Source organism: Saimiri boliviensis, chromosome 1, assembly GCF_048565385.1.
Source record: "Saimiri boliviensis isolate mSaiBol1 chromosome 1, mSaiBol1.pri, whole genome shotgun sequence".
In the NCBI taxonomy this organism is placed as follows: Eukaryota; Metazoa; Chordata; class Mammalia; order Primates; family Cebidae; genus Saimiri; species Saimiri boliviensis.
Window position 1 is genome coordinate 88,376,029 of NC_133449.1, and position 144,179 is coordinate 88,520,207.

Sequence of the window (144,179 nt, forward strand, 5' to 3'; positions counted from 1 at the left end):
CAGAAATAGATGGATGAATAGATAGGAATAGAGATATTATCAAGAGTGGACAAAAACTATAAAATGGGATAGAAACCTAAACAAATGAAACTAGCTGTATTATTAATGACTTTATTACAATCAAATAAGGAAAAAAAGAAATAACCCAAGTAATTTTAACACTGCGTTTTATCTACTTGCCATATACAGATAATGAACTAAGTTGGTAGGTATTTCCTATGTGATATGGGTGAAAATTGTTGAAACTACTCTCTGTGTACTCTATGACTAAGTAAATTCATGAACTACATATATTAAAAATACTAGGAGCCAGGTTTTTCATTATTAGAGGAATTAAAAATATACAAATTGAGGATACTAGTATGGACTTGGTGATGCTCAGATCGAGTTGAATGGAGGAGTATAAATTCAAGGTTAGATAAATCAATTAATCAATTCTAAATTAATTGATTTAGAGATAAATATGGATGTGTGTATGTGTGTACGCACACAATGCATTGATAATGAGCATACCTAGAGCCCATATCTTGGTTTCTAAATGCCATTCTTTACTAAAAAGAACTAGAGCTACTTGGGGAATTGGTTGATTCTAGAGAAGAGGAAACAAAAGTAACCTTGGAATATCATATTGTGCCGTAAACTTATAAAGCACTCAAAGAATGACAGGTTATATCAGAACGACAAAGAAGCACTCATATAAAGTGGCATAGCCACTCTCAAGAACAGGTTGGTAGTTTTTTATGACTTAAATACACAATTGCCACGTGACCCAGCCATGACTGGGTTATTATCATTTGACTCCTTAGTATTTAGTTAAGAAAAATTAAAATGCATGTTCACACACTCAACAGTTGGACATGAATGTTCATAGTGGAACATTTGTATAAGCCTCAAACCAGAAACATAACGTAAATGCCCTCCAATGGACAAATGGGAAAACAAAATGTGATATGTCCATGCAGTAGAATACTGCTCAACAAGGAAAGGAATAAAAGGAGATCTGAGGATTGTATTTCTATGATTACACAGAATATAACCTATCAAATTAATAAAAGAGTCCATGGATCTATGATATAATGACTATATATAGACAAATGGAGAAGAAAAAGTATTTTTGCAGTAAATTCCAGTTAATAAGTGTAGAAATAAATTTACCACTTGGCTACAATCATTAAAAATGGTTTTTAGTGGTTGCTTAAAATCATCAATGGTTGCTTAAAATGAGTAATATTTCGATGAGTAAACAGCATCAATTGAAACAGCTCGATGAGGTACATGCAACCACTTGATGGATCTCTTATTAGGTGAATGAAGTAAAATTTAATTTCGACAAGTTATATATACTATGTGATTCCATTTGTAAAACATTCTCAAGATGGTAATATCATGATGTCGGAGAAAATATTAGTGGTTCCAGGGATTAGATTTGGAGGGAGACTACAGCTTCCAAAAGGAATCTCCAGTAAACTTCCTTGGGTTCGTTGACTGAACAGTTCCGTGTCCTTATTGTGGCAGTGATCACATAAATATATATTTTATAGAACTATACACACATACACATACACACACAAATGAGAGCAAACAGGTGAAATCTGAAAAAATGTTTGCAGTTTATTTAATCTGTTTCTAATTTCCATATTCTGGTTTTGATAACTGTGTGACGGTTATGTAAATGTTGTTGAGAGAAGCAGGGTGAAGGTTACACAGCAGTAACCTCCATATTACTTTTTTCAACTTCTGATTGAATCTACAATTATTTCAAAATTAAAACATGAAGAAAAAAAGAACACAGAAGCCAGCTTTAAGGAACTCTTATTGGTCAGTCTGCAATAATTTTAGCATCAGAATAAATAATGATAGTAGCAGAATGTGTCAGTTTCTGTTCTCAAAAAGACAGACCCAAGGTGGAATTAGAAGTACAGTGATTTAATGTGGGTAGTGCCTGTGCAGGATAAAGAATAGATGTACACAGAGAGAGCCACCAATTCAATTAGAGACTGACTCCTGTTACGGGAGAGGAGGAAAAAAGGAAGATTGCATGGGAAGAGCTGCAGTTTGCAATGGAGCTCTGAGAAAGAGTTGTGCAAATTGATAGCAGTCCTAGTGAATATTGTCCCTTTACAGCAGTCTTGTATTGGGTGCAAATGGCCCAATGCCTCTGCCACACCCTGGCTCTAACCAGGAGCAGCTCTGGGAGACCATAATCTTGATATGAACATTGCAGTGTATCTAAAGACACAGCAATTGGAGTCTGTCACAAAATCCCATGCTCAGACCAGCCCCTCTTGAAAGATTTGAGGATTGTATCTCCATGTTTACACAGACTATATATCCTCAAATTGAGACGAGTTTATGGACATATGATATAATTATATAAACAGACAAATGGAGAAGAACAAGGTCTTTTTTTGTAGTAAAATGCAGGTTAAAAAGCATAGAGAAAAAAAATCACCCTTGGCCAGCATCATAGGAAACTTGAGTTAGGTAAGAATCATCAATGGATGCTAAATCTACTAAGCAAATTTTTGATGTGGAAACAGCATATTTACATATATTTAAAATGTCTTCCCACAAAACATTTATTAATTATAAAGAAAATATATAGGAATTTTTCACTGAGACGACTGGCAAATACAACCTTAACCCAGGGATTTAGGTTAATATGATTAGTCACAGAACAAACTCACATCTTGCATCTTCTCAAAAGGGAAATCCATGACATCAATCACTTCTGTGTTATCCCTGCCCATAAAATTCATAACATGAAATTAATCTTGTAGAAACTTCAGATGAATCCAAATACCTGCAAAATAATTAGCTTGTACTCTTCAAAAGAAAAAAAAAAGGTGATAAAGAAGAAACAAATAACTGAAGAAATGTACCAGATTAGAGGGACAACTGAGATCAAACAACTAAATGCAATGAGTGATCCTGGACTGAATCTTAGACTGAAACTTAGGGGAAGGGAATGACTATACAATACATTATTGAGGGAAATATTTCAAAATGTAAGGCCTGCAGTGTATCTAATAGCCTTGTATTGATGTCAATTGATGTTGATAGTTCTGTAGTTGTGTAAGAGACTCCTTGTTCTTGGAGTTACTAAATTATTTACAGATCACAAATAGTTAAAAAAATATGTAGTATATATGTTTATATATGCACATATGTTCACCATAGGCTACTTCTTATTATCTTGTTAGTGATGTTGCTGTTTTGCCAGTCATAATTAAATTATTTAGTTGAAATGGACAATATTAACAATGGTAAGGAATGAGGTAATACAATACAAGGAAACAGATAAAGGGAAAACCTTAGATTTAATTTTTACCAAGTACTACTCAAAGTACTTTGATGAAACTAAAAGTTTAAAAACAATTTGCTAGAATTTCTGGACTAAATTCCTTGCTACCACCCCCTGCTCACCCCTCCCCAACCCAGTACACAATTTCAACAGGGCTGTGTTCCAGGTCAAAAATCCTGGCCCAGTGTGCTTAGGCTTGAAGAAGCACTTTCATGGGCATTTATTCCTAACAGAAGAGAAGCACACTTTAAAGGCAAGCTGAGGACAGAATTCTGCTGACTGCCACTGCCTGTTCAGTGACACATAAATACAAGCCAGGCTAAGAATAATCTATGTGGCCTATGCTAACTTTATACAAAATCAGAATTTTTACCCCTGCCAGATACTCCCAGTAACAAACCAGTCAAGAACACTTAAGTATATGTTTTAAGCAGGTGGGAACGGGGCCAAGACCTTTACCAAATACCATCTGTAGATCGATATGAAAAGTAACATCAGCCCTCCAACATTTGGTGGCTTCTAGCCCATAGAATCATTTCAACAACTGACTAAATTCCCTACGTTTATGGGATATCTTAGCAGTATGTAGACATTCCTCTTATTTCATGCTTTCATTTTCTCCCAATGCCTGTTAAAGTAACGATAGACATTTGGAATGTTTTCACCTACAACCACAGTGGCTTTTGCCTTGAGAGCTACCATTCAAAGATTTGAAAAACCACAGCTTAGCAACTGACAAATTTAACAAAATTTAAGAGACCTATATAAAAATGTGCAGATGGTTTCTTAGTGTTGCAGTTCATAAAATGTGCTTAACTGGTATTTAAAATATAAATTTAAAAAACAAAACCTCAGGATTGAAAATTACCATAATTTTGAAGCTTGGTAAGCAGTACTTAGCCAAATAGCACATACAGTTTAAGATCCTTGTCACTTCTTAATTTTATTTATAGTATCAAAAACAGTTTCTCTCCTTGAAATCATGTTAATACGTGAGAGTATTTTATGTTAACATTTGAAAAATTAACTTTCAATAGACCTTTAAGATTCCTCTAGATCATTTTTTCATAGGAAATAGTTTCCTATATAACATATACTAATACATTGATCAATTTATCTGTCAAAATAAATTGTTTTTCATGTTTCTGCCTCACTATCATAGCAATTTTTTGTGAATAAAATATTCCAAATGTTACTCCCACCTTCACAACATGTGCAGAGTGATTTAGAAGCATTGACATATGAACAATACTCTTTGTAACAGCACATTATGGTTAGATAACAATCGATTAAAATTAAACTTGGTGTATTGAAAGTATGTTTCCATTTAAATTGGTCGTGATGAGTGAACTACAGGTAATCTACCACTCAAAAGTATACATACATATCTGGAGACAACAGATGCTGGAGAGGAGGTGGAGAAACAGGAACACTTTTACACTGTTGGTGGGAGTGTAAATTAGTTCAACCATTGTGGAAGACAGTGTGGCGATTCCTCAAGGACCTAGAAATAGGAATTCCATTTGATCCAGCAATCCCATTACTGGGTATATATATCCAAAGGATTATAAATCATTCTATCATAAAGACACATGCACACGTATGTTCATTGTGGCAGTTTACAATAGCAAAGATCTAAAACCAACCCAAATGCCCTTCAATGATAGACTGGACAGAAAAAATGTGGCGTATACATACCATGGAATACTATGCAGCCATAAAAAATGACGAGTTTATGTCCTTTGTAGGGACTGCTTTTAGTATTCTTTTGTCCTTGACTTTTTACAGTTTTACTGTGATGTGCCTCGGAGAAAACTGTTTGGGATTCAATCTGTTTGGGGATTTTGAGATCTCTATTTCAATGTCTCTATCTTTTGTAAGATTTGGATAGTATTCATATATTATTATGTTAAATAGATTTCCTATGCCTTTGCCCATCTCTTCTCCTTCTGGACCAACAAAAATTAGAAAATTTTGTTGCTTTATGGTGTTCTATATGTCATGTAGCCTTTCCTCATTCTTTTTTCTCTTTTTTTCTTTTTTTCTTTTAGTCTAACAGTTATTTCAAAAAATCTGTTTTCAAAATCAAAAATTATTTCTTCTGCCTGATGTAGTCTATTGTGGAAGCTCTCAGTTGTATTTTTCTTTTATTCATTGGATTCTTCAATTCCAGGATTTCTGTTTGGTTCTTTTTTATGATATCTATCTCTTTGTTGAATTTCTCATTCAAATCATGGATTTTTTTTGTCTTGATTTTTTGGGTATTGTTTACCTGTATTCTCTTGTATCTCACTGACTTTTTATGTATCATTATTTTAAATTCGTTTTCAGGCATTTCAAAGATTTTGTTTGGATCTGTTACTGACAGATTTTAGTGCTTTTGGTGTAACAGTCACTTGTTCCAATTTTATGGATTGGTTTTTGTGGGGAAGGCTTTCCTGTATTATGTACCTATAGTGTTGGTTGGGTTAGGTGCTTTGTCTTTTATTCTGGTGGGGTATAACAGTGTAGTCATTGTATAAACTTTTTGTTGTAATCAGAATCAGTGGTGTCTGTGAGCCCCTTGATGGCCTGGTCTGTAGTTGGTAGTAGAGGCTGTGTGAGGCTTTGCTTGAGATATATATGCCAGCCAAGCTGGTAATTAAGAACCAGTGGTAGTAGCAGTGGAATGGACAGGTCCTTGGGCTTCTGAATGGCACACTTGTGTGGGTAATAGTGGTGGTAAGGGCACTAATGGTAGCAGTTTCTAGTGGGCCAGTCCTTGGAGCTTTAAGCAACTTATTCAGGTACTAGCAGTTGCAGCAGTGGGCTGGATGGGAAAGTGGGTTCTCTGGCTCCTGAAAGTGTGTGTGACATTCATAGTTTAGTTGTAGCTGCTGACTAACTCTCAGGCCTCCATGTGTCATGTTCAGCATTAGCAGCAACAGGCTTGGTGGGCAAGTCCCTAGTGACTGGGTGTTAGAGGTGTTGGTAGCATCAGGCTTGGGAAGCCTGCCCTCACATGCTTTATATGAGTGCTAGAGGTGGCGTGTGCGGTAATCCCTAGACACTTAAATGGTACACTTAGGTACCAGTGACAGTGGCCATGGGTGGAGCAGGCCTGTTCTCAGGCCCTTACATGGTGTGAGGAGGGGCTATCAGGGGTAGCAGAAGGCTGAGAGCAGGCCTGGGCTGGCCTGTCCTTTGGCCCCAGGACAGTGACTAGAGAGACCTGTCTCTAGACCCACTGAAGGTGCATGCAGGTGTACTGTAGCCCCACCACTGGAGGGAGCATGCTTACTATCAGGGCAGTGGCCTTGGGGAGATAGCTCTCAGACTCTGAAGCAATGTCCCTTTAATTCCCATTGTCCCAGGAGACAGCATCCTTCGTGTGCTGCACTACTTGTTCCCTGGGGTATAGGACACCATATGGGCTAGAGGACTGGGAACCTGGCCACACCACTGGATCCATCTAGCATCACAACCTTGCAGCCCTCTGGGTGGATGTGGTGGCGGGGGCGGAGCAATGTCAGCAGAGGTTCAAAGATGTGGAGATGCAGATACTGTTGAATCTCAGGGCAGGATATAGTCTTTTGGATTCTGGGCTCTCAAAATGGTACTGTGCTGTGCTACAGCTGCTTGGATCTCACAGAGTGTACTGGGCTCAGTGTGAGCTCCCTATGTGGAGCAATGCTGTTTCTTGGACTCCAAGCAACTTCCTATACTTGTCTGAGCATCCACAAGGACTGAGGGGCTCTCCTGTGGCTAAGATTGCAGGAGACTGAGGTGGGAATGTGGATTGCTGGAAATCTCTCACTCATCTTTTTTTGCCAGTAAGGGTATTTTCTCCTGGCTCTGAGCTGATCCCAGCCAGTTTGGCTGGTTTGCTTTTCTCTCCTATGCCTCAGAGTTCCCCTGTCACTTCTCTGTTGAATTCCTGGTTTCTCTTAGATGCTCTATTTGATGTGTGATGATATACTTGTTTTGGTCCCTGTTTGTGGAGGAGACGAGTGCTGGGAACCTTTTGTCAGTCATCCTGACATCCTTGGAGATCTTTTAAAAGTTTTTTTAAACATTTTTTACTTCAATATATTTCTTGCGTCATGGCTTTGATATTTATCAGGATATTTATCAGTGACGTTTATTACAAGTCAACCTTTCACGGTCTCCTTCCAATGGATCTCAAGCTCTTTGGAGAAAATGGGCTCTACCTTTTAACTCATATGTACATTAAGATTCCAATTCCCTAAATTCTCCTGCTGAAGAATTGAAAAACTGGCTTTCCAACACTTTATTGCTAAGTGTATTCTCACAACACGTGGTGATCAGGAAGTCACCTCCTAGCCAAAATTTTCCACGTTACATGTAGAGCTCAGCCAAGATTTGTTGGTTGCTTAATTGGAAAATTATAGACTTTTGGATTTGGATTTGGTGAGAGACTAGAGCTGAAGCTACCAACAGTGACTGGCATATTCACTAGGCACAGAGGCAAGTAGACAGCACAGAATCATGTACCCAATTCTCCTCAGCGTTTATTGAGTATTCACAACATTCACATGGATAAACTAAACCCTGGAGGAAAAGCAAAAATGTTTGTATGCTCTTAAGATATTGTTATCTAAATGAGGAATCCGGTTATACACATACGAAAAAGGCAGATTAACACAAATAATATGCATGTAAAAAAGAGGATGCAGGGAAACAGTGGATCTTAAGTAAGTTCCAAAGGGTTTGATGGATAGCGTTTCATGGTCAGTGTAGGTTTTACTGAGTGTTGACAGTTGATCAACTATAATTATTTTATTTTGTAAGTATTTATTAAGTTGAATTTCTACTGTATGCCAGGTGTTGATACACTTCATTTGTACTTTGGAGTTAAACTACCAGGATTAAAGCTTATTTTGATAATTTCCAAGCAATATATGGATCCACCAGTTGCTTGCCCTTTTTAAGCCTTAATTTTCCATCTGCAAAATATACTCCCAGTAATAAGCTTGCAATAAACTAATCTAGGCAATGGTTTCAATAATGTTTGTGGTATTTATAAGTGCTTAATAAAATAACTATTGTTTTTTATATTACTGCTGTTAATATTGTTTTGATTATTATTGACTTGGAGTTTCTGTAAATATATATATACACACAAATATCAAGTATCACTAGGACCATATTATCAAAATTAAATGTTAAAAGAGCCAATTATTAGCCATTTGCAGTGATAACTGTAGTCTTAGTCTCTGTTAGATATACTGTACACAGATTCTATTAAATTAAGTATGATGGATATTGTTATGATTGTGTAAAAATAAAGACCAACCAAAATGAGAATAGCAAAAGCTATTTATTTGAAACTTGCTATGGCAACTGAGTTAGCCACCATCATTTGTGTTTTGGCAGAGAGACTCAAAGACAAAAATGGAGTGGGAAAGCTTTATAGTGGAAAAGCTTTATAGTGGAAAAAAGAGAAAGCTTCAGGTATGACCTAATAGGAGGTTGTTGGCCTAGGGAAGCTGTAGGCTGGCTAATTAGAAACAGGGGATTCTATGTGATTGGTTAGGGCTGCTTATTTCACTTTATCTGAGTGGTCCTGAATTCAAAGCAGAGAAAAAAATTAGGGAAGCTTTCAGTTATTAATCAACTCGTGGTTATTTTCAGCTGATTGTTATTTTCTGGCGTCTTGGATTGTTACTTGAGATAACGGTCTGACTTTCTGCAGTTCTGATTTATAGCAGGTTGGCCTCCTGGGCTGGTTATTATAGGTAAGGGATTAGCTTTCTAGCTATATTACTGCAGGTTGTAGGGCAGTGTTATACTTTCATATATGGTCTGGTCATTGTCCATTTGCATATTCAGTCTATCAATAGTTTAGGATCTGGGGCTAGAGTATGTATGTATGTGTGTGTATGTGTATATAGAGAGATAGATAGATAGATAGATAGATAGATAGATGTCATATAACTTATGATGTGTAGCTTTGGGAAAATTGGTAAATCTCTTTGTGCCTCATTTTATTAACCTATCAAAAGGGATCAAAATGGTAATTAACTGATAGAATTATTGTGATAATTAAATGAGTTAATGGGATTAAAGCACATAAAACAGTGTCTGGCAAGAGTAACTATTAGATTTTATTCTTATTATATGATTGATGACATAGAACACCCATAGGATGTAATTCATGGGATTCACCAGATTCAATGTGAGAATTAGTTGGAGAAATACTTATCAAATCACAATAAGCCAACATTTTTTACCAATATAAATTATACTTTCATTTAAACCACAATGCTATTTGCAGTAAATTCCCACAGAAGAAGAAATATATTTTTTTGAAGCGTATACAGATTCTCAATTCTTTACTCTTTTTCTGCCTTCTAACTTTGCACTGCTTTGTGGTGGATCAAGTATATATTCCTACCCCTTTCATATTGAGTGGAATCATTCAAGTTGCTTTCACTAAAGAAAGACTTGCGTACAGGATATAAGCAGAGGCCTTAAATGTATTTGCACAATTTGGCTCAGTCTCTTATGTTTCTCTGGTTATCATGAGAAATGCATGCTCCAGAAAGCCACTGTCCCTTTAGTCTAAGTCCCTCAAAAACTTATGTCACCAGAGCCCAGAACGAAGGTCAACTGACCCTGAAGCAGAACACCTCAGCTAATTTTAAATCTGTGTGGAAGAAATAGAAATGCTTACTGTTATAAACCAATGAGGTCAGGGAGTACTTTGTTATGCAACATGATAGTAACAGTAATAGGCTAATGGAGAAGAATAATCAGCTAAACATTTCACCTACAGTTTTGCCATTACTTGATAAAATGAGGTGTTTGTCCTTTGATATGAGGGAAGTCTTGAGAAGCTGAGGCAAAGACTAGCAATCTTTAGGTAAGGCAGAGTGATTGGAAAAGTTGAGGTTCATGAGGTACTGCCAGAGTGAGATATTACTAGTTGGGAATAGGGGAGGATTGAGCAATTAAGGACATTAGGTACATAGACAGAGGAGTCATATTGAAAGAGATTGCGGGGAGGCATGCAAAGGAAAAAAGGGAATGTATATTTCACTTCATTGTTTTCAATGGGATAAGTGAAAGAGTTAATTTGTCTCCCCAAAACAATGACTTTCTGTCAGCATGGAGAAATCTGTACATAGAAATAAAAATTATTTATTACAAATAGTAGCCAGAAAAACACAGACCTTTGAAAAAAATCTCAATTTCACAGCAAAAAATTCAACGAATTAAATCATGCTGGTTGTTAGGATTTCATATTTATGACTACATAAGCATGGTCTTTAGAAATACTGTACAAATTTAAATTACTTTTTCAGTTCTGGCATCAGATTGAAATTTAATTTCATGCAACTCCTGATGATTTTGTTTAGAATATCAGCCTTTGCAGTGAATTCTGTCAGCATGGTGCAGCAAAATCCTTCTTAGGTTTCTGCGAGTCACATGTAGGGAAAGCTTCTGAGTGAAACAGAAGAATCCATGCAGACGGGAACATTCTTTTCCTGGCATTGCAGAGCTCCTGCCATATGCTCTGAAATAGGCAAGGTATGCAGTATTATTCATAATTATCTTTATTCATCAGAAATCTCTAGGTTTCAGGTGGTGGTTACATTTACCCAGTGGTAGGCCTGGCTATACTCCCACCAATACTAATTCAGTATGTTTCTCTTAACCATCATTTTTACTCTCAAAAGCAATGGACTTAGAGGATTCACTGTCAGCACAGTATAGAGCTAAAAATAAAATAACTTTTGCCTTGTTCTAATTACTCTCCTACTTGCTAAGACAAAGAAACATTAATGAAAATGAGAACATGATAAAAGTAAACACCAGAAGGACTAGTCATAATTACAATAAAGCACACACATTTGCCAGAAAGAAATAAAATGCATTGTGTAATAATGCAAAAAGCAGGGATACTATAACCAAAAACAGACCAAGAATCTTTTCTGTCAATATTAATACCACCCCTCTTTAGCTTTACCATTTCTTTTCATCTAATGTTCTGTGCTTTTTGAAAAGGAATTTATAAACAAATTTACACTACGATTTCGATGGCTGATAACAGCTTAATGCATTGTTCCCCCTCATGGCTATTTGAGTTTAACAAAAATTACTGTTCTAAATTGTAGGGAAAGATGTTAAACTGGTTGTGTTCCAGCTAACTGTGAAGAACTGCTGGGTTGGACATTTGCAGGTGACATATTGGGGCAGAACAGACTTTCCTAGCATATTTTCAATCAGTTCAAAGGGCTGGTCGCCACATGTTCTATCACACCTAAGTATCACCCATAAATGCAGTGCTCCTTTTGGCAACTTTCTCATATAACATAGGTAAAAGCAAAACTGTGCCTTAAATTTAGGGATTTTGTGCCAAGTCATCTAATAATATCAAACACACTCTCTCTCTCCACCCCATATTCCTTCTTTGTATATGTGTCATAGGGGTACCAGGTATGTGTAATATTAAGGACAGAGAGGTTATCACTTCTTACCTACAGGAATGAGTTGTGATTGATGCTGATTATTCTTCTATATGTCATGTATTTTTAAAAGATATGGTCCCAGAAGTGGAATTCTATGCTGGTTTTATTTTCTTTTTTTGTAGTTTTTATTGTCTCTGTTGCCTGGTTTATTTTCACAAATCAGAATATGTTTTTAAACAGACAAAACAATAAACCATGTTCATATGTATAACACTTAATAAGTTTTGAAAAATAGATAAAGGAAGACAGAGTAATGGTCCATATATCCCACATACAAATAAGCACACTGATATTTTTAAAATCAAAGTAATGCTTTGAAAATTGAAACACAAGAAATATACAGATAAGCAGTAAAAATCTTCTTTCATCACCTATCTCCAAAGATAACCATTGTTGCCAATACGTGTTGTATGGATATCCAGAAAATAATTCTACACCTATGCCACCATATATATGTGTGTTTGTATATGCATTGTTTTTTTAATATAATATATATTATAAATCATTACATATATGTACGTAAAAATGTAATAGGTATTTTTAAATAAATGCGTAATTTACCATTGTATCCCTAGTGATGGTCATTTAGGTTGTTCCTAGGTTATACGCTATCGTGGACATTTAGGTTGTCCTGGATTTTTGTTTCTACAGACTGTGCTAAAGTGAATATACTTGCTCATTTATTGTGAGATAATTTGTCAACCACATTGTATACTTATCTTACTAGTTATGGAACTCTGAATAAAAATGTATATGTATAAAAATATTTTATCGATATTGCCAAAATAGTTTCTAAAATAGTGATAGCAATTTATACTCCCATTAACAGTATAAGCTTCCATGTATTCTTACTAGAACTGGGCTTGCAATATTTTTAAATTTTTGATGACTTTAAAGGGAGAAAACGATCTTGTTTTATTTTGGATTTTAGATATCTTTAATGGGAATTTTGGTTAAGCATATTTTTATTTATTTATTTATTTGTTTTGTTTTGGGACAGAGTTTTGCACTGTCGCCCAGGCTGTAGTGCAGTGGGTTGATCTTGGCTCACTGTAATCTCCGCCTCCTGGGCAATTCTCCTACCTCTCAGCCTCCTGAGTAGCTGGGACTACAGGCATGCTTGGCCATACCAGCTAATTTTTTTGTATTTTTAGTAGAGATGGGGTTTCACCATGTTGTCCTGGATGGTCTTGATCTGCTGACCTCATGATCTTCCCTCCTGGCCTTCCAAAGTGCTGGGATTGCAAGAGTGAACCACCATGCCCAGCTGGTTAAGCATATTGTTACAATTTTATTGGCCTTCTGAATTTATTTTAGGTAAACTCTATGGCCTTATTTGTTTTCATGTATAAATAGCCTCTTTTTCTTACTGACTTTTAGAAGGTATTTTCATTTTGGAGAAAATTAGAAAGAAAAGAAGAAAGGATAGAAGGAGGTAAAGATGAAGAGAGAAAGGAAAAGGTATTCCACCAGAATGTGTTTTTAAACACAACATCTTACCATAGGCTGATATATCAAATTAGTCCAATTTAAGACACATGTTTTGAATGAATACATGCTATGTGGAAAAAACTGTGCTAAGCACTGCAGGGTATATAGAGGTAAGAGGAAAGTCACAGAGCTAGAGATCTCTCATTGAGAAAAGTAAGAAGGTGTTCTTTTCCTTAAAAGATCTGAATTTTAAGATCTGCTCTGCCTGAGAATAGTAGTCTATTTTATTTAACAAAGAATGACTTTCTATTTGTTACTGATTGTGTTATAGTTCAAATACTTGTTACCTCTCCCTGGGGGTAATGAATACTTCTCATTGGTGGCATGCTTGACCCTGTGACTTGCTCAGCCACACTCAGAAATCTTTAAGACAGTTATGGCAACCTGAGTTCCAGTGTGACTCCATGGTGTAGTACAGCCACTGCTGACTCATGATGGATATGTGACATGAATGAGAATTAAAACTTTGGGTAGCTAAGGCACTGAGATTTGGGAAGCATTTGTTACATCAGTGTCTTAGACTGCTTATTGCTGCTGTAACAGAATACCACTGCCTGGGTAATGTATAAGGAAATCCAAGAGCATAGTGCCAGCATCTGTTCGGGATGTACAGTAGAAGGGCAGAAGGCAGAAGCAAGCACATTAGACAGATAGAGGAAATCAGGCCAAACTTAATCATTTTTTAAATTCAACATATATTTATTTGTTTTGTTTTGTTTTGTTTTGTTTTCTGAAAAGGAGTTTTGTTCTTCTTACCCAGGCTGGAGTGCAATGGCACTATCTCGGCTCACCGCAACCTCTGCCTCCTGGGTGCAAGCGATTCTCCTGCCTCAGCCTCCCAAGCAGCTGGGACTACAGGCGCGCACCACCATGCCCAGCTAATTTTTGTATTTTTAGTAGAGACGGGGTTTCACCATGTTGACCAGGATGGTCTCAATCTCTTGACCTCGTGATCCACCCACCTCAGCCTCCCAAAGTGCTGGGATTATAGGCGTGAGCCATCGAGCCAGGCCAGACATATATTTATTAATGGCTTATTATCTTCTAGGCACTATTTCAGTCACCAAGAATATATCTGTGAAGAACGCAAGTGAAGTTACCATCCTCTTGGAGATTAAATTCTTTCATCTTTCATGATTAACAGAATTTCATTATAGTCACTTAAAATACTTTGCGTGATTTCCACTTATTTAAATTTGTTTAATATTTTTTTTGTGTGCTTCATGTATGTTAAAACCTTGTTGTTAGGTAGGTGAGTACCCATGTAGGATTGTTATATCTTCTCCAAGCTCCTTTTGATTATTGTTTGCAGGGTATCTTTTTGATGCATTTATTTTTAATCTATAGAAGTCTTTATAATTAAACTGGCTTTCTTGAGGCCAGCATGTTGATCTTTTAAAAAAGTTAATATAACTACTTTGATCTCTTAAGTAGAATGATATACAATTTACACTGCATGTAATTGTTGGTGTAGTTAGACTTAAATTTACCATTTTATTTTACTTTCTATTTTTATAGATTTGTGGGTACATGTGTAGATATCTTACGTGCATATATTATGTAGTAGTGAAGTCTGGGCTTTTGGTGTACACACACCCTAATAGTGATCATTGTACCCAATTGGTAATTTTTTTTTTTTTTTTTTTTTTTTTGAGATGGAGTCTTGCTGTGTCACCAGGCTGGAAGGCAGTGGTGCGATCTCAGCTCACTGCAATCTCCGCCTCCCAGGTTCAAATGATTCTCCTACCTCAGCCTCCCGAGTAGCTGGGATTACAGGAGTGTGCCACCATGCCCAGCTAATTTTTGTATTTTTAGTAGAGATGGGGTTCCACCATGTTGACCAAAATTATCTCAACCTCTTGACCTGATGTGCCCCACTTGGCCTCCCAAAATGCTGGGACTGCAGGTGTAAGCCACTGCACCTGGCCTCAATAGGTAACCTTCACTCCCCTGACTCTCTCATATTTGTAGTCTCCTATGTCAACTATTCCACACTATATGTCTGTTTGTCCCCATTATTCAGTACCCACTTCTATGTGAAAACAACTGGTAGACTAGTCTGTTCTCACATTGCTATAAATAACTATCTGAAACTGGATAGTTTATAAAGAAAAGAGGTTTAATTGACTCACAGTTCCACAGGCTTTATGGTAAGCATGACTGGGGAGGCTTCAGAAAACTTACAATCATGGCAGAAGGCAAAGAGGAAGCATGCATGTCTTACATGGCTGGAGAAGGAGGAAGAGAGTGAAGGGGGAGGTGCTACACACTTTTCAACAACCAGATCTTGTGAGAACTCACTCTCATGAGAACAGGAAGGGGGAAATCCACTCCCATGATCTAATCACTTCTTACCATGCCCCTCCTCCATCACTGGAAATTACAATTCAACATAAGGTTTGGACCAAACACAAATCCAAACCATATAACCTGGTATGTGATTTTCTGTTCCTGAGTTATTTCACTTAGTATAATGGTTTCCACAAAGTTATCCTTTATCAGGAGGCCACTTCTGTGATAACGAACTCACTCCCTCAGTAACAGCTTTACTCACTCATAAGGGTAAAGCCCTCATGACCTAATCACTTCTTAAATGCTCCATTTCCCAACAGTGTTACATTGGCAATTAAATTTCAGTATTAGTTTTGGCAGAGATATTCAACCCACAGCAAACAATGTATTTTAATCTATGCTAATAGATACAATAGTAATATTGTAAAAATATAGGCTTATCATTAACACCCCAATCCATGGAGGGAAAAAATACTACCAGAAAGCAAGAAATCATTAAAATTTCCACTATCCAGTAATAGCTACTCTTAACTTTAAGTGATATTTCTGGGATGATGGATGAATGGATCAATAAATAGAAATAATTGAGAATAAAGTAATTATTCTTTATATAATATTTTAACTTATAAGATATTACATTTGTTTGCCTTAAAAAAGCAAAAAAACACATATTAAAGGAACTTCTCAATTTCAGATACAAGTTTATTCATTACAAGAACCATATATTTTAAACATATTGAAACTATTTTAAAAATGTAAAAGTTTATATTTATTACTCTTCTAAAATATGTGTATTAATTTCAGTCAGTGTTTTGATCCTGAGCTATGAAAGATAAATAAATTAATATAATTACACTTTGTCTCTTACTCCTTTCTCATATTCTTCTCTCTCTCAGTTTGTTACTATTCCCATTATTAACACTGATGGTGGCTATAACATTAAAATTCTGCTCTGATACTATAAATCTACTCTTAATCTTAGTTTTCTTTCAGTTTTATATTTAAATAAAATCAGTGCTCACCATAATTTCTCCATTGTTAAGTCATTAATGTGATTTTTTGCTTAAAAGACTGGATTTTGCTGCTTAATAGTAGAAAGCCTGGTGGCTTAATAGTTATAGTGGTTTTGTTTTAGAAATGTCTCATGGGGATGATTCAAGTATGCATGTTTGTCTTTTATACTTAAAGAACACTTGCCTCAGGGTAAATATACTAAGATTAATTCACCTCGTTGAACTGCGTTGACATTGTTTCATCACCATCTTCTGGTATAAATATGTTACTTTGGTTAGAGTCTAAGGCCAAAATGATTTTTTTCCTTCTCTGTGACATGCTTTTTCTATGTGAATATTTATTTGATTCTCTTTATATTTAAAGTTCAGTAGCTTTACTTAATTATGCCTCAGTGTTGTAATTATTCAATATGTTTTATCAGAAACACATTTTCTTTCGATTTGCATACCCAAGTCTTTATTTCAAAATTGCTCTCCTTTTTTTTTTCTTTTGGGAGTGCTTATGATGTTGAATATTTTTTGTTTTCTACATCCATTATCTCAATTAACAATATTTACAATTTTCTTTCCACTTCATACTGTACATTTTCCTCAAGCTATCCATCATGTATTTTACTTAGATTTAATAATAGTTAGTCTGTACTGTACTGCATGTGTGTTTTAGCTATGGTGTGTTTTCATTTTTTTCGTCTATGTTTTCCATGCTCTGTTAGCCCCCCTTCATCCCTTTCAGCTTATCGCATCTGAACCCTGAATCTCTGTAATTTTTACAGAGTCACCATATTGTCATTATGACTATGGAAAATTATTTGTTTAAAATCTTAATGTTAATTTGCATAAATATTGCCTTTTCCTCATGAACTCTTTACCCAGGTACTCCATTTTCCCAATTTTTGGTTTTGTTTTATTCTTGTTACGGTTGTTGTTTATAGTTTCTGTGGGGAAGTCTTTTATGACTTTTTGTCTGATTATTCTTTATTTTTGTATGGATTCAATACTTGCTGAATAATGGTGTGGGTGTAACCAAACACAGGTCTGGCCCCTTGCTGCTTGCAGAGTCCAATGACAAGTGCAAGGTATGCTAAAAAGAAAGTTACTTTATTAACCAAAGCTAATAATGGGGAAATGCCCAGATTTTCATCCAAAGTAACCACTTTGAATTTCTGGGGAGAAGGCGAGCATTTCAAAAGGGGAGCTTGATATGGGGAGACATGCAGGAATTGTGCTGAGTACAAGGTCTGCATGTCTTATTTATGTGGCTATTTTGAGTCTCATTCCACCTGGAACATGGGCTGGAGTCATCTCAACAATGGCCAGGTTGTTGACTAGCCTCTTTGAGGTAATCTCTGGACTTGTGCAGGTGAGTCTCCAGCCTTACTTTGTCCATCACAAGATTAGCCCTTGGAACTTCTAAATAAGCACATAATTAAATACTAGGATACAGTTAGATAAATGTGAAGGGAGTATGCAGTAGAGAAGGAGTTACAGTATATTATAAGATCATGGGAAAAGGCTTCTGCAGTTTGCTTTCAGGTTGCATGCCAAGACAAGAGAGAAAAGAAAAAAGTTTTAAAATGCGTTTTGAAGTTAAGCTTCTTGGTTACATGGGAAAATGAAGAAAAGGTTCTGGGGGCATGATTTGGGGGTCCAACACTGTCCTAGAGGAATATATTTTTCTATATTCATGATTGACATGGCCCACAGCAGTGTCCTAGGCACAATCTCTGTGTTGCAATCTGAAATCTACAACCTTTTCTCCCTTCTTTTCCATACTTTACTTCAAGAAATGGTCTTTCATTACAAGGTTTAGGAAAGCAATATTCCAGTGAACTTTGAAGAGGAAAGTGTTACCTCTCAATACATTCCCTTACAATTTCATAGTACTATGTTACTTGGTATGCTTTATATTTTTGCTTTGAATATATATTATATATTATTAATTATATATAATATTCTTTAAATATATATATATATATATATATTTAGGAGTGTGGCATTTTCTTTGTTTTATTGATACTAGAGAAGTTTTATCCTTTTACTTTTTATATTTCAGTTGCTGTCAGTGGATTCCTCAAAAAAGTAGGGTAAAACTGCCTTTATTCCTTGGTTTGTGAAAAATATATTTTTTAATTTTCAATAAGCACCACCATGTAACTTATTCCACCTCTCGATAATTTAAAAACACATGAAGTTTCTTACCAAAGAAACATGTAAGTATTGATCCAGCACCTATACATACATTCTATTCTTCTAGGATTATGGTAGATAGGCAAAAAATAGTGTAAAGTTTTCCCTTGGCATCCAAAAGGGATTGATCCCAGGACCCCCACAGACACCAAAATCAGTGCATACTCAGGTCCCACAGTAGGCCCATCAGAACTTGCACATGTGAAAAGTCAGCCCTTTGTATCCATGGGTTTTGCATCTCCTAAATATTTGTTGTTTGAGATGAGGTATCGCCCTGTCACCCAAGCTTGAGAGCCATGGTGGTCATAGCTTATTGTAGTCTTGAACTTGGGGGCTCAAGTGATACTCCTGTCTCAGCTTCTGAAGTAGTTGACTGACTATATTTTTGATACAGATTCAGCTATGGTTGTGGAACCTGTAGTTATAGAAGGGTGACTGTATTTATTTATTTTTTAATCTGCATATGTGGGCCCAACATTTCAAACACATGTTATGCAAGGGTCAAATGTATCTGCATTCAAGAAGCTAAGAGTCTAGTTATTGTTTTCTAATGATACAATAATAATAACTTAAAAAGATACCTGCTTGTCCTTTGAGAATATGAAGTTTGCTTAACTCCGTGTTAAGCAATTATTTTTTGCCTAATTGGATTAATAATGAATTTTAAGGAACTAGAAAAGTAAAAGCAAACCAAACCAAAAATTAGCAGAAGAAAATAAATAACAAATATCAGACCAGAAAGAAATGAAAGGAAAGGAGAAAAGAAAGAAAAAGAAAAAAGGAAGAGACAGGCAAGAAAGCAGGCAGGAAGGAGGGAGGGAGGGAGGGAGGAATGACACAAAACAACCAGAAACAAAGTAACAAAATGACAGAGTTAAGTTCTTATCTATCAATGATAATATTAAATGTAAATGAATGAAACTCTCCAATCAAAAGACACAGTGTGGCTGAATGGATTGTAAAACAAGACCCAGTTATCTATTTCCTACAAGAAACACACTCCCTACATAAAGTCAAACATAGACTGAAAATAAAGGCATGAAAAAAGACATTTCATGCCAGTAGAAACCATAAAAGATCATGAGTAGCTACAGGTATTCCTACACAAATACAACCTATCAAGATAGAAGAAAAAATATATTTCAAGACAAAAACTATAAAAAGGGACAAAGAAGGTCATTATATAATTATAAAGAGGTCAATTCAAGAAGAAGATATAACAATGGTATATATATATATGTACCCAGCACCAGAGCACGTAGATAGGTAAAGCAAATATTATTAGTGCTAAAGACAGAGATAGACCCCAATATGATAATAGCTGGAGGCTTCAGTACCCAACTTTCCACATTGGACAGATCATCCAGACAGAAAATCAACAAAGGAACATAAAACTTAATCTGCACTATAGACCAAATGGGCTTAATAGATATTTACAAACATTTCATCCAATGACTGCAGAATACACATTCCTCTCCACAGTACATGGAATATTCTCAAGGATAGACTATATCTTAGCCCATAAGACAGTCTTAAAACATTCAGAATAATTGAAATGATATCAAATATTTTCTCTGACCACAATGGAATATAACTAGAAATCAATTCCAAATTTTGAAAACTATAAGAACACATGAAAATTAAAAACATACTCCTGAATGACCAGTGGGCCAATGAAGAAATTAAGAAGGGAATTGAAAAATTTCTTGAAACAGATGATAATGAAAACACAAAATACCAAAACCTATGGGATACAGTGAAAGCAGTACTAAGAGGGAAATATAGAGCTGTAAGTGCCTACATGAAAAAAGAAAAACTTCAAATAAACAACCTAATAATGAATTTTAAGGAACTAGAAAAATAAGAACAAATCAAACCAATAATTAGTAGAAGAAAATAAATAATAAATATCAGAGCAGAAAAAAATGAAATTGAAAATAAGAAAAGGTCAATGAAACAAAAAGTTGGTTCTTGGGAAAGATAAATAAAATTGACAGACCTTTAGCCAGACTAAGAAAAAAAGAGAGAAGACTCAAATAAATATAAATGGAAATTAAGTATGACAACCAATATCTCAGAAACTAAAAGGATTGTTAGAGGCTATGATGAGCAACTGTATACTAGTAAATTGGAAAGTCTAGAAGAAGTCTTAATAAAAACTCCCCCAGTCAAGAAAAGCCTGATGATTTCACTGCTGAATTTTACTAAACATATAAAGAACTAATTTAAAAAATCTACTTAAACTATTTCAAAAAATTGAGAAGGGGAGAATTCTTTCAAACTCATTCTGTGAAGCCAGTATTACCCTGACACCAAAACCAAAGATGTTATCAGAAATAAACAAATAAGCACATGCAAAAAAACTACATGCCAATATCCCTGATGAACTTTGATGCAAAAATCTTCAACAAAATGCTAGAAAACCAAGTTCAACAACATATTAAAAAGATCATTCATCATGACTAAGTGGGATTTACCCCAGGGATGCAAGGATGGCTCAACATACACAAATCAATCAATGTGATACACTGTATCAACCGAATAAAGGAAAAAACTATCCAATAATTTCAATTGATGTGGAAAAAGCATTTGATAAAATTAAAAATTCCTTTATGATAAAAAAAAAACCTCAGAAAATGAGGTATAGAAGGAACATACCCCAACATAATAAAATCCATATATGACAGACCCACAACTAGTATCATACTGAATGGGGAAAAACTGAAAGTCCTTCCGCTGAGATCTGGAGCACAACAAGGACGCGCACACTCCTACTGTTATACGACATAGTAATGAAAGACTAGTGAGAGCAATCAGACAAGAGAAAGTAATAAAGGGTATCCAAATGGAAAAGAAAGAGAAGTCAACTTATTCTTGTTTACAGATCATATAATCTTATACTTGCAAAATCCTAAATGTTCTACCAAAATAATATTAGAATGATAAACAAATTTAATAGAGTTTCAGAATACAAAATCAACATACAAAAAGTAATAGCATTTCTATATGACAACAGTGAACAGTCTAAACAAGCAATTAAAAAGTAATTTATCTTACAGTACCTACAAATAAAGGTACTGTCGTTGGATACTTAGGTATTTAACCTAAGTATTTAACCTAAATACCTAGTAATTAACCAAAGTGAAAGTTTATTACAATGAAATCTCTAAAACATTGATGAAAAAATTGAAAAGGATACACACACAAAAGGAAAGATATTCTATGTTCATCAAATGGAAAAATCAATATTGTAAACCTGTCTATAGTCCCCAAAGCAATCTACAGATTCAGTGATTGCACTACCAAAATACCAATGGCATTCTTCATAGAAATAGTAAAAACAATCCCAAAATGTGTATGGAAACCCAAAAGACCCAGAATAGCCAAATCTATCCTGAGCAAAAAGAACAAAACAGGAGAAATTACATTACCTGATTTCAAATTTTACTACAGAGTTGCAGTAACCAAAATGGCATGGTGCTGCTATAAAGACAAGCATATATTTCAATGGAACAGAACAGAGAACCCAGAAACAAATTCATACATCTAAAGTGAACTTATTTTCAAACACAATACCAAGAACATACATTAGGGAAGGACAATCTGTTCAATTAATGGTGCTGAGAAAACCATCTCCATTATGTAAAAGAATGAAACTGAACACTTATCTCTCACTACATAAAAAAAATCAAATCAAAATGGATTAAAGACTTAAGTCTAAGACCTTGACGAACTATGAATGTACTGAAAGAAAACATCAGGGATTCTCCAGGACATTGAACTGGACAAGGATTTACTGAGCACAGGCAACTGAAGGGAAAATGAACAAATGAGATCGTATCAAGTTAAAAAGTTTCTGCACAGCAAAGAAAACAATCAACAAAGTAAAGAGACAACCCCAGAACAGGAAAAAATATTTGCAAACTATCCATCTAACAAGAAATTATAATAATAACCTGAATATATAAGAAGCTCAAACAACTCTATACCAAAATATTGAAGAATTCCACTATTGAGTATATATCTAAAGGAAGTTGAATCAATCAATGTATCAGAGAGATATCTGCATGCCCAGATTTATTCCAGCACTATTCACAATAGTCAAGATATGGAATCAACCTAAGTATCCAATGACAGATGAATAGATAAAGGAAATATGGTGTGTGTGTGTATGTGTGTGTGTGTGTGTGTGTGTGTGTGTATATATATATATGTATATATACATATATGTACATGTGTGTGTATATGTATATATGTATATGTACATATATGTATATATACATATATATATACATATATATACACACACACACACACACATACACACACACACCATGTCACAAAATATAGCCTTAAAAATAATGAAATCCTGTCATTTGCACAACATGAGTGAACCTAAAGGACATTATGTTAATTGGACCAAACCAAGCAGAGAATGACAAATACACCCATGATTTCACTAATGTGGAGTCTCAAAAATTTGACCTCATAGAATTAGAAAGTACAATGGTGGTTACCAGAGGAGAGAGTGGAGGGGAAAGCAGAGGGGATGGGGCTAGGAGAGGATGGTCAGTGGATGCAAAGTTAGAATTAGATAGGAGAATAATTTCTGGTGTTCTATCGCACAATGGAGTGCCTATAGTCAACAATAATGTGTACTTCAAAATACCTAGAACAGAGAATTTTGAATATTCTCATCACAAATAAATGACAAGTGTTTGATGAATTTGCTAATTACCCTGACTTGTTCATTACACAATGTACTTATGTATGGAAGCCTCACACTGTACCCCATAAATCTGTATGATTACCATATGTCTATTAAAAATAAAACATAAACATATAAGTTTGAATAGATGAATTCATTTTTGACCTCACTTCTGTTAAATATCAATTGTTTTAGTCCTTTTATTGAAGTTCTTACGGTCAGAAAACTAGATTATGTCAGAAAAAATCTGAAAGGAAAAGTTTATTAAATTGGTGAACTCAAACTAAACAAGAGAATAGAGTACTGAAGCTTTACATTTTTTTTTATTGCATTTTAGGTTTTGGGGTACATGTGATGAACATGCAAGATTGTTGCATAGGTACACACTTGGCAGTGTGGTTTGCTGCCTTCCGTCCCCTCACCTGTATCTGTCATTTCTCCCCATGCTATCTCTTCCCACCTCCCCACCCCCCACCCCTCCCCCATTTCCCCCCAACGGACCCCAGCGTGTAGTGCTCCCCTCCCTGTGTCCATGTGTTCTCATTGTTCAACACCCACCTATGAGTGAGAATATACGGTGTTTGATTTTCTGCTCTTGTGTCAGTTTGCTGAGAATGATGGTTTCCAGGTTCATCCATGTCCCTACAAAGGACGTGAACTCATTAAGAGAAGGAAAAAAACATATGGCAACTTAGGACATTGAGATCAGGACCTTGTACTCCTTAGTTATTTATGTTGAGACTTGGATCAAGTCTTCACCAAGTACAGTTTTGGTAGTTGTAGTGTACATTGGAACAATGAGTATTGTTACTTCTCTTTTGGCAAATATTGAAAGATAATATTCAATGTGCCTGGTGGTATCAGATTATAGCTTACATAATTTGGAATTTATCCTTAGAGTCATGGAAAACCTCAGGGTTCCTAAACACAGTGTATCTTCCTTTCAATGTCTGTGTGTAGAGGTGATTTTGAGTGAAAAGTGTGAGCAGTGGAAAGAATACTTATTACAATACTACAAATGAAACTTGAGAAAGCTGGTTGAGAGTATTGACAATATAAATAGATAAAAAAAAACACAAAGGAAGCAAAATCAGGTAGGAAACAAAAACAACAAGAGAGCACTAGTCATTCTAATTTAGTTTTATGTATTGGATAGAAGTTTTAGCTTAATAAGAATTCTGAAAATTTCACAAATTGGATCTTTCAGAACTAGTGTCTACCATCTGGGATATTTCTTTGGAAACATCTGGGTAGTGATTAAATATTGTGGTTCCCATATAAATGTCTAGAATAGTGTATACGCAACATTGGAATCAAATTACAATCAATTTCAAAGGGGAATTAACTAACAATCCCTAGGAATGTTTAGGGTTCGGAAATTAAATAACTATAACTCTTGTAATTTTTCACTTTAATCCAGATGTGGTAGCAATATATGTTTATGTAATGATATCCAATCATCATATGCTTTGAAAAAGTTTTTTCTTGAATTGTTAGTTAATTTTTTTTTTCTCAAAACTGTCGATTTTATGTTTGTTGTTGTTGTCATTGTCATTGTTAGGTGTTTCAGTTTTCTTTTTTGCATGTTGTTAGAAATTTGATTCAATGCTTTGGATTGGCAATTATTTAGGGTTTAGATTTTGTGTCCTGCTTGAATCCCTAACTGTCCTCATCCTTGCATTATTATCCCAAATACTGTCACTTCAGTTCACTTCCTTTCAAGGATATGGGATATTCAATATTCTAGGATCTAAGCAGTCATAGGATGCATTATATTATTTGAGTGAAATAAAAATCTTCGTCATAGAGTTTACATGAGGATCTAATGAGACATGCATTAAAGCCTCTAGAATAGTGCCCGAGTGACTTAGCACACATTGTGTGTCAGTTACTCTTACTGCTACAAAACCACGAGAATAAACTTTGATTGAGTTTTTCCTCATCAAACATTCTTACACTTGTACAGGAAGAAAAAAAATCCATGAATTCTTGGCTCAGTGGGTTTCACTTCCCCTAACAGAGAGCAGGAAGAAATTTCACCTTCAAAGTTCTCTTACTTCTGTGATATCAAGACTTCATAACTGTAAGAATCATCTAAGTAAATCTGGTTTCTTAAATATAGGAGAAATGGAGTGAGAAAAGAGGAATTATGAAAGCAATAAGAAACCATGAAGAGAAAGCCTTGGATAATGCCTCTATTTAGGAAGCAAATAAAAAATAAGGAGTCTGCAAAGGGAGAGCAACAATAAAAAAAAAAAAAATAGACAGTACGAGTTACACGGCATTGTAGAAAGATTGCCTGGCAGAATCTGTGTTTTTCTTTTTGTGTTTCTTCCTTCTCCCTTCTTCCCTCCTTTCTTCCTCTATTCTTTTTCCTCCCCTCTTTCCTCCTTTTTATTAATTCCCGCCTCCCTCCCTCCCTGTCACAAATGTTAGTTGATAATCCACCATGTGAAATCACTACACTAGGCATTAGGGATACAGCAATGAACAAAACAAAATCCCTGTCCTTTTGAAGCTTCCACTATTTGCAAGGAGGAAAAATACACATGTAGATATTTAATATATTGGAGATAGTACACCCTAAAAATAAAAATAATGATAAAGAATAGAAACGTGTTATTTTAGAGGTGATATTGAGGAAATTTCTTTCTGTGTGTCATTCGAGCACACACTTGAATGAGATGAGCAAGCAAGGGAAGCCCAGGGGGCTCTGGGCCGAACTGTAACATCTGACTTACGTCTAAAAATGTTAGATCTGTGGCACTGGAACCAGAGGCCTGTGTATGAATTTATAGCCCTGGAACATTTAAGTCACTTGTTTCCTCTGGGTCTCAGTTTCTTCATGTGTAGCAAGGGGTTAATTACAATAAATCTACAGATATTGTGAAGATTTAACAAACGATAATTCAGGTAAAGCTCTTAACACAGTCTCAGAAACATAGTCGGAGTTCAATAAATGTTAGTTACTGTTTTTGTCAGTATTGTTTCATCATCATCATTTTTAAGTGAGCCTATTAAAAGCCTCAAGAAGAAAGGAGACAACTGTGTCAGAGACTGCTGTAATTTAAATTAAGGGGAAGATTAAGACACTATTGGATTATAAAATAGGAGTCCTGTTTTTAAGTGTTGAAATAATTTTAAAAATGGATGAGGGCAATCAGTAACTTAAAACTTTACTTTTTTAAAAAACTACATTAAGAGATATTTTTCATCCGATTTTACTTTTATTACTTTTGCTTATCTTTTTTGTAAATTATAACAGTGCAAAAACCAAGTAGAGTAATATGTGATCTTTGACATACTTCCATAACACATTTGGTAGTCTTGTCTTATTTGCTGCAAGAGTGTTAAAAACAAGAACATGTGTGAAGCAATTAACCAAAAATATGCGATTACTTGCCCTCACATAGTCTTTAAGTTAGAGTACTGAATGCTATTTTCGTTAGATCTGTTTCTCTCACTTTGTTAAACTTTTAATCAAAACAGATTTGATGATACCAGTGAAGTATGAAATGGAAGGTTTTTTTTTACAGCCATTGTCAATAAAGACAGTTCTATTTATTGCATTTTTAGTTCAGATTCTAACATTTATTTTATGTCGAAAACTGTATCAGCTAAGAGTAATAAATTTAGAGAATGCATAGTACCACTGAATAATTTAGTAGGCTGAAAGCCTTATCTCATTTTCATATGAAGGCCAATTAGAAAAAATTGGAATGTCTTTTTAGCGATGTTGTATATTATTATGATACTGTCTGGAGCCAAGTTGGGCTGTTAGGTTGTCTATATAAGTTTTACACAAAATTAAAATGTAAGTAGTTTCAAGTAGGGTTATAATGCTTTTAAATATTTGGGTTTGGTGACTTAGGCTCAGAGCCAAAGTTGGGCAGTGTAATAGAGGATGGGGGCGCAGCTCAGAGGAACAGACTGATATGAAAGCCCATTAGGTCAAATTACCTTGTAATAGGCTGAAAGAGGTTTTCATACTTGAAGTCATCTGGCCAGCCCATTAGGCAGCCATTTTAGATAACTGTTTGAGAAAGTCAGAGGAGCATGCTCTCAGACAGAGAACACTGTTACTGACTTACAGAGGCATTAGCTCCGTAAGGAAACCACACGGGGAAATGAATACTGCACATTTAGCCAGAGCATTTCAGCATGTTAATCAATAAAGACGCCTTTCATTATAGTATGACTTTTTAGTCTTTATATTATTAAACATACCAAAAGAGAGACATGATTCTTTTTTCTTCATGTAATTATTTTTCAGATTTACACATTAGGGAAACAAAGTATAAAGCTAACAATGGATATACATACCTAGGTGCCGTCTATACATGAATATACATGCTCTTGCCAGGTCTGTTTTTTCTAACTTAAGGTAGGTGAATGAGCTCATAGTAGGATTCAAATCTTACTCCTTCCAAAATATGAAAGATATATTTTGTGGAAATTAGTCTTGAAACTGTTAAGAGAGCATATCAAAGGCCTTGAATGAAAAACCAATATTTGCTAAACTGATAGTATATATGTGTATGCATGTGTGTGTATATTTATACATATAGTATGTGTATTTATACATATTTATTAATATACGAGGGAAAAAGAAGATGGAGAATTTAAATTTAAAAATTTTATTTGTGTAACAAGGTATGTACACCAGTGTTGACCTCTTTAAAGAATCTTGTTGCAGAATAATGATGATACTTACAAGAAGCACGGGAGGCCTGGTATGGTGGCTCATACCTGTAATCCCAGCACTTTGGGAGGCCAAAGCAGATGGATCACAAAGTCAGGGGTTTGAGACCAGCCTAGCCAACATGCTGAAACCCTGTCTCTACTAAAACTACAAAAATTAGCAGTGCATGGTGGCATGCGTCTGTAGTCCCAGCTACCCGGGAGGCTGAGGCAGGACAATCGCTTGAACCAGGGAGGCGGAGGTTGTGGTGAGCGGAGATCAGGCCACGGCACTCCAGCCTGGGTGACAAAGTGAGACTCCGTCTCAAAAAAAAGAAAAGATGGATGGGAAGTAAACAAAAGAAATAAGCACTGAAGCCTGAAGTGGAGAAGAGGTAGGAAGGGAGATGTTTTCATTTTTAAACAAATCTGCTTTCCTCCTGAGTAAGCTCATGAGTTGAATTCCCCCAAGATCAGAGAACTGTACATGTTTTCAGTGTAGCTGCTATGGTCACCCTTGTAAGCTTTATTCACCATTTTAAAAGTTGAATTAATTATAGAAGGCTATGGATGCACACTAGAAATATATTTTCTAATATTTAAGTGAGTGTAAGAATTATTCATCTGTCTATCTGGAGGCAGTGATGCTGCAAAAACTTACATGGAAGAGAACTGTGAATTTTTACAATCCCGTAGGTGCTGTGTGAGACACAGGAAGCTGTATAAGGTCAAGGAGGCTTAGTACAATGAGTATGGATTATCATAGCTAGACATCCTTGAACATTCTTTGAGAATCCTTCTTGAGCTACAATAAAATAAATCTCTGTGTTACTTTCGTTGGGTAAACTTTGCTGGTTTTCTACTTGAGGTTTTACCATTGAATTGCAAGATTTATTTAGAGAGATTGATGTCCAACACAAAATGCGTTAAACCTATAATTGCCTCTGCATGCAGCAAGCCATATTATCTCTTACATGAGATGAGGTTCATTTGGAAATTAACCCACTATTTCATCATTAATATATGGCTTATCTTAGGCCATGAACTTTCCATATTAAAGCACTAAAACCTTTACTAAAAATTCTTTTTATAAAACTTGAAAGACAAAGCTACATACCCATAGCAAAGATAAAATAAAAACTGTACAATTTATTTGACCTTCAACAGCTAACTTTATTACATGTTAGTTTGCTTCTTCATTTTCTCTCCCAAACAAATTTCTGTAATACATCAACCTCATCTTTTACTTTTTATTGATAACCTCAGTTGTTTATACCAACCCAATGCGTTTTTTAAATTTATGGTTATGCTTCTCTCTATAGTGATGCTGCTAAATGGACCTGCTAAATTCTTTAATTCAAAGGAATGGATGCTCAACTGCCACACTTTCTTCATGGATTGAATGCTGATCAGACTTGAGTAGAGTAGAAAACATTAGTTATAAGTCTGATTTTATAGTTAACTTATTGAAACTTAAGCCAGAAACTCCATTTCTTAGAATGCCTTCTCTGAATAGGCATAGAATTTGAGAAATGTATATTCAATGCAAATGTGTTACTTTTAAAATTTAGAATACACAATTGGAAAGTAATACAGAATTGAAAATATAATAAAAAATTTGTTTTTAGATTCTTACCTTAAAATTTTTTTCATAACATAGAAAATGCTAAATTTCTTACTTCATAACTTTCTAACTCTTTCTTCAATATGTCACCTTGTTAAAATCCCAGACACACAGGTATCTTGAAGAAATTGATGGTGCTATCATATCAATTAGTAACTTGGGATATCAGTTTTAACTTGCTAGCAAACTAACTTCTGGAATTTTGCCTTCGAAGATTTAACAGTTATTTTCAATGCTGTGTCAACTCTTCTTTTACATCTTGACTTTTAGATCTGACTATGAAAGTCTATGGTTCTCTCTTGACCATGATTACAGAATTGAGCAAATATTCAACTAATTTTTAGTGGCGTTGGGACCAACTTTAAGAAAACCTACTATATGAAAAAATAAACTTGCATAAAATGTGTAAGAAAGGATAGGTATTTATCATATGATAGGACTTTTAACTTTGTATAATGATTCACCCTAAAGTTTCATTAAAATATAATGGTTTCTTATAAGTGCTTGAATGATGATTCAACATGCAAAAGTTGTCAGCAAGTATTAAATTTATGTTGAAACACTTTTCCTTCTATCTTGTGATTGTTTAAACAGAGGCATCCTTTTCTATTTATCTAACTTTTCATATCTTGTTTATACCTTTTAAATACACAAACAAGTACACATATGCAATGTTTGAAAGTTAATAGAATAGTAAGTCACTTGACTTTAACAATAATTTTATTTTTCTTCATAGTGTATTGTTGTGAACTTCACATGTGTGTATTTTGACTTTTTGCTCTTCTCAGTCAATAAATTTTGGTTCTTCAGTGTAGTTATCTATGATAATTTGATTTCATATTATTTCTTTCACAAATGAAGAATTCTCTCCTATTCATCTGGTTTGGGCTTCTTTTTCAAAGTAAGATCCATTCAACAATTGGTGTGTTACCTTGGAGCCTGAACAACACAGAGCTACTCATAATACCCTATAGACTTCTATGTCAATTCCCTGCTTCATGCTTTTCTTCTTTGAAAGCATTTTTCCTCTTGGGAATGACCTTATAAACATTGTTTTATCTGTCTTCTCATTATTTTACTACTTTTATCTGTCTCCTCATTATTTCAAATTTAGCCTGAGAATCTTAAATATTCAGATTTCTGTGTTCACCATTAAACTTCTAGCTTTTCCACATCATATTTGTGTATTTCTAGGGCATATAGCAGTGCCTGACACAGAGTATATACCAGGTTAAGTGTGTGTGTGTGTGTGTTTTTTAAGTTGTGATTTCAAGTTCATGATCCCTTCTTGAAAGTAATATTGGGTCAACATTCAGCTTTTCTATATTAGTAAAGCAGATTAATTACAATCGGAGGTTTTTCAAAAATCAAAATTTTTGAAAACAAATTCCCCTATAATGCAATTTTTAGGTAGTCCATCTTTTGTTATATATTTACTTTTCCATACTAGTATTTAATATACAATATGAACTACTTTAGATGACATTCTTAGAGCTTCTGTCTCATTAGAAATTCAGAGTGCAGGCCAGGCTTGATGCCTCACACCTGTGATTCCAGCACTTTGGGAGGAGGTTGAGGCGGACAGATCACAGGGTCAGGAGTTCAAGACCAGCCTGGCCAATATGGTGAAACCCCATCTCTACTAAAAATGCAAAAATTAGCTGGGTGTGGTGGTGGGAGGCTGTAGTGCTGAACCGGGGAGGCAGAGGTTGCAGTGAACCGAGATTGTACCATTGTACTCCAGGTTGGGCAACAGAGCGAGACTCTGTCTCAAAAAAGAAAGAAAAAAATTCAGAGTGCATCTTCCCATTTATATCTGCACTATTGGAGACCTACGTTTTTGATTCAACTTTGCCTGGAACCAAGAATGGTGCAGTAACTAGAGAGTATGAGGTTGACTATTTTCCAGATCTTTTCTTAATTTTGTCTATCCATATTCAATGAATAAAAATTTTTTAAAGAAATAATTACAATAATTTTAATTGATTTTGCAGCTTAAAAATTACTGCAATATTTTTATTTTTTTTAATTTTTCTTTTATTGCATTTTAGGTTTGGGGGTACATGTGAAGAACATGCAAGATTGTTGCATAGGTACACACATGGCAGTGTGGTTTGCTGCCTTCCTTCCCCTCATCTGTATCTGTCATTTCTCCCCATGTTATCTCTTCCCACCTCCCCACCTCCCTGTCCCTCCCCCATTTCCCCCCAACGGACCCCAGCATGTAGTGCTCCCCTCCCTGTGTCCATGTGTTCTCATTGTTCAACACCCGCCTATGAGTGAGAACATGTGGTGTTTGATTTTCTGCTCTTGTGTCAGTTTGCTGAGAATGATGGTTTCCAGGTTCATCCATGTCCCTACAAAGGACGCAAACTCATCACTTTTGATGGCTGCGTAATATTCCATGGTGTATATGTACCACATTTTCCCTATCCAGTCTATCGTCGATGGGCATTTGGGTTGGTTGCAAGTCTTTGCTATTGTAAACAGTGCTGCAATGAACATTTGTGTGCATGTGTCCTTATAGTAGAATGATTTATAATCCTTTGGATATATACCCAGTAATGGGATTGCTGGGTCAAATGGGATTTCTATTTTTAGGTCATCAAGGAATCGCCACACTGCCTTCCACAATGGTTGAATTAATTTACACTCCCACCAACAGTGTAAAAGTGTTCCTATTTGTCCACATCGTCTCCAGCATCTGTTGTCTCCAGATTTTTTAATGATCGCCATTCTAACTGGTGTGAGATGGTATCTCAATGTGGTTTTGATTTGCATTTCTCTAATGACCACTGATGATGAGTTTTTTCATATGTTTGTTGGCCTCCTGTATGTCTTCTTTGGTAAAGTGTCTGTTCATATCCTTCACCCATTTTTGAATGGGCTTGTTTGTTTTTTTTCTTGTAGATCTGTTTTAGTTCTTTGTAAATTCTGGATATCATCCCCTTGTCAGATGGGTAGACTGCAAAAATTTTTTCCCATTCTGTTGGTTGCCGATTCATTCTACTGACTGTTTCTTTTGCCATGCAGAAGCTGTCGAGTTTGATTAGGTCCCATTTGTCTATTTTGGCTTTTGTTGCCATTGCTTTTGGCGTTTTGGTCATGAAGTCCTTGCCTACGCCTATGTCCTGAATGGTTTTGCCTAGATTTTCTTCTAGGGTTTTTATGGTGTTAGGTCTGATGTTTAAGTCTTTAATCCATCTGGAGTTAATTTTGGTGTAAGGTGTCAGGAAGGGGTCCTGTTTCTGCTTTCTGCACATGGCTAGCCAGTTTTCCCAACACCATTTATTAAACAGAGAATCCTTTCCCCATTGCTTGCTTTTTTCAGGTTTGTCGAAGATTGGATGGTTGTAGATATGTTGTATTTCCTCTGAGGCCTCTGTTCTGTTCCATTGGTCTATATCTCATTTTGGTACCAGTACCATGCTGTTTTGATTACTGTAGCCTTGTAGTATAGTTTGAAGTCCAGTAGTGTGATGCCTCCTGCTTTGTTCTTTTTGCTTAGAATTGACTTGGTTATGCGGGCTCTCTTTTGGTTCCATATGAAGTTTAACGTGGTTTTTTCCAGTTCTGTGAAGAAAGTCATTGGTAGCTTGATGGGAATAGCATTGAATTTGTAAATTACTTTGGGCAGTATGGCCATTTTCACGATGTTGATCCTTCCTAACCATGAACATGGAATGTTTCTCCATCTGTTTGTGTCCTCTCTTATTTCGTCGAACAGTGGCTTGTAGTTCTCCTTGAAGAGGTCGTTTACGTTCCTTGTTAGTTATATTCCTAGGTATTTTATTCTCTTTGTGGCAATTGTGAATGGCAGTTCATTCTTGATTTGGCTCTCTTTAAGTCTGTTACTGGTGTATAGGAATGCTTGTGATTTTTGCACATTAATTTTGTATCCTGAGACTTTGCTGAAGTTGTTTATCAGTTTCAGGAGATTTTGGGCTGAGACGATGGGGTCTTCTAGATATACAATCATGTCATCTGCAAATAGAGACAATTTGATTTCCTCCTTTCCAATTTGGATACCCTTTATTTCTTTTTCTTGCCTGATTGCTCTGGCTAGAACTTCCAGTACTACATTGAATAGGAGTGGTGAGAGAGGGCATCCTTGTCTAGTGCCAGATTTCAAAGGGAATGCTTCCAGTTTTTGCCCGTTCAGTATGATATTGGCTGTTGGTTTGTTATAAATAGCTTTTATTATTTTGAGATACGTTCCGTCAATACCTAGTTTGTTGAGGGTTTTTAGCATAAAGGGTTGTTGAATTTGTCAAAGGCCTTCTCTGTATCAATTGAGATAATTATGTGGTTTTTGTCTTTGGTTCTGTTTATGTGGTGAATTACGTTTATAGACTTGCATATGTTGAACCAGCCTTGCATCCCTGGGATGAATCCTACTTGATCATGGTGGATAAGCTTTTTGATATGCTGTTGCAATTGGCTTGCCAGTATTTTATTGAAGATTTTTGCATCTATGTTCATCATGGATATTGGCCTGAAATTTTCTTTTCTTGTTTAGTCTCTGCCGGGTTTTGGTATCAGGATGATGTTTGTCTCATAAAATGATTTGCGAAGGATTCCCTCTTTTTAGATTGTCTGGAATAGTTTCAGAAGGAATGGTAGCAGCTCCTCTTTGTATGTCTGGTAGAATTCAGCTGTGAACCCATCTGGATGATAGGGTGTCAATTTTAGATCTCTCCTTTCTTCTCATGTGGGCACTCATTGCTATATGTTTTCTTCTAGAGAGTGCTTTAAATGTGTCCCAGAGATTCTGGTATGTTGTGTCTTCGTTCTCGTTGGTTTCAAAGAACATCTTTATTTCTGCCTTCATTTCATTGTTTATCCAGTCAACATTCAAGAGCAAGTTGTTCAGTTTCCATGAAGCTGTGCGGTTCTGAGTTAGTTTCTGCATTCTGAGTTCTAACTCAATTGCACTGTGGTCTGAGAGACTGTTATGATTTCCGTTCTTTTGCATTTGCTGAGGAGTGATTTATTGCCAATTACAATATTTTTAAAATACACCAAATAGAATAGTATTTAAGTTTCTGTCACCCAGATATAACATTATTAACATTTTGTCATATTGATTTCACTCATCCATTTGCTTTTGTTCTTTACCAAAATATTATAAAATAAATGCTAGACTTCATGACAGTTCACCCATTGAGTATTCAGCAGGCATCTAGGTAGGCATTATCTTGCATATCCACAATGTCATTGTCAAATATTTCAAAAAGCAGTTTCTTGATCACAATATGTAATTCATGCTCATATTGTAATAATATTTTTCAGGCAATATTTGTTCACAGTTTACTTTTGACTGTCATGTCATCTTAAGATTTTAAGCAGGAGCTGATGCCCTTCCTTGTTTTTATGCCATTGACTTTTCACAGATGCAGAATCAGCTCTCCTGTTGAATGTCTTCTATTTACATCTGTCTCTCAACTTCCTCTTAGTGTTGTACTGCTCCTTACATTTCATAAAAATAGAAGGTAATGATACAAACTTAAATAGATTCCAGTTTACTCTTTTTTTTTTTTAGTCAAAAATGCTTCAAAAATGGTACTCTGCACTTCATGTTGTCTCACATAAAGAGAAAAGTAGTATTTTATTGACTTGCTTTCAGTGCTACTAAGATTGATCAGAGGATTCAGGTGATAGTTGATTTATCCAGTCATTACAAAGTTCACTGTCAATCTGTCAATTTTCCACAATTTTGTTATCCACTGATGATAATTGCCTGGATCAATTATTTTATCAGAGGTTGAAAAGGACATTCTCTAGGTTTTTTTTTTTAATTATTATTCTTTCCACAAAACACAAAAAAACAAATAAACATAAATCCTTCATTAGCTTGGGCCATTTGGTTATGTAGAAGTAGAACTTGTGGAGGAAAGAGATGATAAATATTTAACCTCTCCTTTTGTTAATTTTCTGATGAGTGAATGCCCTCATTGCCTCCTACTGCATTTTGGCTGGTTTTATGTCTTGTTTTCCTCAACCCTTTACATTTTTGAGTAACCTTATGAACACATGAATTTGTATATTTTCAATATACTACAATCAGTTGTACTAGTGATTTTTCATGTGCCAATTTTCTAACACTCGGTCAGATTTCCATGATGTTTGTCCCTATGTCCCTTTGATAGAATTCATTTATCTTTGATCACTCTCTGGATATCTATTACAACTAGATATTTTAAATTCGTCGTATATATTTTCCACCCAAATACAGAATGATTCATTACCTCAAGTTGCTCAGCTTTCTTATGGTATTTAAATGGTGCAGTCCAGGCATTAGATGTGCTTATTGCTGTTGAGTCATCATTGCTTCATGGAATGACCAAGAAATAAGTATTTTTTCAAAAGAAAAAAATATTCACAGTTCACACATATAATTCCAATTCAAATTTATGTTGTTTTAGCCAAATTTGGATTTTACAATTGTATCATTTTTATCTTAAGCTAAATTTTGTTTCTTAACAAAATTACTTATTTGCATTAATCTACTATATATACTTTCAAAATGATAGTATTAATACTACCACTCTCAACTAGACTACTGATTAAAGTTTGATTTATTTTTATTTGTTATTATTTTCTACGTCAAAACAGCTAAAATAAGGTGTTTTAAAGTTGCTTAAAAATTCTTATCTCTGTGTGATTTATATCACTTACTGAATATTCAGTTTAATTCTTTTCTTTATTTTTGCTTTGGTTTTAACTTTACATGTTGCTTTCTATTTTTATTAGATTTCATTTCAGGTGTTTTAAAAACACTTAAGAATGAAAAGCTTTATACCAAGTTACATTTTTTAAAACTTTCCTCTTTATTTGCCTCCTCTATCTTATTTCTTCTTCCTCATAGGTAAGGAGAGGAAGAAGAAATAAGCTTTACAAAAAGAAACAAGACACTTTGGTTCATCTTTCTAGTGTCTTGTTTCTTTTTGTAAAATTAAGCCTATATGTCTTAGATATATTATTACATAACTTCTTTCTTTTAGCAAAGGTAATATGTTTTATATATTCTTCTATGCCTTGATTTTTTTCAATTATATATAATGGAGAACCCTCTATATCTGTGATAGAGATCTTTATTTTTGTACACTGTTGCATAGTATTTTAATGTGCTGGTATACCATAAGTTGTTCAGTCATTGTGTATTTCATGCATTAGGTTCTTTTCAATCTTCCACTATTATAATAGCAGAATAAAATACTTGAGCATGAGTCTTTTCATATATTTTCCAGTGTAAATTAGTATAGATACTGAGACATAATATTGCTAAGTCCAAAAGCAAATTTGGCATATTCTTCCAAATATTGCCAAATTCTCCTTAACCCAACTTGAACTGTTTTGTATTCCCAAGAACAACGATTTAACTGTAATGCACACTGCATGATAAAAAATGAATTGAATGCCATGAAAAATTTACTCAAGCTTCCTTTTATGAAACTTTCATTAGTTTTAATGTAGTATTAACACAGTTATACCATTTTCACATGATCTGGGTCTTCTGGTAACTTGTTTCCCTTTTAGTTGAATAGGCCGATTTTAAATCTGAAGCAGAGCTGGGCGCAGTGGCTCATGCCTGTAATCCCAGCACTGTGGGAGGCCGAGACGGGTGGATCACGAGATCGAGATCGAGACCATCCTGGCCAACATGGTGAAACCCCATCTCTGCTAAAAATACAAAAATTAGCTGGGCGTGGTGGCACGCGCCTGTAGTCCCATCTACTCGGGAGGCTGAGGCAGGAGAATTGCTTGAACCTGGGAGGCAGAGGTTGCAGTGAGCAGAGATTGCACCACTGAACTCCAGCCTGGTGCCTGGTGATGGAACAAGACTCTGTCTCAAAAACAAACAAACAAAAAAAAAACAAACAAATCTGAAGCAGAGACTTGGTTTGAATAGCAGTTGGTTCTTTCAAGAGTTGGTATCCAAGAGTTTCTCTTATTTACTTAGTGACCAATTCAAGTCATTCTTTATTTTCCAGCTCCCATTCAGATAGCTGGCTGAGCAAAAGCTCTTCCTGTTACCTCACAAGGTTTTATTGTGGGTTGTATGTGATGAATGGTTTTTCCCTCCCTGTTGTTTCTAAGGCATTAAACAAAGGTTGATGTTGAATTCCTATTCCTTGAAATAAAACTCTATTTATTTTTTATCACTCTGCTAAGGAAATGTTATGAATGACCCTATAGTGAAAATACTAATTTCCCTCCGATATTCCTTTTATTTTTATCTTTTAATTTCCCAGCATTGCTCACTGCAATAAAAAAAAAAAGCATTTTGAATTTTATATGTTATAATAAAAGATAGAATATTTTGAGGCTGCATTTCTTGATAAGCTTCAGACAGGAAAATACTTTTAGAGAAAACAGGAGGAAGACACTCTAGTTAATTGAACCTGATCTGAGTTTGTATCAGAGGACTTTATTTTTGCTTTGTTTTCTGATACCTCCTTCTGTTGTACCTGTTACCAAAAAAAGGAGAGGCGGGGAGCAATTAATGATTTTCATTCTCTCTATATAAAATACTTATCTTGTGGTAAACATGTTTGTTGAGAAGAAAGAAGAAAATCACTACTTATTTTTCAGAGCTAAAGACAAAGTCTTAAGTCTGTTTTGTCCTTACAGCTTCATTAGTGACAGGCAGGAAACCTACTCAGAGAGCACAGAGGAGGATGCTGATAAACAGAACTGCCATGAGTACAGGAGGAGTTCTGACCCAACCTCGATTCAAAGACAAAATAACAGTTTACCATGTATTTCAAATTAATTTTGACATAAGTGTGATATCCAGGATTAATCTTAGGAAGAATAGTTGATAATCAAAACATGAAAAATAATACAGATCTTCACCAACTGAAGAAACATGGTATTTGAGAAGACTAAAGCTCATTTATTTCTTATTTGCAAGTGGTTTTGTTTTGCAAAATATTTTTTTCAAAAGAATTGCCCACATACCCTTTTGAAGAACAATTGAAAGACTCATTGATTTATACCTGTGTGAAGCAATTGAACAGAGTTTATGTTTCATCAATTGAAGTATAAATAATAATAAGTATAAATAATAAGAGAAAGCTAACCATCAATGATTTATATCAAACAGGAAATTAGCAACACAAATCATATGTTAAAATGTAATTTTACAGCATGAAAACCACCTATGTATTAGAAAGGAGTTACCTTTTGAAGAGATTTATTGAGAACTTATAGGAATGTGCTCTTTTGAGCCCATTCTTATTTGTCTTGTTATCTGATGTATTCCTTAGTTGATATAAAATTTTATTAATAATGAATGTATTTTATTTCACTGTTTGAATTGTTAAGAATACTGTGTATGCTTAAACAAACACTAAAAACTAGAAGCACTGGTGATTAAACAGTTGCACAGATATTAAATCTGACTTCCCCAAAGGTAGCTTTCTAAGGATTCAGGCCGGGCGCGGTGGCTCACGCTTATAATCCCAGCACTTTGGGAGGCCGAGACGGGTGGATCACGAGTTCAAGAGATCGAGACCATACTGGTCAACATGGTGAAACCCCGTCTCTACTAAAAATAAAAAAAAAATAGCTGGGCATGGTGGCGCGTGCCTGTAATCCCAGCTACTCAGGAGGCTGAGGCAGGAGAATTGCCTGAACCCAGGAGGCGGAGGTTGCGGTGAGCCGAGATCGTGCCATTGCACTCCAGCCTGGGTAACAAGAGCAAAACTCCGTCCAAAAAAAAAAAAAAAAAAAAAAGGATTCAGGTGTTTCTCCTTGCCAGCTGTATTAGTCACTTGACTGTGGCTATAAGGCTGGTCACTTTCATTTTATATACAGATTTTTAGCATCCGAAATAAATTCACACCTTGAATTGGCATAAGTGTAGTTGACAGGTAACAAAACTCGCAGTTGTTAAGTTAAAGCCTCCTGCAACACAAAGAGACCTGACACTAAATTAAACTACGTTAAGTTTTTACTACATCTGGAAAAATTAGTTCTCCTACTGGTAAAAATTTAGTCTCTGGGATGAGGTTTGATACAAACCTAAACCTAAGTACCACATGTCCTTTATTCAGTCACAAAAAGAAGTCCTTTTGCATCTCAAATCCTGTTAATACTTGCCAGTCTGTCTCCAATACAGTCATCTCTAACCTGATTTTTACAAGGCAAGATTATCAGGGTGTGTCTTCAGTAAGTGAAGCTTGTCAAACGTCTGGATCACTTTCATCCTATTTAACTTAGATATTTGCATTTACAATACAAAAGTAGACACACCTGAGATGAGATAATATTTATAAGAAGCATTTTGTGAACTGGGAAGCAGTATATAATGTTAGTTAATATAAAACTAATAGCATTTTATGCTATTTAATTTAAAAAAAATTTTTAGCTTCTACCATATTGAGCTTTAAGGTTTGCTTCTAATTTCTGATGAGTAGAACCAGAGCAGCCATTAATCTAGGGCGAATTTGTCCCCTCCACTAATATCAGTATCCACCTGATACCCTGAATAGTAGCTGTTGTTGTTGTTGTTGTTGTTTTCTTTTTCACTCTGGTTGTAAATATCAACCAGTCCCAGCCCTGTGTGAACTTTGTTTGGCGTTGCTTTACCCCTCTTTTGAGCAGTTCTTTTTCCAGCTTAGCATATGTTCGGATCAGGACACAGCTGCACGTATCTCCAGAGCTCCTTTGATATGCACCTTTCTCTTTCCTAGTCCTCTGCCCTGTGAATCCGAGCTGCCTTGTCCTCCCTGAATACTCAACTGGTCTCCTCAACCCTGGGAAACCACCAGGCTGTTTGGATTCCCTCTCTGATCTTAGTAGCCTGAAAACTCTCCTCAGGCAATGGAAACTGAGCATTTTAGGGTTCTCCTCAATTTTTTCTCTCTGTTCAGAAATCACTCATCTGTGCAACCTGTTTCCAATGTCTAAAAAGTAGTGTTTCAAATATTTTGTCTGTTTTTGTTAAATCTGTTGAAGACTTCTAGTCCCTGTTAAATCCATTATGACTAAAAGTATAAGCCACCAGTTTCCTTTCAATATTATGACTATGAACATGCAAATATAGTCAAATTTATTAATACTGTATATATTTTATGACTTTTACCTTTGATGTCATAGATAGAACTCTTTCCTTCTATAGAATTATATAAATATTAAATTCTCTTTATTTGAGAGCTTCCATAATTCCGTTAAAAATACATGGTCCTTAAGCCACTAGGAATTTGCTGTAAATATGGGCTAGGAAGAGGTTTTTATATGTTTTTTCTCTGTGGTAACCGAGTTATTCTCAAACCATTTTCGAATTCATTTTTCCTCACTGTTAATAATGTCATTGTAATCATTTACTTCCTACAAGTACGCTTAAGTCGGTTTCAACAGCCACAATTTTGATTCATTAATAAGTTTGTATTTTGTCACATTATTTATAGGCAGTCTTCATTATAGAATTTTAATATACTTTTATCTTGGAATTTTAGTCTATATTCTACTTTTCTGTAAAATTTTCCAAGTAATTCTCAGATTTATTCTGTTTTGTAAATTGTAAATAGCCACTTGCCTTTATTGATTAACCATTGTTGTATATTTTCCATGAGAGAAATATTAGCTTTGCAAAATTAAGTTCTAGAGTTTTTATTCTTTCCCTATTACTTTACTATTAAATTGATTAACATGTGGAAGTTTTTTGTAAGTTTGAATGAACTCATGTGCAAAATCATCTGGACCACCGTATTTAGGAAGTAAAAAAGATGCTAAGGTAGGCTTCTTTTGATCATCCTCTCAACTACCTTAGCCCTTAGTTTCTGGTAAGATCTCTCTCCTCTGTTTCTGTGGGAGTGACTTTCCTAGATTTCACATATAAGAGAGGTCATACACTTTGTCTTTCTGCTGTGCCTGGCTTATGTCACTTAATATAATGTCCTTCAGATTCATTGTGTGGTCATAAATGATAGAATCCCTTCTTTTTGAACATTTAACAGTATTCCATTGTGTATATATATCATTGTGTGTGTTTACATATATATATATATATATATATATATATATACACACACATATATATATATACACACACACACACGCACACACATATATACTTTTATGTATATACATTATGTATGTATATGTTTCTTTATCCATTCATTCACTGATGGAAACTAGGTTGATTCCATATCTTGGCTACTGTAAATAATGTTGCAATGAACATAGAAACGCAGTTATCTCTTCAAGTTACTGATTCATATCCTTTGTCTATAACAATATATTCTAGGCTTGAGAATCACTAAGAAAGCAGACTTTAAGTGTTCTTACCACAAAAAAAATGTATGCACAATAATGCATATGTTAATTAACTTGAATTCGCCATTCCATAATGAATACACATATCAAAACATGTTTTACATCATAATATATGTAATTTTTGTCAACCAAAACAATTAGATCAGCTGGGCACGGTGGCTCATGCCTATAATCCCAGCCCTTGGTGAGGCCAAGGCGGATGTTTCACCTGAGGTGAGGAGTTCAAGACCAGCCTGGCCAACATGGTGAAACCCCATCTCTTCTAAATATAAAACATGAGCCCAGTGGAGTGGTGGGCATTTGTAATCCCAGCTACTAAGGAGGCTGACGCAGGAGAATAGCTTGAACCAGGAGGCGGAGGTTACAGTGAGCTGAGATTGTGCCATTGCGCTCCAGCCTGGGCAAAAAAGAGCAAAACTCAGTCTCACAAAAAATGTATATATATATATATATAATCAAATTAAATTTGAAAAATAGGCCTTCCTAGGTTTTTAGTTTTATTTTTTAGAATGTATACAATCTTGTCCAAGATTATTACTTTTATTTTGGAAATTTATAATTTTTTTAGAAATTAATTTTATCCATATTTTAAATGCATAATTCTAAAAATTATAAAAAATTTGTGCTTGTATGTATTTAGAAGATTTTTTACATATTAGTTATTATATTACCTCTTTCTTTTTAAATTAAACATTTTTTTCTGTTTCTTTATAAACTAGTGGATTATCTATTTTGTTGATGTTTGCAAAATTTGTGTGACTATTTAAATCAACTTAATTCTTTTTTTATGTTTTTCAAGAGCATTTATCATTCCATTTCTAGTATCTGAATGTGAAATTTTATCCTTTACTCTTTACTGAATTTGAGTATTCTTTCTCTCTCTTTTTCTTCTCCTTTTTGGATTTTTTTTTGGCCTTGCTCCTTTTTACTCTTTTTATTTCTTCCTCTCTTTATTTTTGCTTTTAAATATATTTTTTCCTGCTGTGAATAAGTAAATGGTACCAGATCTGTCTTCCCTTAATAAACAACTATAAAACTGGACAAAGGAAAAGAAACAACTGTTTTACAACACTGGACAAAAGGAGTAAATGCTAAGAGCAAAAGTACAGAAGTGGGGTGAGCCTCGTGCTAGTTTGAGTTGACTGCGTGGGGGAACTACCCAGCTCATAACACAGAGGTAGCCCCATCAGAGCTTGATCGGCTTGCAGAAATGACGAGGGAATGATTAAAGCCTGGGGCAAGCTGACACGGAAAAAATTTGAGGGGCAGAAAGGAGGGAACTGCCCGAAAAATAACTGATGGGAATTTCTTAATAGACTATATTTATTAATTTGATTATTTCCGCATAAAATGACTATTGGATTTATCACTACAAGTAACTTCTAATTTTTGTATGGATCAATTTCTAATTTTATCTTTATCAGTTATTTTCACTACATTCTTTGCATTTGTTGTATTATCCTCTCTCTAAAATCTTGGAGACAATATTCATTTATTTTTCTTTTTATTTTCTGAGCTAAAACTAATAATCGGATTGCCGAATCAGACTTCCCAAAGTCACAGATCTTACTCGGGATCAAACCTTACCAACAGTATCAAGGATACAGGGACTCCAAAGTGTTCAAACAAAGCCAAAAACAGTCTGAGACATTGAGAGTGATTCTCACATGCTGTCTTTCCACATCAAACATGCACTCTAGTACAGAATAATAGATGAGGTCTCTAAAGAGTGTTCCAAGTGACGTTACACAGCAAGAGGAGCATTGAAGTTAGGTTTAAAAATAAATAAATAATAATTTTAAAATCTCTATTTTATACCCAGAGGGTTACATAGCTTATTTGCCATTTTGCAGTGAGCCATACCTCATCTTTCCAAATATAGATATTTTTTACTTTAAGTAGCATCACACACTGGGGTCTGTTGGGGGGAAATAGGGGAGGGACAGCGGGGGGTGGGGAGTAGGTGAAAGATAGCATGGGGAGAAATGCCAGGTATAGGTGATGGGGAGGAAGGCAGCAAATCACACTGCCATGTGTGTGCCTATGCAACAATCTTGCATGTTCTTCACATGTACCCCAAAACCTAAAATGCAATAAAAAATGTAACCCATTATCTAGTAATGTTCCCCTAAGGGAATCCTGTAGATAAATTCTCTTCCTCTCAACAAATACTTTGTTCTGTTTATCCAGAAATCTAGTTGACAAGGAGATTAACCAGATCACCCTTTTTCTCCTCTGGATGTATACCTCCACTAAAGGAAATAAATGAATCGCAAGCTAGCTGCTTTAATGCTTTCCTTTCCACTCTCTGTCTGATTTTGGAATAAAATAATTATTTTATTATTAGGTTGTTGTGTTAATTTTTCTCTGAGGAAAATTATAGTCATGCATTTTACATATTATCATAATAATTACAACAGTAATTAAAATCCTTATAAATCATCCTTATTCTATTTTCTAAATATTGTGTTAGTTTGATTTTTGCTTTGGATTTAGTTGTGAAAGTGTGCTTTATATTTTGTTTTCAATGTGTTTATTGTGAGCAGAGAATCTAGACATTGCCATTTTAACATTATAGATTTGACTGAAGACTCTTTGTGACTTTGAATGTGAGTAATTTTTGTAAATAATCTGTAGCTATTCTTTTAAAGAAGTATATACTCTGTGTGATAAAGAGTTGAAAATATTGTGTGCTATTAAATTCATGAAAATTAGTTTCAACTTATTTACCTCGACCTCATTAGCTCTCAATTCTGTCTGCACATTGCAATCTCCTGGGAGGCTTTCATAAACCAGCAATGCCTGGGACTCACCCTAAACCAATTGACACCAAATCTGTGAAGACGAAGCCAACCATCTGCACATTTAGAGCTCCCCAGGTGATGCCCACACACTCTGAGGATTTCCAATCACTACTCCATATCCTTTTTTGTGTTGGTGGGTTTTTTTTCCCCCCAAGACAAAAACAGAGAAAAGCTTGTTAAAAATCTTACTTCTAACTTTAGGTTACAGTGGCTGGGTGTGGTGGCTCAAGCCAGTAATCCCAGCACTTTGGGAAGCAGAGGAGGGAAGATCACTTGAGATCAGGAGTGCAAACATGTCCCTGTCTCTACTAAAAATACAAAAATTAGCAGGCCTTGGTGGTGGGTACCTGTAATCCCAGCTGCTCAGGAGGCTGAGGCAGGAGAATTGCTTGAACCCAGGAGGCAGAGGTTGCGCTGAGCGAAGATTGTGCCACTACACTCCAGCCTAACAGAGCAAGATTCCATCTCAAAAAAACAAAACAAAACAAAAAAAATTAGGTTACAATTAAATTAATTCTTTTTTTTTTCAGCCTGCAAATATTTTTTCTTTAAGTATTTCAGCACAGTTATATCATGTAATAGTTAACGTTTTGTCTTGATCACTCTCAAATCAGCTTGGGCTGCTATAACAAATTAACAATGACCAGGTGGCTTATACAACAAATGTTTATTTCTCACAGTTCTGCAGGCTGAAAGTTCCAGATCAGAGTACCAGCATGGTAGGGTTCTGGTGAGGGCTTTTTTCTAGGGTGCAGACTACCAACTTTTCTTTGTATCCTAACCTGGTAGAAAAAGAGCAAGAGAGTTCTCTGGGTTTTCTTTGTTAAAGGCGCTAATGCCATTAATGAGAAATCCACTTGCATAAACTAATCACCCCAAAGGCCTCGCCCCTTAATACCGTCACGGTGGGGATTAGACTTTCTTTTATTTTTTTGTGGGGTTGTGTAAAATATTTTTCTTTTCTTCCTTGTCTCGTAATGTTATGACATAGTCAGGCTGGAAAGTCACAACATGTAGGGTTAAATAAAACCCATCTGATGAGACTTTATGATTTGTAGGGCATGACTCCCCAGCCCTCTTAGATAGGAATTTGGGAAAGATGAAAATAATCAGAGTTTAGTCCTCACGTTTTAACAGCACTTCAACCCTACATACCTCAGCCTGTATCTTCTAAGAACCATAAACACAGTGTCACTTTCATACACAAGACATTTAACATCAAAGTAGTAATGTTAAAAACTGTCAAAATTTGTATTTCCCAGATTGTCTCATAATACCTTCGATAAATTGTTTACTGTGATTTAAAAATATTTATTTATTATACTTTAATTCTAGGGTACATGTGCAAACCATGCAGGTTTGCTACATAGGTATGCATGTGCCATGGTAGTGGTTTGCTGCATCCATTGCCCCGTCATCTGCGTTGGGTATTTCTTCTAATGCTATCTCTCCCCAATCCCCCAGCCCTTGCTATTCCTCCCCTAGTCCCCCATCCCCCATGCCCCGGTGTGTCATGTTCCCCTCCCTGTGCCCATGTGTTCTCATTGTTCAACACCCACTTAAGAGTGTGAACATTTGATGTGTGGTTTTCTGTTCTTGAGTCAGTTTGCTGAGAATGATGGTTTTCAGTTTCATCCATGTCCCTGCAAAGGACATGCAAGTCATCCTTCATGTCCTTTTAGTATTCCATGGTGTTAGTATTCCATGGTGTATATGTGCCACATTTTCTTTATCCAGTCTATCATTGATGGGCATTTGGGTTGATTTCAAGGAGACACAAACATTTAGTCCACAACAATTTCATTGCAGAGAAATCATAAGTGAAAAATGCAAATATTTAATTGTTTTAATGTTTTATTTTTAATCATATTTTTTATTTTGAGAAAAAATATTTTAAGTCATCCTTTGGGTTGCAGTGTATGCTTTATTCATTTTTTTCTTATGAACTTTCTGAATTACTCTCCTGTATATACATCCTGAAAATAATATTTAGTTGGATTTAATGTTTAATCCTATCTGCTCTTTTTTCTTTTTATAAATTTTTCAATTTATATTGATTAGTCCATTATATATGCCTTTTTCCTACCTAAGGTATTTTATGTTTTATTCTTTTGTATGTCTTTTGGTTTCTGTGGTTTTATATCTTTTGGTGTCTGTAAGCTATATTTATTTCACCTTCTATTTATTTGGAAAGGAGAAACTTTAATAGCAAAGAGGGTAATTTTTAAGTTTTAAGTGTACCTAAGCCATTTTGGGTAGTTGCAGACTATGTAATTTTGGCCAAAAATGCCTGCAGAAAACACCCAGAAAAGAAAGGCCAAATTTAATAAATAAATAAATAAATAAATAAACAATTTGAACAGCTACTCAGACAGTGAAGATACGTAGCATTTGGGACTACTGTTCTCCTTAGGGCACCTACTGATCCTAGAAGACGTGGCTGAGGGCCTGAAAATAAGAGTTTTCTGCAGAATTAAGAATACAGAGAGACAAAACTTAGAGTTCATTCTCATCGTGAATGGGAGGTCCTTAATGGCCACATATGAGAATAAATATAAAGAAGAAATTGACTGTCTCAGGAACTAAGGGTCCACTTTATTCCAATAATAGTGATGGCTTGTGGAATTTTAGTTCTCTCAACATGTAACAAAACTATTATTAATGATTTAATTTTATAAATTTGACATCCTTTTAAAATGATTCAAATTTACCCTTATTCTTTTTTATTAATTCTTACACCTCAAAGTTTCTATCAGAGGTCATTTTTCTTCTTCCTAAAGTGTATTTTCTTTGTGGCAAATTTGCTGGTAATTAATTCTAATGATTTTAGAGTCTCTGAAGATGTCATCCTCGTTTTTATAGGGTATGTTTGCTGGGCGTAGACTTCTAGATTGACAGCTGTTTCTATCAGCTACTTTGAGAATATCGTCTTATTATTTGGTTGCTAATTCTTTTTAGAAAGTCAGCCAATATGCTTATCACTTCTTTTTAGGTATTATGTCTTTTTTCTGGCCTTTTTAAGATTTTCTCTTGTACTTTGGCTTTTTGGTAGTTTTACTGTGTTCTGCTCAAGCTTTCCGTTCATTTATTTCATTTAGCGTTCCTAGTTCTGTGGCTTGATATTTTTTGGAAGTTTTGGTAAATAAACAGCTGTTATTTCTTCAAATACCATTTTTTTCTGCCCTCATTCTGACATTTTTGTTACATATATGTTAGACCTTTTTACTGTGGCCTGTATGTCTCTTATGTTTCTCTCTCTCTCTCTTTCTCACTCTCTCACTCTTTCTCTCTCTCTCTCTTTCTCTCTCTCTCTCTCAATGTGTGTGTGTGTGTCTTCATGCTAAATTCCAGCTACCTCTAATCATGTGTTTAATATTCTGTATTAAAGTTCCTTAAAATAAGTGGTGCCTTAATATGATGTTATTGTTTTACAGAGAGAAATTGTGTTTACTTCTGGTAGAAAGCTAGAAGCTTTAGACGTACAAAATCAGCCACATGGAACCAGGAATTAAGATGGATCAAAATGTTAATAGGAGCTATGTTTTCAAACCCTTGCTTTCAATGTCAGTGCCATACCTGTCCTACCTTCCCTTAGTGTGCTTGTTTCAGAATGTTATATTCATTGGAAAAATACTTTCTTAATCCTTGAATATTTCTTTGTGACTTCTTCGTATGAAAACAATTTGTTTCCATCTCAAATTCTTGTTATCACTATTTTTGCTCACCCAGCTCTACATAGGTGCTCATATATTAGTTAAATGTTAGGAAAGGGAAGTCTTCCAATATCCCAGTGTCTTTGTCTCTATAAGGCAACTTAAAAAAAAAAAAAAAAGCCTAACAGGATGTTGTCATCTCCCTCTCAATTTTAAATTTCATAACTTTATTTAGATCTGTAGTTCTAAGTATTACTTTTTGTAAAACTTATTTCTTGTAGAATAAGCCATTTTTGTCTTTTGATTGAGAGTTATATCAGGTATGATAATTTTTCTTCAAGCTTTGAATACAGCTTCTATTTTATTGATATCATGTATTCTTATTCATTTAGGCACATCAATTACTCACAGATAGTATTTTGATTTTCTGGCCTTCATATGGACCATCCGTTCTTTGACTACTTTCAATAATTTATCCTTTAATTGGCATCCTGGGAGATTATCACCAGCCTGATACTGTGAGATACATTTTCTGAAGTGGTCATTCTGCTATTTAATACTTGTATTGTAAATATTAATAGTACACATTTTAATCAGTGTATTCCATGCACATGATTAATCTATTACTACAAGATGGCTTGCTGATATGGTTTGGCTGTGTCTCCACCCAAAATCTTACCTTGAATTGTAATCCTCATAATCCCCACCTGCCAAGGGTGGGACCAGGTGGAGGTAATTGAATCATTGTGGTGGTTTTCCTGATGCTTTTCTCCTGACAGGGAGCGAGTTCTCAGATCTGATGGTGTTATAAGGAGGCCTTCTCCCTTCTCTCCGGATTTCTCCTTCCCGGCATCTTGTGAAGAAAGCGCCTTCCTTCTCCTTCACCTTCCACCGTCATTGTAAGTTTCCTTAGGCTTCCCTAGCCATGCTGAACTGTGAGTCAATTAAATCTCCTTTATCAATTACCCACTCCTGGGCAGTTCTTTATAGTACGTAGTATGAAAATGAACTAATACACTTGAAAAAAAAGTAAGTTACTTTTCCCATCGGTACACAGTCTTCTGCTCCCACAAAGACCACAGATTTTAATAGTTTCTGCTTCAGTTCTTTATTATTATAAACATCCTTTTTATATTTGAATAGGACACTATTCAAATCTTCAATCTTCAATTGTTTATTTCATGAAGCGTACCTCTTGACTTTATTTGCAGGATGAGGATATATTTAATGTACCTGTTTTTGCTTTCCCCCTTTGTCTCCTAAATTCTTTTATATAGACTGTGTTGCTAATATGTGTGCTCTTCTCCATGAGCACAATTAAATCTTCTGTGCTTTGTAAACATATTGATGCAAGAAGTTAGAAATCGTTAAGTGAGATCAAGTTATTAGCTTGGGAAGTTTCACTGCAGACCCAGTGAGTGTTCTCTGAACTTGCTTCCTTTCTTACAGAGCTTTGAGTTTTCTGAATTGTTCTCTATTTCTTCTATATAATATCTTTTTTATATCTTTATTTAACTGTCTCAAGCATTCTGTTAAAATTGTTCATGGAATATATAGTTTTGTTTCAGCTATCTTCCTAAGCCTTGGTGACCCTTTGCAGTCTAGGCTGGCTGATCTCTAGGATCCCAGCTGTATGCCATTTGGGGAAGTCTCTTTCTTATGCTCTTAAAGTTAATACAATATTTTCAGATTCCCAAATCTTTCTTGGTTTATTTTATTTTAATTTTTCTTACTGGAGGAAATCTTAAAGAAATTTCTTAACTTAAAAGACATGGTAGGTAAATTTCCTGAGTTATTTTACTTCAGAAAATGCCTTTATCCTTCCTTCATACTTGATTGAGAGTTTCTGTGCTAGTTGTAATATAAACACACAGAGATGAGTTATTTCAAGTGACTTTAGATGACAGGATTTGAACTATACAGTCTTACAGGATATGTGTTATTCTATTTTTACATAATTTTATGTGCTAAATTTAATTATGTAGCTTAATTATTAGTAGTTATAGTAATACTATCATTTTAACCTATTATAGAAAATGCAAGTTGAAAATCATACTACTGTTTTTAGGAGCCAGAAGTTTTAGTAGAAAACAAAATAGATACAAGGATAAAATCAGATAAATTATGTAAAAATACTGTAATATTGCATATGAATTAGAAATACCAGTATAGACTCTAAAGTATTTTGTCTTATTTTCAAGACTATGTATTTGCTAGCTTTGTCCACTTAGAAAGCTTAAAATCAGTGACAACACATTAGTAATAAGCAACTTAGCACCCAGGGCTTCTTGGAGAAAAGGCTGATTTCAAGTCTAGGCTGGAATGCATAGGATTAAAGGCTAAAATTTCTTGTGCCAGAGAACAAGGATGTCTTCAAGAATAATGGGCTGTCTCAAGAAAACGGGAGACACGTTGAAATGCTCCTTTGGTCAAAGGAAGAGCAATTTGAGCACTAAAAATCTGATGAGTGCAACTGATGTAAATATATAAAAATGAGTTCTAAATGACTTTCAGTTTTAAAAAGGGAAAGAAAAAACATGCCTCTGTAAGTGTCATAGGATGTAACTAAGGCAACAACTCTGAACACTGACTATTAAAAAGAAAGTCATTATCCTACCTTTCCTGCATGCACTATATTTCAAGATAATCAAATATCTCTTGGGGCTGAGGAGAAAGTTCCTCTTGGCTTAAAAATTCCAGCACAAATGTGGAGGAAATGATGAAGTGGGAAATCTGTTTTGCAACTCCTAGTGGGGAAAAAAAAAATACTGAATTCAGGCAATGATTGTAAATTAACAAAAGCTTCAGATGAAAGGTTAAGAGATACTTCATCTGATAAGATTAGGTTGCCACCACCTGTCTTCACTCATGAGTCTTAGCATCACTAAAGGTAAACTAAACAGTCAACTAAGGTCCTAAGATGTGATGAACTATGACACACATCATCTGTAAAACACTCTTGGAAAATAAGCAAATGAAATAAAAACCCTGAAATTAAATCTAATTTAGATTCACAGCTAACTTACAGTAGATTAATGGAAGTTAGTTAAATGACAACAAAAAGAAGCAAATAAACAAATCTAGAAAGTAAAATATCATTAATCCAGTTTTTGCAAAAACTCAATAGCATGAGGGAGTTAAATAACAGAATTAGATGAACAACAGAAGGAATAAAAGTATCTGAATCACAAGACACATAAAGAACAAATGCAATGAATGAATTTATTTGAATTTGGATCCAAATAAACCCACCTTAAGGCATTTTTGAAATTATGGAAATCTCATTATTGACTGACACCAAAAATTGCTTACCCTATCAGTTATGGTGACAGTAGAGCTTTATACAAAAATGTCCATTTTAAAAAAAATTCTGATACATGTAAATGTGAAATACACTGTCATCATTGATTTGCTTTTAAATTCTTCAGCAAAGGAAAAAATATAAAAAGAGAAGAAACAAATATTACAAGATACTGATAATTTTTTTAGCTGATTAATGGGTATATGGAGGTTTAGTGTCCTTTTAAAAAGTTTTTTAAAGACTTTTATAGTATTTTATAAATGCATTCTTTTTTGTTTTTGTGCTTTCTGTATTATGAGGTTTAAGATAAATTTTATTTTCTTGTACTATGTGTAAACTTTAATGCTTAACATTTAATCATAATACGTATTTTGTTTTGTTTTTGGTGTTTTTTGTGTGGAGAGGAGTAAACGATGTTAGGGGAAATCTAAATTCATCATTCTGATTCAATTCACCCAACACTTACCAAGGACCTAATTTTGCTGGATATTGGGATATGAAGATGCATGTGAAGATACAGTAGAAATAATAACAGTTAGAGCCCTGTAAATAGAAGTAAATGATTAACTTCTGTCAGGTAGCAATGAGAAACAGCTTCATACAGAATATTTAATTTGAGCTGAGACTTTAAGAATGACAAAGAGCTTGTCAGAAAGTGAGTGGAAAACTCCTTACAGAGGAATACAAGGGCAAAGGCACAGATTTGTGAGACTAAAACCATAAGCTTTGAGCAACTGTTTTTGACTGTGCTGGCAAATTAATGCAGAGGAACAAAGGTGAGATAAAATAGTAATGTAAGCAATGGCCCTGATTTTCATAGGCAGATGCTGGGCCATATTTTTAAGAAATGAATTAATTGGAAGGACTTGAAGAGGAAACTGATCATTCTGTTTAAATTGTGAAAACAGGGATAAAAAAGCAGTAGGTGGTTTAAAATAACCTAGGCAAGAACTGAAAGCCTGAACTATTAGTTATGATAATGAAGAAAACAGCATAATTTTATAAGAGAGTGATTGATTAGAGGAAAGAAGTGAGAAAATGACTTTATTGGCTAGGCACAGTGGCTCAAGCCTGTAATCCTAACACTTTGGCAGGCTGAGGCAAGTGAATCACTTGAGGTCAGGAGTTTGAGACCAGCCTGGTCAACATGGCGAAACCCTGTCTTTTCTGAAAATAGAAAAGTTAGCCAGGTTTGATGCCACTCACCTGTAATCTCAGTTCCTTGGGAGGCAGAAGCAGGAGAATTGCTTGAACCTGGGAGGCAGAGGTTGCAGTGAGCTAAGATTCACCACTGCACTCTAGCCTGGGTGACAGAGTGACACTCCATCCCCCTAAAATAAAATAAATAATAAAGAGACTGTATTAACACTCTTCGGGCATTATCTTTAGACCACTTGAGACCACTTTCCCTGGGAATGCTCTGGATTTGCTCTTTTGGCTAAAAGTCAATCTGTTACCATCATTTGCCATCTGGAGAGGCTGGTAGTTTTCTAGACCAGCAAGGATATACAAGTTGACCACTGGAACAGAATAGAGAAACTAAAAAGAGACATACACAAATGTGGTCATATGATTTATGAAAAATATTTCACTACAGTTCATTGGTGAGATTATAATTTTATGAGTAATTGATGTTTGCTCAACTGGATAACCATAGTGTTTTAAACAGAACACATGTCCAACACACAACCTAAAATGCGTACCCCAACACACACCCCAAAATGTGAAACATTAAAAAATTTGATAAATTGGACATGGATAAAATTATATTATTTGTTAATTAAAAGATAGTTAAGAGACTGAAAAGGTAAATAGAAAATATTTCCAACATAGATACCTGGAGAGCAGAGAAGAAACTCATCTAGAATATAAAAATAACTATAAATCAGTAACAGGCAACCAAGTAGCAAAATGGTCAAATGACTTGAATAGGTGTTTTATCAAAAAAGTAAAGGATATATAAATGTTCAAAGAATACACTAAAAGGTTTTTTAATTTATTAATCCTCTAAGTAATCCAGGGTAATATGACAGTGAGAAGCTGCTATATAAAAATCAGAATGGCGAGTATTAAACAATCTCACACAAAAATAAACTGAAAATATTAAGCATTGGCAAGAATTTGGAGAACCAGAATCCTCATACACAGGAAAAAGAGGTGTAAATTGGAGTCATTACTTTCGTGAGCCAGTTGGGGATATCTACTAACAACTTACTACAGGTGTATCTTATTACTAGAAATTTCACTCCTAAATGTTTGTCAAATAGATGTGCATGCGTACACTACCAAGAATGTTCACAGAAACCATATTGCTAAAATTTGCAAACAATAAAATGGATAAATTGTAATACATTCATGCAGTGGAGTACTACATAGCAATGAAGGGGAAAAACACTTTCCTGTAACTTGTGTGAATCTCAGGCATACAATGCTGAGTGAAGGAAGCTAGAACAAAATAATACATTCTGTATGATCCCAGTTATATAACATTCTAAAGAAGGCAAGACTATGATAATTGATGTTCCTATTGAAGACAGTGATAAAACAAAGAAAAGCAGGGGTTTCTAGAATGTTGGAGATGTCATATTTCTTAATCTGGGTGGTGATTATATGGTGTGGTCACTTTGTGAAAATTCATTAACATGTGCCCACTTGTAACTTGTACGCTATTCTTTATGTATATATACTTGATCAAAACTTTATAAAATAATTGGAATTATGTTATTATAGGGCATTATTACAAAAGTAAAAGGACTATTTGAGAAAAATTGAATCCACCCACAAAATTATCTATATACAGTTTATTAAGCAATGAACTCACTATCCAAGTGTATCCTTTGTATGAAAATAAATTCATAATTGCTAATAGAAACATGCCTTTCCGCATATGCATATCTACATGAACATACTGATATATGGGCAACATGTGATAAATATTATCCATCTTTCAAAGTCCATTTTAAATCAGTACTCATAATATGAAGCCTCTCATCTATTCCAGTTACTTAAATCTGTCTCTTTTCTAGTTTTCACCAGCAATTATCAGCTGCAAGATTTATATATACTGTCTTAGTGTTCCTTAGATATTCCATGTAGGCTAACCTTGTCTTTTAGACTACACATTTCTGAATGGGCAAAAAACCTTCTGTTTGCAACACAATTAGGTATTTGGTGTTTATTCAATAAATACTTACCAAATCAGTATATAAGATATTTTAAACGAACATAGTGGCAGTATCATGTTACACATAGCAAAATAAATGTAATCTAAGCACATACACAGAGACACACACACAGCATGCACGTGCATATCTGCAAGTCCATGGTTCGTTCTTCTTGTTTTTGAGGGATAAATCTGTTATGTGTATGATGGTTGCCTCCCACTATAGAAATTGAAATCAAATAGTTGTTTTCCCTCAGTCCCCTGATAGCCAAGGCTAGGATCCAAAATACAGGTTTGTCTAATGAGATGTGACACAATGGAGCCAGACCACAGGAGAATTCATTCCAGCAATCACAGTGAGAGCATCTCCAGAGGCAGTAATGGCAGTGAAAAAGGCTTCTAAACAGGATTTGGGTTATGGTTTATATCACTTAGCCTGCCTTGATTCCTTTTATTGTGCCACCCTTCTAGGGAATCTGCGATCCATACAATATCGTTTCAAACATTCCCCTTCTATTTATGTCACAATCATTTCCTTTTAGTGGTAACTAAAAACTTTAGAGATACATACATATGTGTGTATGTATTTGTGTGGACCGTTGCACATATACACGGAAACTCATACATTTCAAAACCATATCTCTTCTAAAGGAAATAATATCTGTGTGTGCATGTATGTGTCGCATGTTGATACAATACAGCTAGATTTTTAGTAACTGAAAAGTAGTGGTTAGAACTTTTTTTTACTTTTTCAATCATACATAAAAAGCAGATTTTGTTCTATTGTTTTTTAAATAAATAGACTTCATTACTTTTTGTTTGCTTGCTTGTTTTAATAAAATGTGTATTAGCTCTTTGGAGAAATCGAGTCATTCTCTGAATGCCTTTTTGCATACCAGAAATGTATAAATATTTGTCTGTATTTTTTCTTAGCAATTTTGTGTATTCATTTTAAAAAATTTTATTTCTCCACATGATATATGGTATGAGAAAATAAAATCTAACTCTATTTTTCTAATGGATCAGCCAGTTGCCTAACAGTAGTCATTGAATAATCTTTCTGATCTGAATTGCTATCTCTATAAACTATATATATATATATATATATATATATATATATATATGTATATGTATATGTATATGTATATATATACACACACACACACATACATATATACACGTATATATACACATATGTATACACACACACACATATATAGGGTTCCTATTGTATATTTTTTCAATTTAATTAATCTATAAATTTAGTCCTGTGCTGATATGTCTCCCATTTAATTTTTGCAACTTTATAATTTGACTTATTTTTTTTGTGGAACAAATGGTATCTTTTATTGAAATAAGTTCTTTCATATCTGTTTTTTATGTACTTTCTCAGTTCTAATATTATTTTTCCAATTTTTATAATAGTTTTACCTACAATATTGTTCTTCTCAAATAATTAGTTGTTGAATGTGTTTATCAGTTTATAGTTTTTCTATCCACATTGTACAGTTAGTTTGAATATATTATTATTGAAATACCTAATGTCATTATCTAACCAATTCTATCTACCCTCAGCTCTTTGGGAGTGGTTCTAATTGGGTAATTCTTAAATATGTTCTTTCCTAATTTGTTTCTTTGGCTTATGTTAATTCCATTCTATAAATTGTCTTTCCCCAAATTAGCTAAAATCCACCTTTTTTTCATGGCCCATTTTGCATGTCACAATGAGGCCATCCTTCTCCTCTTGGGCTGAATACATTTAGTACCATCATCTGTACTTACTCATGTTATTGTTTCTTAATCTGAAATTTTTGCATGTCTCTAGCACCCTCTGTCCTCATAGTTTGAATTCATTGGAAATAGGAACCAAATTCAAAACAACTTATCACAATAGTCAACAAAGAAGTTTTTAACTGATTATTGAACCATTTATAAGCATATGTTAACCTTTATTTAGTGATCTATCACTTGTTACAAAAGAGATACTATAATAAAAACATGTTAACAGTAGGTTAAAAAGTAAGAGCAGAAAAAATACAAATCAGATCCAATGTGGAAAAACTGAATGGAGTTAGAAAGTTAGAGACCTTTATTTTTAAAATATCAGACATTAATATACCCTGATGCATCCTGGTAACTGAAACAAAAATTGATGCATAATTGACATTTTATCTGAGAAGACTGTGTAGTATATCTAGTGTCTGCTGCTTTGTACATGAAAAAGAACCTGTGTATAAGTCAAAAATCTTGATCATTAAGGTTTTATAGTAAGCTGGAGTCACAGGATACATACCATTGAAAAATGAAAACAATGGCATCAAAAATAAAGGCAAGTGAGTGGCCTAAGCCAACAAAGAGAGCAAGTCATTACTGGCTAAAGCGGTGTTCATGTAAGTGCACATGACTCTCTAGAGATTAGACCCAGAGAAGTTGAATATCATGGTACAAATATTATAGATAGGAGTGATAGCAAGAGTCCTGTTAAAAAGATGTATTACACCTTTTCTATTCCCTAAAACAAAGTAATTATTTCAATAACTAATGCTGAAACGTATATAAGATAATCAAAGCTGTAATACTATGCTTTTCTTTCTTATTTGAGAAATTCTAAAGGAATATGGAGAGATAGGACTGCTGTAGGTATAATTTTTTGCAGGGTAAGTCAAGCTATCCCATTGACTAGGCAATCTATGTAAAACTTTCAATTTTGTGTGATCTTACTTTATGTCAACCTTACAGCAAACAAAACATCTAACTTTAATTGTCCTAAAATTTTCCAATGAGAAGTGAAAGTATTTGGAGCCAAACAGTTAAGTTTCCAACAATAAATAATAGAATAAACTATTCTCCCACGTGTGTAATTTATCTGTGTTCATCAAAAGGTCATAAAGCATTAAAATAATCCTATATACAAAGGCATTTAGCTATGAAGTCAGGTCAGACTCTTAGGTGTTTACAACACGGAAATAAAATGGTCTGTAATGTCTAACTGAAAAAGCTTTGAGAATAGTCAAAAAAGACCTTTCAGCAATGCAAACATGGATAACAAGATTCTCAATCTGAATAACAAGGCTTTTGCCTGGGTATACTGGTTTTGTATTCTTGAATGAAGTAGCTTCAGTGTTTGCTGCTTCTTCATGGGATGTTAAGCATTCAGAACAATTTATGAAGCCATAAACTCACAAGATTTCTTTTCCTGCTTTAGCTACATCAAGGCAATCTTTAATTTTATTTGCCTAGACACCACCACTAAAGTCAGTTTCTCATTGACTGAAGTGACCATAGTTATTCCCTCTAGGATACCATTATAATAATCCTTTTTATTTTTATTTCCTACTTTCTGTTTTGCTAAAATCAATATTTGAGGCTTCATTAAATTGACAACTAAATCTGAAATGCATTGACTATCATTCAAAATGCAAATGACTTTTTGGTGCCTTTAATTCTAAAAAAAAGTAAACATATCAGTTATATTATAAATGTGTATTGTTTATTTTGAAATTTCCTACTCGGCAGGTTTCTTTATATACTTCTGTAGATAAGTCTTTTATATGAACATAAATTTGAAACTGCGTTCCCTGATTTACTTTGCTACCGTAATTTTTTCAAAAAGTAAAAAATAAAATTATAAAAGTCATGACTGATGATATGTGAATTATGTTTTTTACAGAGTCATGCACACCTCTTGAATTTCTTCTTGGCTTCCCTGCCATCCGTGTGATTTTGAACAAGGAATCTTAAGAATACAAGGTGAGAATTTGCCTTATTTGTCACCACACAGCTTTGTTCTGTCATTTTCCACATTAATAGGATTTTGTGACTGAGTGACCTTGTTAATACAGCAATATGTTTTCTGCCATATCATCAGTAACAATCTTCTAAATAGGAAAAGCTAGCGTTAAAAAAAAATCACAGTTGATTTCACTCCATTTTTTTTCTCTTACTTGAGCAAAAGTAAACAACTTTCATTATATCATCATGCAACCACCGCCATAAAGAAAGCTACTTTGAGTGTGGAATAGAGGACTCAAAATCTTCTGTCCAGAAGCACAATCACATGGAGACATGTGGGTCTTTGACAGTATTTTAGAGACAGAGAGGACAATCTAAGAAAAGTATTTTGTATCAGACACAGAAAAATTAGAAGATCTGCAAAGATTACTATGAAAAGATGAGTTGTATTAAGATGGCTAAAATACATTTTATCTCCTTTTTAAATCTTTGAACTTAGGTATGTTAGTTTTTGTTAATTCCTCAGTATCACATCAGTCAATTCTGTCTCCATGACGTAGTGTTACAGAGGTTGTCTCTTAGCCAAAAAGTGTATAAAAGCAGGAAAAGACACAATTTGCTAAAAGGAGATCAAGAATTTCAGTAACTCACCTAATCAGCAGCTGAGATCTTTTGCCCTTGAAAGAGGTAAATAAACTTCTTTGGGAATATGCAGCAGGAAGTTTCACTTGCCGATCTCTCATTTCTCCAATCCTGACCAGTCCCCTCCATGGGTTCCTTATGTTCTCTGGCAACTTTCTACACATAGGTTTTTTCCTTGTTATCGTCCCTTTAATGAATTCATTACTTCTGAAGACCCTTGTTCATTTCTCCCTCCCAGAGATTCTTTATTTTCATTTGCATCCTTAAATCAACCTTATCTCTAATTCCTTCACTCATGCATCCCCATCCTTCACACTGTCCTTTCTTCTCCACCATGGCCATGTAGGTCCCTATGTTACTTTTCAGTATAAGCTTCTACAGGAGAGAACTGATTTCTTTTTCTCACCCATTGCTAATTTCATGGCTGTGGCCTCTATTACTAAAGACAGATTGACAGAAAGCATACACTTTTCTTTGGGTTTTATGTGATTTTATGTGACACAGGAGATTTCAGAAATGAAGATTAAAGAAACAGGTAAACCTGTGTATTTTTATGCTTAGGTTTGATGAAGAAGTCATAGAGAAGTCTGACTGGACAAAGGGGCTACAATCTAATGGTAATAAACTTAGGGAGGTGGATTTAGCAAGCCTACTTGTTTCTGACTCTTCTCTGTATCCCTGTGTCTTTGGAGAAAGAATGTTCCTTTCCTTGAGATATAGGGAGGGCACCTCTCAGATGATAGTCTTATGATCTGCTTCAGGGGAGAAGAGGAAAGGGAAGGTCAAAGTGGCTTTCCTCCTTCTGTTTCCAAAAATACCAAGGTGCCATATTTTAGGGTAGTGTGTCTTGAATCCCATCATTGCACAGTTTCCATTCACTCTAACAGCAAATGCTCCAGTGGCCTTTGCTGTTCCTATGGATTGCCAACAGCAAAGTCTGTATATGGGTATTTTGCCTAAGGTAGAATAATGGGCCAATTATTAGTCTGATATTTGGTTTCAAAATTTGTTACAGAATACTTTGGCTTTAGTAATTTTTCTTTTCCTCCTTTGAACTAGACCTCCAGTGTGTCAGGCTAATGATCATGAGGCTATCATAAACTGCCTCTACTTCATGAGACTGTGAGAGGATCACTGTATTAGCTTGCTAGGGTTCTGCTATTACAAAGTACCACAAGCTGGAGGCCTTAAACAACAGAAACGTATTGTCTCAGTTCTGGAGGCTAGAGGGCTGAAATCAACAGGTTGGTAGTGTTGGCTCCCTGGGAGGGGTGTGAGTGAAGGATCTGTTCCAAGCCCCTCTCCTTGGCTTGCAGATGACTGTCTTCTCTTTGTGTCACTTCACTTGTCTGCATCAGTCCCTGTGTCTGTCATGAACTGAAATAGTGTCCCTCCAAAGTTCATATGTTGAAGCCCTCACCCTGGTGTGACTCTGTTTGAAGGTAGAGTCTATAACTAGGTAATTAATCTTAAATGAGATCGTAAGTGTGGGGCCTTAATCTGATAGAAATGGTGTCCTTAGAAGAAAAGAAAGACACCAGAGATCTCCTGAGGCCTCTTGGTGTACGTACAAAAGGAAAGCCAAATGAGGACTCTGCTGGAAGCTGGCCATCATGAAGCCAGGAAGAGAGGTCTTACCAGACACCAACCCTGAGGGCGCCTTGATCTTGGACTACTGGCCTCCAAATAAATTTGTTACTTAATACCACCTAGTCTGTGGTATTTTACAACAGAATCCTTACCAGACTGATGAAGTGTCCAAATTCCTCCTTTTTATAAGGGCATTATTTGTATTAGATGAGGGTCCACCCTCAGGACTTTTTTATTTAGTATGCCTCTGCAACGACTCTATCTCCACATAATATTACATTTTGAAGTACTGGGCATTTGGACTTCAACATACCCTTTTGAGAGATGCAATTCATCTGTTAACACACCAAACCCGAAGCATAATTCTTACTCTTTAAGAAATTCTCTTTAAGGAACCCTCCCTATACTCAGAAAGAGTCCAAGTATAGGAATTAAGACTTGATATATAAGGTTATGAAACAATCTCTGCAATAATTGACTTGGATCATATGAAAAGAGACCAGCAGAAGCCTAATGAATAGAATTATTTGAAAAACTGTATGGCAGTACCAGTGCACGACATAATTCTGATTTTACAGCAAGGAATTCACTTTCCTATGGACACGTGATAGATACCTTTTTAACATACAACATAGAAACTGATGAATAAGTATCAGCAGAATGAATGAATGAATCTCATGTGGACGTAATAGGAAAGACATGCATGGACAACAGGTGAACACAAACCTGATTTGACCTCACATTGCCAATATAGCACCTAATAGTTCCTCCTAAAAGACGTGTCCTCTTTTATAGAACTACAAAACAAAGGACTTTGGCTCTGATGTTTTCCATTCAGTTAACCCTTCAATCCTGACTCCTGCCAATCCTTTATGATGTATAAAATTTCTCTTATACCACATCATTTGCCCAACCTATCACTTAAATACGGTAAACTCTCATTGGGAACAAAATCACCCATAAGGGAGTGTAGATGGAGTTGGGGAGTAAAAATAAATTTTTACATATAGAACACAGATGTACATATAGCATGAAAATAGCTATAAGGAGGGTGGGAATAGCAGTTAAGTGGGGGAAAAAGCATAAGAATAAAAAAATGCTTTAGGTGTGATAAAAAAAAAAAAGTGGAAAACAATGAAAGAGTTGTCAACAAAAAGTCAAACTCCATAAAATATTTGAAGAAATTTATTCTTTGCCAAACTTAAGGATCATGACCCATGAGCCAACCCCAGGAGGTCCTAGAAAATGTGCCCATGGTTGGTTTACAAGTTGATTTTATATATTTCAGGAGGGTAGAAGTTTTACAGGCAGACACCAATCAATACATGTAAGGCGTACATTGGTTCTATCTAGAAAGATGGAAAGATGGGACGACTCAAAGCAGGGGCTTCCAGGTCACAGGTGGATTCAAAGATTTTCTGATTGGCAATTGGTTGAAAGAGCTAAGTTATTATCTAAAGATCTGGACTCTCTAGAAAGGAGTGTCTAGATAAGGAGTAGTGGAGACCCAAGTTTTTTTTATGCAGATGAAGACTCCAAGTAGCAGGCTTCAGAGCTCTCATCAGACCTAAACAGGTGCCAGACCCTTAATTATCTCCTGGATGAGGAAAAAACCTGGAAAGGAAAAAAAATTGTTTTTTATTATACTTTAAGTTTTGGGGTACGTGTGCAGAACGTATAGGTTTGTTACATAGGTATACAGGTGCCATGGTGGTTTGCTGCATCCATCATCCCATCATCTACATTAGGTATTTCTCCTAATGCTATCCCACTCCTATCCCCAGACCCCCTGCTATCCCTCCCCTAGCCCTCCACCCTCCAACAGGCCCCAGTGTATGATGTTCCCCTCCCTGTATACATGTTCAACACCCACTTATGAGTGAGAACATGCAGTGTTTGGTTTTCTGTTCTTGTGTCTGTTTGCTGAGAATGATGGTTTCTGGCTTTAACCATGTTCCTTCAAAGGACATGAACTCATCCTTTTTATGGCTGCATAGGATTCCATGGTGTATATGTGCCACATTTTCTTTATCCAGTCTATCCTTGGGCAATTGGGTTGGTTCCAAGTCTTTGCTATAGTAAACAGTGCTACAATAAACATATGTGTTCATGTGTCTTTATAATAGAATGATTTATAATCCTTTGGGCATATACCCAGTAATGGGATTGCTGGGTCAAATGGAATTTCTATTTCTAGGTCCTTGAGTAATCACCACACTGTCTCCCACAATGGTTGAACTAATTTACACTCCCACCAAAAGTGCAAACTCATTCCTATTTCTCTACGTCCTCTTCAGCATCTGTTGTCTCCTGACTTTTTAACAATCACCATTCTAACTGGCATGAGATGGTATCTCAATGTGGTTTTGATTTATATTTCTCTAATGACCAATCATGATGAGCTTTTTTCATATGTTTGTTGGCTGCATAAACATATTCTTTTGAGAAGTGTCTGTTTATAACCTTTGACTACTTTTTGATGGAGTTGTTTATTTTTTTCTTGTAAATTTGGTTAAGGTCTTCATAGATTCTGAATATTAGTGCTTTGTCAGATGAATACATTGAAAAAAATTTTCCCATTCTGTTGGTTGCCGATTCACTCTTAGGACAGAGTCTTTTGTTCTGCAGAAGCTTTTAAGTTTAATTAGATCCTATTTGTCTATTTTGGCTTTTGTTGCCGTTGCTTTTGGTGTTTTAGTCATGAAGTCCTATGTCTATGTCCTGAGTGATATTGCCTAGGTTTTCTTCAAGGGTTTTTACGGTGTTAGGTCTTATGTTTAAATCTTTAATCCATCTGGAGTTAATTTTTGTATAGTATAAGGAGGGGATACAGTTTCAGCAATTTGCAGATTTCCCCCATTAGAGACAGCTTTCAAAATATTTCAAAGAAACATATTTGGGGGTAAAAATACTTCAATTTCCTTAAGGGCCTGCTATCTGCCATGTGAGGTTATATTGGAGTCAAGCTGGAATTTGGTATCTTACTACTACACAGAGTCTGTTTTATCACTCTTTTAATAAGAGCCTTGAATGGCAAGATCTCTGTTTTAATATTAATGCTGGTCAGTTGTGCCTAAATTCCAAAAGGAGGAGTGTATGATGAGGCATGTTCAACCATCCCTTGCCAATGTGGCCTAAACTAGTTTTTCAGGTTTACTTTGGAATGCCCTTAGCTGAGATGGGGGTCCATCAGCTTTGGGGGCTTAGAATTTTACTTTTGGCTTACACAGTGTGTTGACATGTACCCTAACCATGGCTCCTTTCAAATATTCCAGCCCCCCAACTCCTTGCCCCCACTCACCCTCATTACATAGCCAATGCCCTGTTCCCATATCTTTTATCTCACTCCTTTTACCTTAGTAAGTATAGACATTATAAAGGAATTTAACATTGAATGCCTTTAAATGGAAGTTCCCTTAGCATATGTAAGTATGTATTTATAAATAATTAATAATGGGTAGCCGAATAGACTAGAGGGCAGAAAAAAACATGTAAAATTTTAGGACACATCTTTAACAGAAAAAGAGTTTAAAAAGAACATGGTGAAACCCCGTCTCTACTAAAAATACAAAAAATTACCTGGACATGGTGGCGCATGCCTGTAATCCCAGCTACTCAGGAGACTGAGGCAGGAGAGTTGCCTGAACCCAGGAGGCGGAGGTTGCGGTGAGCCAAGATCACGCCATTGCACTCCAGCCTGGGTAACAAGAGCGAAACTCCATCTCAAAAAAAAAAAAAAAAAAAAAAAGAAAAGAAAGAAAGAAAAAAGAAAATTATATAGATCTATTTCAATATTAAGAAAAGTGTTTTTATGAAAAGTATTTTAAGTGACTTCTAGATGCTAATTTTCTAAGTTCATATTGTTTTAATTCATTGACATGTGTGACATATTCATGGAAAAGCAATTGATGGAGGGAAGGCAAGGCCGTTCAAGGCTCTTATTAAGAATATTATGAAAACTCAACAAATAAATACTGTTTACAACTACCAATCATTCCTAGGAAGGAAAAGAAAGAAATCCAATCCCAAGCAAGTAATAACAATATTTACAGATTTCAGTAAAGGTGCCAAAATCAGAGTACAGTCATCTTCCTCTTCTGTTTGTGTGTGTGTGTATCTGTGTGTGTGTGCATGTGTGCGTTTTAATTCTCTGGAAAGAAAACACATTTCAATGGGTTTTTAAAAACTGTTTCTTAGGTTGTAGTATGTTACTAGTTTTTGTTCTTTGTTTTTCCTTAAAGGAACCAAGTATCTGACTTCCTATAAACTAGACTTAAGAATCAAGACATTTAGTCTCAATCTTAATTAAAACCTAAGAAGCAGGGTTTGGAACTTTAAAAAAAAAAAATCCAAATGATTAATCATGAGCCACTCTGTTAGCTGTCACTCAATCCAGGAATGAGCAGCAAGTGAGGTTGTTTAAAGCCGAGATGCTATAGCCGGTGCATCTATCTTCCCAGGCAACTCTAATCCTGCCTGGTCCACTGGTTCTCCTTTTATGAGTTCTTTTGATTGGTAATTGAGAGAATAAATCTTTGAAGAACTTACATGAATGCAAATATATATATATTAAGATTTCGGTGATAAAATACCTTCCCAGGTATTTTGTGCAGTCACCTTTCAGGACTCAGCTATTTAATTTATTTTGCTAGACAAAGATTTGCAATTGGCATTCAGGTATAGAATGTTTGTTCCTGTTTTTTGTTTGTTTGTTTTTCTGATGTGTAGTTAGGCAACTCCAAATTTTATTTTCTGTGTCAAACTGAGTTATCTATGTTTGAGTAGGGAATAGGATCTAAGGGAATCATCTCAAAGTTTTAAATAGAAGTTAGTCTACATAAGTGGAAAGCTACAGGCAGAATCAAAGGATTAATGTGGAATATGTGAAATGTGATAGGGAAAAGTTAATATGAAAGTTATTTAACCTGGGAAAAAATACAAGATTAATTATTGATTTTCTCAGAACATTGCTTTCGTTAAAATGCTCTCTTGCTCTACAATCATAAAACAATCTTGATTATTGAGAAACTAAAAGGTAGAATTTGAATAGATACTCACATCCTACTAAGTCAAGCTACAAACTTCACTTCAAATTTATTTTTCACATTTTCCTTTATGACATTTTCCTAACCCCATCCCTCACCCTGGGCTATTTCCCATTATTCCTACAGAGAACCATATAATATCAGGTTTAATACTAATAATGATATCGATAATTGTTATTTAATGAGCATTCATTGTGTGTCAGGGAATGTTCTAAGCACATTACACTTTGCAGTTATTAATTCTCATTCTCAGAATAGTATTACAAAGTAACCATAGTGATGCTTATTTTATATTTTAGGAAACCAAGACTCAAGAGAAGTCAGACACATTGCTTAAAATTACAAGCCATAAGTGGTAGAACTGAAAATCAAAACCAGTTCTATTTAACTCCAAAGTCTGTGTTTTGTCCACTTCATTTCACTCCATTCTCAGTGACTATACAACAGAAAAAGAGTATTATGTACAAAGATGTTAGTAGCAAAACAATTTATAAAAATTTTAAATGTAAGGTTATTCAAAGATCAAACTATGTATAAAGTATTAAATACAACTTTGGTGTGTATATATACTTGATCAAATAAAATAAATGTATAATTAACATAAAAATCGTGCAATAATTTAAAAGTTCACAATCAAGTCTATATTTAGACGAAAATATGCCTTTTAAAATACCCATAATAAGTCTGAAATTAAACATGACTAAAACATCAATAAGGAGTGGAGGGAATGGTGTAATTAGAGGTTGATTTTTGTTCTTTCTGTCTTAAATGTATTTATATTTTAATAAGTATGTGTTACTCATAATTATTTAATAAATATCTTTAAGTAGCATATAGATCTCTGGTGTTAAGAATAAATAAAGTTAGCTGGGCACCCTGGCTCATGCCTGTAATCCCAGCATTTTGGGAGGCTGAGGCGGGTAGATCACGAGGTCAGGAGTTCAAGACCAGCCTGACCAACATGGTGAAACCCTGTCTCTACTTAAAAATACAAAAATTATCTGGGCATGGTGGTTCACACCTGTAATCCCAGCTACCTGGGAGGCTGAAGCAGGAGAATTGCTTGAACCCAAGAGGTGGAGGTTGCAGTGAGCCAAGAGCATGCCGTTGCACTCCAGCCTGGGAAACAGAGTGAGACTCTGTCTCAATAAATAAATAAATAAATAAATAAATAAATAAATAAGGTTAATTTTTACCCTGAAAATAATCCTCAGTCATCCTTCCTTCATGCTGCTTTCCTTCCCTCCCCAACCTTTCCTTTTTGCCCTTCTTTCTATTCTGTTCAAGGCTCACAAGTTTCATTCTCTCCCACATTCTGTGTTGGCCTCCACTTCTCATTGCTCTTTTTCTCCTGAGCCTCTTGGCCTTTGTATAACTTGGCATTGTTACTTTTCTGTTGTGTTGCAGGTATGTTTCATTTTATAGGGCATATTTCAGTGTCTTATGAACCTCAACAAATATGCCAATGGTTTAATTAATGTAAGCCTCTAACATTTTTCTTTCCTGAATAGCCAGATTGTCTTCATCTTTATTGAATCAAGAACAAGAAAATGAGACCTAGTATTCATGTGATGAGAAAGATTTAATATTTGTTGTTAAGAAATATTTACTGACAGTAAAAGCTGTCACATACTGAAGTAAATGACCAAGAGCATTTTGGATTTACCACACTGGAGAGCTTTACTAATTATTTGGCTTGACAGATACAGTTTTTGGTGAAGGCCATAATTATACTAAATAATATATGCAGAGTCATTTTCCATTTCAAGAATTACTCAATGTTCCACTCCTTTAAACAACAAAAAAAGTTGTTTTTTGCTCTGCAACAAAAAATGAAATTAACAATGTTTTCTAGGCTCGGGTACTTAATTAAGTTAGTTATGAGTCCATGTGAAGTAAAGAGAACCTCCTTTGAAGATGATTTTGCTTTCTATAGGTTCTTTTGAGGGTCAACAGAAGATAAGCTGAAAATTGGTGAACATGAATGAGCCCTTTTAGAATTGTATAGCTGTAAAATGTTATTTCCTTCATTTGCTTCTCTTTGATAAAATAAATCCTTAGTTTTTCAGCCCCCTTTGTATTCATCTCAATATTACTAGAGACTAGAATAGTGTTTTTATATAGCAAATACTAAATACTCACTGAAGATTTAAATGAATATGTTTATCTCCCATTAGCCCATACAGGCAAATCTTGAGCTTCAGCCTAGACTAGAAATACAGAAAAAGCTTTTCCTATAGGAAAAGAAAATACTGAAAAAATTGAAGCTGTTTATTGTGAGATCTATCAGATAGTCTCACATCCCTTCTATGTAACACCTTATAGAGGCTAACACATATGTGTGCACAGTTGATTGGCCAACTTCATAAAGTAACAATCTCATGGAGCTCTAAGCTTCTTCTATTTCAGGGTAACTTCTATTCCCTTCTTCTTTTAGTAGATTTCTAGGACTCTTGTATACTCAATTTTTTTTTTTCCTTTTGACTAATACCTTCTTATTCTCCCTTTCCTCCATATTTCTCTCATATAACACCCCTACCTGAGTTACTGCCTAGTTACTCAATGAAAAAAAAAAGTTTAATTAAGCTTCTGTTATGTGTTGAAGATTGTGTTTTGACCTTCTCATTGTTGGCTCCTCTATAACATCCACCATAAACCTGTTGTTTGGCAAAGCAGAATTTGTTAAACATGCTGCAGTAGGGAGAAACCCAGATTGACAGGGTTTTATCAGTCTAAAAAGGAGACATCAGAGGAGGGTATTTATAGGGTTTGGGGAACTGGATTCAAATGATTTGAGGTGAGTCTTTAAGGTGTGTAATTGTCAAGATTAGGCAAAATTCATGACATAATAGTTTAAGATAGACATGAAGTTCTTCTTTGTGAGAAAACAGTTGCCTGAAAATTTAGCCGTTTGCCCAAGAGAGAATAAAATTGTCCAATAAGAGAACTTTATTCCCCGATGGGCAAACTGGTTGCCTGGATAAGTTGGTCTGCAATAGTTTCCTGAAACAAATAGGAAAATTATTTATTCGTTTACAGTTTTATCTTTAAAATTAAGTCATGTTACCATAGGCAGTCTCAGCACTCAGTTCTGTGAATATAAAATTAAAAGTTTTCCTGTTAATGAAATTTATTATCTAATGAATTACAACACACATAAACAAGTAATTTTGGTTGGAGAAGGAGAAAATATAGTATATTAGATACATAGGGTCAAAAGGACTTAATTACTAATTGAATATGGGAATAAGGGAGAAGAAGAATCTAAAATATTTTCCACTTATTTTGGTGTTTTAGCAAATATTGGCAACGCAAAATAAGATAAAAAATATGGAGGAAAAGGGTGAAGGAGAAAGATAATAGTGTCAATTCTAGACAGGCTAACTTTGAGATAATCAGGTAGAGATGATTAGTAGGTAGGTGGCTAAATGGGTTAGTATTTCATGGAGAGATCTGCAGCTAGGCCCTAAAGGTAAATATCATTCAGCCTTAGCTGATGTAGAATTCAGGACATAGACAATAGCTATTAGAGAATATGCAGAATATGAAGAAAACTAAGAATTAAACCCTAAATGACTTCAGGAGTTAAGAGACAGGCAAAGAAGAATCCAGAACAAAAAATTCAACAAGGATATTGCAGAAATCAACAGAATAAAGAATTTTAAACAATAGAGTCAAAGGTGTCAAATACTGCAGAAAAGTCACTAAAATATAGGCTAGAAGGAGTCACTTCATAATTGAAATGTTAAGAATAACTTCAGTACTAATAATTTCAGTGTAAATTCAGATTAAAAACAAATGTGTTGAATGGTGGCACTCTCTCTTAGTTATACTTCTCAATACAAACTCCCTACTGTTTTAGAAGAACATAGAAAATAACCGTTTTCCTTTCTCTCAGTAATTTTCATAATAATCTCTATCACTTTACAAATCACTGACTGCAATATCTCAGTGTAATAGAAATTTCTTACTCTTTTTGTCTAACTGAATTTCTTCCTGTGTTTGGGGAGTCGCCTCATTATGAAGTTTGGTGGGAAGCAGGTCCAACCTCCCATTACAGAAGCCAAAAATGTTAGATGCTTTCCTTGCCATTCTGCCTTTAGCTCAAGCACAGTCAGCAATCTGCATTTCACCAATTAGTTACTTCAGCACTAGACTTTGACCCAAGAGCTGATGATGCCAAGAATCAGAAACTTTGCAGGACTCTGTTCCTGGAAGCAGGAGTAGTTACAGGCAGATGATGAGCTAAGCAGCTGGGACAGTTGGAGAGTTGACTGCTTGGTTACAGCAGCAGCAGGAGCAGCTTCCTCAGCAGAGTGGTTCTATGTGATGCTGTCTCTGAAGTAATAAAAGCCATAGTTGACACTGCGAGCAACTAAGTACTAGGTACTGTCCTCAGAGGGTCATTTTTGAACTCTCACAAGGTTTCTCAATCTCAGCAATGTTGAAATTTTGAGCTGGATAATTCTTTGGTATATTTGTTGCAAGTTATTGTACAATGTTTAGTAGCATTCTTGATCTCTACTCACTAGATGCCAGTAGCACTCTCTTAGTTATGACAATCAAAAATGTCTCCAAACTTTGCCCCCCAGAGTGCAAAATAGCCTTTGGTTTAGAATCACTAAGTTAACTCATTCAGTATATACAAGCACTCTAAGGTAGAGTCACCAAGCTGAATTCTCCAGGCTGCCAGAAGATTCAGTTTGGTTTCCTTTTGATAACTCTAGTAGTTTGATCTAAACAAGTTTTTGTCTAAATCTATTACGTCTGGCTTCTGCTATTAGAAACCTAAAACCCACCTGGCTGAAATTTCTCATGCTTCTTAATTCTATTTACACAGGAATCTCAAAGTAGTTGCTGTTGTCTGTTAGAATATCTGTGTAGGTCTTAGATAGTCAGAACTTTGATGCTAAGGAGACGTTTCTGCAGGGGAGTGAGTAGCTTGAAGAAAAGTGGTTTTCTCTGCTTACCCAATCCAGTAAAATGACTCCCAACCTTAAGTTAATTCTCTTGTTTGACTGGGGCCAGTGCCTCTGCAGCTCTCACTAAAGCATTATCAGCAACATAGAAGATTCCACTCTCCCCTTTTAATGAAGCAACTTCACATCCCATTTTCCAAACAGTAGGTCAGAAGAAATAACTTTTTTTTCCCCTTAGATGTGTGTTTGGTGGGCAATAGGATAATTTGTTCAGCCCTTGACTGAGATCTCCCCTGGAGAGCCTGCTTTATTCTTTGAAGCACTCACCTTCTCCTGGGGCAACACTGTCATAAGTACTTAACACCCCCTGCTCAGATATCACTGAGTAAGCCATGAAATCAGACTTACGCTTGCTCAGAAGCAGTAGGCTGAACATGATGACCATCACTTTAAAACATAGGCCACCCTTTGAGAGGCCGAGGTGGGGGGAATCACCTGAGGTCAGGAGTTTGAGACCAGCCTGGCCAACATGGTGAAACCCCATCTATACTAAAACATTAAAATTAATAAAAAGCCTAGTGGAAGCACATGAACCTGGGAAGCAGAAGCTGCACTGAAAGTATGCCACTGCACTCCAGCCTGGGTGACAGTATGAGACTTCATCTCCATATATATATATATATATATATATATATATATATATATATATACACATACACATAAGTGTGTGTGTGTGTGTGTGTGTGTGTGTGTGACCCAAACCACCTCCAAGAAGTTCTGTTTTTATTATAGACGTAAGGTCGTGTGGGCAGTTAACAATATGGGCTTACAGTCAGACTGATAAGTTCCAATTCTTGCATCAGCTCCTAATTGCTTGAACTTGGAGGATTTTCCTAGTCTCTCAAAGTCTCAGTTATTTCTTTCGTAAAACTGAGGTAATCACGTATACAGTCATTGTGAGAATAAAATTAGATGACAATACCAAGAATACAATACACATTCAGTAAATGGTAATTGTTCTTGTTACTATTGTGTCCTTTTCCCTAGCTTACAGATAATTGCTGCTCATTCCTTTTTAAATATGTGCTACAGACAAGATTCCCCAAGTTCTCTAAATTCTGTTTCCTAGGATTACCCAGTCTATAATTTTAAACATACATGCATCACTATCTGAGTCTTGGGTTTTATTTCCCTGCAGTCTTCATAATTTGTAAAGAGCTTTCATAAGCATCATCTCGTTTGATCTTTGAACTATGAAATTACAAAAGGATGGCAGGTATTATACAGGATGAATCCATGATGTAGAAAGGTCTTGAGGAAGAATCTCCTCAAGGCTTGTTGACATCTGGTTGGGTGCTCATGGAATCATCACAATGTCATATGTGTCTCATTATGTTTGCTTTTCATAAAATATCTTATTAATTATGTGTCAAATGGGAGGGTTGAACTAGAGGATCACTCCGTTTTTCTGCCACCTGTAATGATCTATGAACTCATACAACAGATTCAAGTGAATGGAGACCATGGATTATAAGAGTAGACAGTTGACAAAGGAGGTCACCTTTAAGCAAACTAGGTGAAAGAGAAGTCAGAACCAGATGTGGCCAAATGCGGAAAGACTTCAGAATATTTTTTTGCTGCTGGCATGGCCCTTTGACCCTACTCTTTACAGTCGGTGTCACCAAAGGACTTCTGCGTTCACCCCTGCTCAATCCGTGTTATCATTTGGACTCAGCTTTCCAGGATTATGGCCTCATTTCTGACTTCTCTCACTGGCTCAAGTCAACACTTCATTTCCAACAACTCCAGCCATTGGAGTATAACTCTCCACTGTCTACTGTGTGGAATATTTTTGTTGCTATGTGTAATTTCTGACAGTCTTAACTCCTGACTAGCTATCATTCCTTCCTTATTCTCTCTTTCTCTCTCTCTCTCTCTCTCTCTCTCTCTCTCTCTCTCTCTCTCTCTCTCTCCCCCTCTCAGATTCTGGAAGGAAGAAAACCCCAGAATCTAGCTTCTAATTTCTGGAAACTGAAAGTTTATTTTTCTAGTCTCTAGAAACTCACTGAAAGAGATTTTTGTATCTGTATTTTTCTTATTTCCCAGGACTTCCTAAGGTGGATTCCACTGGGTAACTCCCAAGTCTGTAAATAAAAGGAATCATTCTTGGTCAGGACTATGGCTATCACCAAATTGAAATGCCTGCAGAGATAGAAATTTCCCACTTAAGGGAATATAGTGTTTTCTTTTATTGAATCTTCAGGGCATAGTGCGTTCTCTGAAAGAAAGAATGGCATGTGTGGAAGAAAATAAACTTTGCTAGAGGTGGACGAGAAGCCCCACCTACAGTTGACAACAAGCTGATTGTTAGCCTTTTAGAGGGAGCCAAGAACCGTGGACCAGATAACACACTGGAAGAATTTTGAAAATTTTTAGAACCTTTGTAACTTTCCTGGTAATGTTATTTTTGCTATTACCATCTGTTTTCCCACAGTGATTAGTACTAAACTTCTTAAATTAAAAAGGGTCTGCGTGCCTATCCTCAGGACATTAAGAAAGGGAAAACAGAAACTTGTCTTCGTACTCTGTAGGCAGGCTTGCTAGGAAAGAGACCCAGAAAGCAGAGTGGGTTTTAACAACTTCGAAAGTAGAGGAAAGTGGATTGAATTCTCATAGCCTATAGAAAAGGGGAGAAAATGTAGAATTAATTAGAGCCTAAGAAGAGACTCAAAACTGCATAGAACAAAATCCTTAATGAGATTTCCCCAAAATTTGCCTCTAAAATTTACTGTAAGGTGAATTCACTAGTAAAAATGTTCTTGAAGGTGAGAGTTAGGGGCTACTCTTTCTGGATCCCTTGGGATGAGAGAATGTATCTTCTTACTTAGGATAGGTTAAGTGGAAATCTTACTCCTGAGCGACAGAATTTATGGGGAATGCACTAGGTTGTGATTTAAGTACAACTCTGAACCTACCCTTCAGTGGGACAAATAAAAGTTTGTAAATTTGACTTCGTCAAAATTGAGACCTGCTCTTTGAATGTCACTATTAAGATAAATGAAGAAACAAACTGCAGACTGAAGGAAAACATTTGCAAGGCATACATCTGATAAAGGATTTGTGCCTGGAATATATAAAGAACAACTCTCTAATCTCAATGTTGAAAATAAATAGTAGGTGGCAAAAAAGTAAACCATCATGTCAGCAAAAAAGACACAGAAATGACAAACACACGAAAAGGTGCTCAATGTTACTAGTCATTAGGGAAAGGCAAAATAAAACCTCAGTGAAATACTACTATACCCCTTTTAGGATATCTAAGATTAAGACTGACCATACAAAATGTTAATGAGGGTGTAGAGAGACTGGAATGCACATACAATACTGATGGGACTATGAAGTTGTATAAACACATTACAGAAGTCTGGTACTTTTTTAAGAAGTTAATTGTATTTTTACCCAATGATTCAGCCACTCCACTCCCATATGTTTAACCGAGTGAAATAAAAGCATGTGCTTTTACAAACACTTCCACACAAATGTTCATAGCAGCTTAGTTTGTAAAGCTTGAAATTGCAAATAAACCAACTATTTGTCTACAAGGGAATAGATAAACAAATGTGGCATATCCATATAATGAAACACTAGTCAGCAGTGAGAGTGGAATAACAGACATTGGAGACTAGAAAAGGTGGGATGGTGGGATGGAGGTGAGGAATAAATTACCTAATGAGTGCAATGTACACTATTTGCATGATGGTTATACTGAAAGCACAGACTTCATCACTATGCAATATATTCATGGAACAAACCTGACACACGAAATGTATGAAAATTAAAAATGAGAGAATTCTAATACATGTAAAAACATAGATGGCTCTCAAAATAATTTTTCTGAGAAAAAGAAAATGAATCAAAAAAATACATGTTTTGTGATTCCATAATTCCGTTTAATAAAATTATAGAAAAATGCAAACTAATTGGTAGTGACAGAAAATCCTGAGAGATGGGTTTTGGTTGAAGGGGATGTTGGCTTGGGCAGGGGACGGTTAGGGAAGGGAGTAAAAGGAGGGATTGCAAAGGGGCATGAAGAGGATACTGATATGATACATATATTCATCATCTAGGTTTCAAAGATTTCACCATTTTTTTGGTCAAAACGCATTGTACTCTTTAAATGTATAGTTTATTAGTATAACTATATATTCATGAAAATTAGTTTTTAAAGAGTCAGGGGAATTTCCCAGACTCAGAGAAGATATAAAAATCCCTGAGGCATTAATCAATGCAAGCAGATGGCTTTACTCTTCTTTTTCCAAGTTATACTATTCTAATACTCCTGCCGTTTTAAGCAGATGTTTAAGTCTGTAGGGAAAATAATTATGTCTACCCTAAAACTTTAACCACAGGAGCAACTTAAAGATCATGATAAGCCCCTTCTCTTGTAATTTACCCCAGAACAATATTGGAAACAGAAATTCCACCTTCAGTAAACTCGGACATTTATAATCCCACGTCATAATGAAGATTTGGCAAAATGACAAGTAAGCCAACATTAGGGGAACAATACAGCAAACTAAGAACAAAGATTTAGAGGCAAACTGCCTGAAATCAAAAATTTAGTAGCTATGTGACCTTGGGCAAGTTACCCTTCACTCAGTTGCCTCATTTATAAAGCAAAGATAATATTATCTCAGATTGTTGCAATATTGAAAAAAGTTGTATTTATAGAGTGCTTAGACCTGCACTAGCAGATAGCACTACTTAAGTTTTTAAACAAAATATTGTCAAAGATCTATTATAAACACATGTGCACTGATGAGGATTAGCAGGGCTATTGGGATGCTGCCATAAAAAGATAAAGCTGTAAAAGTAAGGGGCTTATATGAAAGTTCCTGTAACAATTGGAGCTGTGATTACCCCTTACCTACTCTGTCTCTTACCAGGAGATGGTAGGTTTGTTTTCTAGAAAAATAAAATCAGAGAAGCTTGGGAGACAAATATATTATGCTTAAAATGGGCAAGGATAAGCAGACTGTAAGAAGGAGACAAAATGAAAGCTGTCCCCTAAATAATGATTCAGTAGGCCCTTCAGAATGTCTGTCAGGCAGGCAAGCTTCCACAACCTAGGTAAGAAAAAAGGAACACTTCTCCAGAGAAGCTGAACCATCCCAAAGACAAGCAATTTGGTATGCCTAGTGATAAGCCAGTGCCCACTAAAGTTGTTTACAAGTAATGTCCACCAAGGAGGAGTCCACCATTCACACATAGGTTCTGTGATGGTTAATTTTAGATGTCAACTTTACTAGTCTAAGGGATACCTAGATAGCTGATTCAGCATCATTTCTGGATGTCTGTGAGGGTGTTTCTGAAGGAGACTGGACTAGATTGGACTGTGAGTCAGTGAACTTGATAGGGAAGATCCACCCTCAATGTGGACAGATAACATCCAGTTGGGGACCCAGATAGAACAAAAAGGCAGAGGAATGGTGAATGTGTTCACACACTCTCTCTCCTGGAGCTAGATTTCTTTCTTCTTCTGCCTTTGGACATCAGAAGTCCAGGTTCTCTTGCCTTTGGACTCTGACACTTGCACTAGCTGTCCCCTGGGTTCTCAGGTCTTTGCTGTTTAACTGAGAGTTACATCATCAGCTTTCCTGGTTCTGATGCTTTGGGCTTTGGACTGAGCCACACTACCAGCTTCACTTGGTCTCCAGCTTGCAGGTGGCCAACTGTGGGACTTCTTAGCCTCCATAATTGCATGAGCCAATCCCCTAAATAAATTCCCTCTCATCATTATCAATCATTCTATCTACTGTCCATCATCAATCTAAATAACAAGCAAAGAGAGGCTCTCTAAAATAAAAAGGTACTTATTTGGGAGTATGGCATTGCAGTGGGAATACACACGCCACAGTAAACTGTGTGCATATTCAGGGAGGCAAAGAAAGCCAAAGGCTTTTAAAGAAAAAATGAGAAGGATCATATATTGATTTAAAATTATTTTCCATGGCTACAAAGATCAATAACAAGAGTGAAGCCAGTCCAAGGTTGGACAGGGAGTTTATAGGCAGATGTACTTACAGAAGTATTTTTTGTGTAAGGTTGCAATGACCTTTTTGCAAGTAATTTTTGCAGAATTTTTTGTTATTATATGAGAACACTCTTCACAGCCTTCCCTGACTCTATTTGTCAGAGTTTTGTTTTGTTTTATTTTGAATTAACACAAGTGACTCCATTTTTATTCTGACAATTTTCACACTATCCTATTGATTTTGTCTCTCTGGAGAACCCTGACTAATACAGCTTCCAAAGTAATTATGGTATCCTTACCTTAAATAGGAATGAATAGCCAAAAGTCATGAGTCATTTGAGAAAACCCTTAATCGTGAAACAGAGATCAAAGCGACGATATAAAAAGAAAATAGAAACTATGTAGTAGACAGAACGAGATCTTTAAAATTTCCACATTCATGTAACAAGAACAGGACATTACAAACAAGAGTAATCAGTAGGGGGGAAAAGCTCTTTGAATTTAAAAGTATAATTGTGGTCTTAAGTCAGGTACCTCGGAAGCAGAGCCTGGGAGGGGATTCTTGTTCAAGTGACAGATTGAGGGAAAGCCTTCAGGAGAGTTGAGGAAGCAGGATAGGCAAGACAAAAAACCTACACAAGAATCTGGTCTCAGAGACTTCTTTAAGTCTGGTCTCATAGTGAAAACCCTAGAGTACACATTGTACCACTGAATCAATTTCACTTTGACACAAGCATTTCGCCTTTAAACCCTGATATCAGTTAACATCTAAATTCTGAACTCCAAGGAGTGGTTGCATAGCACCTGGGAAGAGGAAGCTCCTGGTTGACCAGAACATTTTCTAGGAAAGGGGACATTGTTATATATCAGACCATATTCCCAGCAACTAGGGATAGCAGAACTGGCTGGTGGAGAGCATACTACCTGTGTGCAACCTTCTTGTTCCTTTCTTTATACATATAGTCCACTTTTTTCCTTTCCTAACAACTCTTAGCAGTCAGACTTTCCTCTTGCTCAAATGAACACACTATGCAAATAATGAGCTTTTGAAAACGTCTGATTTATTTTGGTTATTTTGATGACTTTTAGCTTTTGAAAAATGTAAACAAATAATGGCAAGACTTGCAATACACCTCACAGCACTTTCAAATATATATGCCAACTCAGGCTAACACCTGGCATCTCCTTTGACTTCTATTTTTGTAGTTTGGATTATATAACTGAGGAAGTTTCATTTAAATCTTCATCCATTTTCACTGTATTCATAGATGTCCTAGAAAAAAAGAAGATAAGAGGAGACTTATCAAAGAAATCATACAAGAAAATTTTCCTAAAGTGAACAGCCTATAACTCTAGATAAAAAGGTATCCACTGAGTGCATGACAAAATGAATGAAAAAATCCCCACAAAAAGGCAAATCATGAAATCTTAGAATGCCAGGGATAAAGAAGAGTTTCTAAAGGTTTTGAGACAGAAATCCAATACATTTTTATAAGCTTGTTGGCACTAGTTGAGTTTTTTTGAAACTACAAGTCATAACATAACACAATATATGCATTCCTGAAAAATCTTACAATCCACAAACCTGATCACTAAAAATAATAGTGCTTATGGAGAAAAATAGGGTTGAGGAAGACTACTCAAAACGGGCAAACTTCTATTTTCCTTGCCCAGTTATGTAGTTTGTTAATCAAAACACCAAAAACAAAACAAAACCCAATAACAATTCTAAGAAAAATGCACATATGTTTTCAAAGTTAGTATGAAGGAATAGAACAAGAGGGCATATAATTAGCAAAAAGCCCAACTAAGAGCAAAACTCAGATCGTTTGTCTAAGAAGTAGTAGGCCAGGCCAAGCTATGGCAGGGGTGATGTGGTGTCTCATTTTAAAAACTTTTTTATTATATAATATGTAAAGTCAGAATATAACACAGAATTTTAGTGAAAAGAAACTTACAGATCTGGTCCAGTTCCCCAGTCTGGTGGGCACTTGCTATCATGAAAACGTACTAGCAGATCCAGTGAGTGTTACCACACACTGCTTAGACTAAGGGATCCTAATCCCTGTTCTCTTCATAGATCTAAAACTATCTATTTTAAATGAATTTATCAGGAAGTTCTAGAGAGTCTGTTGAATGAGTAGAAGAAGTACTAAAAAGATAGAATCCAGAAAAAAAATCCACACAATTACAACCAACTGACTTTCAACAAAGGCTCCAAGAGCACATATTCAGGAACACATATTCAGTGCCTTCAATAAATAGTTTTGAGAAACTAGTATATCCACATGCAAAAGAATGTAATTAGACCAATATTTTTCACCGCTTTCAAAAAATCAACTTAAAGTGAATTAAAATTCAAATGTAAAGCCCAAAACTATGAAACTGCTAGAATAAAACAGGTAAAATGCTTGATGACATTGGGTTGAGCAAGGATTTTTCTTTATCTTTGAGATGGAGTTTTGCTCTTGTCACCCAGGCTAGAGTGCAATGGTGTGATCTTGGCTCACCACGACCTCCACCACCCAGATTCTCCTGCCTCAGCCTCCCGAGTAGCTGGGATTACAGGCACAAGCCACCAGGCCTGGCTAATTTTCTGTATTTTAAGTAGAAATGGGGTTTCACCCTGTTAGTCAGGCTGGTCTTTAACTCCTGACCTCAGGTGACCTGCCCACCTCTGCCCCAAAGTGCTGAGATTACAGATGTGAGCCACAGATTTTTTTTTTTTTTTTTTTTTTTTTTTAGTGAAGCCTCAAAAGAACAGGCATCTAAAGGAAAAATAGGCAAATAGGATTACATCAAAAAAGGCTCTTGCACAGCAAAGGAAACAATCAACAGAATCAAGAGACAACCTACAGAATGAGAGAAAATATTCATAAATTATGTATCAGACAAGGAATTAATGACTAGAATATATAAAGAATTAACCCAATAGCAAAATCCAATTAAAAAGGGGGAATACATCCGAATAGACATTTTGTGAAAGAAGACATACAAATGGGTAGCAGGTATATGAAAAAATGCTCGACATCACTAATCTGGGAGATCAAAATCAAAATCACAATGAGATGTTACCTCACTCCAGTTAAAATGGCTATCAAAAAGAAAAAAAATCATAAGTGCTAGCAAGAATGTGGGGAATCGTTATACCCTGTTGGTGGGAATGCAAATTAGTATAGCCACTATGGACAAAAGTGTGGAGCCTTTTGAAAAAAATTTAAATAGAACTATTACAGGCCCTAACAATCCTACTATGTATATATCCAAAAAATAAAATTTGTATGTCGAAGAGATACCTGCCCTTCTCACTGCCATGTCTATTGCAGCTCTCTTCATAGTAGCCAAGGTGCAGAATCAATCTAAATGTCCACCAGTGGATAAAAGGATAAAGGAAATGGGGTATATATACACACTGGAATACTATTTAGCCGTAAGAGAAGTCTACCACTTGTAAAAACATGGATGGAACTGGCAGTCTTTATATTCAGTGAAATAAGCCAAGCATGGAAGGATAAATACTGCATGATCTCACTCATATGTGAAATCTTAAAAAGTTGATTTCATAGGAAGTAGAGTAGAATAGTGGTTATCAGAGGCTGGGGAGGGGTGAGAGGAGGATGAGAAGAAGTTAGCAGGTACAAAGATAATTAGATAGGAGGGGTACGTTCCGGGAGTTCTATTACACAGTAGGATAACTATAATCAATAATGTATACTTCAGAATGGCTAAAAGAATTTCTAATATTCTCACCACAAAGAGTCTGCCACCTTCCTCACCCTCTAGTACAAAATATTTTTTTCAAAATATTTTTTCTTCCTTTGTATAAAGAAGTACAGAGAAGACAGAAATTGGAGAAAAAGAATAAAACAAAAAGAGAGTATTAGAGTTTTTAGAATTTCTTTGATTCAGACTATTAATAGTAATTATAGCCCTTTCCTGAGATATACTGAAACAGAAAGGGGCAGAAATCACTTTCATGCCTCAGACCAGGGGTTCAATGTTATTAATGACCTTGACTGTTTTCCTTTTTCTGAAATATGAAAGGCCTTCTGGGAAAGAAAGAAAATCAAGAGTATGGAAGATACTACCCAGAAGCATTTAAAATTTTAAGCTGGGTAATCCTGGGTCTTAGAGAACATTATTTGTCTTTTCCAAAGGTTGCTAATTTTATTGTCATATAATTGTTAACTGGTGTTTATTTCATTATATTTTTTATTTTTTAAGACTTTCCAATTTCTGTCTTGGATATATGCTTTAGCTTTTAGTATAGAATGGCACAGGATGTATGTGTTGGGGGCCATGGGGATGTTGTTGCTTAACAGCAGTTATCAAGACATGATTCCATTGGAAGCATTTTCCTAAGTGATTGTAACTTTGCTAACAGATACCACCTGCTAGGTTCAGTGACAGCTTTCTCTGATACTTAATGGCAATTTCTTTTAATTTAGCATTTTTAATGAAAACTAATGTAGAAGTTAAAATTGAGGAAAGAGTACACTGGTACTGTAATTGGCTTCAAACCTACCAATTAAACATTATATGAATTAAAGTTTTATGTATTTTTAATTGTACCTTCAGTAAGTGAAGAGTACAGCTTGTCTGTTAAATATACAATAAATTATTTAACTGTTGGATTTAGTCCTGAATTTCATAAGTTTTAATTATTAGCAGAAACAGCAGAGAGAAGACAAAGGAGAAACATGGAGAATGTATGCTCAAAAACAGCCTATCTGTGCTTCTCAGAATGAGAAAACATCCAACCACATAATGGTCCTTTTGTAACTATAAAGTTGTGATCAGTACTGGTCATAGAACAGACATTAACTAACCTCACTAAAAAAAAAAACCCACAAGTTTAAGTTGATAGCCTATAGCTTGGCGTACAGAAAATAAGTTCCAGTTGTCTATCAATTCAAAATATTTTCATAGCAGTGGTTCAAATTTGAGAACAAAAAAGTAGGTTGCCTGGTTTTCTTGTTGCTAAATAAAAAGCTTTCTCTGGAACGTATCCCAATTCTAATGGTAGTTTGCAAAGTAAATAACAAGAGAAGAGGACATTAACTGGCTTCCTCCCAAGACCTGTGAAACACAAGGGAAATCAGCAATTATTCATCCCTCCAACCTGCCTCCCACTTACTGAGCAACTCTTATGTGCGAGGCACCAAGCCAGGTGCTGCCTGCACAGGGATGTTAATAAAATATCAGCTGGGCTTGCAGAAGATGAAGACGACAAGTACAGTCAGTTTTACACTAAGCCAGTGAGCACTTCATATTGTACTTCACACAAAGGGCATTGTCTCAGGGCTTAGGAATTACTCCAGAAGAAAAACTAAAAGAGAATTTGGTTCTTGCAAGTTGTATCCAAGCACCCTTATTTTAAATCCAAGGTGTTATTTTTGATGGGATATTCATTTCACTATGCTTGAAAAGAGACCTTGTAATTCTTTAGACAAGCCTGGCAGCTGCAGCTTTATTATAAAACCTCAGTGCATCCCATATCCACTGTCATTAAAGCATACTGTGAAATGATTCAGTGGCAGGTCTCGAAAGAGAAGGGGAAATCATTGGCAACAAGAGAGTTATGATGATATGTGATTTGGTGATCCCCAAATTGTTAAACTAGATAATAAGACTACAACAATCCCCTCAATAAACTCAATTCTCTGAGTCTCCTGCTGGCTGCATTCATTACTTCAGCTGGGAACTTTGCCTTAATGACATCTGCAAGGCTTAATACTCTGTAGACTCCATACTGTGCCTGTGGGATCATTCATACCTCACTGGAATACACAAAGCTTTCAAAAACAAGGAGAGATGGCAAGTATGCCTGGTGCTGAGGGAGAAGCACAGGAAGACCAGCAGAGGCTCATGTCCCCTCATCATTTCTCATTTTCCTGGATGCCTCTCAGGGCTGGAATCGTTGATCAGAGATGAAGAAGGAAATTTGGGGCTGCTGCTGAAAGAAAAAACAGGGCTTAGTTAATGAGATTGATGAGCTCCTTGTTCAAGGAAGTCGTCACAGTAAAATAAGAGTCCATATCCCCTTTATGAGCTCTTTTATGGCAATGGGCTTGTATCATCACCTACTGTTAAACCACTGGATCCTCTCCGTTCCAATGTTTGATGTGTTTCTGAATGGTTTGACCTCCATACTCTGGTTTTTCTTCTTCCATCTGGCCTCCTCAGATAGGCTTGGTGTCTCATTTCATTTGGATCTGATTTTTTTCATATAGTGCCCCTCACTTCTGTCTGCATTTAAAAAAAGTCACCTATCCATCGTCTCTCAACCATACTGGTTCCTTCACTTCTTGCACTTCCATAGAGTTCCAAAAAAAACATATTGGTCATTTTGAGAGTGTCCAGAGTTGTGCTTGGCAGTACTTAGGGCCTCTCTCTAGATGCTGCTTCCTTCCTCTCCTACCCTTAGCCTACATTAGTGTCTCTTTTCCCTTAAGTCTTGCCCACTACCTCTTTTGTAAATAAAATGTCACTGGGGCACAACCACACTCATTTCTCTATGGCTGCTTTCATGCCACCACAGAGTTGAGTACTTGCAGAGATCATATGATGGTCCTTAACAGGAAAAAAAAAATGCCTATGAACTTCTACTCTGTACAGAATCCTTTTTAGTGCTCCTTTCTTCTCTCACCTACTGTTCTCGATTAGGCAAAGATCACGAAGTTAGGAAACACAACCAGAAATGACACCAAACTATGAATGCCTGTTGGTTTAACGTTATAGAAGGATAGTTTTCATTCTCAATTAGGAGTTAGTCCTCACTATTTCCTAAATGTAACATGTGCTTCTGCCTTTACCACATCCTAAAACTAGAAGTCACTTTTTTACTCATGACTGAAACCCAGCTCAAGCACCCCCACTTCCATGAGGCCTTTGGCATTGATTCGAATGGCTGGGATGATTTCTCACCTTCTGAGATAAAACCTTTCTCTATCTCACTGGCTCACCTGTAGATGTAAGATACAATATTTATAAAGGAATATAGACTGGGGGCCAAGACAGTATTTTATTTGAAATAGTTCAAAAATTTAAAAAAGAATATTTAAGTATTCAATTAAAATCTATATTCCCAACTTCATCAGAGCAATCAGAAAACCTAGCACTACCAGAATTTCCACATGGCTCCAAGCAAGTAGGGATCAGCAGCACTTCTCCCTTTAGAAGCACCATGTGCTTTCTGATTTCCAGTTCACCATATATCTCAACACTCATGTTAGCCTGTGCTGGTCCAACTTCACCATTTGTGCTGTCTACTCATTCCCCATAGGGATTTAATTTGTGATCCCTGATCTAAACCAAATATCAAATGTCCACCAACATTTGAGGACAGAGATCTACTACAGGGGTGGTTATTAATAGTTGTGTAATAAAACTGGAAGTAGAGGCAGCATAATGGGTAGAAATAGCAAATACATGGAATAAAATCCCAGATATGTCAGCCTGGAGCCATTATTGCTTAAATGCTGAAAAAGAAACCAACAAAAATCAGCCTCAGAGCTTTGATCATCTCCGTAGTTAACCGAGACCAATCTAATCTCTGGATTTGACAATAGCATGTCGTAGCATATGGAAATGTGGGCATTAAGGGCTGACTTTTGTCCTTACAAAATTCGTATGTTAAATTGCTAACCTCCAGTATCCCATAATGTAACTGTATATGGAGACAGGGTCTTTAAAGAGGTGATTAAATTAAGACAAAGCCATTAGGGGAGACACAAATCAAATCTGACTGGTGTTTTTGTCAAGAAGAGATTAGGACATAGAGGCAATGGGAATGTGTGTGCATAGAGACAACCACGTGGGGAGACAGCACGAGGGCAGCCATCTGCAAGCCAAGGAGAGAGACCACAGAAGAATCCAGCCCTGCCAGCACTTTGGTCTTGAGCTTGTAGCCTCCAGAAGCATGAAAAGACTAATTTCTGTTGTGTAAGCCACCAAATCAGTGGCATATTATTTTGTTATGACATCCCTGGCAAATTAATACAGTAGACCCCTACAGTAGTCTCTTCTTGGTCTTATACAAGGTTTGTCCCGTCACTCCTGTGACTCTGAAAAGCACTTGTTCTATCCTGCTCTCACACATGCCATTCTCACAGCGCCTCTGTTTTATCTTCACCAACCCATACCTACCTGCATCTGTATGTAAGGTGACAATTGCCAAGATGCCACAGTTTGCCAAAGATAATCCATCGCTGTGAGACAAAGAATGGAGACTCTAGAAATATAACATACATATATATTTTTTTCTATATTCAGCCTTGGCATGCACAGCAAAGCAGAACCATCGATTATTTCATTGCCGTTCAGAGCTGCTTTTTCTGGTGGTGGTCCTAAAATATCATATATCCCTACCTTTGTAATATTCTGTTGTCCTGAAGACCCTAATTGCAGATGATTCTTCTCATAGCTATCACAATGTCCCTCTTAGTTTATTACTGACTCAAGAAAACTAGCCTGGAACTTCCTCTTCAGAATCACTGGTTTTGGGGGTCAATCTGGAAGGCAATTACAGCTTGTCAAACAAGGGTCCCTTAGAGCAGACATGGGTCCTGCTGGATGAATTTTCATGATGTGTGCACTAAACAGTCAGGACAAATAGTCAGCTTGGCCTTTCAGTTTATGCAAATTAGGATACAGTCTTGACAGTCACATATTTTTTTGTGCTATTGAAAAAGCATCACATATTTCTTTGCACTGTGGGTGGATAACCCAATCAGAGTGTGAGCTGTTTGGAGGAAAGGAGCTTGGTTATTTTTTCTCTTTATGTGTCTCACTGGTCATGTTGTTGGACTTGGATATTCCTTTAGACAATCTCTTGTCTGGGTCATGGCTCTTCCCTAGCTAAAGAAATTCCCCTTGTAATATTTCATCAGACTTTTACAGTGATTAGCATTATTCAGCATGGATATTAGCTAAAGACAATTCCTTGAAAGGAAGTTTCTCATGGAGTTTGGAGTTGATAGAGAGACGTTCATCTTAGAAAAGTGTGCACCTATTTGGGGACCAGATGAGAAGGGTCTCACTGGTTAACCAGGGGATAGCAGAAGAGAGTGACTCAGGCCCAAGACGAAGAATGCCACTAATAAGGAAGATGAGAAGGAAATCAGAAATATTACCATCTTGCTAAGGAAAAGCTCTTTGTGGAAAATCTAACCAGAGTTCTCCCAAAGGTAGAGACCTAAGACAATGGTTTTCTAGATACTGGGCCATTTGAGAGGGTCTTTATCACTAAATGTTCTTTTGCCTGGCCTTAGTCATTACTGTCATACAGAGGTTTCTTGTTTAAAACTTAAAATGTTACTGAAAAAAGTGTAAGAATTACAAAGAGTTAGATTATCCAGAATAACCTATCTTTAGAATAAATATTTGAGGTTTTTTGAATATATATGTATATATTTTGCTTAGAAATAAATATTTGTTTTTAGAATAAATGTTTTAATGGGATTTACAATAGGTCTCCTTCAAAGAATGCATTTACATATTATAATTTTTTATGTATCTCAGTGTGATTATAAATAGGTTTCTCAAAACCATAAATATGGCTTTAAATAAACCCTAAGTACATAAAGTATAAAGACATTAGGAAGTGTATATATATATATTAAGAATATATTAACATACAGGTATACACACAAACTCCAAAAGCATATAAATGCACACATGTACCCTTAAACCTGTGCACAAATTCATGCCAACCACTTCCCTTTAGGTTTTAATTAAAGTGCCAATTCCAAAGATTGATGATTTTCAAGAGTATGTACTGAAACAACTAAATAAAAGGCCGGTGGCATTTTTGACAGCTGACAGGGTGACGGGGATACATTGCCCAAGTTTTACTGGAATAAATCATCTTCATGCTAGCTTTCACCTTTGACTCCATTTCTCCCCTTGCTCCCAAATAGGTTCTGGGAGAGATGTCTGCTTAAGCAGAAATCAGATGCAAGGATCAGAGATCTATCCCCTCCAAAATCTTTCCTGAAATTCTATATAAAGCAATAAGAATGAAAACATTATGCATCACTAATAATTAAGGATTTTATTAAATGGCCCAAAGACTTAGTTTTCCTTTCTATGTCTCATCCTCATTGTGGTCATCCAAGCCTAGAGAGTAGGGTTAACCAATGGGAAGAGAGTACATCTGGGGAAAAGACAAAGAGGATGCATCCTTCAGAAACACATTTCATTTTTAGATTTTATTCTCCTGCTGCTGTTGGCAGTGTGACACAGTCCGCTATTGCTGCCAGCCAGAACCTTTCCTCACATCCCCAGTCTTCTCTCTTTGGAAAGAGTCACCCTCTGATAAAACCAGTCACAATTTAGAAACCTTCATTTCCTGAACAGAGCCTTCCAGCCACACTAAATGCATCTGGGTCAAAGAGTTAAGTGATGTAAAACATTTTTATTTTATTTTTTAATTATATTTGGGCTCTGGGGTACATGTACACTTCCTGCATCCTGCAGGATGGTTGCATAGGTAAATACCTACCATGGTGGTTTGCCATCTCTATAACCCCCACCCACCCCCTGTCGCCTACGTCAAGCATTTCTCTCAGTGTTATTCCTCCCTATCCTCCCCCACCCACCTCCCACTGTCCCTCCCCTCCCCTCGCCTCCACCCACCCACCTAGCCCTGTGAGTGTTGTTCCCTTCCCTGCGCGTGTGTTCTCATTGTTCATCAACAACCTATGAGTGGAAACATAGTGTTTGGTTTTCTGTTCTTGTGTCAGTTTGCTGAGAATGATGGTTTCTAGGTTCATCCATGTCTCTGCAAAGGACACGAACTTATCCTTTTTTATGACTGCATAGTAGTTTATGGTGTATATGTGCTACATTTTCTTTATCCAGTTTATCATTGATGGGCATTTGGGTTGGTTCCAAGTCTTTGCTATTGTGAATAGTGCTGCAATAAACATACGTGTGCATATGTCTTTATAGAACAATTTATAATCCTTTGGGTATATACCCAGTAATGGGATTGCTGGGTCAAATGGAATTTCTATTTCTAGATCCTTGAGGAATTGCCACACTGTCTTCCATAATGGTTGAACTAATTTATACTCCCACCAACAGTGTAAAAGTGTTCCTTTTTCTCCACATCGTCTCCAGCATCTGCTGTCTCCAGATTTTTTAATGATCACCATTATAATTCATGTGAGATGGTATCTCAATGTGGTTTTGGTTTGCATTTCTCTAATGACCAATGATGATGAACATCTTTTCATTTGTTTGTTAGCTTCATATCTATCTTCTTTTGAAAAGTGTCTGTTCATACCCTTTGCCCACTTTTGAATGGGCTTGTTTGCTTTTTTCTTGTAAATCTGCTTTAGTTCTTTGTAGATTCTGGATGTTAGCCCTTTGTCTGATGGGTAGATTGCAAAAATTTTTTCCCATTCTGTTGGTTACCAGTTTACTCTAATGATTGTTTCTCTTGCTGTGCAGAAGCTCTTAAGTTTAATTAGGTCCTATTTGTCTATTTTGGCTTTTGTTGCCAATGCTTTTGGTGTTTTAGTCATGAAGGCCTTGCCTGTGCCTATGTCCTGAATGGTTTTGTCTAGGTTTTCTTCTAGGATTTTTATGACGTTATTTCTTATATTTAAATCTTTAATCAATCTGGAGTTAATTTTTGTATAAGGTGTAAGGAAAAGGTACAGTTTCAGCTTCCTGCATATAGCTACCCAGTTTTCCCAACACCATTTATTAAACAGGGAATCCTTTCCCCATTGCTTGTTTTTGTCCGGTTTATCAAAGATCAGATGGTTGTAGATGTGTGGCGTTGCTTCCAAGGCCTCTGTTCCATTCCATTGGTCTATATCTCTGTTTTTGTACCAGTACCATGCTGATTTGATTACTGTAGCCTTGTAGTATAGTTTGAAGTCAGGTAGCATGATGCCTCCAGCTTTGTTCTTTTTGCTTAGGATTGTCTTGGCTATGTGGGCTCTCTTTTGGTTCCATATGAAGTTTAAAGTGTTTTTTTTTTTCCAGTTATGTGAAGAAGGTCAGTGGTAGCTTGATGGGGATAGCATTGAATCTATAAATTACTTTGGGCAGTATCGCCATTTTCACAATATTGATTCTTCTTAACCATGAACATGGAATGTTTTTCCATCTGTTTGTGTCCTCTCTTATTTCCTTGATCAGTGGTTTGTAGTTCTCCTTAAAGAGATCTTTTACCTCTTTTGTCAATTGTATTCCTAGGTATTTTATTTAGTCTCTTTGTAGCACTTGTAAATGGGAGTTTGCTCATGATTTGGCTCTCTGTTATTGATGTATAGGAATGCTTGTGATTTCTGCATATTAATTTTGTATCCTGAGACTTTGCCAAAGTTGCTTATCAGCTTAAGGAGATTTTGGGCTGAGACAATGGGGTCTTCTAAATATACAATCATGTCATCTGCAAATAGGGACAATTTGACTTCTTTATTTCCTAATTGAATGCCCTTTATTTCTTTTTCTTGCCTAATTTCTCTGGGTAGAACTTCCAATAATATATGGAATAGGAGTGATGAGAGAGGGCATCCTTCTCCAGTGCCATTTTCAAAGGGAATGCTTCTAATTTTTGCCCATTCAGTATGATATTGGTTGTGGGTTAGTAGTAAATAGCTTTTATTGTTTTTTGATATGTTCCTTTGATACCTAGTTTATTGAGAGTTTTTAGCATAAAGGGCTGTTGAATTTTGTTGAAGGCCTTCTCTGCATCTATTGAGATAATCATGTGGTTTTTGTCTTTGGTTCTGTTTATGTGGTGAATTATGTTTATAGATTTGCATATGTTGAACCAGACTTGCATCTCCAGGATGAAGCCTACTTGATCATGGTGGATAAGCCTTTTGATGTGCTGTTGGATTCTCTTTGCCAGTATTTTATTGAAGATTTTTGCATCAATGTTCATCATGGATATTGGCCTGTAGTTTTCTTTTTTAGTTGTGTCTCTCACAGATTTTGGTATCAGGATGATGTTGGCCCCATAGAAAGAGTTAGGGAAGATTCCCTCGTTTTGTATTGTTTGGAATAGTTTAAACAGGAATGGTACCAGCTCCTCTTTGTATGTCTGGTAGAATTCAGCTATGAGCTCATCTGGACCTGGACTTTTTTTGGGTGATAGGCTATAATTGCTGCCTTGATTTCAGACCTTGTTATTGGTCTATTCAGGGTTTCAACTTCTTCTTGGCTTAGTCTTGGGAGTGTGGAAGTGTCCAGGAGTTTATCTATTTCTTCCAGATTTACTGGTTTATGTGCATAGAGTCATTTGTAGTAATCTCTGATGGTAGTTTGTATTTCTGAGGAATCAGTGGTGATCTCTTTATTGTTTTTTATTGCATCTATTCGATTTTTCTCTCTCTTCTTTTTTATTAGTCTAGCTAGCCATCTGTCTATTTTGTTGATCTTTTTAAAAAACAGCTCCTGGATTTACTGATTTTTTGAAGGGTTTTTTTGTGTCTCTACCTCCTTTAGTTCTGCTCTGATCTTAGTTATTTCTTGTCTTCTGCTTGCTTTTGAGTTTTTTTGATCTTGCTCCTCTAGCTCTTTTAATTTTGATGATAGGGTGCCGATACTAGATCTTTCCTTGTTTCTCATGTGGGCATTTATTGCTATAAATTTCCCTCTAGACACTGCTTTAAATGTATCCTATAGGATCTGGTACATTGTGTCTTCATTCTTGGTGGTTTCAAAGAACATTTTTATTTCTTCCTTCATTTCATTGTTTATCCATTCATCATTCAGGAGCAAGTTGTTCAGTTTTCATGTGATTATGTGGTTTTGAGTGCTTTTCTTAATCCTGAGTTCTAATTTGACTGTGCTGCAGTCTGAGAGACTATGTGTTATGATTTCCATTCTTTTCCATTTGCTGAGAAGTGATTTACTTTCAATTATGTGGTCAATCTTGGAGTAAGTGCAGTGTGGTGCTGAGAAGTATGTTTATGCTGTGGATTTTGGGTGGAGTGTCCAGTAAATGTTTATTTGGTCCACTTGGTTCAAATGTGCATTCGAGTCCTGGATATCCTTGTTAACTTTCTGTCTGGTTGATCTGTCCAATATTGTCAGTGGAGTGTTAAAGTCTCCGATTATTATTGTGCAGGAGTCTAAGTCTCTTTGTAGGTCTTTAAGAACTTGCTTTATGTATCTGGGTGCTCCTGCCATGGGTGCATATATATTTAGGATAGTTAACCATTTTATCAGAGACTGGGATTGCTAACCCTCCTTTTTTTTGCTCTCCATTTGATTGATAAATCTTCTCCCATCCCTTTATTTTGAGTCTATCTGCGTCTTTGCTTGTGAGATGGGTCTCCTGAATACAGCACACTGATGGATCTTGATTTTTTTATCCAGTTTGCCAGTCTGTGTCTTTTGATTGGGGTGTTTAGGCCATTTACATTCAACATTAATGTTGCTATGGTTGAATTTGATCCTGCCATTTTGTTACTGGCTGGTTGTTTTGCCTGTTAGTTGATGTGGCTTCTTCATTGCATCATTGTTCTTTACCATTTGGTACATTTTTGCAGTGGCTGGTACTAGTTATTCTTTTCCCTGTTTAGTACTTCCTTCAGTGGCTCTTGTAAGGCAGGTCTTGCAGCGATGAAATCTCTCAGCAATTGCTTGTCCATAAAGAATTTTATTTCTGCTTCACTTATGAAGCTTACTTTGGCCAGATATGAAGTTCTGGGTTGAAAGTTCTTTTTTTTAAGGATGTTAAATATTGGCCCCCACTCCTTTCTAGCTTGCAAGGTTTCTACCAAGTGATCCACTGTGAGTCTGATGGTCTTTCCTTTGTTGGTGACTCGACCTTTCTTTCTGGCTGCCCTTAGGATTTTTTCCTTCATTTCAACCCCAGTGAATCTGACAACTATGTGCCTTGGGGTTGTTCTTCTCAAGGAATATCTTTGTGGTGTTCTCTGTATTTCCTGGATTTGAATGTTGGCTTGCCTTGTTAGGTTGGGAAAGTTCTCTTGGATAATAACTGTAAAAATATTTTCCAACTTGGATTCATTCTCTCCCACACATTCAGGTACGCCGATGTAGATTAGGTGTTTTCACATAATCCTATAATTCTTGGAGGCTTTGTTCATTTTTTCCCTCTTTTTTCTCTAATCTTGCCTTCTTGTTTTATTTCATTGATTTGATCTTCTATCTCTGATATCCTTTCTGCTGCTTGGTCAATTCGATTGTTGAAACTTGTGTATGCCTCACGAAGTTCTCGTACTGTGTTTTTCAGCTCCATCAAGTCATTTATGTTCTTCCCTAAGCTGGTTATTCTAGTTAGTGTTTTGCCAAACCTTTCTTCAAGGTTCTTAGTTTCTTTGCATTGGGTTAGAACATGGTCTTTTAACTCAGAGAACTTCGTTATTACCCACCTTCTGAAGCCTGCTTCTGTCAATTGGTCAGATCCATTCTGTGTCTTTTTTTGTTCCCTTGATGATGAGAAGCTGTGATCCCTGGGAAAAGAAGTGTTCTGTTTTTGATGATTTCATCGTTTTTGCGCTGGTTTTCCCCATCTTTGTGGATTTATCTCCTTTTAATCTTTGAAGTTGGTGATTTCAGGAGGAGACTGAGTGGACTTTTTGTTGAGGTTGGAGCTGTATCTTTTTTGGCCTGTAGAGGGCGTTGCCGGGCTCTCTCGGGTGCAGTCAGGTTGCTGGCTGGGTGGTCCTTCCCTGGAGTTTGCTCCCAGGTGGGATGGGCCCCGCCTTCCCAATGGCGTCTCTCCTTCCCCAGCTGGATCTTCCTGGTTAGGGTCAAGCTGGTGTATTTGCTGCCAGGCTCTCTAGCGAGGGCTTCAGTTTCAGTTCTGTGGAGGTGGAGCCTGCCAGGCCTCATGATGTTTCCCTGATTTCAGCTCTGCCTCCCTCTGTGGGACGGTCCAGCCGCTGGCCTTAGTCCACACTCCCGCCCAGGTCCCTGTGACGACTTGCCTTGCCCCGCGTAGCCGCACCGACTACCCACAGCGCCCCACCGGCTGGCAGGGCTCTCGGGGACCATGGGTTGCAGGAGGGATGAGGTAAGCACAGAATCCGATTCAGAGCATAAGACGGTTAAGCCCCCAACACTTGGAGCCGGCTGCACGTTTCAGGTGGGGACACCCCTCTCCCGGCCCCATGGCTCCTTCCCTGAGCCTATTTTCAGAGCCCTATCAGTCCCACAGAAAGGAACCCAGCACCTCCTTTGGATTCGTGACATCCTCTAGCCCTCTGTGTCTCATTGGCTGGGGGCTGCATTCCGGTTCTGGCTTCTCTCGGCCATCTTGGCACCCCGTCCGATTTAAAACATTTTATAGTTTATATCCCGTTATATATTATCACCCAGCCTAAGAAGATTTATTTAGATGAAATAAGAAATGATCTTAAACTCTATCTTGCACTAGTGCCAAACCTCAAACCAATTTCAGGTTTACAAATATTTATTATTTTTCCTCCGTCTTTCTTCTTATGTACTTTCCTCTACTTTCTCACCTGTAATGAAGCAAATATATCAATTATATTAAAATAAATTAGATATATTTTCTCACCATTTTGCTGAAAGCACAGACTGTGCACATGGATTTCATGTGAGTATCCAAACGTAAATATCTGAATTTAACCAATGCTAATGTTGTGAATCTCACATTTCATACATTCAATATCATGCAACATGATAGTGCACACATTTAACGAATGAAAATGTCTTTGCTTCCCCCACACTTGTATAACCTGATGTTACACTTTCTTAGAAACTATTGACAGTTAAATCTTCTTGCTTGCATGTACTGTGCAAATAATGACATTTTAAAATCTTCTAAATCAAGTAAACTTTTCTGATACTTATAATTTTAAAAAATTAAACAGATAATAGCTAGACTTGCTCTCAATAACTCTCATAATCTTCCAATAAATATATGCCAGTCCTAGTCAAACATCTGGCATAAGCTTCCTCTTGTTTCTACTTTTATAGTTATGAGTTAAATAATCAATAAATTTTGTGTAAATACTCTGAAACTTAATAAAAAATATAAGTATTTTCAGTTTCTCTAAGACTTCCATTTAGGATTCACTTATGTCAAATATGAAGTGTTATTACCAGCATCATCATTATCTAATGATACAAATGAACTAGTATCTTCTGTACTGCATTAAGAGCTACAGATAAAGGATAATTTACATTTCATTATAATGTGGACTTTCTTAAAATAGTCTTGCTGCTCCTCCTGATCTCTTTTAGGTTAAATTAACTTGAAAACAATACTTGAATATAATGGATATTGCCAATGTTAGATAAGGCATTATGAGTCTCATGGCATATTTTAACAGGTACACCTGACCAGTGGACATAGGTTTATAGAAAATCAGCTCTACTCAGGCCGGATGCAGTGGCTCCTGCCTGTAATCCCAACACTTTGGGAGGCAGAGGCAGGTGGATCACAAGGTCAGGAGTTCGCTACAAGCCTGGCCAATATGGTGAAACCCCGTCTCTACTAAAAATACAAAAATTAGTTGGGCGTGGTGTTTGTAGTCCCATCAGGAGGCTAAAGCAGGAGAATTGCTTGAACCCAGGAGGCGGAGGTTGGACTGAGCTAAGATCGTGTCACTGCACTGCAGCCTGGTGACAGAGCGAGACTCCATCTCAAAAAAAAAAAAAAAAAAAAAAAAAATCATCTGTACTCAGGGCCACAAAGGGGCATAGAGAAGAACATGAAGCTGAGCCTCCATCTGAGACCTACTTGTTTTCTGAGATTTTCCCAGCATTTGTTTATGTTTGATACGGTTTAGCTGTATCCCCACTCAAAATCTCATCTTAAATTATAATCCTCATAATCCCCATAATCTCTAGGTGCTATGAGTGGGACCCAGGGCGGAGGTAATTGGATCGTGGAGGTGGTTTCTTCCATGCTGTTTTCCTGACAGTCACTGAGTCTTGTGAGATCTCATGGCTTTATAAGCAGCTGGTATTTCTCCTGCTTATACTCACTCCATTTTTCCACCCTATAAAGAAGGTGCCTTTCTTCCCCTTCACCTTCCACCATGATTCTGTTTCCTGAGTCCTTTTCAGCCAGGCATAACCGTGAGTCAATTAAACTACTTTTAATATATATATATATATATATATATATATATATATATATATATATATATATGTTATCCAGTCTTGGCTATTTCCTTATAGCAATGTGAGAACAGACTAATACACCACCCAGATCTCATGTTGAATTGTAACCCCCACATGGCAGGGGAGGGACCTTGTGGGAGGGGATTGGATCAGGGGCGCGGTTTTCCCCATGCTGTTCTCATGATAGTAGGGAGTTCTCATGAGATCTGATGCTTTAAAAGCGTGTGGCAGTTCTCCCTCACTCTCTCTCTCCTGCCACTATGTAAAGAAGGTCAAGGTCGTGGCTTCCCCTTTGCCTTCCGCCAGATTGTAAGTTTCTTGAGACCTTTTAGTCATGCTTCCTGTTAAGCCTGCAGAACCGGGAGTCAATTAAACATCTTTTCTTCATAAATTACCCAGTCTCAGGTAGTTCTTTAAAGCGATGTGAAAACGGACTAATACAATCTTCCAAGGATTCCTGCCATGTAGTTCCATTTTCCCTTGTATAAGCGTAAGAGTCACCGTGACATGCCAAAATAGCAGGCAGAATATCAATTCATCATTAGAAAAAAAAAGTCCCTAATATATGTGATTTCGATATGAAGAACTTATTTGTAAACCATGTCCATTCTCTTTAGCACAGGACATTGTTGATGCTATTCCACGTGTAAGGACACTTACCGTTGTCTTCCAGCTGTCTGTCCACAGGACGATATTGTATTCATTTGAGTTTTCTATCCCCAAGACACCTGTTCCTCCAAGAGACAAAGTAGGACCTGTCGAATATGCAATTATTCTTCTATTTAGTACATTGGATCAGTCTGCTGCAAGTCCCTCGGTGCCCTGAAAGAGATAAGAAAGTGTTAAAAAAAAAAAAAAAAAAAAATTACTGGCAAGGAAAAATCATGTTGTTTCTGTTTTTTTAATTTTCTTTTCTTTTCTTTCCTTTTTTTTTTTTTTTTTATGAGATGGAGTTTCGTTCTTCTTACCCAAGCTGGAGTGCAATGGCGCGATCTCAGCTCATCACAACCTCCGCCTCCTGGGTTCAGACAATTCTCTTGCCTCGGCCTCCTGAGTAGCTGGGATTATAGGCACACGCCACCATGCCCAGCTAATTTTTTTTTTTTTTTTTTTTTTTTTTTTTAGTAGAGAAGGGGTTTCACCATGTTGACCAGGATGGTCTCGATCTCTTGACCTCGTGATCCACCCGCCTCAGCCTCCCAAAGTGCTGGGATTACAGGCTTGAGCCACCGCGCCCAGCCTGTTTCTGTTTAATGCTTTTTTTTTTTTTTTCCTACCTGTTTCTCACTGTCCAAACATCACCAGTCTGTCACTGAGCAAACTCCCAACCATTTTTTCATAAAGGATTAGCTTGAGGCAATGGATTCCAAACTTGTCTGTTCATCAGAATCACATGGGGAGCTTTTAAAAAATGCAGATTCACAAATTCAGAGATTCTGATACAGTAGGAGGCAAGTTTCAGAACTTTTTATTTCTTCCTTGTTATTACGAGATCTTGGTAATAGGAAAAGCTTTCACAATCCAAAGAAAATAATTCCTAATTATAGACATTTAGGCTTCGTGGGTCTTCTGGTAAACATATTTTTCAGCACTTATCACCCTGCATTCAATCTCATATCTCACCCATGACCTGATGTTTAGAATCTTTTTCTTGACGCCTTCTCTTTTTTTTTTTTTTACTGTGACTATTTGGGGTTGAGCTTCTTACATAGGAAGGCTGTATGCATTGATTTTAGGAGCATAGACTCTCATTTAAGACACCTTTTGTTTAAATACTGGTTCTGCCACTTGCTACGCATTTAAGCCTCAATTAAAGTGAATAACCTATGTTTCTGCCCTAAAGAATGGCTGAGGACAGTCATTGATATGATGGATATGCCACAGTACTTAGTACATAGACACTACTCCATAAATGCAAGTTATTTTAACAATTGAATTTTAGTGATTGATTGGAATCTTAAACTTTTTATTTTCCTTTATGGAAATATTCACCGCCTCTGATTATGTAGGTATAGAAAGATGTTTTTCAAGCCCATTAACCTTTTTGAGTTTAGAGTTCTTTTTCTATTTGGTGAGTTTAGAGATCTTTTTCTATTGTATGCTGATCTCTGCGGGAAGATGAAATAATGCTCCCCTTAGTTGTCATTAGAATATTCCCATGTCTGTCCTACCTTCTAATGAGACTTCTGGTATTAAGCTTTGTCTGCTGCTTCAGTGGCTTGGCCTTTCCTCTCATGCTCTATTCTCACCTAGCTCTAATAGCTATTAATAGACTTTTCTGATGACACCACCCTACTTCTCACAAGCTAAGTACAAGCAATTCTTTTTACTAAGAAATTATAACTTATGATAATACCTGAAATATAAACAATCTACTAAAACTATCAAGTATTTTATTAAACCCCTCACATTTTGTCATCTTTTAGCTTTTGCTGGAATGAAATCTTCCAGCTCCTCTTAGAAACTAGGTCAGTGCTACTCAAGGTGTAGTTGGTAGCACATAGCAGTCCAGAAACTGTTAGAAGTCCATGGGCAGAAAGGAAGTTTGTGTCCGAATGTAAACCAAATAAGTCACTAGGAACATTGTTTGGTTTAGCTGATTTTTTTTCTTAGTAGAAAGCTCTGTGTTGGTTTATCTTTTGACAAAGTGGTAACAAACAGTTCACAGACTATGGCACCAAGCTAGAACCTAGACTAAAGGCTAGAGATACAACAGTGGACAAGATTTTAAAAAAAGATCTGTTCTCTCCTGCCCGTCTTCTACCTGAATTTGGAGAGATGAAGGAGACACTGTTAAACACTATGATACAAGCTGCTAAATTTTAAGCATAATAACTGCTAAGAAAGTAAAATTAATGGGATAGAGTGAAACTGGCAGAAATGGTGGAAGAAGGCTTGCCTAGGAGATAATATTTGGAATGAGACTTGATGGATGTCAAGAAGCCAGGCATGCAAAGATGGGTGGAAGGAAGAACATTCCAGTAAGAGGAAAAGTCTAATATATAACCTTAAAGTGGAAACAACTTGGTGTTGCCCAGAAAATTAAAGAGCAGAGAGAAAACGCAAATAAATGAAATCAGAGATGCAAAAGGAGACATTGCAGTAAAATACAAAAAAATACAAAGAATTGTGAGACTGTTATAAACAACTGTCTGCCACCAAATTTGGTAACAGAAGAAAGGGACAAATTGTTGGACACATACAACCTTAAAATTATGAAGAAATGAAAAATATGAACAGACCAATAATGAGTAAGGAAATTGAATTAGTAAGAAAAAGTCTTTCATCAAAGAAAATCCCAGGGCCTAATGGATTAACTGCTGAAGTTTGACAAACACTTAAAGGACTAAAACCAGTTATTCTCCAAGTATTCTAGAAAACTAAAGAGAAGAGAATACTTCCAAACTCATTTTATGAGTCCAGCATTACCTCAGCTCTAAAACTGGACACAAGAACAATGACACAACCTTAAAAAAAAAAAAAAAAAAAAAAAAAAAAAAAAAAAAAAAAAAAAAAAACTACAGGTCTGTATTTCAGATGAACATACATGCAAAATGTCTAAAAAAATACAAAATGAATTCAATAGCATATTAAAAAGATTTATATAATCAAGTGAAATTCATTCACATGGATGCAAGTATGATTTAACATATGAAAACCAATAAATGTAAGATACCTCATTAACAGGAAGACAAAAGCCATATATCATCATTTCAATAGATGCAGAAAAAGTATTTGACAAAGTTCAACATTCCTCATAATAAAAACTCTCAATAAAATAGGCATAGAAGGTATATACCTTAACACAATAAAGGCTATATATAACAATTCTAATAACAATTCTATAGGTAGCAGCATACTGAATGGGAAATCTGAAAGTTTTTCTTATAAGATCAGAGACAAGGCAAAGATGTTCACTGTCACCACTTTGATTCAACAGAGTACTGGAAGTCCTATCCAGAGCAACTAGGAAAAGAAAGAAAGAAAAGGCATCCAAATTGGAAAGGAGGGTGTCAAACTGTCCATTTGCAGATGACATGATTTTATATATAGGAAACTCTAAAACTTTCACCGAAAAACTGTTCAAAGTAACAAGCAAATTCAAGAAAGTTGCAGAATATGTAATCAATATACACAAACCAGCAACGTTTCTATACTCCAATTGCAAACTACCTCAAAGAGAATTCAAAAAAATTATGTTTCTAATAGCTACAAAGAAATAAGATAACTGGAAATAAACTTAACCAAAAAGGAAAAAGATCTGTACATTTAAAACTTTAATAAAAGAAATGGAAAAGGACACAAATATTCTGTATTCATGAACTGGAAAATTATTATTGTAAAAATGGCCACACTACCCAATGCAATATATAGTTTAATGCAATCCCTATCAAAAAATTCAATAATATTTCTTACAGAAATAGAAAAAAAGAAGTCCTAACATTTGTATAGAACCACAAAGGACCCTGAAATAGCCAAAACAATCCTAGACAAAAGGAACAAAGCTCAAAGTATCATGGTACTTGACTTCAAAATATACAACAGTTATAGTAAACAAAACAGTATGGTACTGGCATAAAACAAACACGTAAACCAATGAAAGAAAATTAAAACTCCAGAAATAAATTTATGTACCTACAGCCAAATGATTTTTTTAAAATTTGTATTATACTTTCAGGGGTACATGTGCAGGTCTGTTATATAGGTAAACATGACTTGTGTCATGGGGGTTTTTGTTTAGATTATTTTGTCGCCTGTATGCTAAACATAGTACAGAATGGTTGTTTTTGCTAATAGTCTGCTTCTTCCTACTCTCCTCCCTCAAGTAGGCCCCGATGTCTGTTTTTGCCCTCTTTGTACCCATTGGTTCTCATTATTTAGCTCCTATTTATAAGTGAGAACATGTGATATTTGATTTTCTGTTCCTACCTTAGTTCACTAAAGATAATGACCTCCAGCTCCATCCATGTTCAAAGGACATAATCTTTTTTTTTTTCTGATTCATAGTGTTCCATGGTGTATATGTAGCCCATTTTCTTTATCTAGTCTACCATTGATGGGCATTTAGGTTGATTTCCACATCTTTGCTATTGTAATTAGTGCTGTAATGAACATATGTGTGCATGTGTCTTTATGATAGAATGATTTTATACTCCTTTGGGTATACACTCAATACTGAGATTCCTGGGTTAAATAGTACTTCAGTTTTCAGGTCTTTGAGGAACCACTACACTGCTTTCCACAATGGTTGAACTAATTTATACTCCTACTGACTGTATAAGTATTCCTTTTTCTCCACAACCTTGCAAGCATTTTAACTTTTTAATAATAGCCATAATAGGTGGTATCTCATTTTGATTTGATTTGCATTTCTTTTTTTTTTTTTTTTTCATATAATTGTTGGCTGCATGTATGTCTTCTTTTGGAAAAAAAAGAAAAAATGTCTGTTCATGTACTTTGCCCACTTTCTAATGAGGTTCTTTTCTTTTTTTCTTAGCAGTGTGTTTAAGTTCCTTATAGGGATATTAGACTTTTATCAGATACATAGTTTGCAAGTATTTTCTCCCATTTTGTAGGTTATCTGTTTACTCTGTTGATAGTTTCTTTTGCTGTGCAGAGCTATTTAGTTTAATTAGATTCCATTTGTTAATTTTTGCATTTGTTGCAATTGCTTTTGTCATCTTCCCAAGGTTTTTATAGTTTCATGTTTTACATTTAGTTCTTTAATCCATCTTGAGTCGACGTTTGTATATAAAGTAAGGAAGGGATCCAGTTTCAATCTTCTGTTTATGGATAGCCATTTATCCCAGCACCAGTTACTGAATAGGGAGTCCTTTCTCCATTGCATGTTTCTGTCAGTTTTGTTGAAGATCAGATGGTTGTAGGTATGTGGCATTATTTCTGAGCTGTGGATTCTGTTCCATTGGTCTATGTATCTGTTTTTATACCAGTATCATGCTGTTTTGGCTACTGTCACCCTATAGTATAGTTTGAAGTCAGATATTGTAATACCTCCAGCTTTGTTCTTTTAGCTTAGGATTAACTTGGCTATTCAGGCTCTGTTTTGGTTCCATATCAATTTTAAAATAGATATTTCCAGTTCTGTCAAGAATGTCATTGGTAGTTTGATAGGATTAGCATTGAATCTGTAAATTGCTTTGAGAGGTATGGCCATTTTAACAATATTGATTGTTACTATCCATCAATATGGAATGTTTTTCTATTTGTTTGTGCCACCTCTGATTTCCTTGAGCATTGTTTTTTAATTCTTGTAAAGATCTTTCACTTCCCTTATTAGCTCTATTCCTAGGTATTTTATTCATCTTATGGCAGTTCTGAATGGGATTGCATTCCTGATTTGTCTCTCAGCTTGGATGTTTTTGGTTTATAGAAATTCTACTAATTTTTGTACATTGATTTTGTATCCTGAAACTTTGCTGAAGTTATTAGCTGAAGGAGATTTAGGGTGAAACTATAGGGTTTTTGAGATATTGGATCATGTCATAGTCAAACAGGAATAGTTTGATTTCCTCTCTTCCTATCTGGATGTCCTTTATTTCTTTCTCTTGCCTGATCCCTCTGACCAGGACTTCTAATACTGTATTGAATAGTAGTGGTGTGAAAGAACATCCTTTTCTTGTGCTGGTTTTCAAAGGGAATGCTTCCAGCTTTTGTCTAGTCAGCATAATGTTGGCTATGGGTTTCTCATAGATGGCTCTTATTATTTTGAGGTATGTTCCTTCAATAACTAGTTTATTAAGGGGTTTTAACATGAAAGAATGTTGTATTTTATCAAAAGCTATTTCTGCATACATTGTGGTAATCATGTGGTTTTTGTCTTTAGTTCTGTTTATGGGATAAATCATTTTTATTGATTTATGTGTGTTGAACCCACCTTGCATCTCAAGAAATAAGGGCTACTTGATCATGGTGGATTAGCTTTTTGATGTGCTGTTGGATGCAGTTTGCTAGTGTTCTATCGAGTATTTTTGCATCCCTGTTCATCAAGGATATTGGCCTGAACTCTTCTTTTTTGGTTGTTGTGTCTGAGCCAGGTTTTGGTAATAGTATAATGGCCTCAGAATGAGGTGGGAAGGAATTCTTCCTTCTCAATTTTGTGGAATAGTTTCAGGAGGAAAGGTACCAGCTCTTTACTGTACATTTGGTTGAATTTTGCTATGAATCCATTTGTTCCTGGGCTTTTTCTTGTTAGTAGGCTATTTATCACTGCCTCGATTTCAAAATTTGTTATCTGTCTGTTCAGGGATTCAATTTCTTCCTGATACAGTCTTGGGAAGGTGCATATTTCCAGGAATTTATTTATTCTGGTTTGTCTAGTTCATGTGTATAGAGGTATCCATAGTAGTCTTTATGATTTGTATTTCTGTGGTAGTGTCCCATTTGTTATTTCTAATTGTGTTTGTTTAGATATACTCTCTTATCTATATTTGTCCAACTAGTGATCTATCTTATTTGTTTTTCAGAGAAAAACTCCTGGATTCATTGACCTTTTGAATGGTTTTCCATGTCTCAATCTCCTTCAGTTTAGCTCTGATTTTGGTTGCTTTTTGTCTTTTGCTAGCTCTGGGGTTGGTTTGCTCTTGCTTGTCTAGTTTTTCTAGTTGGGATGTTAGGTTATTAATCTGAGATATTTCTAACTTTTTGATGTGGGCATTTAGTGCCATAAATTTCCCTCTTAACACTGCTTTAGTTGTGTCCCAGAGATTCTGGTATGTTGTAATTTCATTCTAATTAGTTTCAAAGAATTTCTTTATTTTCTCCTTAATTTCTTTATTTCCCAAAAGTCATTCAGGAACAATTTGTTTAAATTCCATGTAGATGTATGGCTTTGAGAGAATTTCTTTGTGTTGAATTCATTTTTATTCCTTTGTGGTCCAAGAGTGTGGTTGGTATGATTTTGTGGGGTTGTTTTTGTTTTTATTTTTGCTTTTGAATTAGCTGAGAATTGTTTTATGTCCAATTGTGTGGTCTATTTTAGAGTATGTGCCATGTCATGATGAGAAGAATGTATATTCTGTTGTTTTAGGATGGAAGTTTCTGTAGATATTTATTAGGTCCATTTTGTCAAGTGTTGAGTTCAGGTCCTGAATATCTGTTAAGTTTCCACCTCAGTGATCTATCTAATACTGTGAGTGAAGTGTTGAAGTTTCCCACTATTATTCTATAGTAATCTAAATTTCTTCATAGGTCTCTATGAACTTGCTTTATGAATCTGGGTGCTTCTCTGTTGGGTACATAGATATTTAGGATAGTTAGCTCTTCTTGTTGAATTGAACCCTTCACCATTATGTAATGCCTTCTTTGTCTTTTTGATCTTTGTTGGTTTGAAGTCTGTTTTGTCTGTAAGATTGCAACCCTTGCTTTTTTCTGATTTCCATTTGCTTAGTAGATCTTTCTCCATCCCTTTAATTTCAGCCTTGGATGTCACTGCATATGAAATGGGTATCTTGAAGATGGCATATCATTTGGTCTTGCTTTTTTTTTCCAGCTTGCCACTATGTTTCTTTTAATTGGGGGACGTTTAGCTTATTTACATTAAAGGTTAGTATTGGTATGTGTGGATTTGATTCTGCCATTATGATGTTACCTGGTTATTATGCAGACTTGCTTGTATGGTTGCTTTATAGTGTCATTGGTCTGTGTACTTAAGTGTTTTATGGTCTTTCCTTTCCATATTTACTGTTCCTTTTAGGAGCTCTTATAAGGCAGCTCTTGCAGGAATAAGTTCTTTCAGCATTTGCTTGTCTAAAAAGTATCTTATTTCTATTTCACTTATGAGGCTCAGTTAGCCAATTGATTTTCAACAGTCCTGTCAGGAACACACATTAAGGAAAAAAAAACAGTCTCTTCCATAACTGATGCTGGGAAAATTATATACCCACATGTAGAAGGATGAGATTAGACCCCTGACTCTGACCATATACAGAAATCAACTCAAGATGATTAAAGAGTTAAATATAAAACTTTAAACTATAAAACTGCTATAATAAAATAGGGAAAATTATTTACAACATTGGACTGGGAAGGATTTTTCAAAATAAGAGCTCAAAAGCAGAGGCAACAAGGGCAAAAACAGATGAATGGAATTACATCAAACTAACAACTTTTGAGCAGTAAGGGAAACTGTCCACAGGGTGAAGAGACAATTTGCAGAATGGGAGAAAATATTTGAAAACTATGCATCTGGCAATTAATATCCAAAATATATATGGCAGTTAAACAACTCCAGAAAAAAAATAACCTGATTGGAAAATGGGCAAAAAATCTTACCAGACACTTATCAAAAGACATACAAATGGCTGACAGGTATATGAACATTTCTCAACATAATTAATCATCAGTGAAATGCAAATAAACATTATGATGAGTTATTACTTCATCCTAGTTAGAATGGCCATTATCAAAAAGATGAAATAATATAATTATTGGCAAGTATATGGGGAAAAGGGAAAACTTACACACTTTTGACAGGTTTGTAATGTAAACTAGTACAGCCGTTACCTAAAATAGTATGGAGAGTTCTCAAAAAATTAAAAATAGAACTACCATATGAGCCAACAATCCCACTTTACTGGATATATATCCAAAGGAAATGAAATCATTATGTCAAAGAGATATCTGCACATTCATCCATTCTGTATTTATTGCAATACTATTCACCATAGCCAAAATATGGAATAAACCTAAGTGTCCATCAGTGAATGCATATGGTAGAGAAAATGTGGTATATATACCAAGTGGAATACTATTTAACCATAAAATAATGAAATTCTGCCATTTTTGACAATGTGAATGGATTTGGAGACATCATATTAAATGAAAAAAGCCAGACATAGAAAGACAAATACTGCGTAATCTCATTTATATGTAGAATCTAGGGAAGAATAAAAAAGAAAAAGTTCATATAATAGAAACAGAGTAGAACAGTGGTTACCAGAACGGGGGAAGAGAGGAGAAAGAGAAAGACAGAGAGAGATGGTTCAACAGCTACAAAGTTATACTTGGATTGGAGGAATAAATTATAATGTTCTGCTTCACAGTAGTGTTGCTATGGTTAAGAGCAAAAATACCGTATTTTAAAAAATAGCTAGAAGAGAAACTTTTGAAGGTTCTCACCACAAAGAAATAATAAATGCATGAGGTGATGAATACACAAACTACCCTGATTAGGTTATGATACTGTATAGATACGTATTGAAACATCAGCAACATCAAACATATTCCATAAATATGTACAATTACAAAGTGTCAATTAAACAAATCAATAATTTAAACAAAAACAAGGCCAATGGCTGCACTGGAATGAACAAGAAAGAAAGAAATAATGGATGATACCTTAGCACTGGGTAGAAACTACATCAACTAGATCATATAGGGTCTTGAGGGTCATATAAGTGATTTGTATTCTATTCTATTTACAATGAGAAATCATTGAAGATTTTTAAGCAAAGGAGAGTCATGATCTGATTTACATTTCTGGAAGTTCAGCCTAGGCTTCCTTCGAAGAATACCTCATACTCCTATCATTATGCCTTTGATCTTCAAATTCCTTGATTTACCCTCCTGTCCCTCTGCTTATCACTTGTCTTCTCTACCTTTCAGAACAAATTTCAGTCCATCTTCTTCCATTGGTGTTTCCTAACCACTCTAGACATACTTTTTTTTTTCTGACTTGCATAATATACAAGAATTTAACTTACATATTTATATTTTTAAAAACATACATGCTACTCTTCAGGTCCAGCCTGAAGTGTATTTTGTTTAAAACACCTACTGGAAGCATCCAGTGGGTAACAAGCTGACTCCTTTTAATCATCCCTCTCTTTTCTTTTGATACCATTGACTGAAAAAAGAAGGATGAGTATTAAGAGATGAGTTAGAAGATGAAGAATGTTACAATATAAATAAGTACTGTAGAAAAAGAGAAAGAATTCTTGATGGGAGAAGAGATGAGGAAAGCTGGGATTATGTAACATGCACAGCACAAATGAAGAGTTTAATCCTCAACACTTTATAACTCACACCTCTCACAGATTAGGCTTATTGAGCTATGACACTTAAATTTCTCAGTATCAGCCAACTGGTTTCCAGGGATTCTACTGTTTTTACACTTTTCTTAAACCACTTCGATTTTCCCATTATTCTTTTTTCTGTAAAAGAGTAAGAGTACAGTTATGAAATACTTCAGCCTCTTCTCTGATCTAAGTATATTAATTTCTTATTCTGGACTATAATGTTCTAATTTTCTCCTCATCTGATCTCTTGAATTATAGCATAAAATGCATTTAAGGCCAGTATATTTAGAATGCTTTCTCACATCTATTATCTAAGATTCTCTTTGCATTTCTAATGCCTTCTTTTATCTGTTCTACCAGCCTCTTGTAATCTACCTACTGTTCAGCTCTTAATTAAAAAGAAGTTACTCTTATAAGGTTGAATGGCTTCTTTTTGAAACTCAATCAGTAGGATTCTTTTCAGATTTCGGTACTTATCCTGGTGAGTGCTTACTTAGTAGATGATTCAAGAATTGAAGAGGTTAAAGAGCTGCTTTATTTTCAGGGAAAATGATTGGGAGAGGGAGAAAGAGAGAAGATGGTGATGTTGATATGGTCTTGTGAGTTTTTCTCCTTCATTTATTTTCATTAAAAAAGATAATTGCATGAAAACAAGATTTTTTTTTCCTTGAGGGAACACCTGCTCTTTCTGTGACACATGACTTAAAGAGTTTCTTCTTATCTGTGACATCTGCTATTTCCACAGCAGCCTGTGATAATGCTTCTTAAAGTTAAAAGCAAAAAGCCAGATAGACAATTCTTCTAAGCTAAAAAGAAAAAAATAGTCCCAAAATCTTGTATTTAATTACTTGATGGTAAAAATGTTTCATTTATTCATGGAGAGGAGACTTTTCTAAGAAAATGGCTACTTGATGGAGTAAAATCAGTAATGGCTGTGGCTTAATTAATATAAATATGAAAGTGATATGATTAAGACTCAGAGAGTTCAGACAACAGGTTGCCTAAGATGACCCAAAATGTTTCTCTTTATAAGTACTTGAGGATATAAAACATTTAATGTTTTCCTTCCATTTAGTGAGTAGGATATTTAAATACTCCAGTCTATATTTATTTCATAATGAGGGGAAAAAAGCATCTTTCTCCAGTTCCTAACTGGGTTTTTAATAAAGACAATTATATTGCTTAAATAAAAGGAAAAATGTCTATCATTTTGCGAAACAACATGTATACAGGTATATTGTCACTAAGCAATTGTTCTAGTTGCGTTGGGGTCACAATTCTATTTTAGGTTTCTCTGACTAGGGACAGAAATGTTATTTATCCTTCTTTCTGGCTGTTTTCCCGACTCAATGTTTTCTCTTATTTCTTCAATCAAAATAGAAAGTAAGGAACTTATCTTCTATAATCACAATAAGTGCTAGGGTTAGAGGGTGTTTTTCACCATTTCTACTTATTTGCCAGGTTCAGGAGTAAAATGTACAAGAATATAAGGAGAAAAGGAAACCTAAGATGTATTACTCTTGTATATGGTTTAATCAAAGAGAAAAGAATAAGTATTGGATGACCTAGAGTCTGTAATAACTTAAAACATGTCATTTATCTGATCCACTGTGTCTTAATGGAGAAGTCTAGTTTTAGTCGTATGTTTTAGAATCATGGATTCAGTCTCATTTGTGAGCATTTGTCACTTTGGAAATTTGCCTAACTCAGGGAAATTTATTATTATTAATTTTCTAAAATACCTGAAGTCACATGCAGCACTTTACATGTATCAGTTTACATGGGTGTGAATGTCATTTCATATTACTTGGTGTCATTGCATATTGCACACTTAATATAAATCATCTGAATAAGCTCTTCGGTGAGTTTTAAAAGGAAGATTATATGAACTGGATAATAGTTCAAAGTAGCATTTCATACAGTGATACACTACATAAAAATTAAAAGAGCCATGGTGTATATTTTTCAAAATATGTAAATAATTTTGTGTGCTTTTGACAGTCCTTTAATATTTTTGACTATTTAAAAATTTACTTTCTGTGGGAAATAACGGGGATCGTAGGATTTCCTGCTCTTCCCTACTAAAGCTTGTCTTATAATAGTCATCATGTAATTTGAAAGTAGAGAGAAATTCTGCCATTTAAAAATTCCTCACTCTCTTTTGCCCCAAGAGCTTTGTCATAATATCTCAAATTTCACTTTTAGAGATTAATTTCTTTTGGTCTTAAAGGCTTTTGTGCTACAGGAGTTCCCTATTAAAATGCAAATACCCCTGGGAGTGTAACCATCTTAAGCCAGCAGTGAACAACCCGGGGCTCCATGTATCTTTAAGATATGGCCAAGATCTAATTCTGCATAAAAATAATTTAAAAATTGCCACCTTTTTGCTATTTTTCACATATACCTAGACATTAACATTTTAGTGGAGAAAAAAGACGTATTTTCTCATTTATATTTGCCCAGTCAATAAAGTAAATAAAATGTCTTATAAAAATACACACTTTCATATCAGATTGAGATAAAGACATGGTTCATAACAGATGGAAAACAAGAAAATTGAAGATATTTAGGAGAGTCTTGACATAAAAAGCAGATGGATCACACTAGATGAAACTCAGTAAATCACAGCATAACACAAAAGCAAGTGGAAATTATCATGAAGATGCAGAGAAATACCAAGTTCAAAGTAAATACATGAAACAAAACATAAAAATATAAAAAGTGTCCCTGGAGCAATCTATCAGAACTTTTTAATATTAAAGAATTATATTTAAGGTAATTGTGCTATTTGACCTCTACACACACACACACACACACACACACACACACCACACACACATGCTGAGCAGTGGCCATAAAACCATTTTGCCCCAGGGTAAAATCCAAAAAGTGAAGAAATATGTTGACCAGCAGGGGAGGGCTCAGACTCAATCTGCAGGATTAACTCCCAGTTCTTATGAGAGGGACAGTAACAGCTCTACTGATGAGAGAAACATATGAAATTTCGCTACCACCAGAATAAATCTCTTTTTTGGAATAAGTAGATCTAAACCTGAGGAAACTCCATGCCATGTGCCTAAAGAGCAGGATGTTGGTTGAAATAACCTGACTACACACTCAGAACCTATTTAAGCCTTTCCATTCAGGGTAGACATCTATAGAAGAAAAGAGTAGAAGAAATTCAGGAACATATCATGCCATGTGGCTCCATTAACCCAGTACAAGTGTCAGTACGAACAAACACCACCAAGAACCACCACTCCTTTGAGTAAAGCTAAAACCATGAAATAAAGAGAACACAAAGACTGATCCTGAAAGAAAAATAATTGAGATGCCAGAGGAAGATTTTAGAGACAATCCTGTTGAATCTCAGATCAGAGGAAGTAATTTATAGGTAATAGAAACTTAGCATGCTATTGCAAAATAATAGAAAATAAGATGTGTTTGAAAAGTAAATAGAAATGTGTTTATAACTGAACTAACTTATTAGAATGATCACTGTCGAAGACAGAATTGGTGACCTGGAAGTAAAAGTAGAATCAAATGGAGATGAGATGAAACATGTAAGAGAAAAATTTAGAAATCCCAAATCATATATTCAAGATAAACATAATGTATCTAATTGGAGCTCCAGACTGAGAGAATAAAGGTGATGGTAGTAAAGAAATAAAGAAAGAAACAATGCATTAAACAAACCCTGAAAGTGAAGATTGGGAATGAGACTTACATTTTAAAGTGTACACTAAACCCTGAGCAAGATACAAGAATGCACATGGGTATTTGAACACACACACACACACACACACACACACACACACACACACACACAGGGTCCCCTAAAAATTCCTAAAAGCAAGTCATAATACTTTTGTGGAAGAACTGAGAATCTCAGTTTGGACTTGAAGAATGAGTATGACATAGAGAGGTAGATTATAGAAAGAAAAAAGAGAAAATGTTGAAGTCTGGATGGGAATCAGAAAATTAGAATGAGAGCTCAGATACTAATATTCTTCCACTATCACATTTTAGATTTATTATAATAAATTAAATATGAGAATTTATGCAAGTCAGTTAAATGCCCCAAATGTTTTTGGTAACTAGTCCTTACTCACTTGAACTGGGAAAGAAATCTGTGCATTTTCTTTCTGACCTTATTTGATATTCAGCAAACTTCTATTTTTGAATGGACAAAGACATTTTGAAAAATGCATTAAAGGCCTTTTTTGGGATTGGAGTCCGAATGCTGGCCCAGTATATTCATCTTGTTTTGAATCATAGTATGATGAATAATTCTGGTGGTAATGACTGAACCTCTATATTTATAGAAAACTGACATTTCTTGAACATGAAATGTTCTTGTTTCTATGTAAATGCAGCTCTGCATTTAGGTGCTGTGGCTTCTGTTCATTTTAATTGCTCTTTCTTACTTAAATCAAGAGATTATATCCTCAATTTTCCCCCTACACTAGCCCTACCCTCCAAACCACCGTACATTCTCTGTAGGGTCTTGTTCCTGCTTAAAGAACATTTTCCTTTCTTTATGTCTCTCACACAATGTGCTTATTTTGTACTTACTGAATTAAAGGATTAAAATATAATCAAATAAACTTGGTATATGAAACGAAAATAAAGTGGGCTATATGTGTGTATTTTATCTTTCTCTTCTCCTACTCATATACAACACATGCGTTTGGAACGTTTCCCTTCTTGACATGGGTCTTGCCAGTGTTTTCTGTTTCTGGCAGAAAATAAACTCTGACAGGGAAGAGGCCGCCTCTCCTCTTAGGGCAACTTCTGTCTTAGTCATCTCAGGCTGCCATAACAAAATATCATAAAATGGGCGGCTTAAACAACAGAAATTTATTTTCTCACAATTCTGTGGAACGTGGGGAAGTCCAAGGCCAAGGTGCCGAGGCCAACTTGGGTCCTGGTGGGGACTCTTCCCTGGGCTTGCTTTCGGCCCCTACCTACCAGGTCCTACATGGCTTTTCCTCTGTGCCATCAAGGGGAGGGAAAGATCTCACTCTTCCTCTTCTAAAGTTTCCTATCCTATCAAATAAGACCCCACACTTATGACCTCCTTTAACCTTAATTATCCTGTAAAAACCCTATCTCTAAATTCATGCACATTGGGGATTAGAGCTCCAACATATAAACTTTGGGGGGAAAACAATTCAGTCCATAGCAAATGTTATCTGTAGAATACTGTAAAGTGCCTTACAAATGTGCAGTTTTCCAATAATTTTTCAATCATTTTGCTCTTTTATGCAGGAGCAGTTATATTTGAAAGGGAGGGGCCAATTCAGCTCAAAGCCCTCTATTTTTCTAGAGGTTCCAAACACTTCAGTCTGAGGTTATTTTCTTATTTTTAATTTTTTAAAGTCTTTTGAGTGTCCTCCCTTTGTGACTCCAGCTCCTACAGCATATATTTGCTCTACTCCCTCATTTAGAAGTTAACTGTGTACTGCCTTATGACCATTGTACTGTAACTGTAATTCAGATTATTTTTTCACATATTTCTTGTCCCTCAATAGAATTCTAAGCCACTTACAGTCAACATGGCAACCCATACTGCCATAAAAATTCTTACATTAGTCTCCAGATTTAGTAATGTCTTGCATGAAAGTATACAATGTTTTCTTTCTTCCTTTCAAAAAGATTAAACTTATTTTAATCCACATGTACCTAATTAAAATAAAATTCGGTGAAAGCGTTTTAAATAGAAATATGGCTGTAATAATCTTAAGATTCTTACTATTTTTAAGGGGTTGATTAGTAAGAAGAACACAATTCATTCTTACAATCTTCTAGTACAACTTTTCCCACTTCAGTGTTTTATACACCAGTTTTTGTCATGGGTAACATTTCCTGAAGCAGATGGTTAGAACTGAGTTTGTAGGTTAGGGATCAATCGCTCTGAAAGGAAGTGGGGCAGCAGAATGGGCTGAGGGAAAAGCTGAACTGTGATTCCGGTCCAAAAAAATCTTCAATCTACCCCTTTGGAAGGTTTGTGTTTAATGCAGCTCATCAGAACTGTCTTGGATTTGTCTGCATGGGCCAGGCCACTGTACTTTCTCTTCCATCATTCATTGCATATGGGCTGCCTTGGGAAGGTTTGGCCTTTGTAGGAGGCAAAATTCTGTGGCCAAGGCAAACCCTGAAGGTGTTAATAGCTAGGGCAAAAATTTCTTCCTTGAAAAGGCATCTGGTCAGCACATCGCTATCTCTCACATTGGCGTCCCTTGTGCTGCTCAGACACACGTTATATTCCTTCAGGAAGCAGCTTCTCTAGCATTCCAGCGGGCCCCTCTTTCTGGATGAATCTTTGAAGATGAAAGTTAGTTTCACAAACAACAGTCCCTGATACTCTGTATATACTCAAAGCCACAACTTACACTTTTTTTCCCCTCCCTCTGCTATTTATTCTCAATCTCTCTTACCCTCAAGTAGCATCTCTGCTGACCTTCACAGATGATTCCAATTACTTATTTGCAAAGCAGCTCCTGGATGGTACAGTGTGTGATCTACCAATGTATCCCATGCTAACGGGCCCACTCCAACATTTGTTTTCTTTAAGATGAGTCCTGTTGTCTGACATCATGGTTGTATTCAAAATTTTATTTGGGCAGATCAAATATAAGCCTCTGAAAAACTGGTACTGACTTATGCCACAATCAGAAAAGCAAACTTGTATCTGACATATGTATCCATTACTATTAGAACAAATACATGGTCCTTCCAGGATGGAACTGTTCCAACATAGTCAAGTTGCTATCAAGTAGCTAGTTGCTCTCCTTGAGGAATATCATTACGTCGGGGTCTCAGTGTTCACCTCTGTTGCTGGCAGGTGGACACTCAGCAGCAAAATAACCAAGTCAGCCTTTGAAAACAGCAGCTCATGCCTCAATCTCTCCAGCCCTGACCAATCCATTCATATGCTTATTGGGCCAACCCTGGGATGGGCACTGACTGAGGCTGACTGGTAAAAATGGTCAAGTCATTCTGCCTACACAGTGGCATATTGCCTCTTCCCTGCCGAGTGCTCTTTTGTGGGTATTAACACAGAGATCCCACTTCATGCTCATTCCTAGATTTGTTTTTCCACATCCCTCTAGCTCAGATCTTGTCCCCCAAATTCCAAGTTTCTTTTTTTAAGCTCCTAGCCAGCTGGCCAGACCCTTTATCCCTTCCCTGAGTTTATGTATATGCTAATCTCAAGCCACTTCTCTTTCTACATAAGATGAAAATCAGTTTCCTCACTCCAACCCTTAAGATGTTTACCTATACCACTGTCCTTCAAGGCCACTTCTAAGCGAGACTGCTGTGCGGCTGCTGTCTGTTTTGGCTTACACTAACATACTAAGTTCACACATCTGCAAACCAAAGTTAGGCTTTGTGTTCTTCTCTTACCTGATCTTAAGTAATTCTTCATATGACCACATATATGAGGTGAGGAAGAAACTCTGTTGCACCATTGTGACAACATGGGAGTTAGGGTTACCATTCACGACTAAAATACTTTATCCCAAATACATCAAGTGCTACTCCCATCTTACGATGCAACGCCAGGCCTGCTTCACCTTATGACTTGGAGGATTTAAAAGAACTCAGCCCATGATAAGAAATCCAGATGCATGGTCATTGAGTGTCTCATCACTAGGTATTCCTTTTCTAGCAGGATGAGATAGCAAACTGGGAGTTGACATAAAATTGATATTGCTGATGACTTGGCCTCACTTTAGAACCCCAGGAATCTTCACTGGAAGACTCCTACTTGGGTCTCCATAGTTGCACGTGACATAACCACTGGTGCCTCCGTTACCATACAGTCTGGTTATATAGCCCAAATGGCACAATCTCGACCTGATGTGCAGTCTTTTCCTACTCTGGGTTTTGCTCAAAACTGGCAGCTTTTCGTGCCATTAGGTATTTAGGTTTTAGCTATATTCCTGAGTGTAGGACATGTTACCTCCAGAACCTGAAGAGGCCTCCAGATGTTGTCCTTCCTTCTTCACAATGGAGGTACAAGGTATAATAACTTGTCTTTTACTTGTATGAAATACTGCAAAATGCCCTTGAACACTAGCTGACTAAAAATGTCACTGATTTCACAGGGCCCCGAATCTTCCTAAGATACATCTCCTACCTTCTGAATATTATGTGTTTTACTAAGGCCTCCAGAGAGTGCTATCCACTTCTTGCTCCTGTGCCCCAATGAACAGAGTAGGATGATATCCATCATCCACATATTTCCCAGACAGTGTCTTGACCTTGGAGTAATAGATGTGCCTTGGCTGAGCAGTTAACCTCCTCTGATTAGGCAAAGATTGGCCACTGTGACTGTAAGTCCTAGTCCTGTCTACAGCTTTCTCTTCCTCATCCCAACTTCAAAAGCTAAGAGAATCCTTATAAGCTACCAGGGAATCTGACTGTAAAATTGGCTTTCATTTGCCAGGTAGCCATTCATAACTTTCTTTTATTTTTTAGGGGGAAGGGTGGTAGATACCAGTGGAGCTAAGCAATCAATAGTCATCCTCTTTCATCTCAATATAATTCCTACTTCCTCTGTTTTTCTCATACACCTGATAAATTACATCAGACATTGCATTCTTTTTCACCAATACATCATCCTGGTTCAGTATTGAAAGGAATTTAAACAATTCACTAGCATCTGGTGCTGGAAGCCCTCTGTGCTTCCCCTACCACCAATAGCAGAGTCTCCATGCCTGCTGTGTAGTAAATTATCTGGCTTCAAAATCCCATCTTATTCCTTGCTTTCTCAGATCACTCCTGGTAACAAGTTCACATGTAGGATTCTCTAGAATCAGTTCTGAAGTGGAGCTTGGTGTTTAAGGTATTTATTGAGATCAACCCCATGGAAAGGAAGGAGATGGAGAAAGATTAAGCAGAGGGAAAGTCAAATTGCCATTCAAGCACAATAAAACCTTATTCAGCCTCATGGAGAGCCTTGGAATTATATGCAGCCAGTCAAAGCTATCTTACCTTTGGCTAGAATGGCTGGGCATTTATACTAGCACTTCGGTAAGCTATTGGATATGGAACCACTCCCCTCCTGACCACTGGAAGAGGCAGATCCTTGGGTAAATCTCTCTGTGGCTGAGGCAAACCCTAAAAGAGCTGATAGCTAGAACAAGAAGTCCTTCCTTACAGAGGTATCTGGATAACACATTTCTGTGTCCACTGTAACTATTTTGCGGGATGTTAACAGAAGTGCTGGAAAACAGTGCAATACTTTCAAACCATAATTGCTCAGTTAAAGAAATGTAAACATGTTTTTTTATTGCAGAACTTCTCAGAGCCCTTTTTATACTAATATGCATTGTGGTTCCCTAGAGCCGAATGACAAAACTTGCAGATATTTTTATTCAGTTTATACCAGTTGAAAAAAAATTCTGATCCATTCAGATAGTATCTTTCTTACAATGATAAAGTCTCAGGTAAAGTCGTATTCCTGAGGAACATATATTCACAATGAAATATATCAGATATGCAACCCTTTCCAACAACATAAATAATAGTTTTAGAGTCATAGAAATATGTAGGCTCCAAATAAAGCAGTCCCTCTTAGAATTTGTTTAGAGATGTAATTTTCTGTTAATCAACAATTTGAGTTGACTGTACTCCATGGAATACTACACAGTCATAAAAAAGAATGAAATCACGCCCTTTGCAGCAACATGGATGCAAATGAAGACCATTATCCTAAACAAATTAACACAAAAACAGAAAACCAAATACCAAATATTTGGTTTTCTGTTCTCGCTTACAAGTGGGAGCTAAACACTGGATACTCATAAAGATAGCTACAATAGAACATTGCTAAATATTGGATACTCATAGACATAAAGATGGCAACTGGGGACTAATGGAAGGGGAAAAAAGGGAGGGGAGAAGGGGTTGAAAAACCGTTGGAAACTATGCCTACCATCTGGATGAAGGGATTATTCATATCCCAAACCCCAGCATCATGCAATATACCCAGATAACAGGTGACACACCTGCACACGTACTCCTTGAATCTAAAGTAAAAGATCAAATTATGAAAAAAAAAAAAAGTGGACTACCTTTAAAGGTATTGAAGTATCAATTTGAAAAACTCGCCAGTTATTTACCAGATGAATTTGTGCTTTTTTCAAAGAAATGGGTTGGGAGGTGAGCCTGCTATACTTTTGAGAACTCCGTCAAAAATATTTGAAAGAGGAAAGAGGAAGTAACGAAGGTCATATGCTGGCTGTTTCAATCAAGTTCAGTATTAGTTTGCATGAATGAGATTCTTCCTTTGATCTTATAAGTATTAGGTCTTTTGATTATGTTTGGTGTCTGACTGTGGAAGAAGAAAAAAACATCTTTCATTTTTTCTTATGAACATTGTTGAGACAGGAATTCATTTTTTGTTTGCTCTCACTAAGGTAGTCAAAAATATTTGCAATGAAATTTAGAAACAGTGAATAGATCTGAATTTATATAACTGTTCATGGGATCATCTGCACCTAGCAGTGTATAATTTAGCCTCTTTGGGCTCTTGTTAAAAGGAAATGCAAAAGCAGGTCACAGTGGATTTTTCACTTTTTATTCACCCTAAAGTATTATACCTTAGTGATGTGCTATAGTGGAAATCATATCGACATTTTTATACAACTTTACGTTATGATGCATCTAACTTGACCCTGTACAATTTACATAAAGTACTGCCTGAGTTTTACTTTCCTCATGAGTAACATTGAGATCACTTGTAAGAATTAGAGTTATTTGTCAGAACTGGAGGCTTCAAATATGTTAAATCTAATACCCTATCTAGGAACAAATGGGTATATACTAAATGGTGGTGGATATTATTATGGTAAATATAAAAAATCAAGGTTAATATTTCCCCCTCCTTTTCCCCAAAATTCCGTTTGATTTTAAAATCAGACCGTTTAAGTAGATAGTGATTGCCTAACTCTATTGGCTTCATTATGCATATTTATATAATGTGAAGCACTACAGTGACAGTGTTTCCTTTAACAGAGATATACCTACAGCATTTCGCTGAAATGACAAATAACTATTGCATATATGACATCAGTGAAGCTTTTAAACAAATTGCCCTCTTACAGTCTACAAAGAGAATACCATTCCTCATGGTGCAAGTATTTTTTTGTTTGTAAGTATTTGTAATAGAAACACTGTAATAGAATCTGTCACGTTACCTTCTATAATCACTAATTAAATTATATGGTGAATACATGTGCAATTGATTTAAATGCCTTAAATTATTTTCAAGATTGTTATGAATAAATACACATATGCTTACAGATCCTAATGTGATTCTTTATTCTATTATCCTGAGTGGTTTGCTTTCTATGTGATAAAAGACATGCATGGGGGAAAGTGGCTGTCAAAGGCCCGGTGCAGTGAGAAATCAGTTATTCCAGGAAGTGCCATAACAAGGGTTACAAGCCTCTAAGAATATAAATTTTATAGTCTCATCTGTCCTTATTGCTTCTGAGATGATGTAGCTACTTATAGGAGAGAAGAAGGCAAGAAGTAATTGGGTTTGGGAGATGTCTTAGAAGACCGAAGTACCCAGAACCATTTATGTAAACTGTTTTCAAGCGCAGGTGTGCAGACACTACCAGCCTTGGCATGTTTAACTTTTCTATAAGTATGCGTTTCTTGATGCTATTTAAAAAAACGAAAACACTGGGATTATGTCCTTCCAACTTTGAAGGAAGGATGTTAAAATGATCTTGCCTTTATAAAATGAGAATAAGAATAGATAGTAATTTTCTGTTTTGTTTTGTAGTCAAGTCTGGCTTGAACAAAGCACTGGTAATTCTTTATCTGTTCCCCAGGTTGGCAGAGATGTTAAGGGTTTTTGAATAAAAATAAAAATAAAAATAAAAATAAAAAAGTGGAACCACTTCCGATCTGCATAATGCTTGGTCCCCAGGACTCATTTCTTCTAAATCTCTTAAATCTTTTGAGAATATTCCTAAGGGAAAAAAAATTTTATTCACCATTACTGTTAGCAAATCATTTTAGAAATATTGATTTTAGTTAATTTACTATTATGGATGCTGTGGAGGCTACGCTGAAATAAGATGAAAGCGTGACTTAGGTGAACTTGCTTCTCCAGTCCATCCACCAGGAATCGGTATTCACATTAGTTTAAGGTCTCTGGACTTGAGCTCCTTTGAAGGAGAAAATGAGAAATTAAGGATTGTGTTAGTGCAAGTAATTGACATTTGTATAGAACTGAAGTTTATAAAATATTTATATCTCACTGAATATAGAAAAGAAGTCTTGTGAGGCACATAGGAATATTCCCCTTTTCAAAGAATACAATTAAAAATCTCAAGACCAAAAAAAAAGTTTAAAAAACAAAAACAAAAAACCCATCTAACTGGAAAGTGGCTTGAACCCAGAGTTTCCACACAAATTAAAGCATCCTTCTGTACAGCACAGCTATGTTGGTCTTCCAGTAGAAAAACTTCTATAATCCCCAGGATATGGGTTAAAAGATAATGGCTTTCTTCCCTTTTTGCCTCAAAGGTATTATGCTTTAGAGTTTCGGGAAGTAAGACACACCCATCTAGTCTCAGTTTGAAGTCTCCTTCGTGTCTTGGTATTTCTCATGCTTCACTGTTCTTTTCACACAACTCTTCCATCTTGGGCTCACCAGCTCCATGGCAAACTGCAGCTGCCTCTGATTTCTTTTTCGTTCCTGGTGTTTGACCTATCCTGCTGAGATGCCATTGCCACCGGTTTCTTGCCATTGATGACTTCTCATCACTAGAGGGCAACACAGCAGATAACTGCTGAGTATTTTGGTAAAAATAACTGGATCATAATGCTCATCATGGAATATATTTGTGAGCCTTTGTAGTTACACTAAGGAAACAGTGATAGGTAACTTCACACGGGGTGACAGTGCTGTCTGTCCTATTCCTCCTTTGACTCAAGTGAGCTTGGTTCACTCGTGACTAAGTGTCTTAAAGTGGGGGACCTTGCATCCTACAAGATGACAAGATCTGTGGCTCAAAATCTCTCTTTGACTTTCCATATAATGTGGAGTACTACACATATCAATCCAATGAACATACCTGAGCGTTCCAAAACTTCCAGAATTAAACAGGCAAACAAAATACTCTGCTTGGATTCTATTCTTAAAAGATTAACACCAGGCCAATGCTAATGTATAGGACTTCAAAAAATGCTAGAAAGCTTAATGATTTAAAGCATCACTTTCAATGTTTTTTTTTTTTTTTAATGCCAAGGTTTGGATGTTTCTGCAAGCAGGTTTTTGCATTTTGCACAGTCCTAAGCAGCTTGAAATTGAATCAGAGCAGGCTTTAGCAAGCCATCATGAAGAATATGTATTTACCAGTTTTAAAAGCTTCCTGGAAGATTTAAGAGGGCAGGAGTATTTCAGTCACAATCCATTAACCCTATTTATCATCCATTGAAAATGTCTAACTGTGAAACCATTTTCAATATCTGCTAATGTGCCTAGAACTGATATAGCATATCATACTTAATTTCCACACTGCATTATGTGGTTGTGTTTTGTGTTTGTGCATCCAGAGGTGGCAGATCTCACAGATTCAGCACAACTAAAGCTTAAGGTTTCCATTCTTTAACAAAGCGGGAGTCAGAGCCATGCCAGGTTTCCTGCCAGTGTACCATATAGTCTCTCTGCTTCCTGCCAGTGTACCATATAGTCTCTCTGTCCCAGGAAAGGTAGTTTTGAGAAGAAAATATGCAATGAGTTTGATTTATAAGTGTAACTTTGGCTTTAAAGGATGTGCATTTGCATGTTCTCATTTTGTCTAATTCCCTTGTTGCTTTTGCACAGTGTTTATTGAACATCTATTATATGTGACTGGGTGGCAGTTGGTGCAATAAGTAATATGTATTGAAAATTCACTATGTTTTAGACCCTATGCTAAGCAGCTTGTGGGCATGGTTTCATTAACTACTCACAACAACTCTATGATTTAAGTTGTGCAAGTATTATTATCCTAATTTTACATGTGAAGGAACTAAGTCTTACTGAGTTTAAGTAATGTGCCCAAGGACATTCATTATTGTGATTCGAACCCAGACTCATCTGATTGGGAAGCTCACCTCTTCTGCAAAACAGGAAGAGTTGGACCAGCAAAGCATCGGACCCTCCATCAAGGTGAAACGTCTGCAAGGCAGGCCTCACTCCTTGGCTGTCCAGGATGCTGGCCACTCTCCTGTTAAGGCATGTGCCAATCAACCAGTGAGATGCCTCTGCTTGGCTGAACCAAGAGAAGGCATCTCATGGCAGTGAAAGTCTAAATGTACTGACACAAGGAATAAAGTCCTACCATTAAAAGGCTCCAGTTTAGGTGGGAGATTATAGATGAGTTTACATTGCAAAACAGAGTAGAGTGTGGGGCTGGAAAATGGCCCTCTTGGCACCTGCAGAGCTCAAGCTGTCTTGCCCTGCCCCCAACTTCAATGTCTGAGGCTTTCCAGAGTGTGATTATTTTTACCTGCAGCCAATTGGAAAGTGGGGATAAGGAAAGCACTAGGTGTACATCTCTGTGTGGCATTTATTATATTACAGCAGTATGTGTTCTACCCAGTAGCTGTGAATGTTCTGAAGACTAGTCCACTGAATTAACATTGTTTTTAAAAATTGCTTTGAACAAACACACTCAACAGTCTTCTGCTTAGTGGCATTTTTCAAACATCTCATGACTATTTTTCCTTTGCCTTTGTTCCTGATATTTCCCATGTAAGACTTGGGAGAATAAAGGGATTGGTGCAGCCAGGGATGGAGAGAGGCATTAAAGAAAGGAAGGTACCAGCAGTGCATCTTGGGAAGCCAAGAGCCCATGCCTACTGGAGTTGGCTAAGCATCCACATTTGTCTGTGGATTTCTTACCATCATGCTGTACTAATAAATGCCAACTCAACTGTTTATCTGTTTAGAGCCCTCTGGGAGCAGGAGTGTCCCCTCGGCTCTCTGAAGACAAGGATCCATCTTTATTTGGAACAATATTCTGTATCCTTGGGTCTTCATCCCCTGAACCACATTAGGATCCTTGCAGAGGTGGTGGAGGTTCCCAGGAAGTGATGGAGGTGGAAGACCTGGGAGGCAGGCAAGCTGGAAAACATAACCAGTTTTCCCCTGTGCGTACCTGGGCTTCACTATGCCTCCTGAGTCTGCCTTCTTGTTCTGATTTTAATCACACACAGGAGTGGATAATGCAGTTCACTCCACTGGACTCACAAATGCTCAAGTGGATTATTAGTTCCATGTCTGAAAATTACTATGCTCACTGAGGTCAGCTGAGAATATGAGCTTTGCTTGCAGAGATAGTGAATGACATTCCTGGAGGATATTCTCAATGTGAAGAATAACCGTGCTGATTGTCTGGGTCCTGACATGATAATACAAAGCTGTGCTCTTCTCGTTGGTGGCAACTGGGAGAAAATGACACAAATAAGAGGAGAGGTATGCTTTATGCTGAGTTCTAACTTCCACCCCATACTTGTGCTGCTTCCTTAGCTTGGACTTTTTCTAGATACCTACTAAGGATGGGGGAGAAACGGTTTTGTGGCTGACAGGTTATGCTCAAAAATCGCGCCATTTTGAGTTTAAACACCAGCTCCTCCCCGTATGTGCTACTTTTTGAAGACTCAGTTTTCTTTTTTAAAATACAAATAGTTCCCAGATTTACTGCCTGACATATAGAAAGTATTAAATACATATTAAAAATTATGAGCTTAGATCTTTACATTCCAACTCAACTCTGTCCCCCAATGACTATTTTCTTTGCAGAACCACCATCTCTTAAAGTCTATACTGGAACACATAATGATGGAATATGAACCTCAGATTCTCAGACATCTAATCTTTCCCATTCTCATGGTGAGAAAAAAGTGGGTTGAGTTATTCTGAAAATTAAAATTAGAAACTTTCACTTAAATAATTTCTAGCTTCCTTTGAAAATTCAGAAACTCATAATACTGGCTACTATCATTTCCACATATCAAGTAACACTAAGTCAGTAGGTGTGACCCTTCTCAGACAGGTCTGCTCTTCAGTTTACCTTAGACCCCATCACCTCTATTGTGTCATGGAAAACAAGACTTTGTGTCAGTTGTCATTTTTTATCGGTTTCTTGCTGCTCTTTTTTCTTAACAGAAGATTTCTACTTATGCAGAGCAATTTATGTTTTCATTAGCTCCCATTATTCTTTAAGATGCCTACTTGGATTTTGACTGGAATTACATAGGTCAATTTGAAAATAATTGATATCTTAACAGTCTCTTCTAATTGACAAATATGGTGTATCTCTCTAATTTTTAAGTGGTCCTTAAAGTCAGCAAAATTTTATAGTTTTCATTATAGAGGTTTGGCACATATTTTGTTGTTTGTTAAGAATCTGATATTTGATATTTGAGGCTATTATAAGAACCTTATTTGCCAATTGTTTATTCATTTATGCATATTATAAAATCAGATTTGCTTATTAATTTTCATAATTTTGAGACATCATTTAATATTTTTCATATGAAAGAACATATAGAAAATATGTTTCTAATTTTTTTTCCTTACCTTGCCTTATTATACAGACTGAAATAGCCAAGATAATACTGGATGAAATAGTTAAGAATGATCATTGTTGCTTTTTCCCAGTCTTAGGGAAAACCATTCAATATATCCACAGATTCCTTTTATTAAACACAGGAAGTTCTTTTTATTTTTAATTTGCTAAAATTTTTTATCCCAAGTGAGTTTTGTAACATGCTTTTACTGCTTCTATTGGGACAGTAATAGGCTTTTTTTTCTCTTTTATTCTATTAGCTTAGAAAGATTAATGTTGAGTAATGATTAATATGAAATTTTTGTATTATTAGAAATTTTTGCATTATTATATCCATCAACTTGACAGAGCATGACATTTTACCTTTTTACATATTGTTGGATTCAATTTTCTAAGATTTTAAAGATTTTTTTAAGTTTATAAGAGATATTGATTTCTTTTATCATAATGCTTTGACAGTTTTTGGTATAATAATAAATATGAGTAAGTATTCCTTTTTTTCCTTTATCTGAAGAGTTTAAGATTTCTTTTGTTTCTTTATATGTTTAATGAAGTTTACTAATGAAATAATGTTATATTACATGGGAAGTTATAGTAACAGGAAAGATTTTGATTATGGATTCAATTTCAGTCCTAAATGTAATAGTCATATTTTCTATTTCACCTTTATAAATATTAGCAAGAAGTACTTTCAAGGAACTTTTCCATTCCATCTATTTTATTAAATTTATTGAAAAGGTTAGTCGCAATATTTTTACTGTTTTTTCTTAGGGCTCTGAAATCTGTAGTGGATTATTTCTTTCATCTCATATGGGCAATCTGTATTTTTCCTTTTTTCTTCCTGTTAAGACATGCTTGGATTTGTCAATTTTGGTAATCTTTTCAAAGTACCAAGTTTTATTTTTGTTGACTTTATTTTTCTACTTTGTTTTTTATTCTTATCTTTATTCTGATTACTTTGATTTGAATTTCCTTTGCTTTCTTAGCTTTCTAATGTACAAATATAGTTTACTAATTTTAAACTTATTTTCTTTTTTAAAATATTCATTTATAGCTATACACACAGCTCTAAAACTGCTTAAGCTGCATCCCACAAATTGTGAAAAGCTATATTTGCATTATCATTCATTTTGAAAAATTTTCTGACTTCCCAAGTGAATTGTTCTTTGACTCATGAGTTATGTAGAAGTGTTTTGACTGGGCGCGGTGGCTCACACCTGTAATCCCAGCACTTTGGGAAGACGAGGTGGGTGCATCACGGGGTCAGGAGATGGAAATCATCTAGGCCAACATGGTGAAACCCTGTCTCTACTAATAATACAAAAATTAGCTGGGTCTGCTGATACATGCCTGTAATCCCAGCTACTAGGGAGGCTGAGGCAGGAGAATCATTTGAACCAAGCGATTGGAGGTTGCAGTGAGTCAAGATTGCACCCTTGTACTGCAGCCTGGCAACAAAGTGAGAGTGTCTCGGGGAGGGGGGTGGGGGGAAGAAGTGTTTTATAATTTCTAATTACTTGATAAATTTGCAAGTATCTTATTGCTATTCATTTTAATTTAATTATATTATGGTTAAAGAACATAGTCTACAAGAATTAATTATCTTTGAGAATGTTGAGACTTTTAAAAAAAATGTGTGTTCTTGTGCTTTATAATTGCTGGGTTTAGTACTCTGTATATGTGAATCAGATCCACTGAGTTGATTGTATTGTTCAGATCTCCTATATGCTTTTGACAGCGAATTCATCTGACTGCTCATCTAACAATTACCAAGAATAGGATATTAAAATTTCCCATCATGATAATAGATTGACTTATTTCTTCCATTAGTTTTGTTCATTTTTGCTTTAAAAATTTTGAAGTTCTGTTTTTAGTTATATTCAAATGTATAATTATTTTGTCTTTTCATTGGATTAGCCTCTTTGTCACTATGAAGTGGTCATATTTTTGTGTAATATTCTTTTTCTTTCTTACTCTATTATATGGCTTATTATTTTCCAAAATCTCTCAGATAATCTCTGTCATTATATTTAAGGTGTTTCCCTTTTATATGTTTGGGCCTTGCTATTTTATCTAGTCTAGCAATATCTAACTTTAATTGGAGTATTTAGTTTACTAAATTTAATGTAATATTGATATGGTCAGATTTAAGTCTAACAATTTGACAGTTTTTCTATCCGTGTCATTCTTTTTACATTATTTTACACTATTTACAGGTATCTTTGGGTTAAGCGTCCATTGTATTCCATTTTATCTTCCATGTTGGCTTTTTAGTTTTTAGTTATATCTCTTTTTATTACATTTTAGTGATTGTATTCTTATCAAAGTCTACATATAATTAATATTGTAGCCAGTTTATATTTTACTGTTTTCAACTCATCTTTATACTTGGTGATATGGTTTGGCTGTGTCCCCACCCAAATCTCAACTTGAATTGTATCTCCCAGAATTCTCATGTGTTATGATAGGAGGGACACAGAGAGAGGTAATTGAATCATGGGGGACAGTCTTTACCACACTATTCTCACGATAGTGGGTAAGTCTCACGAGATCTGATGGGTTTATCAGGAGTTTCCACTTTTGCTTCTTCCTCATTTTTCTCTTGCTGCACCATGTAAGAAGTGCCTTTTACCTCCTACCATGATTCTTAGGCCTCCCTAGCCACATAGAACTATAAGTCCAATTAAACCTCTTTTTGTTCCTAGTTTTAGGTATGTCTTTATCAGCAGCATGAAAATAAACTAATACAATAAATTGCTACCTGGAGAGTGGAGTGTTGCTGAACAGATACCTGAAAATGTGAAAGCAACTTTGGAACTTGTAATAGGCAGAGATTGGGTAATAGGCACAGTTTGGAGGGCTCAGAATAAGACAGGAAAATGTGGGAAAGTTTGGAACTTCCCAGAGACTCGTTGAATGGCTTTGCCCAAAATGCTGATAGGAATATAGACAATAAGGTCCGGGCAGAGGTGGTCTCAGATGGAGATGAGGAACTTGTTGGGAACCAAAGCAAAGGTGACTCTTGTTACATTTTAGCAAAGAGACTGGTGATATTTTGCCCCTGCCCTAGAGATTTGTAGAACTTTGAATTTGAGGGAGATAATTTAGGTTATCTGGTGGAAGAAATTTCTAAGCACCAAAACATTCAAGATGTGACTTGGGTGCTGTTAAAGATATTCAGTTTTATAAGGGAAGCAGAGCATAAACGTTTAGAAAATGTGCAGCCTGACTATGTGATAGAAAAGAAAAACCCGTTTTCTGAGGAGAAATTCAAGTTGGCTACAGAAATTTGCATAAGTACCAAGGATCCTAGTGTTAATCCCCAAGACTAGTGGGAAAATACCTCCAGGCCATGACAGAGACCTTCACAGGAGCCCCTCCCATCACAGGCCTGGAGGTCCAGGAGAAAAAAGTGATTGCATGGGCTGGGCCCAGGGTCCCCAGGCTGTGTGCAGCATAGAGACTTGGTGTCCTGTGTCCCAGCAGCTCCATCCATGACTGAAAGGGGCCAATGCACAACCCAGGCTATTGCTTCAGAGCATGGAAGCCCTAAGCTTTGGTGGCTTACATGTGGTATTGGGCCTATAGGTGCACAGAAGTCAAGAATTCAGGTTTGGGAACCTCTGCCTAATTTTGAGAAGATATATTGAAACTTCTGGATGCTCAGGCAAAAGTTTGCTGGAGGAGCAGGGCCCTCATGGGGAACCTCTGCCAGGGCAGTGCAGGAGGGAAATGTGGGCTTGGAGCCCCCACACAGAGTCCCTACTGGGACACAGTCTAGTGGAACTTTGAAAAGAGGGCCACCATCTTCCAAACCCTAGAATGGTATATCCACCAACAATTGTGCCATGCACCAGGAAAAGCCACAGACACTCAACGCCAGCCCATGAAAGCAGCTGGGAGGGAGGCTGTATCCTGCAAAGCCACAGGGGCAGAGCTGCTCAAGACCATGGGAACCCACCTCTTATATCATTGTGACCTGGATGTGAGACATGGAGTCAAAGGAGATCATTTTGAAGCTTTAAAATTTGACTACCCTGCTGGATTTCAGACTTACATGGGGACTGTAACCCCTTTGTTTTGGCCCATTTCTCTCCTTTGGAATGGCTGTGTATACCCAATACCTGTACCCGCATTGTATTTAGAAAGTAACTAGCTTGCATTTGATTTTACAAACTCATAGGCAGAAGGGACTTGCCTTGTCTCAGATGAGACTTTGGACTGTGGACTTTGGGTTAATGCTGAAATGAGTTAAAACTTTGGGGGTCTGTTGGGAGGCATGATTGGTTTTGAAATGTGAGGACATGAGATTTGCAGGGGCCAGGGATGGAATGATAAGATACAGTTTGGCCATGCCCCACCCAAATCTCAACTTGAAGAGTATTGAGCTGCTGCTGTTTTTGTTTTGTTTTGAGGGCCAGGGAGTTAATAGTTTGGTAACTATACTCCTGTTGAGATTTGGTTTTAAGTTTCATTAGAGTTGCCCTTATTCTAGGGTGTTCTTACTGCAAAGGTATGCCCTTTCTAGTGTCTTAGATAAAAGACTAGATCTTAACAAGATTTTGCCATTCTGACTGGGCTAGAGCACCTATTTGTGCCAGCATTGTATGACCCTTGGTATCATTATTTCCCTTTTCACTCCATGGTGGCTGTTCTCCGCTGGTAGTCAAGGGTTCTCGTCCCATACATATGCAACCCAAGCCTTCACTAAGGTCCTACAGGAAACTCCACACAGATTTCTATGTGGAATTGGTTGGTTCTCGTATGTAGAATTCTCATATGTAGAATTCTGTCCTTTCCTATATCCTACCTAGAAAGTTCCATGGACTTCAGCACTCCCCAGTTCCATCTCTACCTTCTCACCTCAGGAATAGCGCTCATTATGCTTCTGCTTGGACTCTATCTCTTGCCAGATTCAGGAAACCAGCCCAATCAGAAAGCCATGGTGAATGTGAGGCACTTTTTGTGTGATTTTTTTTTTCTCTCAGGAATTGCAGTTGTTCCTAATACCAATGTCAGTCTCATATATTTTGTCCAGTGTTATAGTTTATGGCAGAAGGTCAACTCCAGAACCAGTTACATTGTGTAGGAAACCTTCTACATTTTATTTTTTCTTTTCTGCTGAAACTCATACACTATAAATTTTTTGGAATTTCTGTATCTTACAGCACAAATTTGTAGCCAGGCTAGAAAAAGTAAGTACAATTGTGTGTGAAGTCACACTTTTTGTGTATCACACTAACTATAATAATTTTTAAAACCTGTAGGAAAGACGGAATTGTCTTTTTATTCTCCCAACAGAAAATCATTAAAAACTCATTATCTAGTGAACAAGTAAAAGGTGTGAAGTGAAAATGTATAGGAAAAAGTTTCTATAGAGCTATTTGTGGGACTTAATAAGAATATTCTGGTTTTTTTTTTCTAAAATTGTAAATTTTGTTCTACTGGTTAGTTTTTAAAAGTTGCATTCTTTTCATTCATGAGAGCCCATAAGATTATATATGTTTCATGCCCACAAAACCTAAATTTCAGAAGTCTGAAGTATCCTGCAATGATATAAGTAAATTGCTAGGATTGAGACAACAATAGAATTTGAGATAGTTTAACTTGCTCAAAGCAGCATGCAATGACTTTGGGTGGGGAAGGTGGGCAGGTGGAGTGGGTAGGAAGTGGGAAAAGAGCAAACCAATCAGTCTTTATTATTACCTCCTTCAGTTTAGAGAAGATAAATGCTAGAGAAAAAAAAAAAGTCTTTGAAAGTCCATCTTGAATCACTGAACGTATCATGTGATAACAATATGGGAAAAAAAAAAAAAAAAACTATCAAAAGACTTCAGGGAAAAGCATATATCCAAAGTTCAAATTCCAAGAGAAGTCAGATACACACATGTATGTGCACACATTTATACATATATATTCCATCCCTCTTTATTTAAACAAAATAAATTAGGAAAATTGAAACAAACATGTAGATTCCCAGCAGCAAAGATAATTCCCTTCCATCTCCCTCAAATCCCACAAACTGCTGGTTTGGAGAAGGGGAGGGAAAGCAACAGTATTTCCATTATCTGTTAGGCTCAATTAAGACAACAGCTGTGTTCCAAAATAAACAAGGGGAGAGGATATTTTGCATTAGAATACATTAGGGGAACCACACTGGGGAAACACAGATGGCTCTAATCAGGGACATTGGAAAATTACCATTCTCTTCTTTTTTTCTAGTGTCTGTGTGACTTTCAGGTCTCAAGAACCATATCCCTACTTCCCATAGCCAATTAGGAATAGAAGTTTGTATCACTGGCTGTGATGATTGTGGCTTTTTAGAGCTAATCTTGTGGGGATGGGTGCTTGTTTCTTTTTTGGCAATTTATAGCATACATGCTTGTTATGTATTGGAGAGAGGGGAAAAATTGGAGCCAGTTTCTAAAAAGATAGTTGGCAACATAGGTGTCTATGAATAAAGCACTTCTAGGCATTTAAAATGGAAATGAAAATGACACTATATGATATGTTAAGGCCCAAAGCTAACTGGCAAATTGAGATCCAGAAAGCTCTGGTTCAACAAGTAACTCATTTTATAAATTCTGTCCTCAGTTTCCATGTTATTCAAATGTCTCTAATTAAAATTGCCCACTCTTCAGTATCTCTCATTCCTTCCTCAACTTTCTGATGAGAGGATAAGATTCTCTAAGCTCCCCAGAATAGAGCTGAGTACATTCCAAGGAAGAAAAATGAATACAGATAGATATAGAAGTAACAATAATGAAAAGTATGCCCATCTGGGTGCTAACGCCTTGCCTTTCAATCTTCCTACTTGGTTGAGTTGGTAGGAGTTCTTGAGGTTCTAATTATTTTGTGCAGCTGTAGGGAACCATTGGACACCTACCAAACTGTATCCATGTAGAAGACCCACTGCCTTCAGGGTGAAGCCCAACCTTGCATTTTTACATCACAGTCCACCATGCACATTGGCATTGAGTGCACTGGAAATCCCCATTCAAATAAAAGCTATGCTTTCTTTGTTAGAGTGGCTGTTTGATGAAGTCCTCCAGCTGCACAATTAGATATGCCGTGTATAATGCTTAAGGAAAACGTGATTATAATTATTTTCAGTATTAAGAAAATAGCAAGATCATGAATATCCCAGACAGAAACAACTTGTTTCTGAAGTGTGATATACAGAGAAATGGGACACATTAATTTAAAAACTCAATTTGAATTGACCAAAGGCAAATTTAGATAAGTTTTGAGAAATTAATTTTTTAAAATTTACTATGTGTTGTTGGTTTTAGTATTTAAGTATTTAGCAAATAAACTTTATAAGATTATTTTTGGAACAATCTTATAATTTTATAATTATTATATTTGGAATGCTAATCCTTTCATAGTAAGCAGTGGGTCTGCTATTTCACATATAGCAAAAATACCCCTAAAATCCAGTCTCACCCTTGAGCATCCCAGGATGCCTGGTTTTAACTGAACATGTACCTTCCTTGAGGATCCTGCTTCTTGTACAGCCCTCTCAATTGTGACCTTAGGCTTCAAAGGGGGCGGTGTCTTCCTTACTCTCTTCCACTTCTTTGAGCCTCTAATGAAAATTTCTGCCACTTTGATTTCTAGGCCATACAGCAAAATACCACTCTGTCCCTTCCTCGCTGCTGTCTTTAGCACATGCTTGATTGTGCTCCCTTATGAATTATAGACTTTGGCACTTGGTCCATAGCCCTTCTCTCCACTCCAAGTCCTGCTATAAATCTGAGCACTTTATCATCCACATGAATTCCCTGTCCAACACCCTGACCACTGATTTCCTTGACCCTCTCCTCTTCCAGGGACCAACACTGCCATTCCATCTTCAGTGCACACACCCCGCTCTAACTTAGTGCTTGCTAGACCCCTGAAGTATACCACTTTCTAAATAATTTCCATTATTTAGAAATTATGGAAATCCTTTTTCCCACTACACTATTATCATTCTTAACCTATTTACTTTTAAACATGATTAAATGTCTCCGATATAAAGAACAAGTAAACAAAAACCCCTTTTGACATGCCGTTTCCCTCCTGATTCATCTAATACCCTGTCTTTGTCTTTTCCTTCAAATTTCATAAGATGTTGCATGTACTCATTATCCATATTCCACTCAAATGTGCTTTCTTTTCTTTTCTTCATTGCTTCACAAAATGATTCCATGTCACTGAATCCAGGGGATGTGTCTCAATGTTGATCTTAATTGACATAGCTCATCTTCCCCCTCCTTACAACACTCTTAGAACACTAATTGAATGAGATATCTCACTGCTTCTGAGGTATCTCGTTGTCCTGTTTCTTCTCCTTCTCACTGCTCACCCCCTTTTCTAACATCTCCTTCTTTCCTAAGCATTACATTTTTTAGGCCCTCAGTCCTGTCCAAGACCTTTACTCAGTATCCTCCCCCTACAAAAATATATTTATGCCTTTAGCTTTAATGACCACCAATGCAAAATACTCACCAATCTTTATCTCCAGGCCAGACTGCCTTCTACAGTTTGGACCAATATATTCACCTGTGTACTTGACATCTACACTTTGATGTCTTAATAATACCTTATTCTTAAAATGTCCAAAACCAAATCAATAATCTTTCTGTGCCAACTTCTCCCACTTTGCACCCTAAATAACTAACTAAATAGTAGAAACTGGACCTCTTCCAGAGTTTGGTCAGCCTCCTGAGATGATTCTTGCAATTTCCTTCTTTGTTCTGCATCTGTTTTCAAGTCCTGCCTAGATTACCTATTGATTATGTTTCAAATACATTGTTCTATGTACATAACCACCACCTTCACATTAATACAACCTATCAGTTTCTCTTACCTGGACCATTCAATTGCAATAGGGTCCTAACTGATTCACTTTGACAAACTCTTTCTTCCTTTCAATCAGTTACCCAAGTCATCTTTTGCAAAGATAAATCTTTTCGTGCTTTCCAAATGTTTGAAATGCTTAATGATTCCCAATTATACCGAATGTAGATATCTAATCCCTTCCCTTTCAGTCTCCAGTTAAATCATACTTCTTTAGTTCTTTTCCAGATGTGTGCCATGCCTTGAAACCTTCCCTGGATGCCTTGACATCTCCTTGATCCCTGCACATATTATGAAGAGGGATTCAGACAGTTCTAAGTTGAATTTGGCCTAGGTTGATAAGTAAACAGTGAGAGAAATCTGGCACCTGACCTTTTCCATAAAATCTGAAAATGTTGCTTGTAGAATTCTCCAGCAGAAAAAGCCCCTGTCTCTTTCAAGTGCCATCACCCTTATTCACCAAGAAAAATCATTTGTAATTTCTAGCTTTAACAGACTGTTTTGTTCCCTGCCTGGAAAATATGGTCTTTCTACTCATTCACTAGAGAGCTGAGAACAGTCAGCAAAAAACATAATGAAGAGATCTTTTTGCCTTCAGAAAAGGGACAGCAAATATTAAATAGCATTTAGTGCTCACCATTTCAATAAGCTCATTAGAGGTCCCTAGTCTAACTTCTATAGAATTATGAGGCTATAATAGAAACATTTACCAAAAGTGCTAAACCATTTTTCACAATGATTTAGTGTCCCCAATACTGAAGAGAATCGTTTTGGAACACATTTTCCCAATCACCTTAATTCAACCTGAACTAAATTCATTTATGAGAGCTGCCGAGCTATACATCTCAACTTATCTCTGCTTTGAATTTGCCTGCGATGGATATTGTTCAAACTGCATGGATCATTGAGCAGAGAAGAACACTTCTGCCCTTCCTTGTCCTTCTCAATAATCAGAAGGAACTTGCAACTTGTCATGTGTTTCCATAACGAGGAGTTCAGAAATGGCCTTTGCATATAGCCTAGAAAAAGGCAGTATAAAGTGGCCTTCTCAGTCCTTTGTGCTTATTGTTCTATCCGTTGAGATCTGTGGCCTATGTGACCAACAGGACATAATCAAACTCAGAGAAGCTGTGAGGTGTAACTACTCTCTGGACCTAAGACACACTTGCTGAATTTAGCCCCCAAACCAGAACAGTGGAATGTGCGCTCTGAGTCTATACCCTGCTGCCTTCAACCTGCATAGAAAATCCAGCTTTAGGCACTTTCGCTCAAAAGAGCTTTGCATATTCTTTATAAAGTGAACTGCCTCTCAGGTCTCTGTCCTAGGGTCTTTTCTCCTTCTACACTGTCTTTTATTGCTTCCATCATCTATTTTGTAATGATTGCCAAACACCGTTCCTGGTCAGTTCTTACTCCTAGGCTACAGACCAAATTATCCATCTACCTAATGACAAAAGCCCTTGGATGCCACAGAAGCACTTTCAACCTCATCTGTCCAAATTTAAACTGATTATTTTCCCTAAACCTGCTCCTTTTTATAGATTTCCTGTATCTGTAGAAGGCACCAACTATCTACAAAGTACCTAAGCCAGAACCTTGAGTGTATTAGTCAGCTATTGCAAAATGATCTGTATAACAACTATTTCTAAACTCATTGGTTTATACAAGCATTTAATCTCATGCCTGTAGGTCTAAAGGCTGATTTTTCACTTGGCTAATCTTGTGTGAACTTGGCTAGGCAGCTCTGCTTCGTGTTAGAGATCCACTAGTGTGGCTCAGGTTATGAGTTGGAACCAGGTCTGCTCCACAGGTATATCTTCTGGGGCCCAGGCTAAAAAAGCAAATGACTACCCTGAGCGTTTCCTTCAGATACTGGATTATAGAAATGCAAGAGCCACACAAAACTGCACCAGGACATTTACAGTTTTGCTAATATTTTATTGGCCAAAATGAGCCTCAGCACCAAATCCAACATTAATGGGGATGAGAGTAAATATTTCTCTACAAATAATTCAATCTGTCATACTGGGATATCACTGTTAAGTATTTCTTTCTCCTTATTATTACACTATCACCAACTCTACTACTACCACCATTCCCAATGAATTACTAAGCCCTATTGATTTCACTTTTGAAGACTGTTTAAGTCTATGGTATAGTTCACCACCATCCCTTGTCTTGATTTCTCTAGTAGCTTCCAGCTGGCCTTCCTGGTTCAGGCCTGCCACCAATCCTTTCTCCACATTGAGGCTAAAGTGACCATTCTAAAAATCTTTTCTTTTTTCAGCTAGCAAGTATACATATTTTACCTCATACCGTGTTCCTGGGAGTGTTCTAGATCCAGGGGACATAATAAAAAAAGTCCTTGCCCTCATGGAGGTTACATTTTTAACCTCCTTTTTAACCGGAGGTGGAGTGGAGGAACAGGTAAATAAACAAATAAATAAATTATGAATTTTATCAAAAGGTGGCAAATACAATTGAGAGGGGAAGTCAGGAGGAGGAGCACAGGTAGAGAAGGTTAGGGAGGAAGATTGGTCTTAAACTCAGTAGAAAATAGAAGGTCTAACTGAGAAGCTGGTATTTCAGCAAAGGCCTGAAGGAAATGGGCTGGGAAAGGGGCAAGACTGATAGAACACAACTGCAGGGGTGATACCATGAGAATCACCCCTGGCTACAGCACAGTGGATGGGTAGGGGGGAGGGAATTGCAGAAGATGAGATCAGAGAGTCTTTGGAACCATGAAAGCCGCAAAATCTAATCTGGCCTCCTAGATCAATACTCATAAAAATAATGGTAAAATTCAAATCTCCTTGTTTGAGTGGCCAGGTCTTCACTGGCCGTGTCTTTATTAACCTTTTTAATCAAATTTCTTGTCTTTATGCTTAAGTCATTTGGAGCACGTTCAGTTCTCTGAATCTGTATTACTCTATTTCAACTCAGAAACACTGAATGCGCCATTCCTGAAACATCAATCTTCCACTTCCCCTTCTTCCATAGCTTTGCCTAATTTTTTCTTTTGCAATAGATATCATTTCCTCTGAGAAAGCATTCCAGACCTTCAAAGGCAGTGTTAGGTTTTCCTCCAGTGTGGTTCCAGGGCATCCTGCACTTGTCGCCTCCCTTATCCCTCATCACACTGTGCAGCAGTCACCTGCTTATGGTCCCTTTTGCTCACTAGACCTTGTCTTTATGTGCTCCATCTTAAACAGTGCACAGCACAGAGTGTGTGCTCAGTATGCATGTATACATAGTAAATGAACAGAAATATGATTATAATGAGAATGTTGCAATCAAATTTACTATAGGAGAATTGTAAAGATTATCACAGTGACATTACTAATGAAGAGACACAGAGATCTGGCTTTCAAATAATTCAAGGCTGGGATTTAGCAGCAATATACTATCTGTAAAGTGTATGTTTCTTACTGCCCTCTTCCTGTTTGGTGACTGACTGTCTCTTACAGGGCCAGTCTAGTATCTGTTGAAAAATCCCCAATGTATTGGCAAAATAGGTTTAAGAATTATGCCTGTCATTGGTATTAGCTTTATAAAAAATCATTTCTTTAAAATCTTCAACACTTAAAACAATTGCTCACTAATAGTGGGATTTCAAGCACTGATTTTTAAAAACTGAGATATATTAGAAGAAAGCAAGACCTTCTTGGACGATTTCAAATTCACCAGATAAGTGGTCACCTGCTCCACATATAGATAGTAAAAATCAGTTCCTGAAATTTTTTGTGTTTTAACATAACATTCACATATTCTACCTCCTTTGAATTTTGCAGTGAGAATAGCAAGTCAATTTCATAGATGTGAAAGTCAAAAAGATAATGGACCAAAAAAAAAAAAAAAAGATAAACCATAAAATAAAGCTAAGACTCAAAGTAGACTCCAGAGCCTATGCATTGTCAAGGAAGAGAGAGAGGAGGAGAAAATTTAATAATGCTGACAATCCAGCCTACCATTTTACTCAACAGTTCAATGGAAAGATGTCCTAAATAAACTGAGCTGGGAGATATGAATCTGACCTGCAATTTTATAATTTGGTCTTAGTCACTGTATACACCTCTCTTAGTGTGAGCATTTCGTGTGCTAAGTGTGTTCCAGTACTTAAAAGTGGCAATTTTTCCTACTGTAAATTCTTTTTTTTTTTTTTTTTTTTTTTTTTGAGATGGAGTTTCACTCTTATTACCCAGGCTGGAGTGCAATGGTGCGATCTTGGCTCACTGCAACCTCCACCTCCTGGGTTCAGGCAATTCTCCTGCCTCAGCTTCCTGAGTAGCTGGGATTACAGGCACGCACCACCATGCCCAGCTAATTTTTTGTATTTTTAGTAGAGACGAGGTTTTACCAAGTTGATCAGGATGGTCTCGATCTCTTGACCTCGTGATCCACCCGCCTCGGCCTCCTAAAGTGCTGGGATTACAGGTGTGAGCCACCACACCCGGCCCTCCTACTGTAAATTCTAGCACAAATTGGCCACTTTGGGAAGTCCTGAACAATGAGCATAGACTCTGGATCCTGAATGCCTCAATTTAAGTCCTGACTCCAAATCATACTCATGTGTGACCTTGGGCTTAACTTCTCTGTCTCAATTTCATTATCTATAAAATAAGGATACAAGTACATTTATCTCCTAGGGTTGTTACAAGGATTAAATGAGTTCATACCTTCAAAGCACCTAACGCAGTCCCTGGTGCACAGCAAATATTTACATAAAAGATCAAGTATTACTGTCTCCTGCTCAACTGAACAAATAGCTTCCTGTTCCAACACTGGAGAAGAAACTCTCCATGTTGGAAATATTGAAAGAAGATGTGTTGTTTTCCAATGCAGCTTATAACTCATTGCATGCTATAATTTATAAATGTGAGGCTGCCACTGCTAAAACTTAGGGAATACATATGATTTTTTTACATTATACTTAGGTGAAGAAACACGCTTTTAAAAAAAAAAATCACATTCTGTGGGTTTTTCTTTGTATGAAAAGTCTTAGAATTGGAGGTTAAATCAGAACTTGATCTTTGAATTTGAAGTTAAAGCTAATTCTATAAATATACCAGCAACTGAATCGTAAAAGACTTTGTTTTAAATTGTATATGAAGGATTAAGAGATCTTTAAAACCAATACAACTTGATAAACATGTTAGGGTCCAGAGCAAGGTAAAAATAACTCCATTAGGAAGAGTAGAAAGTTCTTAAATGCCAAAGACCAATACGGAATTAAAAGACTTACTTCTAAGAACTCAAGAGTTAATTTAGGCTTCCTTTTCCCCAGAACAGAAGGTTCTTAATAAAGTTACCTAGACAACAGCAGCTCAGTCCCAGGGCAGCCACCCCTTTGATTTCTCACCATCCTGCTTCAGCTCACATCAACCTCATAAACAACTTGAAGGCCATTCAGGGCCCTTAGAAATGGCTGCTGGTTGCTGACAGCAGACTCATGTGGCTGCTAACAGAAAGATCAACATACCTAATTCAGCCTGTTGAGATATGGGGCAGGATGTAGGTCACAATGTAACAGCTGCTGCTTATGAGAAATCTCAGTTGTAGGATCAGCCACAGACCAGTTTCTCCCACTTAAAAAAGTGAGGAACCAGAAAACTGAGTAACCAGAATGCTTAGAGTTCATAAAATAATCTCAAAACCATGTTAGGTTAAAACAAAATGAACATCTCACAAAAATAAGTTTAGTTTACAAAATTTTCATTTAAGGCTGGGTGTGGTGGCTCATGCCTGAAATCCCAGCATTTTGGGAGGCAGAGACAGGAGGATGGCTTGAGCCTAGGAGTTCAATACCAGCATGGGCAGCATAGCAAGACTCTCTCTCTACAAAGAAATTTTATTATAAAACTAGATGGGCATGGTGGCACACATCTGTAGTCCCAGCTACTCAGGTGGGAAGATTGCTTTGAGCCCAGGAGTTTGAGGTTGCAGTGAGCTGATTATGCCACTGCCCTCTAGCCTAGGTGACAGAGCAGGATCCCATCTCCAAAAAAAAAAAATTCATTTAAAAACTGAAGACTCTTCTTGCTCAGTTCCCTAAATTAGCTGAGGGGACTGGAACACTTCACAATGTTTACATTTTTAAATTTGAAGAATTTGCTTTAAACTTACTTGGTAATGGCAATTCTACTTACCGACCAACTTTTCAGCTCTTTTTGACCAGGATAGCTGCAAATTAGGGAAAATATCTTTATATTCTACATCCAATCCAAGAGGACTCTAATTACTAAAAAGTGTTTAGGTCCTAATTATTTTCACTGTTTTCATAAAATAAGCATTATGATTGCACACTCCTTCTACTGTCTGAATTTATGTAAGAGGTGTAGCTTGCTTAAAATACATATATATGTAAAATTAAATTTTCTTAGAAACATGCATGGATGTTTGCAACCACTGTTTTCAAAGAGATTATTACTGTGTATTCTTCCTGTTTTACAATATGTTTTCTTGGAGACTATGTTATACCAGAGGCTTCTGATTATCAAAGCAATAACCAGTTTTAACTGCTGGTATGTACCAGATTTGTGAACTAATTTTAAAAAAATCACAAACTATGAATAAAATGGAGTTTGCAAACTAAATATCAAAAAAAAAAAAAAAAAAAGGAAGGAACACCTCTATGGGCAAAGGAGATTCAAAAGGACATAAGGCCTTCTGGAGTAACTTTCACTTTTTTCTCTAAATCTTTTTAAATGTTTCTCTTTTTTTTTGGTCAAGTCAGCATAAATATGTTTTATAATCATGAACCAACTAATGTGTTCCTCTATACACAACTAACTGATAAAAACCATAAGTTATTTTTAAACTGAAAAAATTAAATCCTACCTGTCTCCTTCACGGCATCTTATCACAATGATAGTCAATTGTTGGCTTATTCCTTTAATGTTTCTCTTCCCTTCTAGACCGCAAGTCTCATAGAGGTGGAGATGACGTCAATGTCTTAGAGCAGTATAACTTCTATGTCTGCCTTGGTTTCTGAAACAGAAGTGATGCTCACAAAACAATGATTAAATAAATGTACTGCCATTTAAAAATTATTACTAGTTTAAAACTATAGTTTTTTCTGCCAAATACTATACTGCATTTTGAAGAAAACCCCTCTCTTAACTACGTAAGGAATCATTGTGACAAGCCTCTTTCTTAGGTTAATCATATAAAAGGTAGTCATGGAAAAGAAGCAAACTAAAATAATACAAATTATAATATTTCAGACTCAGACTGAAAGTATTATGTTTACAAAAGGTGAGTGTATATATTTTTCAGTGGATCTAAATCCATGCAGATTATGTTGGAATAAAGATAGGTAGATAGGCCAGTAAAAAAGCTATAACAAAAAAAATAGTTAATACATATACATGACTTAAAAAATTCAACATAGTCTGACATGTCCACTACTTAACTAATATTAGACAATATATACGATAAGTCTGGGTGCAGTGGCTCACACCTGTAATCCCAGCACTTTGGGAGGCCAAGGTGAGTGAATCACTTAAGGACAGCCTGGCCAACATGATGAAACCCCCCTTTACCAAAAAGCACAAAATTAGCTTCCATGGTGGTATGCACCTGTAGTCCCAGCTACTCAGGAGGCTGAGGTGGGAGAATCACTTGAACCCAGGAGGCTGAGGTGGCAGTGAGCCAAGATGATGCCACTGCACTCCAGCCTGGGCAACTGAGTGAGACCCTGCCTCAAAAAAAAAAAAAGATAATATATACCAGAATAATATGTAAATATATAACATTATATAATATGTAATGAATATATTAATATAACACATGGATAAATTTAATGTGTGATACTATATTAATATATTTAATATATAACATATATTAATCTATGGTTGCATTACACATTACCCCCAAATTTAGCAGCTTAGAACAATTTATTATCTTATGGTTTCTGTTGGTCAAGAAACTGAGGGACTTTGGCTAGGTAGTTCTAGCTCAAGGCCCCTCATGAGGCTGTAGTCAAGCTGTTCTGGGCTACACTCATTTCAAGCTGCTAGATTAGGGCTGAAGTATTTACTTTCAAATATGTGTAGCCATGTAACCACCATTGCAATCAAAATACAGTATATTTCTGTCATTACACAAAGTTTCCTCATGTCCTTTAGAAATCAATTTCCTCTCCTTTCCCAGCTGCTGACAACCACTGACATGTCATCTATCCTGTTCCCGTAGTTTTGCCTTTTCTGGAAAGTTATATAAATGAAATTATACAGCATCATACAGGCATTCATGTCAGGCTACTTTAACTTAGCACAATATTTTTGAGATTCATCTGTGTTGTTACCTATATCCATAGCATGTTCCTTTTTACTGCTTTTTATTGTTAGTACTCTCTCTATAGATAGGTATCTAATCTTTTTAATCATTCACCAGTTGATGGACATTTGGAGTATTTTCACCTTGGGGCAATTATGACTAAACCTGCTACAGATGTTCATGTTCAGATTTTGTATGGATAGTTTCAACTCTCTTGGGTAAAATCCTATGAGTATGATGGCTATGACAACATATGCTGAGTGTAGATTTATAATAATTTTATAGGAGACTGCCTGTTATCCAGAGTGATGATATCATTTCACATTCCCACTAATGATGTATTAGAAATCCAGGGTTCTGCAATCTTGTAAGCACCTGATTTTATCAGCTGGTGTTTCTGCTATTATTTGAATCTTAACTATTGCAGTGAATAAGAGATGGTAGCCATGCTGTTTCTATGTACATTTCTTTAGTTACCAAAGTTTTTATACGTATTTTCATGTGTTTATCTGCCATCCTTCTTTGTTCTTTGCTGAAGTGTGTTTTGCCCCTTTTTAAAATTGGATGATTTGTTTTGATCAGAAGTAGAGAGAGAGTTATAGCAAGAGGAGACTGAATGGCTTATCCTGGCTTTCCTTATTTAGAGTAAAGATTCAGAAAAGGAGCTGATGAGCCTGGCCAAACACAGTGTGAACTGGCTAGCTGGTGTTCTGCACAGGCATGGGGTAAGTCTGAGTAGCTCAATCTATGGAAACCTAAAGTCTGTGAAGTCAGACCACACTCTAGTTAGAGTGGCAGTGATGGGAGCTTCCCCTGAAATGAATGTTAATCATAAAAGGGGAGATTGATTACGGGGCCAGAAATCAGGCTGTCTTTAAATAGCGAAGGAAAATATTCTCTCTGGGCATTGTGGGTCGATTTCCACTGGACTCGGAAATACTGGAACTGATTAGAAGTAGGGAGCGGACTGGCCCTCACCCAGTAATGGCACACCAGAAGTGTCGAATGGCACCTTTTGAGGTTTAGATTTGTGAGCTTTTTGAGATAATTTTTTCTTTGTTGTAGCTCTGTCATGTCTAATACTTAAATCACATTCTCTTTCAACATATTTCACTGGTTGCAATTGTATATGGAGAGTTAGGGGGAGCATGAACTATGTCTTGGGAACATCAGAGCGTATCACAGTCATCTCCACAGCCAGAGTGAGGAGGCCAGTCATTGCCTGGCAGAGGCCTGCTTTGCCCGCCACATTGCCTTCTCAGGACAACAGCTGGTGCTCAGAATAGAGATTTGGTTGTCAAACAAGGTTTCCAGGTCATTTTTAAGATTTTATTTATATTCTTTTTAAATTTCAACTCTGTTTTTTAGATTCAGGGATACATGTGGTTTGTCATATGGGTGATCTATTGTGTGATGCTGAGGTTTGGGGTACAGCTGAACATGTCAGATAGTGAGCATAGTACCCAACAGGTAGTTTTCAATTCCTTGCCCTGCTGCCTCCCCCCTCAGTGTCTACTATTCTTATCTTTATGTCCATGTGTACCCAATGTTCAGGTCCTACATAAGTGGGAACATGAGGTATTTGGTTTTCTGTTTCTGTGTTAATTTGCTTAGGATAATGCTCTCCTGCTGCATCCATGTTGCTGCAAGGACATGATCTCATTCCTTTTTGTGGCTGGATAGTATTCCATGATGTGTACGTATCCCATTTTCTTTATCCAATTCACTGTGGATGGGCACCTAAGTAGATTCAATGACTTTGCCATTGTGGATGGTGCTGCAATAAAAATACAAGTACAGGTATCTTTTTAATAAAACAATTTTTTTTAGGTGTATACCCAGTAGTGGGATTGCTGGATTGAATGGTAGTTCTGTCTTTAGTTCTTTGAGAAATGTCCAAACTGCTTTCCACAGTGGCTGAACTAATTTACATTTCCACGAATGGTATATAAACATTCCCTTTCTCCACATCCTCATCAGCATCTGTTACTTTTTGACTTTTTAATAATAACCATTCTGACTGGTATGAGATGGCATGTCATTACGGTTTTAATTTGCATTTCTCTGCTGATTAGTGATGTTGAGATGTTTGTTGTATGTATCTCTTCTTCCAAGAAGTATCTGTTCATATCCTTTGCCCACTTTTTAATGGGGTTGTTTGTTTTTTGCCCATTGATTTAAGTTCCTTATGGATTCTGGCTATTAGACCTTTCATTGGATGCATAGTTTGTGAATATTTTCTCCCATTTTGTAGGGTGTCTCTGTATTCTGTTGGTAGTTTATTTTGCTGTGCAGAAGCTCTTTAATGAGGTCCTACTGGTCAAATTCTTCGTTATAATTGCTTTTGATAACTTGGTCATAAATTCTTTGCCAAGGGTAATGTGCAGAAGGGTATTTCATAGGTTTTCTTCTAGAACTTTTATAGTTTAACATCTTTTATTTAAGTCTTTAATCTATCTTGATTTAATCTTTTGTATGGTGATAGGTAGGCTTTCAATTTAATGTTTCAGTATATGGATAGCCAGTTATTGCATCATTATTTAATGATTAGACCTTTCCCCATTGCTTATTTTTGTTGAATTTGTAAAAAATCCATTAGTTGTAGGTTTGTGGCTTTATTTCAAGGTTTTCTATTCTGTTACATTGGTCTGTGTTTGTTTTCATACCAGTACGATACTGTTTTGGTTACTGTAGGTTTCCAGATCTTAAATAAACAGTACCTTAAGAAATCACAGAAAAGCTCTTTAGAGAACTAATTTTCAGCAATTAAGCTGGTAGAACTGCATGCCTTAATAATATCTATCCGAAAATGAAGTACAAAGTTGGCTCATTTTCATAAGCTGGTCAAGGTCTTATGACATAAGAATTACAACTTATTCTTAAAAGCACCCTACTTTTGGTAACATGTTGGAACTAAATATATTGTTATTCATTCTTCTAAAACCAAGAGGAAAATTACAAAAAGAGGCATAAATCCACAAGAAAAATGAGAAAATGTTTAATGGGAAAGATTTTTTAAATAAAATATATGAGATGTCAAAAATTTTTTTTAATGAAAAGCAAATAGAAGAACAACTAAAATGGAGAAGGCTGAACCTTAAGTCACTGTAGATGGGGATGCCCATAAATTAAATCCCAGAAATCTAAAGTAGTTAAAAGCCTATTGGGCAGGCTTAATCTTGTGCCCCCCACCCCCAGTCATCTTACACAAACAACTCTCTCTAATCCAGGAAAGAGATCAAAGATATATTATGAAAGGAAATTGAACCGAAGGAGGACTTCAGTCCACTGATACAGTTACATAGGAAGGCAAAAAAAAGATACCACATTGAAAACAAGGGAATTAAGTGAAAGCCTATGCAGAAAATGGACAAAACCCCCAGGGACCTTGTGCCCTTCAGATCCAAGAACACTGAGACCCAATATTATTCCTCAGGCAAGAAAGTACAGGATTTTTTTTTCTAGAGAAACTGAACCAGATAATAAACCCTGTAGATTTGACATTTGTGGTCCTCTTTATCAAGATAGCCAGTTCTTCCTTATTGCCCCACAGAGGAGCTCACTAGTTGATAATCCCTGCCAATATGCACAATGGTTCCAACTAGATCTCTAGAGCCACACTCTAAAACATGATCAAGTATCAGTGAATCACCAAAAGTTTAAAAAGCTTCCAACACAGAAGACTTTTTATAATACACAGAAAAAAAAATAAACTCAGAAGAACTAAAAATTAATGAGCCTAATGTTGAATCTTCAGAGAAATAATAGGAAACATCACAATCTTGAAAGAAGAATGGTATGCTATTTTTAAATCAAAGAACAGAGGGCAAGAGATACTGGAAATCAAAATATACTAGCTGAATTTTTAAAAGTCAGTAGAGATGTTGAGATATATAGTGGAGGAAATCTATCTGAAAGTAGAAAAGACTCAGAGGTAGAAAATAAGAGAAAAAAATGGCAAGAAAGTTGTTGTTCTAGAAGAACAACAGTACAGAAAAAAATAGAGGAGAGGAAATTACCAAAATAAGAAAAAAGAAAAAATTAACAAAATTGAAGGTCATGAATCTCTGGATTGAAAGAGACCACTGACATCCAATTAGTCTACTTCTTGGCTCTACAATGAAAACTACCTACTGAGTTATAATGAAGTAAACAGTGGAAACTAATGTAAAAATACAAATAAAAAGCTGTCACAAAATGACCAGGGAGAAAATAGAGGAATGGATCCTGATAAGTGTGCTAAATTTTCATCTTCACACCTGGCATCTTTGTTAAGATGGCCCTAAACCATTACATCTAGGGTTAACTTAGACCTACTAATAAAAACAGGAAGAATTCACAATGTCCAATTAGCCAGTAATTTGTACCTTGTAATTCTGAAAGATAAGTTATTTTTGCT